This window comes from Lissotriton helveticus, chromosome 3_1 (genome assembly GCF_964261635.1).
Source record: "Lissotriton helveticus chromosome 3_1, aLisHel1.1, whole genome shotgun sequence".
Lineage (NCBI taxonomy): Eukaryota > Metazoa > Chordata > Amphibia > Caudata > Salamandridae > Lissotriton > Lissotriton helveticus.
The window spans coordinates 610,669,484-610,813,662 of record NC_136061.1 but is presented as its reverse complement, the minus strand read 5'-3'; positions in this window follow the sequence as shown (position 1 = coordinate 610,813,662).

Here is a 144,179-nt window from a genome sequence, read left to right as displayed (position 1 = left end):
CAGCTATCTCCTGAAGGTCCCTCACTCTTGGGGGACAAAGGGAATCACGCAATCTCCTGACATAATACAACCCCCTCTCATAGTGGGCACACGACCATTCCTAGAACCAGAAAAAGTGGCCCCAAGCAGTGGTAAAAAAAGAACAAGAACAAGAGCAAGGTAGAATTTGGAAGACTAAAACAGGAAGTAAGTGGGGAGCAGTAGCTACGTCTCAAAAAGAAATTATGGCGGAGAGGGTTGTAGAGGATACCACTGTTGAAATAAGGGGTGAGACTACAGAAAATGAAGAGGGAGCGCAGGGACTACAAAGGGGACCCCCTAAAAATCACACAGACAAATTCCTGGAGAGAATATGGACAGAAATGAGAGAAAAGTTCACTATATCAGAGGCTAAGCAGGATAAGATCCAGGAAGTGTGTGAGAAGTTGGATAGCAAATTAAATGCTCTGGGGGAAAGAGTGACAGCCGTGGAAAGTGAAGTTGGCGCTTTGAACAAAAGGGTGGAAAAGAATCAGTAGGAGATAAACTACCTGAGGCAAGAGACCAAAATAATGAATGAAAAGAGGGAGTCGCTTGAAAATCAAGCAAGAAAGAACAATATAAGGATATTAAACGTTCCAGAAAATCAAGAAGGGTTAGACATTAAGAAATATGTGGTAGCACTGCTGGCAGAGTATTTTCCTTGGGCCGATGAGGTATTGCTAGAGGAAGACATACAGAGAGCACATAGAGACCCATTTGGAAAAAATAAAGAAAGGAAAACACCGAGGAAAATACTTGTTAATTTCAAAACTTATGTGCTAAAGGATAAAATCCTGGGAGAGGCATTGAAAAAGGGTAATTTTAACAAAGATAACTGGACCTTCAGAATAAGATCTGATATGTCAAAGGCCTCCCAAACCAGGCAATGGGAACTAGGAAATTTAATGTCAGAACTACAACAACTTGGCGCCACTGTACAGATGAAGTTCCCTCCATCACTTAGGATAATGTGGCGGAACAAAATGAGGAACATAAAGGACCCAGAGGAAGTTAAATCCCTCATTGAGCTAATTCGAGATCAAGTGCAGTCGGAAGAACCATCAAGTTAAAATAGAAATCTTTTTAAAATCGCAGGAGAGGCCAAATAACGGCAGTATAACGGTGCAAGGCTTTGCAATAATTGTTATACGCACAAAGGTCAAGAGTCACGAGTCAAGGAGCTACTAAGGGTTACGAAGATAACCAAAAGAAAAGAAGAAGGAGGCTTCCCCGGGGTGGGTAACAGTTATGCACAAAAAAGAAAACACAAAATTTACACGGAACAGAAAAAGGGTGGGGAGCAAAATAGGGAAAAAAACGAAAAAAAAATCCTCATAAGTCGGAGAGGATGGAAAAATGAAAAGGAGTTTCATATCACGAACAATAACATAAACTATACGCAGGAGTGGTATGCGTTAAAAAGAAACAGGGCGGATGGGGAGTACAAGTAAAAACTTCAAAATACTCTCCTGGAATGTTAACGGATGGAGAACAAAAAGCAGAAGGAACAAAATTCTAGAGTATCTTAGAACATCAGAAAGTGAAATAATAATTTTACAAGAAACACACTTACTGAAAGAAGAATGGGCACAAATAATAAAGACCCTAGGTTGGGTAGACACATATGCATGTACCACACAAGAATGCAATATTAAAGGAATAGCGATAATTATTAAGAAATCACTTAAAGCTGTCATGGAATCAGTAGAACTAGATAATAAGGGAAGATGGGTGATAGCCAGAGTAAAGATTGGAAACAATCCTTTCACGATTGCAGGATATTATGGTCCTAATTTAGATGATCCAGATCCTCTACGGAAACTCTACTCTCAACTACTACTAGCTACCTCCCCAATAATACTGGGAGGTGATTTCAACCTAGTAATGGACCCCAGCTTAGATAGGTCCCCACCAGGGAGACAGGCAAATTTGCCAAAAATGAGAGAGTGGATTAGCTTCTACAAAAGAGATCTAGAGCTGATCGATATATGGAGAGATAAAGGAGAAAAAAATCAACCCTTCACGCTACATAATAAAAAATTGGGACACAGGTCGAGAATTGACTATTTCCTCATTGATCCAGATCTCTCAGGAAGCGTAAAAAACCTAGCTCTTCTCCCAGCTCACCTGTCAGACCACTCGGCCGTCCAACTTACTCTTCAGGTAAAATCAACAGAGACACAAAGAAGATTTACGGTAGAGAGGGCTATATTACTAGATCAGCATATCGTGATGGAATTAGAAGCTGAAACAAAAAACTTCTTTGAATACAATAGAATAGGTACAACAAAACAGGTTACTTGGGACACATATAAAGCCGTGCTAAGAGGGAAGATGTTAAGCCTGGGAGCATATAAAAACAAAAAAATAAAACAAGCGATTACAGACTTGGAGAGAAGCATTAATTCTTTAGATGCCCAAATATTAATGGAACAAGACATGACCAGGAAAGAAGAGCTAGGACAAGAAAGACAACGCCAGAGAGAAGAACCTGAAGGCATCCTAGAAGAAAGAGTGCGGACAAAGTGGGAATCAAGCAAGCTAGCAAAACATGAATATGGGGAAGGGTGTGGAAAGTGGCTTGCATGGAAACTAAAAACAGATATAGCCAGAAACAAAGTAAAGAGCATACATCAGGAAGGTCAGGTAAACCAAAGTACTGACGAAAATACAATCAGGCAAGAATTCAGGAGATTTTTTGCTGAGTTATACACAGAAGATACAAACCCGCAAGAAACCCAGATCAATGCATACCTAGAAGGTATCCCATCTTTAGCTCTAACGGAGGAAGAAAAGGAAGAACTAAACAAAGAGATCTTAACAAGTGAAGTAGAGGAGATAATTAGAAGCTTAAAAAAAGGAAAGGCAGCAGGCCTCCCAAACGAGATATACATGGCACTAAGAGACACCCTGCTTCCACACATCACGGAGCTGGCAAACTTGATCCTTAAGCAACAAAACAATATACCTGATTCTTGGAATGACGCAATAATCACCATTATTTTAAAACCTGGTAAGGACCCTACTAGATGCGAGTCATACCGTCCTATATCGCTGCTCAACTCAGATTATAAAATCTTTACAAAAATCATGGCAGCTCGACTAGGAAAAGTATTGGCTCAACTCATAAACTTGGACCAAAAAGGATTTGTTAAGGGGAGACAATTGCATGAAGTCACACATGAGCTTCTTAGCTCAATAGATAGAGCCACGCAAAAGAAAGTCCCCCTTACCATACTCACTGTCGATGCCGCTAAGGCATTCGACAGAGTTAACTGGGCCTTTCTAGAAAAAGTCATGATTAAAAACAACATCGGCCAACCCTTCATGCACGTCGTGAAACAAATATATAAGACTCCAAGATCCAAAATCTTAGTTAACGGCAGTCTCACAGAAGATGTGAATATAGAAAGAGGAACGAGGCAGGGATGTCCCCTCTCGCCCCTCCTCTTCAACTTATACATTGAGCCATTGGCAAACAAATTAGGAAGTGCTAAAGAGGTTACCTCGTTCAAGTTCCAAGCGTGGGAGAAAAAGATTGCATTATATGCAGATGACCTAATGATTTTTACGGACAATTATGTCAAAGCTAAGGAAGCTATTGAAGAAACCATAAGTGTGTTTGGGAAGGTCTCCGGTTATCTGGTAAATCACACTAAAACCGAGATTATGACCTGGAATACTCAGTTTAAAAGTTCAAATATCAAGAAAGAAATAAAATACTTAGGAATTTTAGTGAATCACGACATAGAGAAGATTCCTCAACGTAATCTTAACAAGGTGGCAGGAGAGGTGAGAAAGCTGCTTAAAGTATGGTCCACCCTACCTTTAAGTCTTATAGGAAGATCAAATATCGTCAAAATGTCAATCCTGCCAAAGTATACATACCTTTTTAATACAATCCCTCTGGAATTTGGAAAGTTCCTTTAAAAAAAAACACAGGGGGAAATTACCAGTTTTATATGGGCCTCGAAGGGAACAAGGATTTCGTGGAAGAAACTCAGGAGAGGAAAACAAGACGGAGGACTAGCTAGTCCAGATCTGGGGGAGTACCACTTTTATTCAAATTTGGACACCCCAAATACTTAAAAAAAATAGAACTGAAGATCTTAAGGGAGGCAGCAAAGATGTGGGTACAAATCGGAGTAATTTTAAACATCCCGTATTACAGCGGAATGGCCCCTATATGGGAATCACCAGGAACCCCAGAATGCCTAAAAGACTCAATGGCAACTCCTTTGAAACTAGCAAATATCAATTACTGGGGTCAACTGTTAAATGGTTCAACTCTGATCACATGGGAAGAACTTAAAATAATGACCAATAATTCAGTCTCCAAATTTAAATATTACCAAATTTTAAGTTGGTCTAAAACGCTACCCACATACACCAAGAGAATGAGAAATTGGAAAAAGAAATGACAAAGAACTCAACCATAACCAAAGAAGTGGCAAAGTAGTACTGGGCTTTCATAGCTGCAGGAGATAGAAACACAAATACCGAGGATCAAATCTGGGGGAGAGACTTACCTACAACTGATTTGGATAGAATCTGGGAAAAATCAGTGGGAAAATGCTGGATGACCCTAAAATCTGCGGCACTGAAAAGAAATCATTTATATACTATACACCGAGCTTACTGGACTCCGAAAAAGCTGTCCAAATTTAAAAACGCAGGAGTAAAGAAATGCCCGAAATGTGGGGAAGAAAAGGCAGACGACATCCACATGTTCAGAAACTGCCCCCTATTGGAAGAATATTGGAACGAAGTTGGTAAGACCTTGAGCATGATCATGAACAAAACAGCTAACTGTAAGTACAACCCTTACTCTTTTTGGGATTGAAGATACAATAGATGGAGGGGGACTAACCAGATGTCAGGAAAATCTACTCTTCGTGTTAATTGTACTTGCAAGAAGGGAGATTTGTATCAAGTGGGTTGGGCCCTCCCCTCCAACACATGGAGAATGGATGAACTCTGTTTTAAGGATTAACAAACTAGATAGGAAGGGGAACACCTGTAAGAGATTTAAATATTGGGAAATTTTGGAAAACCATCTGAATCCCAATACAGGGTGGGCATAACGGTCCTATGATTAACGCGAAACAACTTCTGGCGGACAAGTATGGTACTTGTCGAGTAGCCAAAGCGGCTAGCTCCCCCCCCTTTTCCAGACCAGATTTGATACTATGTAATGGCTTAAGGGTACTCCTCTAGAAATCATCGGGAAGATGATAAACTCCCCAGACAAGAGAGACCAAGGGGCAGTTTCAGAAAGGAAAGCATAAAACCAGAGGCAGATACCTGAAACTCCAAATACATAGAGCTTCGCAATATGAGGACTAAAGAAAAAAAAAGAAAAAAAAGCACCCTAGCTCACTCTTCTGCAAAATTCAGGGCCTGCTCCTTCGGCACTGTGTGCATGAAAGCAGGGAGGATTACCTCCTCCCCTTGCGGAACGGACAGAATGAAGGCCAATCAGCCTCCACTAACAAAATGTCATAGGTAGTAATCAGATTTTTCCAAAATACCCCTTTTATAGTACCTTGTATGTCACCTTCAATTAAAAGGACTATTTCATAAAGTCTTTCAGGGGGAGCCACTCTAGTGTCAGCTGTATCAACAGTAACAAATGTGTCAGTTGCTGTCACCTTCAGAAACGGACGCAATGCTTCCCGCACTACTGCAATTTCCGCCCGCTGTTTAACAGCATCAGTGTCCATGTCAGGTTCCGAAGCTGTGTGCTCACTATCAGTGGCATATCTCACTGTTAAAGTGGCAACTTTCTTCTTCTGAAACTGGGGTCTTTGACGAGGTGATTGTTCTCTCTTGCCTTTGCCGTCGGTCTTGCGGGGCTGCTCTCTGCTTTGCTGGGCACCCCGACCTTTCCCGCGGTCTCCTCCACTGGTGGGTGAGACCAATGTATCCTGCAAAGAGTGAGGAGAACGTTGATCCGGAACCTGAAAATGGTCAGGTGACTTAATACTAGCGCAGTTGCACAAATCATATGTGCGCTCAGTAGACTCAGGTATTGGCGAAGCAGGACGTGACCCCTGTTTCTGTTGCTTTTTTCTCTGTTTTTTATTCTTATTCCAATTCTGCTTTAGAAAAGAGAGGAGCTCATCTTCATCAGAAGACGCCACCTTAGTTTGCTTCTGCAAAAGGCAAAAGGCTTAACACCCAAACTATTGCAGCCAATTGTTATATAAGCATCAGCAATGATTTTCGGTAACTTCCGGGGCTTATCGGCATCAGGGACTGCGCGTAAAGCATTAGACAATTGGAAGCTCACAGCATCCCCCTTAACATTAGCAGGGACGAGATCGGAAACCACCTCAAATGCTCCAACAAGTCTCATTCCCAATTCAACAGCCGCCTCCGCCCCTTGTTCATCCTGGACACGCTTAATGACGGAGGGTAGGACAGCCATAGATGGAGCGCCGAAGCACTTAGTATAGACTGCCACAAATATCTTACCCCAGGTCTCACAATCAGCAACCTCTGGTATTAAGTCTTTCTGCAAACTAATTGTTAGAATCCTGTATTTCTCAACAGGAGACGTATTAGGAAATGCTGCTTCCAGCTCGTCAAATTTCTGAGCAAGCCAAAAAGGTAAATCATCCTTTCCTTGGGGCCACTTGCCCATAACTGAATTAACCATGACGGGATTAATTTTCATCCCGGTGGTCCACCTGGTTGCCCCGCAGCGCCAGATGGCCCAGCCTGGACATGGCGGGAAACATATTGCACTAGAGCCCGGTGCACTGTGAACAAAGAGGCATAGAGCACACGCAACTCATCTATAGTGACCTGATTGTGACACGGATGCTGCGTGTAACAGGCCAAGACCGGTCACGTGGCCCCTGGAATGGACAAAGGGCCTAACTGAACCACCATCACCAATTGGGGAAGGGCGCCATTTAACCAAACGTGATGCTGCCATGCAGAAATAGGAATCTCCAGTGTCCTATATGGGACGTAGTCCCAAGGCACTGCCATGGGAGTATAAGTGTGAAACAGACCAGATTCCGCATTTACTGCAGAAAAGGTAACCCATGAATAGAATAGCTCAAACGAGTATGCCGCTTCAGCACTCACCGCGAAAACTATCGCCATGCCATCCACAGTGATGCCGTACGTCTGCAAATGATTGCGGACGGCCATTCTACTATGTTGGGGAATCTCGACGTTAGCCATAGCAACACAGGAGATGAAAAGAACAATGAATAAATAAATGTAGCACTAAGGGTAGTAACTCAAGAAGAACCTTTTTAAATTATTAAGCTTGAAAGAACTTATGTAACTATAGGTAGGTTAAACCGTCACCACTGTCAACCGGAAACAATAGTGAGGGTGTCATGGACTGTTATAAGCTCTACTCCAGTGTCTCAAAAATAAGACAACTACGTTAGGTGCACCATGTTGCAGGAATTCTGCTCACACAGAACTGTGCACAGAGACCCTGGACATCAGTGAATTGTGGTGGACCAAAAAACTTACCTCTGTACCTAGAACTCCTAACCGACTAGCATCAGTGTCACATTAGCTCTTCGTCCTATAGCAAAGGTACCAATGATTAGACAACCCAGAACATGTGACTTCGGTTACTTTCAGGAATGGTGGGAATCAAGAACACTCTTTCGTTATATTCTCATACCAGTCCACAACATTGGTAAAGAGACACGATAAAGTTTAAAAGATTTATTTTAACGCCGTGCTCTAAGAGGCAGTATTTTTGCGAACATACGCAGCCACATGATTAAAAATAATATGATCAGCATTGTTACAGTTCCATAAAACACAAAAGGAGAAATCATATTATAATGAGGGTGGGAATAGGTTATATAGCACCTAGTATGCCACCCTCCCTAGCTAGGATCTATGTTTTTTAAAATATTGATGGTCTTTTAGGCTTGAATAGGGGACCCCATACCTCCAAGATCAGCAGAAGTGAATCACATCAGGACCTGCAATAGCTCTCTGTCTCTCCGAAAACGGGCTTCCTTCAGAGTGTCTAAATCATGCATGCAGTGTGATATTAAAGATGCCAGGATTTCAGTTAGCTGCAGCTGCGTGCATGTTATGTCTAGTGCATGAGTCGATCAGCCCGAACAACACCGAACACTGTTTTGATAACCTTGGAGGCTTCAGCACTCACTGTGTAGACTAAGGTCGAGCTGTAAGTCTAAGGACGTTGAAAACAAGCCATTCTCATGTGAAGCAATTCACGCAGCCTAACTTACAACAGCAGTCACATATAGTGTTGTGTGTAAAAGCAGCAAAAAGGTAAAATGGTGTTTAAACTTGTAATAAGTCTATGCTAACATACCAATGTGCGCAAGTAAGGCCCATCCCTCACTACAGTGCTTGTAGTACTTCTGTGTATGTTGTTAGTGAGTTTTGTGTTTGGCTGTTGTTTTTGTGCTAGCATTGGTTCAGGCATCCGTGTGTGATGTTTGTGGTTCCCCCACAGGCAGTGTGATTGTTGGTCAGTGTGTTGACTGGACATTATTAGCACCATTCTGTTTTTGACACTGGTGTTGAGTGCTGCAGGTGTGAGGTTGGGGGGGTATGTGTGAAGGATCCAACTTTTGTTTGACAGTCATGGTGTGTGACAATAGGCCCTGTGTGTTGTGCTGCTGACATACACTTGTCCAGTAGTTGGAAACAGATGTGTGGCTGATCACTGTTTGACTTCAGAGACTACCTTTCATCCCTGTGCCTTTGCATGGGTTGTCTTGCTGTCCTCCTGACTTGTTGCACAGAGGTGAGTGTGGTTTCATTTCACTCACTGTGTCAGCCATGTGTGATTTGATGGGCTAAGGGTGTTGTTATATGTTCCTTCTCTTGCATGTGATATATACATGCTTAGTGGCTAGCTCCTTGGCCTTCCATTTGTGTCCACCTCACTTTAGCTTTCCCTGCTGTGACTGTCTCCCTGGTTGTTTGGTGTGTGGGGCTGGGTGAAGTTCACCTGGCTGGTGGTTGTGCACGGGGGTGCACAGGAGGGGCACATAGCATGCCCCATAAGTGGGGGCTGGTGGGTAGAGGGGTGTCCCTATGATCTTTGTGGACTGCTCATGCCTGGCACTGGTTTTGCCTTCTACATTGTGTGCATGTTTTCCTATGTCTTCACCACTGCAGTGACGTGACCGGGACATTACATTGATATCGCAGTTGATGGGTGACCTGGATGCGGAAGGGTGATTTAGTGAAAGGTAGGTCATGTGTGAGTACACTTGTGGATGTGTTTCTGTCCCCACCAGGGTGTCTGGTGTGGACAGGAGCCGTATATCAGCCCTGGAGTTGTGTGTTGTGGATGTGTGTGTAGTTGTGTGATTGCGTACCTGTGGCGGCATCCCCGATGGTACATGACATGCTCGTAGTGGATCAGGTGCAGCACCGGGAAGAACTGTAGACCTGGATCCATTGCGTTCTGGACCGGGTGGTGTGGAATGGGGGTCTGGTTTTGCGCCCTGCTGTCGTGCCTTCCCCATCTCTGGTTGGGCGGTTTCTCCTCAGCAGTGTGACTGGCTGTTTGGGGCATCCTGATTTATACAGTGGTTGGGACATCATTCCACACAGTGGTAGGTCTCCATTATCTCCCACCTTCGCGGTGCCGGTGCATTTTGGTAACGGTTCACGACGCACCGCGGCAGATGGGAAATGGGCTATACTTGTCCATTGTAATATGTTGGCATGACGACAGCTGCTCGACTGCGGAAAAAGGCATTTTCTGCCACCGCCAGCACCACAGTGGTGCCTCCGCCCACCATCATAATGGGCCCCTAAGTATTCGAGTCATTTAGTGTTTGGGTAGAGCCTTGCTCTAACCATACAATGCAAATGTTGATTGTTTTAGTTTGTTTAATTAGTTTAGGACCTAGTTGTGTTACAGATTGCTTTCTTCTTCGTTATTGGTAGCTTTGATCTTTTTGGATCAATTCCAGTAATTTATGAAAGATAGGTTGGGTTCTTCCCATTGTTTCTCAGAAGGCATTATGCCATCCTTCCACTGCATTATTGTTTTTGCTTCCTTGTTTAGGGTACTGTTGTACACATTCCAAAATGGAATGTGGAATTTTGGTTGTCTTCTATGTCAGGGCCTTCTCACTCAGGAATCCGCGAAATAGTATAGTAGTGGACTTAGGGGCTCATTATGATGGCGGAGGGACTTCAGACTGTCCGCCATCGTTTCATATTTGGGATGGGCCGCTTATTAGGTGGCCTCCCCACAATTCGAATTACTATGCGACCGCCACCACAGCGGTTGAATCATCAATACTGTGCATTGTGGCTGGGGTGCAGTCAGCAGCTCCCGCTGCAATGCAAAAAAAGGCACTTGCATATCCCTGCACTCCATGTGGTGCCTGCCAAATGGTGCAGGGATATGTAGTGCCCTTGCCCCAGGTCCCGGGATGAATGGGGGCCCGCTACGGGCCTCAAAATCCATTACCACCTGCCTTTTTGTGGCACGTTGACCACCGCGAAACAACTGGTGGAAAGGAATATCATAATCCCAACGGCGGTGCCTGGCACACACCGCTGTAAAGCTGGGCAATGTGAGTGCTACGACAGGCGGTCGTAAAAGGACTAGTATTTTTTAATTTATACTTACTTTGTTTGAATTACTTTTTTGTATGTTGTTTGCAGTTAGTTGGGTATATTTTGGATATTCTGTAGAGTAGAAAAAATTTATGATTACATAGGTTATTTTTTGAGTTTCGGTTTAGTTTGGTTTACTTTACCTATATTATTAAATAATGTTTAATTACTTTGCAAAGTAGAATTAGAAGTGTTGGATGTGGCAGTGTGATGTCATAGAAGGAATTCAGCAGAGGCTTTGCATTTTCTCGTATTTTGCTGGTGTAATACAGATTTGTATTGATTTTTCATTGGTTTATATATCGTTTCTTAATTGTACTTTGATTGTTATTGGTTTTTTTTGTTTTTGATTGGTTTTGGAAGGATGGCTTTACATTGTTTTGGCAGTTATTTCCTATTGTGTTAAATGCTAATTAATTTATTTTAATGTTATGTGTATAATCAATTCTAGGTTAGTATTTATTTTGTTAATTTATAATGTAGGAAATATATGAAATTTCGGGGCATATCAGCAAGAACCTGTGCTAATTATCGCAAATCGCGCTGAGCGTGATTTGTTTTATCGCTGCCTATCACTGGAGTCCATCGCCGTTCCACCGGCGTATTATAAACGCTTTGCACAATGGCGATATACATTCCAGCGATAGACAGCGATATCCGGCATCTGCGCAGGAAAAGCTGCAATAATGGCAGTGTGCTACGGAAATCCTAGCTGATAGGGGAGAGTGGATTTAACATGTCAATCCACCTCCTATTGTTAGCATAGCTAAGTCAGGTCTGGAGCAGGTGTTAATTTGCGGCGATAATCGTGGGCAGCGCAGCTTTTGTTGTCGCTTGACCCTCGTTGGTAATAGGGCGATGTTGTGGTGGCGAGGGATTTCATTCAGGATTAGGTGAGGTACGCCCACTTTTCATGCCATTAGCGATGATTATCGCTGGCATGCAAAGCGGGAAGGACACAGGCGCTATTGCCAGTAAACTGTCGCTAACTTCTGTTAGCGACAGCTTAATAATTGGGTGATAATAAGGGAAGTGCCTCTATAGCGGCGATATTGCCCTTGCTAATATGCCCCTTCGTTTTTTAGTCGATTTGTTAGTAAAAATTATTATTTGATGATGTCAGTTTTGTGAAGTATTTAGTAGTGGTGTTTTTTTAATTGTGATATTTCTAGTTATTTACTTATATTGTGTGTCTTTGTACTGTTGTTTTGTGTTCATTTTATCATTTTTGAGGTGTTGATATTTGTGTGTTTACAATAAATATGTGGTAAAATGGTCACAGCCTACGTTTGAGGACACTGGCGGATAAGCTAATCACAGCTTCATCTAAGCCTAGCAGCACACCTCAATAGGCTAAGGACATGTAACAAGGAGTTGGTGATAAGCATTTGCAAACAAATAAAAGCTGGTCTGACCTGTCTAATTCTGCACTTATTTAAAATGGGGATAAGATCAGATTTTCTAGGAAACTCATAAAAAACTGCAAAACATAAAAAAATGTGTCATGTCCTGTGGAGACATCCTATCACAACCACAGGGGGAAAGGCTCTGGACCCCTTTGTGCCCCACCTGGATGGGTCGGGAGATAAAGGAAAAGGTCCAAATGGAACCTAGTCAATATAAATCTGTCATGAGAGCTTTTCAGATAAAGGAGAAAGGGCTCAGTGGATGGGCATTTTTCACTAGGCTTCTTCAGCTCCTCTTCTTCCCTGTCCATCTGCCGTTTTTTAAAAAAGTTCTCCTTCACCAAACTCTGATCTCTTTTACACAAATGGAGCCACTCTCGTAGTGCTGTGTGGCGTGATATTATAACTCCACAATTTGGAGTCTATTAGGATGGCGGTCGAAAAACCATTCTGACTGCCATGGTAGCGGAAATTAACCGTCCGCAGGTACCGTGGCAAAATTGGCGGTCAGATTAGGATCAACTGCCAGAAAAATCCGACCGAGGCGGAACAATGCCACAAAAGACTGCCGGTAGGGAGAGGAGCAGGTGAAAATCCATCCGCGGCGGTCGGATTTGTGGGAGAAAAACCCAAACCCGCTGCAAGGCCAGCGGAGTGACCGCACACCCAATGAGGATACCATTGAGGTGACAGCTGAACGATCCGCTGTTTCCAACCACCAAAATCGCCAACAGTGATGAATGGGAGAGCAGGCGGAAGGGCCGTTGCATATCCACCACCACAACCGCTCCGCAACTATTATGGCGGTCAGAAAAAAAACACACAACAAGGCCACCAAATGTACATATCAAACTAGCTCAGCCCCCAAAAAATACCTAACACACCCCAAGGACATACCCCCATGGCAACTAAAAAATACAAATCCCAGGACAACCCACACAACACACCTAACAGCAATACTCCATTTTGACACGCCCACATAGCTGAGTATAACACCAGCCTCCTCCCTAACTAGAATCCCTTGCAATGCTCCAGCCCTGAAGGAACTAAACCCTGCAGCACAAAGGAGAGGCAAACCACCACGCATCTCACAAGCACAACAACGCACCACTTACATCACCTCCACCACCCTCACACCTGCACCTCAAACCATCTGTACATCACACACCATGATACGAAAGAAAATGCCCAAATTCACTGACAATGAGTTGTCAGTCATAACAGATGAGATAATCAGAGTAGAGCCACAATTGTTTGGTAACCTGGTCCAACAGATACCATTAGCCCCCAGAGCAAAAATATGGGGAAGAATATTCAACAAGGTCAATGCAGTAACAAGGAAATCATGAAGCGGTGGCATGGTCTCAAGAGGCAGGTGAAACAGAAGAACTACAAGAACCGTCAGCTGACTCAGAGGACTGGCGTGGGCCCTCCCATTCCATCAAGAACATTCACTGCATGGGAGGAGAAGGTGCTTGCCATACTGCGTCCAGAGAGTCTCACAGGAATAGCCGGGTGAGTGGAGGCTGGTAAGTACAAACAAATGTCTACCACCACACTGCTATGTACTGTCTTGCTCAACTACAAAGCTACACCTCCTAGGCCCAAATACATTTATGTGCACCACACACTCCCCAACATATGTCTCACAGATCCAACATTCACTCTCTTTGATTCACGACAAAGGTAGCTAACAACATTCCTGGGGTTGCATGTGTACAGGCAGTCAGCACTACAACTACCACCAGGCCCACTGTCCCACAGCTCAGCAGGATGGAACACTCCCCGCATCCAAGAGCCATGTGTAACCATTCCCTTCCTCTGCTCCACAGGGGGTCAGCCATCTCAAGAGGAAGGGGTGTCTCTGGATAGCCAGCCAGCACTACAACTCCCACCAGGCCCCCTTGTCCCAAAGCTGAGCTAGATGGAGGACTCCCCCACCCAAAACCATGTGGCAGACATTGAATCTTACTCATCAAAGTAACAAGTAGGTAGCAATCCTAACAGGGATGGGTTTGTGGGGGTGGAAGGCCAACACTACAACTCCCACCAGCCCCCCTTGTCCAAAGTTGAGCAAGATGGAACACTCCCCGCACCCAAGAGCCATGTGTAACCATTTCCTCCCTCTGCTCCACAGGGAAGAAGCCATCTTAACAGGGAGGGGTGTCTTTGGATAGGCAGCCAGTACTACAACTCCCACCAGGCCCCTTGCCCCACAGCGCAGCAAGATGGAGCTGTCCACCCAAATGTGCCAAAGAACAGGTAAGTAGACAGTGCATGCATCCTGCCATTTCTCTCACCAAGTATGCAGCCGTATGACCACACCCGCGCTCACATCCCACCAACCTTGGCATAGATCCAATAGCTACTTCCAGTGTGCAGACAGCTAAGCGTATGTAACTGTCACAGAAACCAAAGAGTGACTCACCAAATCACATGTTTAAGAAATTCAGGGCACAATAATGCACAGTACGGAATGCTATCTGTAAGTGCCATGGGGCAGAGCATCAAGGCCATATGAAAACAAAACAAGCATGGTCTGTAGTAAAAAGAAAGGAAAGCACATGACATGACAAAGGTATGCATGAGATCACAATGTCTAGTTCATGCTCAGATGTAAAGTCTTCCATGCAGAGTAATCAACAAAGATGCTTCACATAAAGTCCTTGTGCTGCTAGTCGTTAGATGACAACATGTCCTTGTAATCACAAAATCTGCACGTGGTGCATGGTATTTATTGACATGTCTAGAAAGAGAAGTAGGTGGTGCACTGCGAAAGGTATATAAAAGTTCGTAGAAAGTTAGTCGGTTTAGGGTGCTCTCGTGGGTGGTGTTTCCGTCAAAACACCAATAAACATAGGAAATAGTGGTGTACGCATGGAATTGCTAATACATCCCCAGATGAGGCACACCTTTAATGGTCATGAAATGATTCCAAAGGTAGTAGTTCAAATGTTGTTTATTCTTCTGTGGTTTTCATATAAGTTTTTTCAATGATATTAACAGCATATCAATCCATGGTATAATAATCCTTTTAGGGTAGAAAATGAGCGTGAACTCCTCCAATGCATTTCGGGCGGGAGCCCTTTGTCACGGAGTGCTGAAAGGAAGATGGATCGGGGTCAGGAAGGGAAACTGTATAAAATACGGAGATAATACTCATTAACGTGCTGATCAATGGGAGAGTGTCCTGTCCGTGTGCTAGGTATGGGTAAAACTGGAACTGTGCCGAAAGGTGAACTAAGGGGTTGGTGAAGGATACGGTAATCCACATAAATGGATAAAGCGTGTGGGGAAATTAAATTGCGTGCAAACAAATGGACCGAACCCTGGCGGTTAGGGTGGTTACGCTAAAGTTACAAAAAAGGTTACAAAAAAGGTTAGCCGAAGCTTAAGGGAAACTTACTTCATTTCAATTGTAGCGGGGTCCGCTACTCCTAAGGTGCTGGGACAAATCATTGCGCTGCGGTGATGTCTGCGCGGGTAAAAATAAAACAGAAAAGGTGTCCGTGGAAATGAAAAGCGGAAGCTGAAAAAACTGAGGGAGGACTAAGGAACTAAGGAACTAAAGTGGAGCCATGTTGGAGTGGGGCTATAGGGAGTGGGGTGAGGCGTAAGATGGGAAAAACATTAAAGAAACACATAAATAAATTCATAAATGAGCAGTAAAGCATTCATAAATGAGCAGTAAAGAGCAAAGCAGGTTGACTGTTTACAAATAACAGCTGTATTCAGTCCGATCATTGAGACCATGTGGTTTGAGAGTCTGTAAGCGATACATCCATTCAAGTTCTCTCTTAAGCAGTAACTTGCGGTTGTCAGTTCCTTCAGTTTTGGTGATGGTTTCCAGCACATGAACTGAAGTTGTGCGATGGTATGGCGCGATTCCACGAAATGCATGGCAATGTTGGATTTCTCGAGCTTCAGGCGTATGTTAGATTTGTGTTCGTTCAGCCGTGTCTTTATTTTTCGCTCTGTCTTACCGACATACAGTTTGCCGCAAGGGCATTTCAACGCGTATATCAAGTTCATGGAGTCGCATGTGGCATCTACATGAAGTTTGATGGCGTTACCTCTCATTGGGTGTCTGATGATATTGCCCTTAATGATACAATTACAATGATTGCAGTTTAGACATGGTAGAGTTCCTTTATGATGTTTCAATATGGGTGTGGGTTTGGAAAGGATTTCTTTCATATTCTTACTTCTAGTGTAAGCAAATAAGGGGGGGCTCTGAAGAATGTCCTGGAAATCGGGTTCCTATTGTAAAATCGGCCAATGTTTCATTATGATTCTTTTGTAGATGGTACTTGCCGATGAAAATTTAGAAACTAAAACCATGCGTTTTTCCACGTTTTTGGTAGTTTTAGATAGGCTCTCCTGTCTGGTGATCTTGGCCACTCGGGTTTGCGCCTCCTTAAGAACGTGTTCAGGGTAACCTCTGTGGAGGAAGCGATCATGCATTTCATTGATGCGGGTTTCGTAAATTTGTTCATCTGAAACTATGCGTTTGACACGCAGCATTTGTGAGAACGGCAGGTGTTTCTTCAGTGAGCCTTAGTGGAAACTGGTGAAGTGTAAGGTGTTGTTCCTGTCGGTGCTTTTTCTGTGTATGTCAGTTGTAAATCCATTTTGGGTGTTTCTGATTTTGACGTCTAGAAATGTGATTTCTGTATCACTGATTTGCCAAGTCAGTTTGATGCGTTCGTCCTTGGAATTTAACTCGTTTAGTGCGTGACTGAGAGACTCTTTGGTGTCCTTCCAAATTAGAAACAAATCGTCTATATATCTGACGTACATTTTGATTTTATCACGAAAGGTGGGATTCTGGTATATATGGAGATTTTCAAAATTCTCCATGTAGATGTTCGCATACGTGGGAGCAGCGCAGTTTCCCATAGCCATTCCAGATAGCTGAAGGTACCATTGGTTGTCTTGTTGAAAGTAGCTATGGTACAGCGTATATACCATCAGTTCCATAAGAAAAGATTGCATTTGCTCATCGATGTCACTGTTGAGCAGGGCTTGTTCAATGGCATCGATGCCCCCTTGGTGGGGTATCGAGGTGTATAAGGAGCTGACATCAGCTGTACACAGTATAAATGAGTCGTTGGCGTTGATTGGAATTTTGGAAAGTTTGAGTAAAAAGTCTGTGGTGTCTTTAATATAACTGGTAGTTTGAGTGACCAATGGTTGGAGATATTTGTCAATGAACTAGCCAGTAGGTTCATGTATAGATCCCTTTGTTGAAACAATGGGCCTGAAGGGAGGATTATGGAGATTTTTGTGTATTTTCAGGCTCATGTGTATTGTAGGGCTCCTGGGGTGTTCTTGTAGTAGGTAATTCTTGGTGCGATCTTCAATGATTCCAGCTCGATGTGCTGTTGTCACTATGTTAAGCAAGATGTTTTGAAACTCTCTGGTCGGGTTGTTGTCGAGTAACATATAGATGCTGGTATCCTGTATGTGTTCAAGTAGACGTTGGGTATACATAGTAATATTGAGGATTACAAGAGCACCTCCCTTGTCGGCTTTAATACACCGGATTCTTGGATTGTTAGCCAAAGATTTAAGAGTGTCTCGATCCTTGGTAGTGAGGTTCTGATGTTTCTGTGTGCTCATGAAGTTGATTTTCGCCAAATCATTACGTACTAAATTTTCAAATAGATCGATGCACTTGTGGCTGCTGGGGGCTTGGTATGTGCTAGGAGGTCGTAGGCCTCGAAGTTCATCATGTTTGTCTTTGGTGGTAGAAGGTAAGATGTTGTCGAAAAAGTGTTGTAATTTAAGTTTTCTGGTGAACTTAAAAGTGCTTACTTCGAGTTCGAGTAAATTGGTGTGTGTCTAAACTGCAATCATTGAAATTGTATCATTAAGGGCAATATCATCAGACACCCAATGAGAGGTAACGCCATCAAACTTCATGTAGATGCCACATGCGACTCCATGAACTTGATATACGCGTTGAAATGCCCTTGCGGCAAACTGTATGTCGGTAAGACAGAGCGAAAAATAAAGACACGGCTGAACGAACACAAATCTAACATACGCCTGAAGCTCGAGAAATCCAACATTGCCATGCATTTCGTGGAATCTCGCCATACCATCGCACAACTTCAGTTCATTGTGCTGGAAACCATCACCAAAACTGAAGGAACTGACAACCGCAAGTTACTGCTTAAGAGAGAACTTGAATGGATGTATCGCTTACAGACTCTCAAACCACATGGTCTCAATGATCGGACTGAATACAGCTGTTATTTGTAAACAGTCAACCTGCTTTGCTCTTTACTGCTCATTTATGAATGCTTTACTGCTCATTTATGAATTTATTTATGTGTTTCTTTAATGTTTTTCCCATCTTACGCCTTACCCCACTCCCTATAGCCCCACTCCAACATGGCTCCACTTTAGTTCCTTAGTTCCTTAGTCCTCCCTCAGTTTTTTCAGCTTCCGCTTTTCATTTCCACGGACACCTTTTCTGTTTTATTTTTACCCGCGCAGACATCACTGCAGCGCAATGATTTGTCCCAGCACCTTAGGAGTAGCGGACCCTGCTACTATTGAAATGAAGTAAGTTTCCCTTAAGCTTCGGCTAACCTTTTTTGTAACCTTTTTTGTAACTTTAGCGTAACCACCCTAACCGCCAGGGTTCGTTCCATTTGTTTGCACGCGATTTAATTTCCCCACACGCTTTATCCATGTATGTGGATTACCGTATCTTTCACCAACCCCTTAGTTCACCTTTCGGCACAGTTCCAGTTTTACCCATACCTAGCACACGGACAGGCCAGTCTCCCATTGATCGGCACGTTAATGAGTATTATCTCCGTATTTTATACAGTTTCCCTTCCTGACCCCGATCCATCTTCCTTTCAGCACTCCGTGACAAAGGGCTCCCGCCCGAAATGCATTGGAGGAGTTCACGCTCATTTTCTACCCTAAAAGGATTATTATACCATGGATTGATATGCTGTTAATATCATTGAAAAAACTTATATGAAAACCACAGAAGAATAAACAACATTTGAACTACTACCTTTGGAATCATTTCATGACCATTAAAGGTGTGCCTCATCTGGGGATGTATTAGCAATTTATTGACATTTCACACCATGGACAAGTATTGTATGTACTTCCACAGCATGTCATGGTGCACGGTACGGTGCAGACATACAATGTGATATCAATGTAAACTGTGTGGTGTATAACTTGTAAATAAAAAACATCTAACACCAAGCTTGAGGGGTGCACTTGAGTGAACATTCCCTCTCTGTTCCACAGGTGACCAAGAACTGACAGTAGAAGATGATCACACCAACCTGCAGAGCCAATCTCCAGCCCTGAACATGGACTCTCTGACTCCATAGATTTCTTGGATACGGAGTCAGAAGCCAGCCCATCAGGCATGCCAGGATGCAACAGGTCCCAGGACCCCACTGTCCCCCGCCACCACCTCAGTAACAATAACTATGCTGACCCTGCTGTAACGACCTGTGCAGCCTCCACCACCACCACCACTACCGGTGCGGCCTGCAACACTCTCCCTGCCTCAGAGGTACATAGAGTGGTGACGCCACACCGCCGGGACAGCAAGACAGGTGGGAGGGCAACTGGGCATCAAACTCAACTGGACACTGGGACCGAAGCCCTGGACAACATTGCCAGAGTCCTTGGGGCCTATGAACGAGCCCATGGACACACTGGCCAGGCTCTTGAAGATTCCTGTGTACTCCACCTGCTGCTGAGGTCCATAGGCACCCGCATGGGCCAAGTTGTGGACCTCTTAAGCCAGGGTACGGGGGTTCTGCGAGACAGGCCTGCGGCCCAAATAAGAGCTCCATCTCCCTCCAGTGGCCTGCAAGATGACAGTTCCCCCACCTTCCCTGCGGCCACAGAGAGGGGTGAGTCCTCAGACCCTGCAAAGCCAGCAGCAGAGGCCCCCCCAGCCAAACACTCAAGGGCCATCCAGAGAAATTCCTGGGAGGATCCTGTGGCAAAGCACCAGCCAAACGCCAGTCAAGGAGCCAGCCATGATGGCACCCCTGTTCACCTTGCCATTGACTTTGTTGACTGTTCTTACCCACACTGCCAGGCTAATGGCATGCGTCTGTCGGACTGGATCATCACATCAATGTGGTGACTACTCGATTGTCTCAACTACCATCACTGACAACTCATTGATTCCCTTTGCACCATTTTGTAAATATTCACTTCCCTGTCACATATACCCAATATAAATAAACACTCCTTACACACCTATGTTTTCCTGCCAGCTCCATGTTTATTACATGATGTACAATGTTGACTCTGTTTACAATGTACCAGGAGCACTGATTGTATGGACTCATTGAGAGGCTGAAGGGACATAGGAAAACACAAGGGAAAACAATTATCTTGTCAGGTGATGGCATCACAGCCATTTACACAACACTTATTATCAAGGTACTCAAATCTGCACACATTACAATGAACAACAGTACCAACAAAGACATCCTATAGATGTGCATGACTACCCTGTCCCAGAAACATTAGCAGCTAGCACAGAGCAAACAACAGGCAGCAGTCACGAAGCTCACCTAGGCCTTTTCACCAACAACAAAATCAGCAGACAAAGGAACCGTTGTACATTTTCACTCACCTTCAAGGGAAGTAGCGGTTGATGAGCTGTGGACGCAGGTCGACACCTTCCTCCTCTCCACTATCCTCGTCACTGGACACGTGTGGGTTTACAGGTGGTGGCCTTGGCTGCTCATCATCGTCGAGGAGCTGGGGGATCTCCTTGCGCAAGCACAGGTTGTGGAGCATGCAGCATGCAACTACGATCTGACACACCTTTTGGGGAGAGTACATCAGTGCACCTCCGGTCTTGTCCAGGTAGCGAAATCGTGTCATAAGTACACCAAAAGTATGCGCCACCACACGATGGGTCATTCCATGGGCATCATTGTAGCGGACATCATCCGGGGTCCTGGCATTCCTCAGTGGGTTAAGCAACCAAGGCCAGTTGGGATATGCAGAGTCACCTCTGTGTGAGATACACAGACCAATTTTGTAGGATAAACAGTAGCTGAAAACAGCATATCACACATACAGCACACTACTTGACTCTGTGTACTCACCCACAATCCAAACATGCTCTCGATGCAGATTTGCCATCAGCTATGGTACGATGCTGTTACGCAGGATGTAGGAGTCATGGGCTGATCCTAGAAATTTGGCACAGACATGGGAGATTATCATATCGGCAGACCTTGAGTGGAGGAGTGTGGCTCAATGGTTAGAGCAGGCAGACCTTGATGCAGAGCTCTGGCCAGGGACCAGGGTTCGATTCCCGCCTCGGCGGGTCTCCAGCTCATTAATTCCCCTGACTGGATATTCTCGCCTCAGTGCCTGTTCTGATCATGGGTCCCACGCTGCAACTCTGGGCAATAGCTTGCTTAGCCTCCACAACGGCCCCTAAAGCGCTGGGATGCCTGGCTGCACCTGGGGGGTGCCCAGGAGTGGACATTTCCCAGGAAAGCCAGGAGGGGTTCCTAAGCGGTATACAGACAGCGCCGGGACACCTCCGGTGGAGGTAGCTGTGCGCTTTACAAATTCCTACATTTTATATCCGCATGGCATACCACTTTCACATTAATGGAATGGAAATGCTTCCTGTTCCTGTAGATGTGCTCACGTGCCTGTGGTGGAACCAGGCAAATATGTGTGCAGTCAATGGCACCAACAACTTTAGAGATGTGGCCAAGGACATAAAAATAATTTACAACAAGGGGTGGTGAGGGACAGAGTCTCTGAATTAAGCAGAATACTCTCACCCAGTCAAGAGATCAGGGCTAGATCCAACACCGTTTTTTAGCTCATTGCACCATCCCAGTTTCAGAACCTGGCTGTATGCAAATTAGTCTGTTCCTGTCCCAGTGCATGATGGGAACAGGGCAAACCAAACTACAAAAGCCAATTCTTACACTGGGAAGGAAACAAGCTTCCGGGGACCGGTTTCTGGCATTACAGCCGTCTTCGGCCCGGCTTGCTTGAATCCTGATGGTGCAATGAGCAAGGGACTCATGTCTGAGTATACCCTTCCACGCTTAGGGTGGACAAAATAATTTACAACAAGGGGTGGTGAGGGACAGAGTCTCTGAATTAAGCAGAATACTCTCACCCAGTCAAGAGATCAGGGCTAGATCCAACACCGTTTTTTAGCTCATTGCACCATCCCAGTTTCAGAACCTGGCTGTATGCAAATTAGTCTGTTCCTGTCCCAGTGCATGATGGGAACAGGGCAAACCAAACTACAAAAGCCAATTCTTACACTGGGAAGGAAACAAGCTTCCGGGGACCGGTTTCTGGCATTACAGCCGTCTTCGGCCCGGCTTGCTTGAATCCTGATGGTGCAATGAGCAAGGGACTCATGTCTGAGTATACCCTTCCACGCTTAGGGTGGACAAAATAATTTACAACAAGGGGTGGTGAGGGACAGAGTCTCTGAATTAAGCAGAATACTCTCACCCAGTCAAGAGATCAGGGCTAGATCCAACACCGTTTTTTAGCTCATTGCACCATCCCAGTTTCAGAACCTGGCTGTATGCAAATTAGTCTGTTCCTGTCCCAGTGCATGATGGGAACAGGGCAAACCAAACTACAAAAGCCAATTCTTACACTGGGAAGGAAACAAGCTTCCGGGGACCGGTTTCTGGCATTACAGCCGTCTTCGGCCCGGCTTGCTTGAATCCTGATGGTGCAATGAGCAAGGGACTCATGTCTGAGTATACCCTTCCACGCTTAGGGTGGACAAAATAATTTACAACAAGGGGTGGTGAGGGACAGAGTCTCTGAATTAAGCAGAATACTCTCACCCAGTCAAGAGATCAGGGCTAGATCCAACACCGTTTTTTAGCTCATTGCACCATCCCAGTTTCAGAACCTGGCTGTATGCAAATTAGTCTGTTCCTGTCCCAGTGCATGATGGGAACAGGGCAAACCAAACTACAAAAGCCAATTCTTACACTGGGAAGGAAACAAGCTTCCGGGGACCGGTTTCTGGCATTACAGCCGTCTTCGGCCCGGCTTGCTTGAATCCTGATGGTGCAATGAGCAAGGGACTCATGTCTGAGTATACCCTTCCACGCTTAGGGTGGACAAAATAATTTACAACAAGGGGTGGTGAGGGACAGAGTCTCTGAATTAAGCAGAATACTCTCACCCAGTCAAGAGATCAGGGCTAGATCCAACACCGTTTTTTAGCTCATTGCACCATCCCAGTTTCAGAACCTGGCTGTATGCAAATTAGTCTGTTCCTGTCCCAGTGCATGATGGGAACAGGGCAAACCAAACTACAAAAGCCAATTCTTACACTGGGAAGGAAACAAGCTTCCGGGGACCGGTTTCTGGCATTACAGCCGTCTTCGGCCCGGCTTGCTTGAATCCTGATGGTGCAATGAGCAAGGGACTCATGTCTGAGTATACCCTTCCACGCTTAGGGTGGACAAAATAATTTACAACAAGGGGTGGTGAGGGACAGAGTCTCTGAATTAAGCAGAATACTCTCACCCAGTCAAGAGATCAGGGCTAGATCCAACACCGTTTTTTAGCTCATTGCACCATCCCAGTTTCAGAACCTGGCTGTATGCAAATTAGTCTGTTCCTGTCCCAGTGCATGATGGGAACAGGGCAAACCAAACTACAAAAGCCAATTCTTACACTGGGAAGGAAACAAGCTTCCGGGGACCGGTTTCTGGCATTACAGCCGTCTTCGGCCCGGCTTGCTTCAATCCTGATGGTGCAATGAGCAAGGGACTCATGTCTGAGTATACCCTTCCACGCTTAGGGTGGACAAAATAATTTACAACAAGGGGTGGTGAGGGACAGAGTCTCTGAATTAAGCAGAATACTCTCACCCAGTCAAGAGATCAGGGCTAGATCCAACACCGTTTTTTAGCTCATTGCACCATCCCAGTTTCAGAACCTGGCTGTATGCAAATTAGTCTGTTCCTGTCCCAGTGCATGATGGGAACAGGGCAAACCAAACTACAAAAGCCAATTCTTACACTGGGAAGGAAACAAGCTTCCGGGGACCGGTTTCTGGCATTACAGCCGTCTTCGGCCCCTTTATGAATCGTTTTGGCCACCACAAGTGTGGAAGGGTATGCTCAGATGTGAGTCCCTTGCTCACTGCACCATCAGGATTCAAGCAAGCCGGGCCGAAGACGGCTGTAATGCCAGAAACCGGTCCCCGGAAGCTTGTTTCCTTTCCAGTAAAGAATTGGCTTGGTAGTTTGGTCTGCCCTGTTCCCATGATGCACTGGGCCAGGGTCAGACTAATTTGCATGTAGCCAGGTTCTGAGCTGGGATGGTGCAGTGAGCTAAAAAACGGTGATTGATCAAGCCCTGATCTTTTGACTGGGTAGGAGTGTTCTGCTTAATTCAGATACTCTGTCCATCACCACCCCCTTTATGAATCGTTTTGGCCACCACAAGTGTGGAAGGGTATGCTCAGATGTGAGTCCCTTGCTCACTGCACCATCAGGATTCAAGCAAGCCGGGCCGAAGACGGCTGTAATGCCAGAAACCGGTCCCCGGAAGCTTGTTTCCTTTCCAGTAAAGAATTGGCTTGGTAGTTTGGTCTGCCCTGTTCCCATGATGCACTGGGCCAGGGTCAGACTAATTTGCATGTAGCCAGGTTCTGAGCTGGGATGGTGCAGTGAGCTAAAAAACGGTGATGGATCAAGCCCTGATCTTTTGACTGGGTAGGAGTGTTCTGCTTAATTCAGATACTCTGTCCATCACCACCCCCTTTATGAATCAAGGACATAAAAATCACCCTTCACACCCGCTAATTCTTGCTTCCTGGGGAAATGGGTGTATCTGTCCTTGTAGGTCATCATAGCGGACAGGACATCACTTAGCACCATGCTGAACATAGGTTGTGACATCCCACCTGTGGTGGACACCGTGTACTGGAATGAACCAGTAGCAAAGAAATTCAGGGGCACCATCACCTTACAAGTTGGTGTCAAAGCAGTCCGATAGGTTCAGCGAGGGCTCAGATGGGGCTCCAACAGAGCACATAGGTCTTGAAGGGTAGGTAGATCCGGATGGAATTTACGTATTGGTGTCCTCATCCTCCTTGCCTGCCAGCACTGCGAATGGACGATGCACATTTGGTCACCTCCTAGGTGAGATGAAAGGGCACACATGTCAACTAAATCCCCCTATGTGATATGTCCAACATCTTGACTGAGACAGTACCAACAATGTTTGGCAAAAAACACTTCAGCTTAAAGCACAACTCACATGAAGGGACACCTTGACCTAAACTTGTCACACACTTGTCCAGTATACCCACAGAGATTTCCTTCAAAACAGATTCAAACTATGTGTATTCTAAAAGGTACATCCCAACATCTTGTGCCACCAAACCTGGGAGTAGTTGACAGCACATGTGTGAGACAGCAACACTGCTAGCTTCAATGTAGCTGCTGTACCTGCCACATCTTCTTGCGTAATTTGGACAGGACACACATTAACAACACAATGTTCACAGTGTGTGCACAAAGATCAAGTATTGACATTAGTTCAGCAATCTACACAGTGAAATAGGCACAATATGTGGTCAGACCCTCATTACTGTGTGTCGCTGAAACATCTCACACATTGAAATATGTACACATGTGAGAGTCCATCACACCACAGATCTGTGTACATGCACAACAATTTCATAAGTGACATGTGAGTGAGTACATGCCTGTGCATGTAATCCTGTGCACTGACATGGCAAATGTAGTCATTAGTGGTCTAAATGTCACACTCGGACTGGTCTGCACTATCTGGTGGATTGATTTATGTGTCTACTGTACACTGTTGAGAACCTGCTATTGACAGGCACAGCATGATGTGTCCATAGGTGGCATAAGCGTGCACTGCCACCACAATCAGGGCCATGGGCACCAATAACAGGCTGTGAAATCACGGTAGCGACCGCCTGGCCCCTGCGGTGTGCCACAGCCAATTCCCACCACAATCGTGGTGGTGTTATATACATTGTAAAAGGGCGGTTGGTGTGCTCCGCCCCACAGTCACGGCCATGGGCACCAATATCAGGCGGCCAAATCATAGTAGCGACCCCCTAGCCCCTGCAGTGTGTCACGGCCAAAATCCATGCCCTTACAGCCAATGGCAACCGCAATCGCAGTAGCCAAATGCAATTTTGAAAATCACTGTCGGCATGCTCCCGCTACCGTGCAGCCGGTCATTGGATGCAATTGTAAGATGCACGATTGCTGTAGCAAAGGCCTGGCTCCTGCAGTGTGTCACGGCCAATGCCCATGCCCTTACAGCCAATGGGAACCACAATCGGAGTAGCCAAATACAATTTTAAAAATCGCAGTAAGCATGCTCCGCTACCTCAGGGCCGGTCATTGAATGCAATTGTAAGATGCAAGATCGTGGTAGCAACGGCCTGGCCCCTGCGGTGTGCCACTGCCAATGCCCATCGCAATCACGGTAGTAATACACACATTGTAAAATGGCAATTGGTGTGCTCCAACACCACAATCACAGCCATGGGCACCAATATCAGTCGGCCAAATCACAGTAGCGACTACCTGACCCCTGCGGTGTGCCACCACCAATGCCCACCGCAATCACGGTAGTGATATACACATTGTAAAATGGCGGTCAGTGTGCCCTGCCACCACAATCATGGCCATGGGCACCAATATGAGACAGCCAAATCATAGTAGCAACCACCTGACCACTGCAGTGTGCCACCGCCAATGCCCACCACAATCGCGGTAGTGATACACATTGTAAAATGACGGTGGGTGTGCTCCGCCACCACAGTCATGGCCATGGGCACCAATATCAGGCAGCAAAATCACATTAGTGACCCCCTGGCCCCTGCGGTGTGTCACCGCCAATGCCCATCCCCTTACAGCCAATGGGAACCGCAATCACAGTAGCCAAATGCAAATTTGAAAATCATGGTAGACCTGCTCCTCTACCGTGCAGCCGGTCAGTGGATGCAATTGTAAGATGCGCGATCGCAGTAGAAACCGCCTGGCCCCTGCAGTGTGCCACCGCCAATGACCATGCCCTTACAGCCAATAGGAATTGCCATTGCGGTAGCCAAATACAATTTTGAAAATCGCAGTAGGCGGGGCCGGTCATTGGATGCATTTGAAAAAAAGCTTACTTGGAAGACCAATTTGAGCGGCTTCGTACCACTGAAACAACCGCTCGGGGTTCTATATGTCTGAGAGAGAGCCACACATTTCCACAGCTTCCAGACACTGCTGACTGACACCCTTCACCACCAACTGCTGCTGTTCCTGACTCATGGACCCATTGATGGCGAGGACTGAGAACATCTGGGCCCGTCCCTTCACCACAGGCAGTATGTGCCTGAGAGTGAGTGTTTGTGTGATACACTGCCTAGCATGCTTACTTCAGGGGAAAGGGGTATGTACCCTATTTTACACATTTCCCTGGCTGCATATCAGGATGGGAGGGACATGCAGTATGTTTGCAGCCATACAGAGACACTGCAAGTTTGGTAGTGGGAGTCAGGACAGAAATTACCTGTGCTAATGGATGTTTGGGTCCATGAGGTTCTTCACAGGCTCATCTGTGACCTTACAAAGAGTTTCCGTCCAGAGGGTACTGATGGAAGTGCGTTTGACTTTATATTGCCACCATGGATATGTCAGCTTTATGCACAAGAGTTAAATGCCTGAGGGTTACACTTGTTGGAAAATCACTTATGATACAGCAGATTCTTGTACTTTTGAAACATACCCTTTCCATTTTCTTCATAATGTGTACTGACTCGCATGTGTAGGCATATTTTTCCCTCACATATTGTGTAAGAATGTGACAGTTCTGATGGCCCACGTTAGACCGCAGTGTGAGCCCAACTGGCCTGCACAGTTAATGCCCAATTTGTCAGGGACGCATCACTGAATGGACGGAGTGAGACATATGGGTTGTCTACTACCCTATTCCTCAATGAGCTATCTTACACATGTGTATTGCACAAGACAGATCTTGTGATGAGGGTGTGACATTGTAAGTTCATGTCCCTATGTGTGAACTCCATGACACAGGTAGCCAATCACAGACCAAAGGACATTGAGGGGTATGCAGTGTTGGACACAGTTAGTCTACCCCAAAATATAATTTCCAATGTAATGTATGTCTTGCTCCCACACATACTGCATTGCAGATGTGGGCCATATTCACCTTGCTTTCTGTGCTGGTGTTCTGCATGTGTATGAAATGGCCAGGTACTGTGTCCATACTCATACCTGCATGCATCTAGGTATTGATTATCTCATGCTGATGTACTACGTGTCATTCTGTATTGTCTCTTCTAAACATATCTGAATAGATGTGCTGAGTGTGTGCATGCTCCTGTACTGAGACACAGTGGCATATAACCCTGTGTCACTGAAATTTGCTCTCCTTGTCTCCCATGCCTGCAGCTCAAAGTCCACCACAGTAAGGCCATATGGAGAGCCATTGCACACAAGGTGCGGGCTCTGAGTGTCTCCAACCGACAGCACACACACTGTCACAAGAGGTGGGATGACATCTGCCGGCTGAGCAAAAACGTGGTAGAGATGACGCTGCTTCCTCGGACTGGCAGGTTGGCGTGCAGGAGCATAACACCACTAATGGCCCGCATCTTGGCTGTGACGCAGCCAGAGCTGGATGAATGTTTGAGGGCTCTTCAGCAGCAAGCTGGGGGTGAGTATTCTGGGAAGGGGGATTTTGGTTGTGAGTGACTGCATGTATTCCAACCCTGAGCCAGTGCTGAGATCTGTGATGTTGCTAGTGTGATGCAATGGCATGTACGTGGCCTCTCTGTTGGGTGCAGTTGTCATGCATTTTCGCTACATTTACTTTCTCAGGTCATTAATGTAATGGCCCTTGAGTGTTCTATCGTCAATGTGTGCAGTACCTGAGCTCGAAATTGTAAGAACTACACATCTGACACCAATGTGCAACTGTAGTTGTGCACCAAAGCATGACATGGTGGATGGCAGGAGCTCAAGGCCATTGCTAAATTACATTTTGGTGTCTGTATCTGTGTTGTCCCATTATGTTGACTCCATATGTGGCTGTGATAATATGTTGGGATGTTCATCTTTTTCACCCACAGGGACCTAGGTATGCTCACAGAGATCTGCATGTCAGGTTACACTGAGGCACGGGCAAGCTATTTGGCTGTGTGGACATCACATGGGTCAATCATGCCAAGGGGTGCATGTTACCATGCATCCTTTGAGTTTTGAATTAAGGTTACACAATGTGACTGCACAAGGTGGTGTGCAACTTGGGGGTATTATCATCTTGTTTTGTGCTTTGCTTGCATATGATATTTGTTTGTATGGCACTAAACTGAACCTACGTCTCTGTCCCCTGCAGCATCTGCCGAGGGCACAGAGGGACAGGGGACGGACACCAATGGTGAGGCATCTTGCACAACTGCTACACACAAGCTCACTGCCACTTATGTGACCAGCGCCTCGGAGGGGGACCGGAGTGTCCTTGACGAATCACACCCAGAAACACCAACCTCAACGTCATCTGACTTCATCTGTGACTTTTCGATGTTGGAGGGCACAGGGAGTGGGAAATCTGCCTCTTCTTCCACCACACATCGTTCAGTGCCCGACGTCCCAGCTACTTCCACTAGTCCTGCACGTGCTCGCACCAGTAAGAAGGGATGAGTGTCCTTCCCCAGGCAATGCTGCCCCAGCCCCTGTCTCCCCTGCTGCCCTCTGTGTTAAGGCTGTGGACCTGTTGCGACAGCTGTGTGTGGGTCAGACAATGCCTTCCAAGACCATGACAAGAAGTTGGCACAGGTAGTTGCCTTCATGGAGGCCATTCATTCAGACGTGAGTGGGCTACACAGGACTGTCCAGTCTTTGTCCTCAACAGTGACGGTAGCCATTCAGCTGTCTCAGGCTCAGAGTCCAGCTCCAGTCCCTTTGGCAAACCCCCTGTCAGTGTCTACATCTGATGAGAGTGATCACAGACCACCGCCCACAGGCTCCAGGTACACCACACGCAGCACACAACAGCAGCACCCCAAGCAGGCCAGAGCTCAGACACCATCCCCCAAACAAACTAATGTGACACAGGATCGCAAAGGCAAAAGGCCTTCAGGTGACACTCAGGGCCATCAAGCCAAGAAGCAGGCCTCAGGCTCACATGACTCAAAATCAGCCCCATCTAAGGACACTCCCATCCCAAAATCGTCTCCCAAAGACAGGCAGACAGTTGCTGTGCCTGCTGTGAAGCTGGTGCCTGCTAAGAGTCCACAGAAAAAGCCCTCAAAGGCAGATTCACCCACATCAACTCCCACACACATCCCTGTGAAGCTGGGAAAGGAGGGCACTGTAGGGGGTTAACCTGGTCAACAGGGAAGGGAGGGAAAAAAGGCAAGGCCAGGCCAAGCGTGATAGAGTCGAGAGTGAGTATGTTGTGCCCGCCCCACTTCCCACTCTGCCCAGGACAATTATTCCCTATTGGATCCCCAAGAAGTGGAAAGGCAACCCTCCACATTCACCCTCCCACACTCTGTCTCAGGGCAGCATGTCTCCGCCTCCACGTGCTACCACACCACCAAATTCAAGCAGCCCTCCAGCTCCCAAAGCCACAGATGCCACTACCTCAGCTGGTCCTCTCTCTCCCAGGTCCAGTCCTCTAACTGGCCTGACAATCAGCCACCTCCCAGGCTAAGGCCCCCTCCTACACCTATATCTCCCACAGCGGTGCCTGAACTGCCCAATGTTATCCCGCTGGCTGTGTTGCATCCCATGGCAGTGTACGGTGTCACCCATTCACTTTGCTGGTTCTCAGACACACATGTGCCTACTTTGCACTTTATACTGGCTTGCTGTTTCTCACTTAGAATGCCCATTCCCTCTGCAGGTTCTCATGCACACATGTGCCTACTTTGAACTTTGGACTGGCCACTGGCCTTGCGGTTTATCACTTAGGATGCCCATTCCCTGTGCAGGTTCTCATGCACACATGTGCCTACTTTGAACTTTGGAATGGCCACTGGCCTTGCGGTTTATCACTTAGGATGCCCATTCCCTGTACAGGTTCTCATGCACACATGTGCCTACTTTGAACTATGGACTGGCCACTGGCCTTGCTGTTTGTTACTACGGATGTCCATTCCCTGTGCAGTTTCTCAAGCACATATGTCCTCAGTCTACTTTATACTGGCCAATGGCCTTGCTGTTTAACACTTTGTATGCCCATTCCCTGTGCAGTTTCTTAAGCACACATGCACTTTATTCTACTTTGTACTGGCCAATGGCCTTGCTCTTTATCACTTAGGATGCCCATTCCCTGTGCAGGTTTTCATGCACACATGTGCCTACTTTGAACTATGTACTGGCGACTGGCCATGCAGTTGTCTACTTTTGATGCCTATCTGAGTAATTTGTAATAAAGACAGTTATTCCTGTGGTATGCTTTGTCAGTATCCTTGCTTAATAAAAGCTTTTCTGTATGGGTATGGTTTCATGTGACACATGCTCTGTATGCCACTTTGGCATTGCCAGTTGCTTGTTTCACTTTTTCAGAGTTTGTCAAAGTTGACAAGCTCTTCAGTTTTTCTTGACTCTGGGGTTTTTTGGTGCAAAGATGGTTGTTTGTGATGATCTACTGTTATCATAATCAGTCTATGGTCAGGGTTGCTATATTGTACACATGGCATGTTAGGATGCTCTACCAACACAGAGGGGAATTCTATACACTGGATTACAGGCAGGCTGGCAAACAGTCCATCATGTCTGTGTGATCTTTCTTGATGAGTGAAAAGCAGTGTTGATGTATGGTCATCTTGTGATAGCCTGTCTTCCTAGTCACATGGTTACATTTGAATGTGTGCACTTGAGTGGTCATGAAGTGTGATGGTGTGACTTTGTCAGTAGTGTTGATTTGAGTGTGCCCCTGCAATGCCAACTGCACACATGTATGACCCAGGAGCTGGGTGCCCTTTTGTTTCAATTGTCTACCATGTGCTTGTGATTGTGTGCACATGTAGGAGTTGTGGGTTGTGCAATGTGCATTGTGTTGGTGTTTCCTTGCAATCCTGGAAGACACCTACTTGTTGTTGCTGCCAGTTGTGAGTATGCAGAGTGTGTAACTGCCTAGTCTGTGTTGTGTTTTGTTGATCAGCCATGTGTCTTGCTCCTGTTTGTGCTCAATGTGCAGACCTGCTCAGCCACACTGACAAGTTTTCTCAGACATTGCTGTAACTTGAGCCATTTTTGGCTCCAGAATGGTATGTGTGATGTGGAGTCATATCCTCCCCAAGTTGTGCTTCTGATGCCTACCCATTGTGAGTGACTCCTCCATGTATTTGTGTACAGTACGCTTCTGACCGGTCCACTACTGATGTAAAAATCACTTCAATCTCATGTCACCTACCACTTGGGTTGCTAGTGTGTGAGCGTTCCCACCACTTCATTTGTTGCACTATGCTTTGTGGTACGGATCTGTGCACATGACTCAATTAGTTATGTGTGATTTTCTTGTACTGGTTTGCAGTAATGGTTGCTCATTTGCAGTGCAACTGTTTGGGCAGCACAGTCCTCTGGTCATGTTATTTGCACCTGGGTGTCCCTGAGTTGTGCATCTGTGGGTGTTGGGTTAGCTATATGTGTGTTTGCTGAGGTACTGCTACCCTTCCTGAGTGTGATGTTGTCTTTGTGCTGTGCTGATTCGTGTTGTTGAGGTACATGTTGTGGCACTGAGATGTGTGTGCTACTGGTTTGGTTGGTGTGCACACACAGCTTGGCCTGCATTCAGTGTTGTGAGTGTATGTTCCCTTGTACATGCCTGGTGTGTATCCCCCTGATGTCCAGCTGAGTTTGCAATGTTTCTGGATTGGCATGTGCATCTGTTGTGTTTTTGTTGTGGATGTATGCAGATTTTGGCCTGTGTTGACTCTTTCTGTTGACAGATGCTCTGTGTGTGATTTTCTATTTGCATGAAATTGTGTGTGAGTAGTTTGTGCATTGGATACATTCTGATGTGTGTTGCAAGTGTAGTGTGCATTACTTGTCTGTTTGTCACATGCAGCAAGGTGTATTCTTATTACTGGGCTTGTTTGGAGTGCACACTAGTCCTATATCCTCCTATCTTTGACCTGTCACTTGTCAGGATTGTGCATGTGTATGCTTGTGGTACTCTATGGCACCATGCTGACTTGATGTGTGGTGCGGTGTCCCTGTCTGTGTTAGCTTATTGTCACATTGATCCCAGTTTGTGTTCATGATTGTTTTGAGATGATGCAATTCTTGTTTGTGTTCCGGTATGGTGTCTGTGTATTGGTCCCGAGTGACAATATTGCGTACTCCTGTTCTGTCTGGGGTCCCATTGCCTTTCCACAATTTGGCTGGCCATATGTTGGCTTGTTCTGTGTATGTTGTTTGTGTTTGGCTATTGTTTTTGTGTCAGCGTTGGTTCAGGTCTCCCTGAGTGTGTGTGTGATGTTTGTGGATGCACCCCAGGGAGTGTGATTGGTTGTGAGTGTGAGGACATCATTTGCACCATTCTGTGTGTTTATTGCTGGTGTTGAGTGCTGCAGGTGTTAGTTGGGTAGAAGCAGGGTATGTGTGAAAGATCCAACTTGTGTTTGACAGTCAGGGAGATGCGGAGGGGTGATTTTTGTAATAGGTAGGACATGTGTGGGTATACCTGGGGATGTGTTCCTGTCCCCACCTGAGTGTCTGATGTGGACAGGAACTGTATATCAGCCCAGGAGCTGTGTGTTGTGTTTGTGTGTGGAGTTGTGTGATTGCGTACCTGCGGCATTGTCCGGGACGGTCCATTATTTGCTGGTAGTGGATCAGGTACAGCACCGGAAAGGCTTGTAGAGCTGGATCCATTGCTGTCCGGAATGGGTGGAGGGGACCGGGAGTCTGGTTTAGCACTCCGCTGTCATGCTTCTGCCATCTATGGGTGGTTTCTCCGCTGCGGTGTGATGGGCTGTTTGGGGCATTCTGATTTGTATGGCAGATGGGACGTCATTCCCCAGGGGGTGTGCCTCTATTGGCTCCTACAGCTGTGGTGGCGGGTGCATTTTTATGGTGGTTCACGTCGCACCACGGTGGACAGGAAATGGGCTATGTTTGCCCAGTGTAATATGGCGGCAGCGAAGTCCGCTGTTAGAGGGTGAAAAAATAAATTTTCCGCTACTGCCAGCACCGCACAGGTGCCTACGCCCGCCATCCTAATGAGCCCCTTTCTGGTTTAGAATTTATTTTACATTGAGTTTGCTGACAACAGCTGTTTGCACCCCCCTCTTTCAACATACGATTTGCTCTCCCAAAAAGTCCATTGGAAGATTGACTATATACAGGGTCTCTAACATTCTTCACATCTTATTTCTTGAAAAATGCCGACATCTCTTCAGACAAAAAAAGTGCATCCCGTTATCCGTGACGAGCTCCTACGGAACTCTATATGAAACAACAGTTTCAAAAACTCAACGGCAGTCACAGAATCATTAGTCCTAACAAACGCAAAATATAAACACCTAGGGGGTGATTAGGATGGCTGGCGGACTTGATTCCGCCCCCCACCCTAGCGGTAACGGGACTGTCCACCTGCCATGCGGCGGTCCCGCCACTCCAATTATGATCATCAGGCATTTTAACATTGCGAAGGGTGATGCTGGCTGCAGCACCCGCGCAATGGTGAAATGCCATGTTGTGCATTACCATGCACAACGTGGCAGGCACCACGGGGGGCCTGCTACCTTGAGCAAGGCAATGCCAAGTGCAGCCTCCAACCCCGGGGACTGCAACGGGCCACCAAAGCAAATTCCCGCCAGCCTTTCCATGGCAGGAAAGGCATGAAATGGCACACATCATAATGTGGATGCGGTGCCTGCTAGGCACCGCCACCATATATATGCCCCAGCGCCGCCTACCCAGCAATCGTAACGATTGCCGACCAGCGGAAAAGCGGCGGACGGACTTTCAATCCACCGTGGTACCCACTGCCATTGTAATCTGGCGGTGAGTAAATCAGGTTACAATGGTGGGCGGATAGCCACCGCCGGGCGGGTGGTGGCGATCCACCCACCATCATAATCAGCCCCTTAGAGAAGTAGTCCCCTGCCACAATCAAATATGTATTCTAATTTTTTTTAATGTTGAAAGGTCCTGCAAAATCTATGCATACCTTTTCCCAAGAACAATTAGGCACTCCACAAGACACAAAGGAGTGGTATGAACCCCCCAAAGTGTATCAGAGCGCAAACATTCTGCACACTTATCAATGTAAGATCTGACTTGCTCATCAATTCCAGGCCACCAGTAGCGTTGCTTGACTTGCTTGACAGTGGCTATAATACCTAAATGACCCTTATGAGCCAAACTAATTATTTTATTCTGTAAACCAATGGGTGGCAAAAAACAAATCCTGTCTTACAACAAAACCATTCCCTACAGAGAATTCAGCAGCCACTTGTTCAAAAGATTTAAATTCCATACCTAGACTCCTATCCCATAGCCATCCCGATACAAGACACTCCTTAACCTTTCTTAAACATTCATCATTAGAAACTCAAAACTCCCACTCTTCAGGTGTAATACCAAAATAGTTTGTGGCGTCCACAAAAGCATGATACATTCATACTCCTCTAAAAACTCTGATTCTCCGTTGTAAATGTAAAAGGCAATCCACCCTGATGTTCTTAACTCCAGGTACCTATTTGATATCAAAATTAAACTCCTGCAATCTCGATAAAAGTCTAATCAACCTGGAAGAAGACTTTTTAGAGCAACTATCCCCCAACATGCAAATTAAGGGCCTATGGTCCATGACTAAATCAAACAGCGTTCGCCAAACATACATTTTGAACTTTTCTGAAGCTCGTGAACATGTCAGTCCTTCACGTTTAAGAGTGCCATAGTTCTTCTTAGCCGAATTTAGTTCTCTAGATGCGTAGGCGATGATAAATTCTCTTCAGTCCAAAAATTGACTCAGAACAGCACCCAGCGCCATAGAGCAAGCATCAACTGTAATTATACTTTTCTCTCCATGAACAAAAGGTTTAATGGTGGGGGCATTCAAAATTACATCTTTGACTCACGCTAGGGTGTCCAGAAAAATGTACAAATGTTTTAAGGAATGCTCTCAGTGGTTTAACAACAAGGGCATAGCCTTGTATGAACATGGCATAGTACTCACTCAACCCCAGAAATGCCCTTAAATATTCCTTATCTCTCTGTACATGGGCATCAGTAATGGCTTTCACAAGAGATGTTTAGGGTTGGATCCCTAAAGAAGAAATACTATCCCCCTGGTAATCTACCTAAGTGGCAAAAAAACTACACTTTTCTCTATTCACAGTTACACCATGTTTCTCCAATTTGCTTAAAACAAGACTCAAATGATCAAGATGTTCTTTGAAACTTTCAGTATGGACAAGAATATCATCTTGAAAATCCTGTACACTACTCTCACCACCAAATAACTCATCCATAAAACATTGAAACACACTGGTGGTGGATGCCAAATACATAAGCGCACCAAAGGGTGTTATAAACGTTGTTAGAGTCTATAACTCTTTACACAAAGATATCTGGTGATAGGCAGAATGTAGGTCAACAGTGGAAAAATAGCTATCATTATCCAAATTTGCCAACAAATCGTGTATCCTCGGGGATGGCAATCAATGAGGATATTACAATTCAAAACTCTGAGGTCGGCACATAAACGTATATCACCAGATTTGTTTCCGGCTATAATGGAAACATAACCCATTCAGAAGAATCCACAGGTCAAATAAAATGAAAATATACTTTATTCGGCTTTGCATTTAAAACCATAAAAGTTACACAATTCCATGTGGCAGTTAGAACATACAATAAATAACAATAAAAATGGAGGGAAATAATCCAGTATAAAAAAAAACCAACAAGTTATACATCTAGTGCAAAAGACTAATCAGACGGATAAAACACATGCTAAGGAGTTCCTACAAGCAATAGGGGATTGCTAGCTCTCCATACAGATCCTGGATCTCAGTGAGGATTTCAGAAAGCCTACTATAAAAGATACACATTCTGGTTTCAGCAGTTGTAAATAAAAAAGAGCTGGACGGACCTGAATAAAATTCAACTTCTTTAAAAGAGTATCTGCGAGATACTTCATAAAATTTATAAATGCACACCGGTTGTATTCTCATGTAATCACTAATTGTAAAAGGGGTGCTGCAACATGTAAGAGCTGTCAACTCTTGTGACTAATTGAACCAGGTTATAACAAGCAACAAGGTATGACACAAATAAATATTGAGATATACTGAAAAGTATTGGTTTACACATTGGTGTTAGTACACCAGGTGAAGTGTGCGCAACTGAGTCAGGCCTTGTTGCTTGTTATAATCTGGTTCCATTAGTCACAAGAGTTAACAGCTCTTGCAGCACCCCTTTTTCAATAAGTGATTACATGAGAATACAACAGGTGTGCATCCCTATACATAAATACATTATACTAAGCTCTGTCAAACCCGGAAGGTAGCACCCGACGAAGAAGATGTCCTTTGAATCAATAACAAGCCTAACGGACAATAGAGCTAACACACTGGTTTATACTTCTGAAATGAAGTATATAATTTGATTCAGGAAGTACGATCTATGGATGCTCATGGAGGCTCAATACCACAGCACTTAAAACAACTGGAATATTTAACCCGCTGACAATTGAATCAAAAACTGCATGCCTCCTCGCTAGTTCAAAACCATAAAGCCAAGAGGATACCTAGAGGACTGCGTCTTTCGATAAAACCCATGTTATTCCGGTTTCACCTGAATCCAGCCTTCATGGACAAATGGTATTGCATTTTAAACAAATGTTCCTTAGATCTTATACTATTAATAATTGAGGAACTTTCAAAAACCATACGGGAATTGGAGGAGGAGATTCATACAATCAAAGGAGAACTAGAGGTAAGGATGGAACAAAACACCTGGCAGATCAACTTGGAGGGACTAAATCAAAAACTGGAAAATTCAACAAGGAGTTACAGGAAGGAAAACTGAGAAAATACAAACGAGATACAATAGACTACAATTTAAATGAAGTTTACACTTGGGCGGATATTTATGCCCGGAGAAGGTTTGACCAAAGGAAAACCACCACCCATTCTTCTGAGGAGAGTCTGGTAACCAAAAAGCATACATCCACAACCAGGACACCAATACAACCGGGGACATCAGGAGTAAACACAGTAGGACCTACAGCTGAATCAATTGACCAAGTGCGAGCATCAACCACAGTGGCTTTTTTGTCCCAGGCCCTGGACCAAGGGTTACCACCAGCCACAAAAGGGGCAACAGGAGGCCCCGTCCAACAAGGCGAGGAAAGAACAGGCAGATCTCTACGAAGCGGGAAGAATGTAGTCTAATAATTAACATTTCATCTAAACAACTTACTACACAACAAACAAAAGTACTAAACAAAGGATTATCATTTGTACAGACTAATATTCCCAATAGTATGGAATTGGAAACATCAGTATACAGATTCATGAGATCACTATGCCTATGCCATTTTTTCAACAATGTGATTAACATTGAAGAGAGGGATCAGTCATTAGAACAAGTAAAGTTTAAACCCAAAAGCACCATTCAGGCACCGATTTCCCATAAGATGCTGGATACTTTCGAGATCATGATCAAAAAAGTTATCAAGGTTTGGACTTGAAAAAAGTCAAACGACACAATCTAACTAAACATGACGGAGTGACGCTACAGTCAATAGCCAACAATCCTGAAGTGACGATTCAGCGAGCAGACAAGGGGGGAGACATCATCCTTATGGACACCTCCTTTTATCACCAGAAGGTTCATTCACATGTTATGGATACGTACACGTACTTACCATTAGAAACTGATCCTACTACAGAACTCCAAGGAATATTAGGGCAACTTTTTCAAAATGCAGTGGACCTCGGGTGGATCGATGATCCTACAAGAATGGATCTCACCACATCCAATCCTCGTAGACCACGGCTGTATATGTTCCCAAGATTCACAAGAGTCTCACTGACCCCCTTTCAGACCTATAGTATCGGGTGTGGGTCAATTTTTTATCCCCTCGGAAGAAACCTTGATCATTTCTTACAGAGGTTCGTACAACATTGGACATCGTACATAAAAGACACCACAGACTTTTTATCTAAATTGGAGAGTACACAACAGGATATGCAAGAAACTTGGTTACTTTGACCATAGATGTAGTAGCACTCTACACTTCAATACCACACGCAGCAGGACTGGAAGCCGCCGAATGGGCATTACTACAGTTGAAAGATCTCAATACATATAAAGTACTATTGCTCCAGCTACTGAAATTTTGTCTGCAAAATAGTTATTTTAATTGGAATGAGAAGTACTATGCTCAGCTCACCGGAACCTCAATGGGTTTTTCGGGAGCACCGGCGTATGCAAACATCTTTATGGCTCCATTCGAACACCAGTATTTGATGAGCAACACGACATGGTGGTCTACGATTTGGCTATACTGTCGCTTCATAGACAACATTTTTTTGATTTGGATGGTCAACCTTGACACACTTGAAGCAATGCTACATCAACTGAACACATTTGACCCAAGGATTCAGTTCACTCATTAAATTAACAGTAAGGCAATAGAATACTTGGATGTCACATTCACAAAAACACCAGACGGTAAAGGACTACCCACTCAGATATACACCAAAATAACGGATCGAAACTACTCATTAGAATTTTCCATATTTCTCCCGAGGAGTCTAATAAAAATCTTCCATATTACCAATTTTTAAGAGTAAAAAGGATATGCTCAGACCCTCAAATTTGTCAAACCAAGACTGAAGAATATCAACAAAGATACAAACAAAGAGGTTATCCCAACGAGATAATACAGGAAGGTGTCAACAGAGCAGCAAGGAAAGAATGTAAAGAATTATTTGCACAAAAGACAGTAAAAACATCTAATGAGATAGTCTTTGTCTCCAGATATACCACAGTGTCACCTGCAATCAAAAGAATAATTAACACAAGAAGGGAACTTCTGGCCAATGAACCAGATTTCAATAATATTTACAAAGAACTACCGATTCATGCATACACCAGAGGTAGAAACCTCAGTGAGATTCTGTCTAAACCCACAATACCAGATTGGAATAAAGAATGGAAAGGCACCTTAAAATGTTACAACTGCACCCATTGTAACAATTTTATTCTTGGCAATGTATTGAGGCACCCTACAACAGGAACACAAATACCACTGAGGCACAAAACGGACTGTAATTCGCAAAATGTAATCCATTGCATCAAGTGCCCTTGTGGCAAGACATATGTCGGAAAGACTAAACGAAAAATCATAACGAGATTAACCGAATATAAAAGTCGCATTCACACTAAAAACATCACCTCAGCACTAGCAGCCCACTGGACAGAAGAGAACCATTCATTCTCACAGATATGGTTCCAGGTTATTGAGCAAGTACAACCAAGGGTAGGAGTAGACAACCACAAGAAATTACCCCAACGTGAGGTATACTGGATAAAATTATTGGACACTATGATCCTCAAAGGATTAAACGACAGAATGGATATGTCCTGCTTCATTTAAAACAATGTCACTCATCCTCTGATCATTGATTAGCATGGACAGTAAGCCTCAACACACATTGACGTCAATTTTTTCCAATACACAGTTTGTTGTTTATAGTTTATCTTTTACCTGTTTTCTGGCAGCTTATTATCATGCAATGAGACACAGTATGGGTTGTAATATGGTTAGTTTCGTATGATACTTTTTCAATTATCATCTCTTATAACTCACAAGTAGGAAACGTGATCCATGTGATCTACAGGAGTTCTGTAGAAATTTTCTGATGTGTCATTGGTAATAACCCTATAAGCAACATGCAGCATCCATTCACACACTGTTTAGATTGCTTACGGGTCGAGTAGACTAGGGTGTTTATTTTGTACGTCTTACACATGGCAACAGAGAATTGTTAACTCTTCTACACGAGACATTAGCCTATGCACCAACATTACGGCACTATGGGCATCCTCAGTATTAGAATACAAAGATTTAGGAGTCAAGTTTAGTTTTTGTTTAATGGTTTAGTTTTGACATATTAGGTTGGGCAAGATGTGCTCACCTTTCCATCTGCAGTAACAGTGGAGCATTCTATTCATTTTTATCAGGAGCATTGGTACAAACTTTGTATATGTGGTTCGCGCAACAACAAACACACTGTTTACATATCGCGGCCACCGTCAGTGAGGCGAACATTTGTTCTCTCTCTGCAGTCCGTTTTTGATGTCCATAGTTTTATATCAGTCCCGCGATACCATCCCGGTACTTACGGGACAAACGCGGAAGTCAGGTTGATGCGCTATTCGTAACCGGCAATACAGGTTGGTTCACGGAGCATTATAAGATATGAGGTTTTGCGTTCAATACAGCTAGAAAGTATCATATTGCCGAGCGGATCTGCTCACGATCTTTTTTTCGATCTTTTCTCGACTTGTTTTCCAGATACTGACAAGGGGTTGAAGCAGAAGGTAAGCGGGAGCGTTACAGCGTGATTCTGAGTACATTTTATTTGAAGTATTCTGATAAGGCAATACGTAGTTGGTATTAAAGCTGGCCCTTGATATTCATTTCAGCTTATGGTGTTATGTAACAAGAGGCTGAGGTAAGAGGTATTTGAATTCTAAGCAAAACCAAAGGAAATGATGGACGGAGCGTTGACAATACAAGCACTCACCCCCAGTCAACTGATCTGGGTTTAATCCATCACCATTCTTTAGCCCACTCTGCCACCCCAGTTCAAACATGGCCATATGCAAATCAGTCTGACCCTGTGCCTCATAGGAACAGTCCAGCCCGAACTGCCAAGCCATGCCTTCCCTGGACCGGAAACAAGCTTCCCAATACCGGTTTCTGGCATTGCTGCCGTCTTCAGCCGGGCTTGCTTGAATCCAGTGGCAAAGTGAGCAAGGGACTCACGTCTGAGCATTCCCTGCCAACTTATGGCAAACAAAGCAAAACCAAAGGAAATGTTGGACGGAGCGTTGACCATACAAGCACACCCCCCCAGTCAACTGATGTGGGTTTAATCCATCACCATTCTTTAGCCCATTCTGCCACCCCAGTTCAGACATGGCCATATGCAAATCAGTCTGACCCTGTGCGTCATGGGAACAGTCCAGCCCGAACTGCCAAGCCATGCCTTCCCTGGACCGGAAACAAGCTTCCCAGGACCAGTTTCTGGCATTGCAGCCGTCTTCAGCTGGGCTTGCTTGAATCCAGTGGCAAAGTGAGCAAGGGACTCACGTCTGAGCATACCCTGCCAACTTATGGCAAACAAAGCAAAACCAAAGGAAATGATGGACGGAGCGTTGACAATACAAACACTCACCCCCAGTCAACTGATCTGGGTTTAATCCATCACCATTATTTAGCCCACTCTGCCACCCCAGTTCAGACATGGCTATATGCAAATCAGTCTGACCCTGTGCCTCATGGGAACAGTCCAGCCCGAACTGCCAAGCCATGCCTTCCCTGGACCGGAAACAAGCTTCCCTGGACCGGTTTCTGGCATTGCAGCTGTCTTCAGCCGGGCTTGCTTGAATCCAGTGGCAAAGTGAGCAAGGGACTCACGTCTGAGCCTACCCTACCAACTTATGGCAAACAAAGCAAAACCAAAAGAAATGATTGACGGAGCATTGACAATACAAGCACTCACCCCCAGTCAACAGATCTGGGTTTAATCCATCACCATTCTTTAGCCCCCTCTGCCACCCCAGTTCAGACATGGCCATATGCAAATCAATATGACCCTGTGCCTCATGGGAATAGTCCAGCCGGAACTGCCAAGCCATGCCTTCCCTGGACCGGAAACAAGCTTCCCAGGACCGGTTTCTGGCATTGCAGCCGTCTTCAGCCGGGCTTGCTTGAATCCAGTGGCAAAGTGAGCAAGGGACTCACGTCTGAGCCTACCCTACCAACTTATGGCAAACAAAGCAAAACCAAAGGAAATGATGGACGGGGCGTTGACAATACAAGCACTCACCCCCAGTCAACTGATCTGGGTTTAATCCATCACCATTCTTAAGCCCACTCTGCCACCCCAGTTGAGACATGGCCATATGCAAATCAGTCTGACCCTGTGCCCATGGCAGTTCGGGCTGGACTGTTCCCATGAGGTACAGTGTCAAGACTGATTTGCATATGGCCATGTCTGAACTGGGGTGGTCTTGTGAGCAAAATAACGATGGCTTAAACCCAGATCTGTGACTTGGGGTGAATGTTCTGCCATTGTCCATCAATTGTTGTTTTTGTATTTGAATTCTAGACATTGTAGTCCAGGTCATTGATATTCCGAACAGTTGTGGAGTAGTATTTAAATTCTTGGTGTCTTTGGTTGGTTACAGTTTGTTGTACAGGCACACTGGATGTTGAAGTCTGCTTTATTCAGAGGAAGGTAGGAGTCTCTGCATGGTAATGAACTCACATGGTAACACACTCACAATATGGTAAACATTGTCATTAATATATGGATATGTGAAGTGTCTACTAAGCCCACCATGGTCGTTGACAGCATTTATGATATGTTTCATTTACAGACTATCCCCTGAAGAAGGAACTACATTTAGTTCCGAAATGCATAGGGCACCAACATTGAACAAGAAATGAGATTGTGAAAATGCATATTCATTTAGTTTTTTGTATATAGAATTGTGAATTAACAATGTTTATATGAACAATTCTGTTACGCATTGAGAATGCAAAAACATAACATTGTATAATTGTTTTTGAGTTGGATACAAAGTTTAAAAAAAGAGTACATTTTGTGAAATGACACAAATAAATATTGAGATATACTGAAAAGTATTGGTTTACACATTGGTGTTAGTTCACCGGGTGAAGACAGCCCAGCTCAGCCATGCTTCTAATTGTAGGATCTCCACTGGGATGGATGTTAAAATCCCCTGCCACCATGAGCTTATGTGCAACAGAGCCACAGGACTGTCTTATAAGACAACCCAATTGGGCAATCTTACACTCCCCCTGCGCACTAATTGCATTATAAAATGCCTATACTGTTGGTTCCTCTCCTTCGGACAATTGCTTGAAAATCCTTATTATCAGTTGGAAGTTTCTGTATCCTACAGGGCACAGCCAACGAAATATAGATCACCAACCCACCCCTAGCTCTACCACAAAGGGACGGGGATGCAGGTACAAAAAAGGCTTTATAACCCTCCAAGAACAGGTTACAGGTCACAAGCCAGGTCTCCTGGAGACAGATCACAGGGTATTGTCTAATGAACTGCATCCATATAACGTCCTGAAATTTTCCCATCAAGCCTGCAATGCTCCATGACAGAACATTGTACCGGTCTGCGCTTGCAGTCATCCCTTGGTGTATAGCCTGTGAAAGCACCAGCTGCTGGTAGCTAGACTTCCCAGCTGCCTCCATAGCACTGCTCACAGCATCTCCAATAGAGACGCGTGGGGACCCCTGTTGATATAATAACTCCCCAACGGGCTTGGTCAGTCGCACTCATCCAACCTTGATAGAACTGAAAATTTGTTAGATAGCTCTAACTGGTGCCCATTTGACCGGGGATGGTCACCCTGGGCTAATAAATGACTGCCACCCGTAACCTCACGAAGTCTATGAGGCCACTGGTAAACAGCCTTATAGAAATAACCCAATGGGAGAATCTGGATAACAGAAGCACGATGTGAATAATCATAATATGCTTCCTGAAGAATTCTATCTACAAGGGAAGGGCTGTTAAATTTCACAACGATACAATTGCCCCCTTCAGGTTTCCTCAAGCTCCCTAGCCAACCTACTTGACGCACCATGATAATATTACATTCCACCATTGGGGCCCAAAAAAGTGTTATTTGACAACCAGTGAGTAACCTGGTTTGGACCCTGATAGAAGAGGAGGAACATTACACAAAATTATTACAAGGGATGTTGATTGGGGTGGAAGATTAATAACCACTAGATTCTGGGCGACATTTATTAAATGACCCTGCACCTCTTCTGAGGTTAATCCTGAGCTTCGGGAAACCGGATCCTGGGGATAAATAGAGGAGGACACATTAGGAACCTGTCTTTCACTTGGGGCATCAGCCAACTCCCCTAGGTCTTTGGGGGCCACATTTTTGCCACAAGCTGGGCTCCACTAGCCAGCTGAGGGGCTAGAACTGGGCCGGGCATAGACCTAGTACCAGAGGCCATATTATTATCCCCGAGCGGGTATGCTGCCGTAGATTGAGTAAATTGGGTGGATGGTGCAGACCTTTTAAGTTCTGCTAGAGCTATCTCTATTGAGTTTAACCTGTCCAAGATGGGACTCAATTTAGCGTCCAGCATACTACTCATGGATGCCATGAAGGCTTCCATCCTGACCGGTTGAACTGTATTTACTGCTGGTGCTAGAGACCAAGGTTTTAGAGCCTGACTTAGTGTATATATTTGGTTTATTTTGTTTTGCTTGGCTTCCCAAGGGCTTCGATTTTCTTTTTATACTCCCGGATGACCTAAGGACCACCCTTGAATGTTGTGGGGAGCCAGCATGTGTAGAAACACCGTTCTCCTTATCAACAATAATAACAGTGAGGGAAAGTCACCTATGTGGGCTCATACCAGAAGTTCTTTGCAAGGAAGGTGAGGCTTCATTGGGCTGTGAGTCAATACCCAGCACAGAAGACAGGGGTAAACTTGGGGTTTCAATTACAGCTTCCCTAATGGGGCTGATAGGACCAGCCACAAAAGAGAATAGGCCATTTAAGGGAGATCTAGAGAGACGCCTGTTCACTAATTCGATCTCCTTGTCTATGACTGAAGCAGTTCTCTTTAGAAAAGCATCCATAGTTTTGGCATTGGACGTAGTTACAGTTTTTAAGCCTTCTTGGCTCACTTGTGTCTTCCGCCTCCCCATCATGTGGTAACAAAATAAACCCCCCGAAGCTGGGGCAGGAATATCAACACAGCACCTAATACACTGAGTAAAATAAGAAAAACAGTATTAGTCTGGAAAACAATTACAAGGCCCTACCCTACACTGGTGAAAACAGAAAGGGGAGTCCAATTAAATAATATTGCCTCCACGATGTGATACTTTGCCTGTACACTTCTCCTAGCAACTCTCCACAGGGAGGACAAAGTCCCGGTCCAAAGTTTTCCAGTTAAGTCCCAGAGCTGCGAATAGAATTTAAAAACCGTGGGGTGGGGGGCACCATCCCAGCCTCCTCCAGCCCCTGACCGGCACAGGCGGGCCCGCCCTTTGCCAGGGCACGTCCCACGAGTGACGTTATGTGCCTCCCGGCGGGAAAATTGCAGCAGCAGCACTGGGAGCAGTCTGGGGGGTGTAGTCTTCTCCCACAGGCAGGTAGGTAGCAGGCAGGCTGTGTAGCGCGGGTCCCGCAGAGCTGGTGCCGTGAGTGAAGTTATGCGCCTCCTGGCACAAAAATTGAAGCGGCAGCACCGGGAGCAGTCTGGGGGCTGTAGTCCTCCCCTGCATGCAGATAGGTAGCAGGCAGGCTGTGTAGCGTGGGTCCCGCGGAGTGGGTGCCGTGAGTGAAGGTATGCGCCTCCTGGCCCAAAAATTGCAGCGGCAGCACCGGGAGCAGTCTGGGGGCTGTAGTCCTCCATGCAGGCAGGTAGGTAGCAGGCAGGCTGTGTAGCGCAGGTCCCCACAGGTGTTCTATTAACTTGTTCACACATTTTACTCAATAAAACCCTAACATCTTCTTTGACAGATAATGGCCCAGGTCTCACTTTTTGTATGACAGGCATGGCATTGTTTTATTATATGCTCAAATCCCTTAAGAAATCCAACCTTTTTCCTGAAAACTGTCTCAAATTTACACACTAATTGTTTTACAGTTTGTAGGGAATCAACATCCTTAACAGATTGAGTACGTTCAACTGCAAAAACAGGAAAATCACCCAAAACCACAGGTTCTTCATGCCCAGCTCTCAAAATAATGCCCAACTTAGCCTGGTTTTGCCAGCCAAAAAGACATCCCCGCCTTTGAATTTAAGAATGCCGGAAAAGTAACCCTTCATAATGGTATCATATTCACCAAAGGTTTTCGGGTTGACATTAGTTTGCATCAATAATTTTTTAGACCACACATTTTTACAGGCAACATCAGAGACTATTGTGATGGGAGAGCCTGAATCAACCATAGTTCCCAGGTTTACATTGCCAATCATTACTTTGCAGAGTGGACCTTTACATTTCCTCTGAGCAGACTTCAGTATATTAACATCAACTGTCAATAAAAGATTGTTAATATCCTCACACAATTGATCCTCTTCCACACATACCTGGTTAACACATCTGTAGCACTTTCTTTCGGATCCTCTATCAGCAATCCTCTTTACTATAATCTTATTCATAATAACAGATACATTCACTGCGCCGGGACACTCTGTTTGAGTAGCTGAGCGCTCTACAAAACACCGGGTAACATAACATAACATAACATAACATAACATAACATCCTCATTCTCAGTTTCAACCGGTACTTGTGCCTGTGCTTTGCCCTTAAGATTATGTCCAAAATCTTTGGAGAAATAAGTGATCACTCAACACTTCTAGCAAAATCCATAATTTCAGGAAGACTTGGACTTTTGCAAGTTTAAATAGTTCCTGAATCTTTTTTGTTGAAACAATAAAATACTAGTTGATCACGTAATAAAATATCCAAATTAGCACCAAACTCGCACTTGGCTGCTAGCTCTCTCAACACTGCTAAATAACCCTCTACGGATTCTTCCAACATCTGTTTCCTTTTTAAAAGAATGATGCCGTTCCAGCATAACAGATGGTTCATCGGTATATGGCTTGCTCATCCGAGCCAGTGCCTCTGTATAAACATTCCAGAAAGCATCACCAGGAGGTGGTATAGCAGGTGGTAAATTATCAAACACTTGTTGGCCAGTATCACCTAAATGATTGAAAATTAAACCTGCATGATGAATCTGACTATATTTGAAGCGTCAATAGTAACCATGTTGTTTTCAAACACTCTCAACCATTTCCTCCATGCCATGGATGGTTTGCCTGGATTTTTCATGAATCGTGGGGGCTGCACCACATTGTTGTAAAACGCCATAATAAATATAAAGATAAAACTAAAATAGCGCAATGAATAAATACACCCTGAAAAATAAATACCAATCCATGGAACAGGAAAGGTGCAGTATGAACTGGAAATACTCAGGAAGCAAAATAGCAGGTGTCCCTATCACTGTGATGATAACCACAACAGGTAAGCAGAGGAAGGCAAAAAGGTGTGCCTCCCACATTGGAAATTTGAAATATCGGATCCTTGAAATCAATTTCTCTGCACAACGAGTAACTTTGGTGTGCCTGTCGGCATGGAAACAGCCAATGAGGAAACAAGCACAGAAAATTGGCCAACAATGTACAGGACACCTGGGTTGCCAATGTGTGTTTCTAAAGGAACTGGAGCGTGAATATTCAATGTTGAGGATGTAGAGCGTAATCTCCTTAAAGCTCACTGACACACAACAATGAGGGCAGCGTTAAGTAACGCAGGAGCACGCATGAGCTGAAAATGCCAGTAAGAACATTTTTTAAAGCTGGCAATTGCTGCACCTCCAAAACCACACCCAGAGCACATAGACAGACATCCACAGGGGCAATAAAAAGTACAGTGAGAGGCTTCATATGAAGTGAAGATTGTGCCGCAAAATGACACAAACCACTAAGTTGAAATCCAGAGTGCCCGAGTATGTGCTTTCAAGGTGTTAGCTCTGGCCCTTTGAAACTCCCTGCCACTGTCCATCAGAAGCATCTGCAACCACCTGACCTTCAGAAGAGCAGCTAAGACCTGGCTCTTTCGCTGACCTTGTTTATTCTCTGTTCCTCTTCTCACGGGTGCCAGCACTGGGACATCCCTTTGCCGGGACAGCCATGCACTTTGCACATTGTACTAACATAACATAAATCCAAGAAAAGTTTGTCAGTCGGTGGGTCCAAAAGTCCTTCTCTAGCACATTTCACCAAATTATGTTGCATGCATAGGTAAATAATCACCAGGCACCAAGTGTTGTGGACGTTAACTCAAGGTTTATTCATCAGAAGGACTCATGACCTGTCTCCAATGGGTAGTCTAACAGAATGACCAGCACCAGGTGAATACATTTCATAGACCCTGCAGTCATCCATGACAACTTCACATTTGACTAATACATGCTATTGCAGATATAACAAGTTACAGTGAACTCCTAACACACACATCAGTATATATATATATATATAGAACAGTGTCTTGGTGCTTCTGCTCTATTGGCTTCAAAACACTTAATGGCATGCATTATTGGGAACTTTAACAAAAATAACTTATTTAGGGCCCAATTCTGATGCGGTTTGGAAAGCTACCCAACCGAATGGGTTTGGGAATGGTTTCTGACCTAATCGGATCGGGAGAGTCCAACCGATCAAGTACGATGCATCAGATGCTTCCAGATACGATTTGGTTGGACTCCCATTCACTTCAATGGGAGCCTCTGTTCCGATCGAATGCATAGGCTCCAATTGAAGAAAGGGGTGGCTGGAGAAAATCAGGCAACCTGTGGCGGGCACCCCTGGTGCCTGCCACACTGCATGGCTGGTAAGGGGGGACCCATGGGTACCCCCACAGGCCCGATTTGGAAGGCTCTTGTTGCAGGGGGGGCCACTATGGGCCCCCAAAGTCTGATTCCGACTGGCAATTTGAGTCGGATGGTGCGATTCAGAAAGGCTATCCAAATCTAGCATCGTACTAAGGTCATTCGGAAACATGGCCCATAGAGATGTACAAATCTGCTCCGTGCGGCTCGGTCATTCCAAATGCCAATCGGATTGGGACTGGGATATTCCTAACGCCTAACTCGCATCATACTCATTCGGTTGGAAACCTTTCTAAGCTGGTCGGAAAGACACGTTCCTGATTTGGGGCCTGAATCCGATCTCACTCAGAAAGCCTTCCCAACGACTTGAACGCGCACAGTCTGAACGACGTAGTATGATGCAATGCATGTCAAATACAAATGACTTGCATGGAACATAATACGGACGGCCGACTTGCTAGAAAAACAAGACATGAGAGAGGATTGTCAACAAGGTGAAAGTTCAAACACCTTGCCTGGGCACAATGGAAGATATCAGGAACAGTTACTATGATGTGTGAAGGAGGGTCAAGAAGCTGATTGACAAAGACCATGTCCTGAGCCAGCGAACTGGCGGTGGCCCTCCTGCAACACTCGTGAACTTCACTTCCTGGGTAAAGAAGGTGTGGGCCATCCTTCCACCGGACGGTGTCTATGGAATATCAGGATACCAGAGGCAGGTGAGTACATACTCGAATAGCCAATATTGTCAGCAAATACACAGCCACAGATATCACTGTCAAGGAGAAAGTGATACAAATCACTGTTAGCAAAATCATAACAATATGAAGCAAATGATCATGTAATGTGTATGCCAGTTTAACAAACAAAATACATGCAATCTCAGAGTCATATGTAACTATTTCATGACATGTACCAACTTACCAAAAAACACAGCAAGGCTTGGTACTCAAAACAGCAGCTACCACTGTCAGCTATCTTGCCAGCACTGTTTCACTCACTCACAGGGAAGCTAAGTCACAGGAAGGAAGGTTGGGATTGCTGGGAAGGTGGGTGTGGCTAAAAGCATGATGGGAGTCGTAGTCACAGCTAACACTTCTCCTCTCACATAGCCCAACAAGACCATCAGGAACTGTGCTTACCTCATAGTCAATGGAAAAGTACTGACAAGATGGCTGGCACACGGCCCCGATTGAGTTGTGTGCTAAACACACCAGGCACCACCGTCAGACATCTTGAATGTAAAGTTTTATTCACTGTCATGGAAGCATGGTTCATGGTGGCCCATTTGATCCGGATGGGAGTAGTAGTGTTAGCCCTGACTATATCTACCAGCAGGCCCTGTCCCACATACCCCTCCCACCAACACCAAACAGCACACCTGTGACTATACGGTCCCAGAGAGTGAATGAAAATGTACTGGCAAGATGTCTGACAATGTAGTCTGGTGTTGGGAGCACAAGTCCATGATGGAAGTTGTGGTTAAAAAATATATTTTTACTAACAACATACCTGCAATGTAACAGGAAATTTCAGAAATACAAAGATGTGCAAACTTAGCACTAACTCACAGCAAGGCAATGGGATCCAAACACCAGTCACATGCATCAGCCATCTTGTTTACACACATTCACTATGATCAACAACAAAAAAACGGGGTCTAAAGGCCAATACTATGGCGGGCTAACCTTAACTCCTCATAAGTAAGTTGGTATCCAGGTCACAGAAAAGCCCAAGAAACAGAACTCACAAAGGAGGAGAACGAAAAAGTGATAAGTGGTAAGATCCAAGCCCGTATGACTGGATTGCCATCAACGTATCATCGTGATCAGTCTTATCATTTGGTCATCCAACTGGCGGAATGGTGTGTCTCTTGATCATAGAGACGTTTTACCATTCTAACGAAAATGTGCTGGATCACACCCACAGTCACTTTAGACAAACAAATGAGCAACTGAATAGTTGATCACAAGAAAATAAAGTGCGTGCAAAACACAAAAATATGTGGTGGATTAAAATAGGATGATGAGTTCGAAAATAGAAAACATTTTAATAAAGTACAGACTCATCCCCTAATTAAAAACGGAACAGTGCAAGGGGGAGTTTAAACAAATAACTGCATAAAATGGGCCAACATGTTTCTGCCAATCGGGCAATTAATTCCTAGGCTTTCTTCAGGGCCTGTGCTCTCAAACTTTGCTACTGCATAAACATAGTGTTACTCATACCCAGTGAAATTATAAAGTGCAAACAAAAATGTTAATGATAATTCATGCACCAAGTCATGAAATAAAGCAATAAAGGTTGGAATAAATAGGAGCAAATACCAAATATCTTAACCATGCAATGCACTCATTTGAGTGCTCCCTACATTTCAGATTCGGTAATTTATCGATTCGGTATTTTAAGGAATCGTTAATTTACCGATTCCTTAAATTACCGATTCGGTAAATTACCGAGTCTGAAATGTAGCCACCTACATCTCAATAGCCTAATACTGGTCGGTAACGGCATTAACGACCGGTATTTGGCTACCTACATCTGGCCCCAAAATCTAGAATCAGCTCTCTGTCCCAATCCGATTTACTAACTGTGAAACAGAATTTAGGAAACTTCTCAAAACCTTCTCTCTATTTGATGATTTCTGCTGGCTTCTGACCAACTGATTTCAAGGTTTCACTTTACTTGTAATACTATCGTCTTCTGTGATAGGAGATGGTTTATTATGTCTGTTGCTGAGCTGGCACCAGGATGCTCAGTCTTGAGTGATAGTGTGCTTTATAAATACCTCCTATCATATCATAGGCCAAAGAAGGCCTCAACTCCATTTTGTATTTTATGGCTGCTTCAGAATATTCATTGTGTGTTTATATTTCTCATTGATACCACTTGCAGTAAAATGTGCAGTGTTTGTTATGTGATGACATGTAGTTCTAAAAGAACTCCGGAGAAAACGTTTAGTTACTTTTCAAGGCTCTTCCTGATCGATCACTGTAGACAATTCATTTATGAGTTTTCTTAATGTTTATGTAACCAGATTTGTTATGATACTCCCCCATGACATTAGTTCAAAAGCGGTATATTAATTTTCACTTAGGGTATATTGCTAGGATTGTGGTATTGTATGACGTTTTATGATGCGGAACTGTGGGGCCGATTATGATGGCGGGTGATCCGCCACCGCCGGGCCAGTGTGGCCTTCCGCTGGCATGGCGGGTGTTGTTTTGCCTACCACGGCAGCGAATCGCCGACCGCCATATTACGATGGGCGGACATAGCCCAATTTCCGTTCGTCGTTGTATTTCCAGTTCCGCCAGTAGTTTGGTTCCGTGACGCGGTCGGACGTAGCCAATAGCGAGAGACCGCCAGGCGGAATGACGTGAGACCGCTGTACCAATTTCAATGCCTCAAATAGGTCACCAGACCGCAACAGAGAAACCACCCATCGAAACACGGCGGAAGCAACACAGCGGAGCAAAACGGGAATCCCAGAGTGCTCCACACGGTCGCTACCGCAATGGATCCTGCCCTGCAGGCCCTACCACTGCTGTTCATGATCCGCCATCAACAAAGACGCCGCCGCCGTGCACAACGCCGCAGGTACGTCAATGACACACATCCGCACACAACATGAACACACAACACCTGACCTGCAAATGTCTTCCTGTCCACTCCAGACATCCTGGTGGGCACAGGACCATATCCACCAGTGTCATTGCAAGGCGCCGCAAGTTGTGAACACACTGCTATGCACCGGTATCATCCATCAGCAAAGTAAGCACTGCCATCTCCCCATCACATCACCGCAGCGGTAAGGAAGCGAGAAAACATCCGCACAACGCAGTAGGCATGGTCAGCACCACGCATGTGCAGTGTCAGTGAGGGGGTAAGGATTGAGTGGGACCTGGGCCCAAAGTAAATAGCGTGCCTCCATTGGTAGCAGCTGTCATTACCTACAGCTACTACCATCACAACCTGTACCACATACAAATGTGTGCCCATCTGACAATCAGTGATCTGACATTTCCCTGCTAGTGGAAAAGTGAGTGTCAGGGACCAAAGTCCACCAGCATACAGGTACCCCTGCTGTCAGCCCCCCTCCCTGCTAGTGGAAAAGTGAGTCAACATCGTCAAAGAGCTCTCCAACCCCAACGCCGGAAACAACGACATCACCCCTTCGCAAGACCTCTGCAACTCCCTCGCCTCCTACTTCCACAACAAGATCACGGACATACACAACAGCTTCAGCTCCCAACCGACGCACGCCATGACCGAACCACCGCCCCCACCACCACCCTCCGCGCCTGAACCCCGATCAGCACCGAAGACACCATCCGCACGATGAACTCCATCCACTCCGGATCTCCGACCGACCCCTGCCCTCACCACGTCTTCAACAAGGCCGACGCCGTCATCGCACCCCACCTGCGGGACATCATCAACACCTCCTTCGACACCGCTACCTTCCCGGAGAGCTGGAAGCACGCCGAACTCAGCGCTCTACTCAAGAAGCCATCAGCCGACCCCTCCGACCTCAAGAACTACCGCCCCATTTCGCTGCTCCCGTTTCCTGCAAAAGTCATCGAGAAGACCGTCAACAAGCAGCTGGCCGCCTTCCTTGAGACAAACGGATCCCTCGACATCTCGCAGTCTGGCTTCCGGGCCAACCACAGCACCGAGACCGCCCTGATCGCAGCTACCGATGACATCCGAGCCCTGCTCGACAACGGAGAAACAGCTGCCCTCATCCTCCTAGACCTCTCCGCGGCCTTCGACACTGTCTGCCACCGTACCCTAGCGCAGCGCCTCAGCAACGTCGGAATCCAGGAGAAGGCACTGGAATGGATCATCTCGTTCCTCGCCGGAAGGACACAGAGAGTCCGCCTCCCCCCGTTCACATCAGAAGCCACCGAAGTCATCTGCGGCGTTCCTCAAGGCTCCTCGCTCAGCCCAACCCTCTTCAACGTCTACATGAGCCCCCTCGCAGCCATCGCACGCCAACACAACCTCAACATCATCTCCTACGCCGACGACACCCAGCTGATCCTCTCCCTCACCAACGACCCCGCCACCGCCAGAGCCAACCTACACGAAGGGATGAAAGACGTAGCCGAGTGGATGATGACCAGCCGCCTGAAACTGAACTCAGACAAGACGGAAGTTCTCATCCTGGGATCCTCACCCTCCGCCTGGGACGACTCCTGGTGGCCCCCCGCCCTAGGCAGCGCACCCAAACCAACAGACCACGCACGCAACCTGGGCTTCATCCTGGACTCCTCCCTCTCCATGACCAGACAAGTCAACGCAGTCTCCTCGTCATGCTTCAACATCCTGCGCATGCTACGTAAGATCTTCCGATGGATCCCCACCGAGACCAGGAAGACGGTCACCCAGGCCCTCGTCACCAGCCGGCTGGACTACGGCAACTCCCTCTACGCCGGAACCACCGCCAAACTCCAGAAGAGACTCCAGCGGATCCAGAACGCCTCAGCACGACTCATCCTGGACATCCCCCGTCGCAGTCACATCTCCGGACACCTGAAAGATCTGCACTGGCTACTGATCAACAAGAGAATCACCTTCCGTCTCCTCACCCACGCACACAAGGCCCTACACAACCAAGGCCCAGGATACCTCAACAGCCGTCTCAACTTCTACGCTCCCACATGCCAACTTCGCTCGACCGGCCACGCCTTCGCCGCCATCCCCCGCATCCGAAGAGCCACCACAGGAGGAAGGTCCTTCTCCTACCTGGCCGCCAAGACCTGGAACTCCCTCCCGAACCACCTCCGACTGACCCAGGACCACCGCGCCTTCAGGAAACAGCTCAAGACCTGGCTGTTCGAACAGTAGCGGACCTCCCCTCCCCCAGCGCCTTGAGACCCACCAGGTGAGTAGTGCGCTTTATAAATGCTGTGATTGATTGATTGATTGATTGAGTGTCAGGGACCAAAGCCCACCAGCATACTGATGCCACGCAGGTGCCCCTGGTGTCAGCCCCCTCCCTGCTAGTGGCAAGGTGAGTGTCAGGGACCAAAGCCCACCAGCATACCGGTGCTACATAGGTAAACGTGGTTGAACCACATGATAGGCAGAGTCAACAGTAGTTGGCAAAACACCACCCAATCCATGTGCTAATTAAGTTGACATTATGAGGATCACACACACAGCAATGTGCAAAAGCACATATTGACATGTGACCTTCACAAATACATGAATAACAATAGATGTGCCTGATGTAGCAGCAAACATAGTGGATAGAATACACTGACAGCACTGCATGCCCAGTAAGCAGTCTGCCAACAAAAAACAAAACACAATCACACATATCTGATTGCCCCAGCATGTGAATACACAACACAAGTCATCACACTGCATACATCACAACACACACAGCCAGTGTAACTGTAGCTCTTCAAACACACATACAGCACTGACCACAACCACAGCGGAACAACAAAGCAAAACACAGATGCAAACAACTTGACTAGAGGAATGTGTTGTTTAAACACATTCACTGCACATGTGCAACCATGCCTGCAAGCAGGTACCTTAAAATGACTCCCATATGCATGTTAAAGTGTCCTCAGTGGCACATAGGACCAATACACCGATCAGCCACTCACAGCACCACTTAACACCGTGAAGTGCTGGTAAGGGTCACACATTGTTGAAGACATGGGGTGGAACACATGTACACATGTGACTGAAGTGCTGTATACATCAGGATTGCCCAGGTGACGATTGTACATCCAAAAACACATCAACCAGTCATTCACAATGTGCACACATCATAACCACACATAGGGGATGCCATGAATACCAACAACAAACAATGCATCAGCAAAGAAAACCAGACAAGTGACCGCAAGGCAGGTGAAAAATCCACCAACATGTCAGTCTGGCTGATTAGGACAGCACAAGTAGCTCCCAATTACATGACACACGTGCCTCAACAACAATACACAACTCAGACTTTGCAGTCCCACACTGCACACTCTCAACTGACAGCAAAAACAGGAATGTGTCCATAAGGAGTGCAAGGACACACTGCCCAACATCAAACTCATCCATGTGCAAACAATTAGAGGCACGTGTCAGACCAAATAAACAAACAGGCAATGTGCCACACAGTGCACTGACATGTGAATCCAAATGCTACGGTGATACCAGAGCTCCGTCCAGGCAAAGCTGTGGGAGAGAAGGGAATTTGGGAAGCATTTGGCATCAGACCTGCCTGTCTTCTGGACTTTGAGGTGGCAGAATGTCCAGCCCAGTGGTAGGAACTTACCTAGGAGACGGAGGACTAGCAGAGGCAGAGGCAGTAGTGGCTGTGCCATGCGGAGGGCTGAATGGCCCGGGTGGCATGGTGGCACGTGGAGGCGTGCATAAGCTGCCGTGAGACAGGGTGGGTGAGGGAGAATGTGGAGGGCTGACTGTACACTTCTTAGGGATATAATATTTCAGAAGTGTCTTGGGCTGACTGGGAAGTAGTGCGGGCACAACAGATACACCCTCCAACAAAGGTGTCACAGGTGCAGGCGTTTGTCCCTGTGGGGATTAGATGGATTTGTACTTTACCTTGGTGTTGGCCTGACTTTTGTTCCCCATCCCCTGTAGTCCTATTGCCCCCCGCACATTGCTCTCCTGACTACGCTTCACAGGGGTGTTGGTGGGAGTGGAGGTTTGTGGTGAGGGTGTCTTAGGGAGCTGTTGTTGCTTCGCCTTCACAGGCACCTGCACCACAGCAGGCATGGCAACTGTCTTTGTGTCTTTAGCAGCAGTTTTCTGGATGGGAGGGTCTTGTGCTGGGTGTGATGTCTTGGAACGTGACCTAGAGACCTGCTTCTTTGCCTGATGCCCCAGAGACTCATCTGAAGGGCTTGTTTCTTTGTCTCCCTGTCTGCCTGTGTCCAGTTTAGGGGCTGGTGTTTGTGGCCTGCCATGCTTGGGGTGGTGCTATCATGGACTGCGTCACACCAACTTGGGGCCTGCGGGCTCTGTTGTGTGTTCACTCTCCACAGGTGTTTCCACTGGCAGTGTGCTTGTTGAAGGGACAGGAACCAGACTTTGAGGCTGTGACAGCAGAATGGCAGCAGTCATGGTCGAGGACAAACCCTGGAGAGTCCTCTGTAGCCCACCCACGTCTGAATGAATGCCCTCCATGAATGCCAGAACTTGTCCCAACTTCTTGTCCTGATCCTGGTATGCATTTAGTAGAGCTGTCTTCCCCACACACAACTGCCACAAGAGGTCTACCACCTCAAAACTGAGGGCAGCAGGGGACACTGGGGCAGGGGCAGCAGTGCCTGGGGTGAATGTGACTCTACCCTTGACAGACCTGCATGCACGGAATGCACTAGTGGTAGTAGGCAGGATGGTGGGCACTGGCCGATGTGTTGTGGATGTAGGTTCTGTATTGTCACTCCCTGTGGCCACCATTGCTGTGGACTCCCCACTGGAGTCATCGGATGTAGATGTTGGGCTTTCTGGGCGTGATTCTTCATGGACACTCCTGTCCCCCTCCGAGGTGCTGGACACCTCTGTGTCAGTGACCTCATGTGACTCATCCGTGCCAGATGCTTCAGCACTGGTGTCCGTCTCATTGCCTCCTGCGCACTCAGTAGATTCTGCAATGGACAGAGTCATAGGTTTAGTACAGTGCAAGAGACACAAAGAACGTATGCATGCACAACACCAAAGTGCATAATGACAACACCATGTTGCACAACACCCTGTGCAGTGTGCGTTTGTAACAAGAATGCTAGGTACAGGGGCTGATGCAAACATGCATTGTTGACTGCAAGGTCCCATGTGACGTACACACAGCAAACATTCTGGCTGTGCTCCCTATGAACGCAACATGGACATCCCAGTAGGCAAACCCACGTGCCTATATGTGATACAGGCATACAACACAGCCTGTTGCCCCTGTCACATATGCAGTCACTGTAAGGAGACAACACAGAAACTAGTAATTGCATCTTACATTGTACCAGAGCTAATGATGCATATCAAATCGTGCAAGTAATCACAAAAACATTTGCACGTTGTTGTCAGAAGTGTAGGTCACACCATTTCAAAGTCCTGCAAGGGACAGATCTTCAAATGCACACTTACATGTTGCACACTGCTGTAGACTGCCTGCTGATGTCGTTAACACCCACAATGCACAACATGTCATAATGCCACATGTCATGATGCAACATCAAGTGCCATCGTACCTTAAACATGTGGATTCACTTCCATGTAAGTAACATGACACCTGTACTCCACACATAGGCCACTGAGTAGTGACCTCATCGGAATTGACACTTCAACAGAAGTGGCTCACAGACGCCATTCATGCAGTCAGTCAGTCACACACGAAGTCAGCCTTCTCAGAATACTCACCAGAAATATCCTGTTGATGTGCCCTCAAACGTCCATACAGTTCTGGCTGTGTCACAGACAAGATGCGGGACATAATTGGAGTCAGGGTCCGTCGAACAAGCCTGCCTGTCTGAGGTGCCAGCCCCGTCATGTCTCCCACAGTCTTGCTGAGACAGGAGATGTCGTCTCACCTCTTATGGCAGTGTGTGTGCCATCTGTTGGATACACCGAGGGCCCGCACCTTCCGTGCAATGTCCTTCCATGCGGCCTTATGTTGGTTGACCTTCAACTGCAGGCATGGGAGCCAAGAAAAGGAAGTATCAGTCACCTTGTGTAAATTCACACCGTGTGTCAGTACAGGAGAACGGAAATGCATGCCACACGAAGAGCCACATCCTCATCACTGGCCATAGAGCATTACACATTGTACATTTGCATGACATCACTACATACATATGTAAGTGTGATACAGGACACAGGACATGGCCATTACCTACACAGGCACAATAGCAGCACTGAAAGCTATGTGCAGTAGGCACCAATCTGTGACGCAGTCTGTGAGTGAGCAACACATGTAACACAGTGCAAAAGATGTGTTGTACCTGAATGACTGTATCAACCACTCCCCCCACACCCAAATGCCCTTGGCATGGTGATGACTCACTGCCTCGTGCATGACGCATTTCTTGACATTTTCAGTCATCGTGCCCTTATCACAATGTCAATACCTGTATTGTGCAATACTCAGCCCTATGATGGCTCTATGGGTAATAGGTATGTGGAGTTGCAACTTACAGAACTGGGTTACAGTCATGCATAGGACTGTTGAACATGCTTCACACCTAAACATCATGCACTATAGCATTTCACAACACACATCATCCATTGGCCTATTACAGTATACATATGAACATCCACTTGTGAGTTTGTCACGTGTGAGTGGGCAATAACATCACATGGTACAGTCAGAGTAAGTCCTGACTTGGACTGTATCATAACAACATTTGTCTGTGTGCCAGCTTTGAAAAATGCAAGTTACTCCCTACCCTCTGCCCAGTCAGCTATGTTGCGTAATGAGGCTACAAACATCATTTACATTATATTGCATTGTATGGCAGTGTGACCCAGATTTACAATAGCTAATCTCACAACACCATGTTCATTGCTGTAGTGCAGGAATGTCTAGAGAGGTGTACAAATTACCTCCTCAGCACATGTGTCCCAATGCAATTCACACGGCCCATGTATGGAGCAGGCAATGATAACTATATGGATGCCTGCACATGAACTTGCACTCACAGGCATATACTAGTGCACCTGACCATCAAGGTGACATTCTGAGCAGTATCACACTTGTATTCAGTCACACTTACCAGTACACCAAAAAAAAAAACATACTGTCCAAGGACCTTGTCCACCAGAACCGCAAGCTCCTCCGTGGTGAACGGACTGGCCCTGGCTTTCTCCGTCCTCGACATCACGGTATTCAGGAATCTGGGAAACAAGCAGTTGCTGTGGAGTAATGGCAGTCAGCAGTCTGAAGGCATGTGAGATCTGTTGGGCTCTCACAGACATTTATAGGTCCCTGGGGTTGTTACAGTGATAGTCAGCTACTGTAATTAGGCTGGCTGGCATCTTTCAAGTATGTCCAATGAGCAGACCCGCGGATGCGGAACACGCCTACCATGGGTTTCAAATGTTGCATCACACCACCGCGATCGCGGGTCCCATTGGCTGCAATGGCATTGGTGGTGTTAAACCGCGGAGGCCAGGCGGTCACTACCGCTATGTTGCGTCTTACCAGTATATCCAATGAGCTGACCCACGGATGCGGAGCACACCCACCGCGGTTTTCAAATCTTGCATCAAACTACTGTGATCGCCAGACCCATTAGCTGCAATGGCATTGGCGGTGTCACACCACGGAGGCCAGGCGGTTGCTACCGCTATGTTGCATCTTACAAGTATATCCAATGAGCTGACCTGCAGATGCGGAGCACGCCTATCGCATATATGGACACTGTATGCACTAGTAATGTGACTCAGCGACTTTTCTTCCTAGACAAGATGGCACCACAGTGTCTTCTTGGAGTTGTTTCTCAATATGAATGCTACTGTGACATACAACTCACTGATGCCGACACATGCCATGTGTGTGGGCAGAGTAAAATGCCTGGACATGCACTTACTCCTGTCAGCTATATGTGTGTGCATGTACATCTCTTGCTTCTGTCATATGATACAATGTTTACCATGTAATCACTGTGTGAGAGGGACAATCAGTCCCCACACATCATTGCATGGACATATACTGCGGTCATTTTTATGTGCACATATCTGAATGATCTAGTACATGTGATCTGCTTACGCACTCTGTGTGCATTGTGGCTGTATCATACATCTGCTGTGTCACCTACTCCTAGGGCATGGTAAACAAGATGCATTGGTGTGCCATTCACAACGTCCAAATCTGTTTTTGAGTTAGTCAGTATGTGTAACATGACCGTCTGTAACCCAGCAAATGTTCAATGTGTACCTGCATCTGAGTTGTGGATTCATGAATGGTTGAAGTCCCTTAATTGTTTGTGCTGCGTAAGTCAATATGTGATATGTTTGACACATGTCATAGCGTTATCTGAATTACATTATTTCTCTACCTTTTCATGTAGGTGACGACCAAATGTGCACCGTCCTTTCACAGTGCTGGCAGACATGGAGAATGTGGATGTCATCAGGAAGTTCTGTCTTGATCGCGCAACACTGCAAGAGCTGTGTGCTCAGTTGGAGTTGGAGCCCCATCTGACACCTCAATGGACATATCCAACTGCCCTGTCCCCAAAAGTGAAGCTCATGGCAGGCTGGCATTTTTTTGCTACGGACTCTTTCCAATACATAATTGCCATGGTGGTATGTCGCAAGGCACGTTCAGCATGGTGCTGTGGGAAGTTGTGATGGCAATGATGTTGTACAAGGACCAATGAATTAAATTCCCAAGTAGACATGATTTGCCTGCTGTGAAGGCTGGTTTGTATGCCTTGGCCGCATTCCCCAGGTAGTGGGGTCTATTGACTGCACAAACAGATTGGCCTTGTACCACCACAAGCATGTGAACAGGTGTATAGGAACAGGAAGCACTACCATTCCATTAATGTGCAGGTGGTTTGCCAAGCTGATTTCATCATCAGCCATGTGTGTGCGAGATGACTCTCGAGATGCTCTGCCCATGACTCCTACATTCTAAGGCGCAGCGTGGTACCACGGTTGATGGCAGATCTACATCCAAAGCATGCATGGCTTGCAGGTGAGTAGACTGAGTCAAGTAGTGCGCTGTGTGTGACAAATTGTTCTCTTCCACTTTTTGTATCACTAACTTTCTCTGTGTGTGGCACAACTAGGTGACTCAGCATATCCCAACTGGCCTTGGCTGCTGAGCCCAATAAGGAATCCAGGTACCCCGGTGAAGTCAACTACAATGAGGTACATGGTAGGACATGCCGTGTGATTGAGCTCACCTTCGGCCTGCTGAAGTCCCGATTCCGGTGCTTGGACAAGAGTGGAGGTGCACTGTTGTATTACCCACGGAAGGTGTGCCGGATAGTAGTTGCATGCTGCATGCTCCACAACCTTGCCGTGCCCAAAGCCGTTCCACTTATCCTGGATGAGGATGAGCAGCAGATACCCCCTCCTGCAAACCCACACACTTCCAGTGATGACGATAGTGGTGAAGTAGAAGGTGGTGACCTGCGGCAACAGCTAATTGCCAACTACTTTCCTTGAATGTAAGTGATTTCGTAGGACATGGAGATCATGCGTTGGCTTGGATATCAGTGTGAAGGCATTGATGTTCTTGACTGCTGGCTGTTGTTGCGTGTGAGATGATGGCTGATGTGTGTTGCACAGGGTATTTATCTCCAGGTACTTCATGTGTATGTTGAGGTAATTGTGAATTGCTATGTGTGCTTGTCTAAGTACCATTGATGACTATTGATGTGTTTCAGCTGCAATAGCATAACATGAGGAGTGAATGTCATTCTCTTGTGTCTTTCCAGGTTCATTCACACTGTCAAGGCCTCTGTACATTCACTGCTGGTGTTACGGTGGACACTGAATTGTCATTGTATCTACATAAATAAACATGGCGCTGACACAGACATAGGTATGTGATGGGTGTTTATTGAAACAGAGGATTTGTGCAAGTGAAGTGAATATGTAGACAATTGTGAGGAGTGTATACATTGTTTGTCTTTCATGGTAGATGAGATAAATGTAGTAGTCTGCACAAAGCAGGAGTCACACAGTCCAACAGACTCAGGCCATCTACTTGGCAACGTGGGCTAACTGAGTCTACAAAGTCCATGCAAGGGGGAAGAACAAGGAACCATCATGGCTGGCTCCGTGTGTGCTATTGGTATGGTGGCCTGCCACCAGATCCTCCCCTGAGGATTCTCGGACGGCCCCTGGTATGTTTGGCAGGGGCTGCACTTGCTCCAGGGTCAGTGGAGTCTGAGGACTCCCTCTCTTCCAGCACAGTCCTCTCTGTGGCTATAAGGCTATAACTGATTTGTTGTTCTGCCTGGCAGGCATGCCACTAGAGGGGGGTTGATCTGCACTTGTGCCTGGGAGCCTGTCCCTCAGCACACCCACTAGCTGGCCAACAATGTTGACCAGTTGGCCCATTCGTGTGTCCATAAACTGCTGCAGCATGTGGCTCTCATGCATGTCCTCGGCAAGCTGGCACATTACTCCATGATTCTCCTGGTAGGAACCGAGGACTCTTGCAATGGTGACCAAAGTTTCGGGGTCATTGTCCTCCTGTGTCTCTGCCCCATTTCTCCTCCCACCTGCCCTCCTGCCATTTCCCTTTGGCATTGTCCCACGATGCACTGGAACACTCTCCCTGCCATGATGTGAATGTGCGGTGGTGATGGTAACCACCGTGGCAGGACAATTGTTACAGGCAGCAGTGGTGATGGGGTTGTTGGAGGCCACACAGGTCATGGTTGCAGGCGTCAGCACAGTTTTTGCTGTGGTGGAGAAGATGGTGGCGGATGGCACACAGGTCGTAGTGGCAGGGGCAAGCCCATTTGGTGTTGCCGTGGTGGAGAGGATGTTGGTGGATGCCACACAGGTTATGGTGGCAGGGACCAGGCCAGTTGTTGTTGCTGTGGTGGTGGTGGTGGTGACGGTGATGGCGCGAGCCATGTTATTCCATGGCACACGAGAGGGGCCAGCTTCAGAATCCAGGTCGGAGAACGTGAGTGAATCTGCATCAGAGTGCTCACGTTCTGGTGGTGGGGACTGGCTCTGCATGTTGTTGTCATCCTGTGGAGTTCGTTGTCATTCTCCTGTTGGACAGAGGCCATATGGTAATTGAGTTGCTCGCAACAAGCTTGATGTTACACTGATATTTGTGACATTTGATGCAACAGATGATTGACAATGAAATGGCTTTGCATGTCTGCAAGAAGACAGTGCACCATGACATGATGTTGAGGTACATACCTCACTCGTCCATGGTGTCTGTTGTGAATTGAAACTTGGTGCAGTGTACACACGGTGTGATAACACAAACATGTCGTCATCTACATGATTTGTATTGCTGTTGTGGGCATGTGGCAATATGCATTTGGGAAAGCTGAGCAAGCTGCACATGGTTACTACCTACCTGTAAGTTGTAGGATAGCAATGAGAGAGATTCCCCATGCTTGGTGGTGTGGGGAGTGCTACATACTGCTCAGCTGTGGGATAAGGAGGCCTGGTGGGATTTGTAGTGCAGACCTCCCACCACAAGACAGCCCTCCCAGGCAAGATGGCTACCTACCTGTTAGTTCGTTTGGTGTGCTGCAATGGCTTCCAGGTGCTCCTGGGAGGGGTGGGAGTGAGTGCTCCATCTTGGTAGGCTGTGGGACAGGGGCATGGTGGGAGTAGTGGTACAAGCCTCCCTCCCCCAAACAGCCCTCCCTGTGAAGATGGCTACCTATCTGTTTGGTGAAGGTGAACAATGCAATGGCTTCCAAGTGCTTCTGGGTGGAGTGGTGGAAGGATCCATCTTGATGATGCTGGGGGACAGGGGGCATAGTGGGAGCAGTTGGACAGGCCTCCCTCCCCCAAAGAGCCCTCCCTGTGAAGATGGCTACCTACCTATTTGGTGAAGGTGAACAATGCAATGGCTTCCAGGTGCTCCTGGGTGCGGTGGGAGGGAGTGCTCCATCTTGGTAGGCTGTGGGACAGGGGGCATGGTGGGAGTAATGGTACAGGCCTCCCTCCCTCAAACAGCCCACCCTGTGAAGATGACTACCTACCTGTTTGGTGAAGGTGAACAATGCAATGGCTTCCAAGTGCTTCTGGGTGGGGTGGGGGAGGGATCCATCTCGATGATGCTGTGGGCAGGGGGCATGGTGGGAGTAGTGGTACAGGCCTCCCTCTCTCCAAACAGGCCTCCCAGTCAAGATGGCTACCTGCCTATTAGGTGAAGGTGAACAATGCAATGGCTTCCAAGTGTTTCTGGGTGGGATAGGGGAGGGATCCATCTTGATGATGCTGTGGGACAGGGGGCATGGTGGGAGTAGTGGTACAGGCCTCCCTCGCCCAAACAGCCCACCCTGTGAAGATGGCTACCTACCTTTTTGGTGAAGGTGAACAATGCAACGGCTTCCAGGTGCTCTTGGGTGGGGTGGGAGAGAGTGCTCCATCCTGGTAGGCTGCGGGACAGGTGGCATGGTGGGAGTAGTGGTACAGGCCTCCCTCCCCCAAACAGCCCTCCCTGTGAAGATGGCACCTACCTGTTTGGTGAAGGTGAACAATGTAATGGCTTCTAAGTGCTTCTGGGTGGGGTGGGGAGGGATCCATCTTGATGATGCTGTGGGACAGACAGAGGGCATGGTGGGAGTAGTGGTACAGGCCTCCCTCCCCCAAACAGCCCTCCCTGTGAAGATGGCCGCCTACCTGTTTGGTGAAGGTGAACAATGCAATGGCTTCCAAGTGCTTCTGGGTGGGGTGGGGAAGGGATTCATCTTGATGATGCTGTGGGACTGGGGGCATGGTGGGAGTGGTGGTACATGCCTCCCTTCCCCCAAACAGGCCTCCCAGGCAAGATGGATACCTACCTGTTAGGTGAAGGTGAATAATGCAATGGTTACCAAGTGCTTCTGGGTGGGGTGGGGGAGGGATCCATCTTGATGATGCTGTGGGACAGGGGGCATGGTGGGAGCAGTGGTACATTCCTCCCTATCCTAAACAGCCCTCCCTGTGAATATGGCTACCTACCTGTTTGGTGAAGGTGAACAATGCAATGGCTTTCAAGTGCTTTTGGGTGGGGTGGGGGAAGGATCCATCTTGATGATCCTGTGGGACAAGGGGCATGGTGGGAGTTGTGGTACAGGCCTCTCTCCCCCAAACAGCCCTCCCTGTGAAGATGGCTACCTGCTTGTTTGGTGAAGGTGAACAATGCAATGGCTTCCAGGTGCTCCTGGAACACTCAATTGTTTCAGATGTTTGAAGACATGTCATTTACTTAACCTAGAAGGTTTAGTACTAATAGAAAATATCCTGCCATACTATAAAGTTGTAAGAGTGCAAATAGCAATTTCTAGTGCAATGTAACCTTCAGATTTTAAAAACTCATGTCATGTACTCATCCTAAAATGAATGCAAAAGTGATATACAGACACAATTAGAAGCCTAGGTCTATTGCTAACGCTTTAATATCTTTCATAGACCATGCTATCAAGCGTTGTAAGTGATGTCCTTTTGATAATATCACATGTACTAAAACCTGAGATGGCATAACAAATAATATCTGCCTCAAGATTAAATAAAAAGTTAAAAGCTTCCAGATGTAATAAAAACACTATCTGATATCACTATAAAACTTACAGAACAAAATAAAGTGCATTGTGAACTGTATAGCTTTCCCATCACATGGGCATTTTGGTAATGTTTTGGACCATGCATCTGTTTTCAGGATTGTAGCAAGGTGGTGTAGGATGCCCAGTTGCAATCTTGTGAGACAAAATCTCTTTCATACATCTGTAACCATTACCAGGTAACCTGAAAGACCGTGGTGTATAGGCCCTTCCAGATTCGTGAGCACAGTTATTTTTTTCCTTTCTTAGTTTTCTCTCTCTATGACACGTTTTTTTAACACAGATCATTTTTAGTTCTTTCTTGCTGTGCTGCAGAATGCTTGCAAGGCTTTCGATGTAGACACTTTCATCAATCTCCTTGAGTCCCACATGTGCCAGCCTGGAAATCTTTTCATAGCATATAAGAGCAAGACAGTCATTAATTAATTCCCTAGTGAATTTAGGTCTGTTTTGCTCCAGATATTATATCCGCCAATTATAGCACTCTGAGGAATTGTATCTTCAAGGTAAGGTGTATCCAATTCTCTATGTGTGATATAAGTTGGTACTGTAAGAGGATAAGTCAAAAGTCTGCACAAACAAATAATTTTCCTGTTATTTGAGGATTGTGTGCCCTGCCATACCCCAAAGGGTTGCCCCATAAGTAGCTATGGGAATACATTTACTCCTATACAGCTGCAGTATCTCACATACTGTTTATTTCCAATTTTATTGGCAAATCTAAACAGAGTCTCAATTTTCCGTTTAAAATTAAGGTTTGTTAGCCCTATTTTCGACCCCCAAGATCTGGATTTTGAGAAAAGTATGCCCAAGTGAGAGACAATTTGAACTTCTTCCAATTTGTGGCTCCTCACAAAATATGCTTTTTACTTCACTTCCCCCTTCCACACTCCCTGGTGAAGGTTTTTGCCAGATTTAATTTTAGATATTTGTCCATATATGTGACAATCCGTTGATCAGCTGTTGTAGACCATTTGCGGATCTGGAGATTCGAACTGCATCGTCAGCATAGAGGAGCACAGGAGCGGGACGCAAACCTACTCTGGGCGCATGAGCGTCAATTTCTTGCAACTTTCTATCAAACCAAATTACATAGAGAGAAAATAGGAGGGGGGCTACGACACAAACTTGCCTCATGCCTCTGGTAACCCTAAAGCTTGGGGTACATTCTTCTTTTAGACCACGTCTCACATGTATCGTCAATTAGGTTTATATCTGAGACAGGAATGATACAATGTCTTTCGGGGCACCAATTTCAATTATGGTCTTCCAAAATTTAGAGTGGTTGACCAAATCAAAGGCGCTACTTAGGTCAGCAAAGCAGAGATAGATATGTCCCTGCTTTGCTGCCATGTATTTGCCAATTAAAAGATGGAGATTGATACATTGCTCCACTGTGCCAATATCCTTGCTAAAACCATATTGGTTTGTGCAACAGGCTTTTGAATTTCTTTGAGAAGAAAATCGCTCAGATATAGGGTTCATTCTCGGCAGTCCACCACCCTGTTAAGGCGGACACATTTGGTAGTCCCTTTTATAACCAGACGGTGTTCTCAGAATTTGCAATGATCCCTATGGAGGTATAACTGGTGGAACTTCAGAAATGTAAATCGGGACCACCTGGTGATCCCTGGCCAGCAAAACAATACAGTTTACTCGCTGAGTGGCTTAATCCATCCATGAATGCCATCTGGAATTCCTCATTCAGACTGTTTTTTTTCCATTGGCCTGGAAACACGCTTTCCTTCTCCCGATATTGAAAAAACCTAACGCTGACCCTGAAGTCTCCAGTAACTTCGGGGCCATCCTGTTGCTCCTGGCCTCTGCTAAAGTCTTAGAGAAATTAGCCCAGCAGCAGCTCGCAGCTATTATTGAGTACAATGGGCTACTGTCTGATTCTCAGTCCGGCTTCCGCCCTGGCTTTAGCACCGAATCCGCACTGATTGAGAGGGCGGACTCCATTCGATGGGCTGTGGATGGAGGTTCCGTGGCCATGCTCGTGCATTGGCCTGGAAACACGCTTTCCTTCTCCCGATATTGAAAAAACCTAACGCTGACCCTGAAGTCTCCAGTAACTTCGGGGCCATCCTGTTGCTCCTGGCCTCTGCTAAAGTCTTAGAGAAATTAGCCCAGCAGCAGCTCGCAGCTATTATTGAGTACAATGGGCTACTGTCTGATTCTCAGTCCGGCTTCCGCCCTGGCTTTAGCACTGAATCCGCACTGATTGAGAGGGCGGACTCCATTCGATGGGCTGTGGATGGAGGTTCCGTGGCCATGCTCGTGCTCCTTGACCTGTCAGTGGTGTTTGACACAGTGTCACATTCCATTTTACTAGATCGCCTCAAACATGTGGGCACCCGGGGGACGGCGCTGGACTGGATCGCGACCTACCTGCATGGTAGAGAACAACAGATCTCCCTCCACCCCTTTACCTCCTCTGCTAAACTATTAAGATGAGGGGTGCTGCAGGGCTCCGCCCTGAGCCCACTACTCTTTAATATCTATTTGACACCACTGGCAGAGCCCATTGCTTAGACTGGGATTAAGGTGACATCCTCTGCGGCTGATACCCAGCTGCTGTTTACCTTCAGTGGGGTATCAGCAGTTATCTTTGATTCTTTCAAAGACTGCCTTAAAAATATTTCTGCCTGGATGAGCAGCAATTTTTTAAAGCTCAACGCCAATAAGACAGAGGTCTTGTTTTTTAATCAAGCTGTTCCACCCCCGGCTGCCCTGTGGGGGCCTGCACAACTAGGATCTGCTCCCACGCCTAAGGAATCGGTGAAGAATTTGGGAGTCAGGTGGGATAAGGATTTATCCCTCGCTACCCATGTTGAAATGGTATCTGCGGCCTGCTTCGGCAAGATGAAAACCATCAGAAAATGTATTGATTTCTTGCACGAGACAGCCAGTAAAACCGTAGTACATGCGTTAATCACCTCTCACCTTGATTACGCTAATGGACTCTACATGGGTTTGCCGATTGGCTTGATTTGTAGACTCCAGATAATACAAAATGCGGCCGCTAGACTGGTCTGCAAGGTTCCTCTCCGTTAACATATTTCTCCTCATCTTAGACAACTCCACTGGCTCCTGGTGGCCAAGCATATTGAATTCAAGGCTATTATGTTTGTCTTTCGGGCTTATCAGGGCAGTGGGCCAAATTACCTGAGGAAGAGTCTTCACACCTACCAGCAGGTCAGATCACTAAGGTCCAACCATAAGCGCTACCTCGCCATCGCCTGTTTTGCGAAGGCAAGAATGGGGGTAGGACGTTTAAGGTGGGTACCACTAAATGCTGTAAAAGCCTGCCTGTTCAATTACTTTTGGTGCATTCTGAACAGGAATTTAGATGGCCCTTGAAGACCTGGCTATTCAGTTGTAAGGACTAGATCTGAACCTCCACTGCTATGATGTTGTCGTACTAGCGCCAGGACACCCCATTCGGAGTAGATGTGTGCTTTACAAGTGTCTTTTATTATTATTATTATTATTATTATTGGGAGTCGTATAGCACATGTTTTTCTGGTATCCAGGTATCTAATCTATCTAGAATCATTCACCCCATTACTTTTGCAGATGAATCCAAGAGTGATATCGGACGGTAGCACTTGGAGTCACTCCTGCCCCCTTTTCTGAAGATAGGAACTATTATAAAATCTAACAAAGTAGACAGGATAGGCTCTTATTCAACAGCATTAAATACTTGCATAAAATTGGCTCCCACATAGATTTAAATGCGCCCACTGGGACCCCATCGGGCCAGGAGCTTTCTTAGTGAAATACTTTTGGATGGCTTTCACTAACTCTCCTAAACTGACTGCTTGAATGGGGATAACATCAGAGTAATATATTCATTTTCAAAGATAGCTGGTTGTTGTCTGCGGATTACATATACTTTCAAAATGATTTATCCAATCCGAGGAGAGACTACTGCCTCTTCTCCCGAGTTCAAAACTATCTTTGAGGAAAAGCAAATTTATTATTTTCCAAAAAAAGAAAACTGTCTTTGGTTCCTGCAGCCTATTCTAGACTGGCCCATGCCTGTTCTTGCAAGTCTTTCCTCCACTGGCATATTGCCTGTTTAAAGTTAAGACTAAGGGGCATATTACCAAGCCCTCGATAAATGCGTTAGCGACTTTTTAAAGTCGCTAACGCATTTATTTTCATTTCGCACTATTCCCAATACGTCTCTAACCTGAGTTAGAGACGTATTCTTGACGTTATCTATCGCCCTGCGCTGGGGGCGATAGATAACGCTAATGGGATGCAGGGTGGGCGTTCCCACGTCCAACCACATGTAAAATGTGGTTGGAGGTGTTAACACCCTATCATCAAGGCAGGCGTTGGGAGAAGGAGACCTGCGATAAACTCGTTTATCGCAGGTCTCCCAACGCCTGCTTTGATCAGGTGTTAGGGCATAGATAACATGGGGGTGTGTTTCATAAAGCTGAATCCACCCCCCAATATTATCAAGGCACACATTAGCGCGTGAAAACAACGTTTGTTTTCATGCGCTAATGTTCCATATCGCCGACTATCGCCGGATTTGATTTCGCCTACGTGATGCACGTTGATAATTACACGCTATCACAGCGAAAAAATCCGGCGATATGAAAATGTGCGATGTGCGTAAATGACTTGACTTCCTCTTTATCCTTCGGGATTTGCTATGGAGCCTTTTTTAATATCCTGTTTGCTTGCCCGTAGTGGTGATCAAACCAGCCCATGTTCCCTCTCTTTGTCCCCTTGTTACTCTTTTTTTAAATTATCCGCAATAGCAGAAGTAATCTTGCTAAAGGCTAGCACGATATGATAAAGTGCTCCTTATTGCTTTTCACCAACTTTTGAAGAAGAGCGGTTCCTTTAATCCCGGAACACTTCAGGCAAATACCATTTTCCTTGCAATATCAATATGGTCAGCCATCTGGGGAGCTTCACGGGACTTGATTTGTAAAATTAGGGTTAGTGCAAGTGGAAGATGATCACTAAATCTAGTAGTTTCTACAAAGAGTGAGCCAAAAAGATTTACACCATTCATTGAAAGCATTACATGATCAATATATTAGTCACTCATGTTCCCTTGAACGGTTGGCAAAGGAGCATTTCCTCTAATATGGCTTTGTGCCAACAAATCCAAATTATACTTATAGTAATTCATTTATACAATCACCATAGCTGTTGTGAGGAAATTGTGCCTGGTTATTTCCTGTGGCATCAGTGTAACTGCAAATTCATGTTGATGAATACAAACAGGGGCTAATAACAAAATCTCGCGCCCAAATGTAAACACACTACGCCTCAAAACCCTTTGTACATGTTTCCAATAGTTTATCAAGTTCCTTCACAACCTTGCATTGTTTGCCTGTAGAAATTTTGTTAAAAAAGGTAATCAGTACAAAGGATAATCTCATATTAGACTTTAGAAGAGCCAGTTGAAGGAAGGGAGATTTAGTTTCGGTCTTTTTAAGGGTCACCTGTGCTGGAGCTGAAACCAAAATGGCCACGTCTCCTTTTGTCCACCCATGTGCTGATGGGGCAGCAGGGGTTACAATTGCAACACAACCATCAACTGTAAAGAGTTCTGGATGCTATGTCTCCTTTAAGCATAACAAGTCCGCAACATAAATGTGGGATTGCCAGTCTCTGTTATCTAGCTTTTTTTCCACACGCACAGTGTTCCAAGAGCTAAGAATTATTGTGCAGGTCAGGTATGGCAACTTTATTATATGCTCTTGGTCCACGTTCGCAATTCTTACATTTCCCCCTCCAACCATATTCACCCATTTCTTCATCACTCTCCTGATGTCAATCTTGTTCCTCAAGGCTTGAGATGGGGGCAAATATGTTTGCAGTAGTCACAGTGTTACATATTCTGAGTTTGCTCTGGTCAAATGGTGTCATGGGGGCCTGGGATCTGAGAATACATTTTGGAGGTCGATAACGCTAACCCAAGGGTACGGCAACAATGTTGCCCTCTGAATGGTATTCATTTTGAAGTCTAGAATGAAAATTGGAAAGATGAGACCTTACCACTGGAGGGTTTCATAAATTAACTAATGCAATAATCATTCCCAATTTTGCGGCAGTGTTTGATCCAGCATATTGACCATAATTCGTCTTACCATAATTATTTCTTGATGCAACAAATTTGCATCACATCTTTGGCCAGACATCCAGTGGAGCACCTTGTTCTTAATTTCAGACCAACTTTCTTTGACGACTGATCCAAGTTTTGGTAATACCCTTGAGGACAATAACATAGGGGACATCCTCAGGGGACAATTACAAGGTGGCTGGATCAGATGCACAAGGTTCAGCCCGATCGTTGGTTCTTTGAAGTGTCTTATCCCACGCCTGTCCTGGAGCTGTAGCTTTAGTAATGTTCACCCTGTCCTCTCTATTGCCTACAGCCCTACACTGTTTTAGAGTTATAGGCACACCAGCAAAGATTGGTAGCATGGATTGAGCCAACATTCTTGTCATATACGATGTCATGGTTGGTGTTTCTGTGTGTATAGTAGCTCCTGCCCTGGATATGTTTTGGGGAGGTGTTTTTGGTATTCTCCAGTACAATGACCCTCTTTTGGAATTTCACTGAGTGGTGTGAGGACCTTGCATTCAAAGGACTCCAGCTTTATTTGTAATGTATTCAGTAGTGCTTCCATGCTCTTGTGGGCAGATGTATCTTGTTCCTTCTTAGGCCCCTTGGTGCTTTTGCCATTTTTAACCATGCTTTCTCTGGATGTCCGAAACTTATTTTTAGAATTAGTACTCAAATTGAGTTCCTTCTCAGGTTTCTAACTCCTTTTCGACAGTGGTGAGGTCAAGTCTGGGGCTGCTAATAGCTCAAATATTTCAAGTTGCTGTTTGAGACACAGGAGGCATGATTTACCTTTGCTGAATTTAAAGTCTCCAATGGGACTGTAAGGTGTTCAGTTATTAGGTTTATGCTGCTTGGGTTTTCTGCAATCACACTACTAAGGACTTCACTTGCAGCATGTTTGGTCACAGCTAGCTTTTCTTCTGCGTTAATTATTTCATTCTATATCATACCCACAGCATCCGTTAGGTAATTTGTGATAGCATTCACAGACTTCATGCCCCTTGATCTTATCCCCTCTTGGGTGAGTTTCCTTTTATTTGTAATATAATGGGATAAAGGGGCCTCGCGTTGATAGTACAAACAAAAAAAATACTTCCTATGTTAAGGGTTACTCGGGATCCAGAAACTCGTGCTAAGAGGGGGCCTGGCCTTGAACAAACATGGACGGGCGCAGAAGGGCCTGCCTTTGGGCCTGTGCCACTGGAAGTGGATGGGTGCGTTCAAGTGCACAGCGCGTGGGAAACTTGGCCAGGCAATCCTCCTTGGCCTCACTTAGGATGAAGGGACACAGAGCCCCAGAACGGCAAAATATTCCACTACAACCCTCTCTGTATGTCCTTGCTGCCGGAGGTGGACGGGCGCTTTTAAGCGTGCAGTGCAGGGGAAACAGGGTCAGCCCCTCCTCCAGGGGCGTAGCTAGAGCTTGTGGCGCCCGGGGCTATCCCTCAGATTGCCGCCCATGGCATCCGCAGCCCTGTAATTGTGTGAGCTTAAGTCTCGGACTCGAATTTAAATCTCACCTCACTGTCAAATTTTGGGTACAAATATTTCTCACATTTGCCGCCTGGGTCCGGCCCGCCTACAGTGATCGTCGTGCTGCAGTGGCGGCTGCTCACGAGAGGCAAGCGTGCTGCGTGGTGATGGAGCGCGTGACTCATCACTGCTGCACTTCTTTTCAGCGAGGGCTGGCCAAACAAGTTATGCCCAGGGCCATCATTGGTAGCGCTTTCGCGAGCTACAAGATTGACGGCCCTGGTACGGGACCCACAAGCAACCACAAACGGGGTACATAGCGCATGCTGCACGGCAGGCAGCTTTTACAAGCAGGTGCGCTTGCCTTGCTCTTAACACAGGGGTCGCGCTGCACTGGGGGCGGCCTTTATAATTTATTTGAGGACACTGACTGCAGCCACTGACAGTGAGTGTCCCCAAATAAATTATAAAGGCCCATAGCTGCCAAGGTTTCAGATTGCTTATGTGTGACATTTTCGTAATTTGAGTGTAACTATGAGTGACATTCAACAACTACGAGTGACACTTTCTGGCGAGCAAAAATCAAACAATTAAGATGAGGGAAACATATATATCAGAAATTACAGCCATTTCAGCAATGAGAAACACTACGAAGATCTTAAAACTAATACAAACCACCAGAAATGGAAGGGCACTATCTGACAAGAAACACAGACTGCGTAGCTGCCACGTTTTAAGAGTGCTTATGTGTGACATTTTTAAGGTTTTAGGGTACCTATGAATGCCATTCAGCTACTAAATGGATGATACTAAGAGTGACACTTTTTTGCAAGCAAAATCAACAAATTAAGTACATGGAAACAGATAAACATAACAAATTACATTAATTTGACCATGGACAAGAAAGAACTTGAAACTGCTGCAAAACACCTGATCCCACCGTAAAACGATTGTATACCCACAATCTACTCTAGTGATTTCACACTTGTGATCATTATTGATTCTTGCAGAGCCACAGAAATTGCATTTGCCAGTGTAAAATTGCTAGATCATGTTTGGCAACGGAGCACCTTATCGCACTTTGTTCAGCAATCCAACTCCTTTTCTTTTTGTAATCTGAACCTTATTGCATACTCTGTCCCTAAACACAAACATCACTGATTCTAGCGCTTGCCCCTTAGTGTAACAGGCCATTTACCAACGGGAAAATCCTGCCTAGGGCTGTAGTGTCTAAGCTGCAATGTGAAACTCACTGCTGACAGCTGCTCTGCTCAGAGCTGCTCACAGACAGTGCTATGCTCGAGTCCGTAGGCAGTCGATACACCACAGTGCTCTGACGTGGGCAGAAAAGGGCAAATGCTCTCAGCAGCAGAAATAACTTACATTGCAGTGCGCGGTGGGTGTCTTTTAAAAAGCAGCGCTCACCATAATGAAACCAGTGCAGTCGAGTACTTCATTTTGTCTATGAAAAAAACACACCTGATCCATCCAGTCAGGAGTTAGTTATGTGCCATCCCTTGAAAGAGCCAGCCACGTTGTGGAGGCATGATTACATTGAAAGGAGCCTGCCCCGACAATGAACGATTATTTAAGATATTAACATTTACCGGCTGTGATTTCGAAAATAAAAGCGGAGAATTAAAACACATTGCTCTGCTGAATGCCATCCCGCCCAGCGTTTTGCGGCCTGTGTTATACTTGTGATTGCGTCCACAAGAGGCCTTTACTTAATTGCCTCACTCACCAGCATTAAATTACAGATAAAAGTAGGCAGAGCAATGTATTCTAATTCTCCGCTTTTATTTTCTAAATCACAGCCGGTAAATGTTAAATTCCTCTGTGTTGACATTTAGCAAAAAAAAACGCCTAACACGTGGTGCAGTCTACTCATTCCATGTTCAGTTATCGCAAATGAAAGTAAATGCAAAAGTATATTTTTTTGTCACTCACGTTCCCTAATTGAGATTGGAGTCGTCCAAGCTTTTGAGTGAGTCCCGAGCGCGGGGCTGTTTCCTGACGGACTAGTGTCCTGGCTGCCGGCGGGTGCCCCGCAGGTCACTTTCTCCTTCCTGTGTGCCTCGGCTGTGGCAAGACTTTAATTTGCCAGGGTGCAGCAGCTGACAGCACACTTCGCCCAGGCCAGGCTTGCTAGGAGCCGGTGCGAGCTGCAGATGGAAGCTACGAGACCCAAAAATGCTTTGCAGGCGGCGCGGCAAACTCACCAACCAGCCGTCTGCAACAAACTGAACTACCCGCTCAAATAACAGACAGGATGTGACGACGGTCCACGTGGTGCTGGCACGTACTTAATAGCACACAACCTGACGGGGCCCGTTAGGCTGCCGCCTCCAAAATAGTGCCGCCTGGGGCGGACCGCCCCCCTCGCCCCCCCCTAGCTACGCCAGTGCCCTCCTCTCTGGCCTCACTGAGGATGATGGGACACCGAGTCCCAGAATGGTGAACCAGTCCACCTCAGAATTCCCTGTACGGATATTTTAATAAACCTTTGTGGTCCCTTTTTGAGTCAGTCATAATTTATTGAGTGTACTTTAAAATGCTGTATTGAATCTTATGAGAAACACATTGCCTCATCTATTTTTTTTATACACAATTCTTTATTGGTTTGTGAAGTCAAAACATACAAGGCCATTGTAAAGGCTACAGGCATAGCTCACACAAAAAGGAGCAGTAAGATGCAACAGGCACAGGACTCCTACCTGTGGCCTACCAGGTGCCGAAATTAAAAAGTAGAGAGAAAATAAAAGGTTCTGTGGGTATAACAACTGTGTGTCAATTGTCCCAATTGCAAGGAACAGCCCTCAAGGACAATAGCATAGTGAGACATATCCCACCCTTCAAACAATTGCATTACAAGTAATAATCTCAAAACTGAATGGGTCAAAATGGCAGGAATTACGAACTAGCTTCCTCACCCTCTCTCCAAATACAACATGGAGTTGGGCCTCGATCTTATAAATATGTTGCTCATAAGTAGCCAACTGGTATAGGTCCGTTGTCCACTCACTAAGCCTGAGTCTCTGAGGGGAACATCAGTGTCTCAACATGCTGACCTTTGAGTCCATAAGAGGCACCAACAACCATCTCCCTCAAAGGGATGTCATGTCATTTATGACCGTAAAGTCATGTAAAAGTGCAAGTTAGGTGGAGTCCACAAAATGGATTAGACCAGTGGCATGAAGCTTCCTCCAGATATTACTCCAGTATTGAGAGATATGGGCATAGGCCCAAAGTATACACTGCATATAACAACTTCTAGCAGCACACTCCCAGCTGGCATCACTGAGTACCACTTTAGCCCTGCACAATTTATATGGGGACCAATTCCAGTTATTAAGAATTTTAAGGTAGGAGAATGTCATCCAGGCTCTTCTCTCTATCTCTGTAGAGCAGGGAGTGGTTGTGGTAAGACATAAGCTCAGTCTAGGTCTCATCTGAGAAAACAACATCATGTCGCTCTTCCCAGTAAGTTTTGTTTTGTCATCTGTGTATCATGGGAGTATAGATTGTCTAGGAGAATCTGGTAGAGGTTTGAGATAGCAACCCTGTGGAGTGTCCTTGTCCGTCTATATCTTAGAAGCGTGGAGTCAGAGAGAACAATGGGGTCTTATTTATTATTTATTTTAATTATTTTGGAGTTTTATATAGCTCTAGCCAGACCCGAAGGTATCAGAGCGCTTTACAACATTTGTCAATGACGGTCAAGTATACAAAGAGTGGCAAAGTAAACACAGTGTTCAAAGGCGGGTCATTGATCGGTATAAGCCATGTAGCTTTCAGATGTAGAGTAGTAATGTTCGTGGTAAAAGTAGGGGGGAGTACTGTGCAGGTCAAGAGTAAGAGGCTGTAAGGAGTTGTTCTTTTCGTAGTGACTGGATCCTCTGATTGGTGGCGGAATAATATTGTAGGTCCGTTGTCACTTCGTGAGGGCTTGATTGAGGAAGAGACTTTGAGCTGGCTTTTTAATTCTTTGAAGGAAGGGTTAGTCCTGATATGTATAGGGATGGCATTCCAAATTCTGGGTGCATTTCCGGAGAAAGACCGAGACAAGGTCTTTTGTTTGCGGGTTTTTGGGGGGATGAGTAGCAGAGAGTTGGTGCTTCTGAGATTTCTTGACTGTCCCTCTTTGTTGAGTTTGGGGGCTAGATAGGTGGGTTTACCAGTATACAGAGCTTTGTGGGTGAGACATGCAGTTCTGAAGTTAGCCCGCATTTCTATTGGGAACCACTTAAGCTCTTTTAGAGTGGGGGATATGTGTTTGTATTTCTTTACTCCTGATAAGCGTGGCTCAAATCCACCGAGTGACTTACCGCACTCACCTATAATTACCAAATAATAAGTCAGCCGGACAGTGGAGAAGAATAAACAAAGTATTTTATTAGGCCACAAACTCCCATATGAGAGGGCCCTGTCCGACCTCACCCCTAAGAGTGCGCCGAGAGGACTGCCTCATCTCATCACAGCAATACATTATAACATGGTACAGTGGAGTAAAACACGCCCATACTGGAAAAGTACTGGACCCCAGAGAGGGTGAACAATGGCCTCACACAAGAGGCATCTGCACCTGCAATAGCAACATTTGGTTATCTTGGTCCAAGGCCGTGGAGCCGGGCCTCAGCATCTCCAGCGCATGGGAACAGTACTGATTAGAAGTTTTGCTATTAGTTTCGATCACAGTTAGCCAAGAAACGAAAACTGCTGCGTTCAGGGTTTTTCCTATTCCTACGGGAGGGGTTGAGCAAGTGCGACTCGCACGCAGAGAGAAGCACTCCAAAATAGTGGCACACAAGCTAAGCTAAGGGAACTGAATAATATCACACGCATAAATGAATAACGTAGTGGGGAATATAAACGTAAATGCATAAATGAATATATCATTAGTTAGACACATTATGCTAACTCATAAGCGTAAGTGTAAGTGGGCGGGGCATCGGAAAATGAAACCTATCACTCCCATCACCATTCTGGCTGCTGCATTTTGCGTTGATCTAAGAGGAGCAATGTTTGTTTAGCCGTACCTGTGAGGGTGGCGATCCCGTAGTCTAATATGGATAGCACGAGGGTTTGCGTGACTTGCTTAAGACCGTTTGGTGGGATGAAGGGTTTGATTTTATTTAGTAGTTTTAAGTTGAAGAAGGCATATCTTGCGGTGTTCTTGATGTGTTTGAACATGTCAAGGTTGGGGTCTAGAGTGATACCCAATGACTTTACAGAGTCTGCCAAGATGAGAGTACAGTCAAGAGCATCAACAGACCATATTCACCGTGTGATTCGGGGGGTCTGTTCTTTGTTGGCTATGAGGAGGATTTCCGTTTAAAAAAAAATATCAAATAAGACAGTTATAGGTGATCCAGAATCTGCCATAACATCTAGGCTTACTCTCCCAATTTGAGCAAATCCCTAAGGTGCTTTAAAAGGTACATTTACATTATTAATAGATCATTCAGAAATAGGGTAATACAATGTTAAAAGTAAATTGTCCAAATCCTTTTGAACACTTGTACTGAATTTACAGAAACATTAGAAAAAATTCTCATGGGTTTGCACAAACTTTGAAAATGTCCAAACTTAGTACATTTAAAAAAAAATATTTTAAAGGCGGACAATCAGGAAAATTAGCAAGATGTGTCTTCGATCCACATCTAAAACAACTTAGGGGTATATCATCAAGGTGCCGCAATGTAATTATCGCTGCTTTAGCGTCTGTTTTCGAGCAAAAAGCGGCAATAATTTTATCACATTTTCAGCAAGGACACGCTATCGCGTGAATCCTTGCCTTAGAGCCTTGCCCTCAAGGCCCAGTTTTGCATCTCTAATGAGATGCAAAGTGGGCGTTCCGCCCAAAAATAACGTGAGAAATGTCGCTAACCAACATTTTTCCCATCAACAAACCTCCCGCTAACTTGCATGGCGATAGGAAAAATTGCGCTAACCGCGCTTATCGCTACTTTTCTTACGCCTGCTTTCAATCTGACTTAGCCATTATATCCAATGGAAGGTGGATATAATGGCTAAGTCTGCCCGGCCCTATCAACAATGTATCGGCAATCGTTGTGCGATTATCGCTGGATTTCCAGCGATAATCACACATTTGGCAGCTAACTCTGGACTTTTTATTGCTTTGGAGATAAGCATCGCTGATAGCGCCCTATCTCTGCGATAAAATCCAGCAATAGCCGGCGATAATTATCCTAGCACTAAGCGCGCTTAGCGATAATTATCGCTGGCTGTTGTTATGTTATGTTATGTTAGGGCTATTTGTATTGCGCACGGCTGCTCCAGCGAAGGAGCGTCCCGGCGCACCGACAAGGTGGCGAACACAACACAACAGAAAACAGAAAATATTATTTAAAAATGGGGGTATGGATTTTAACATAACTCAGAGAACAGAAGGGTTTTAGCGGCCTTGCGGAAGGAAAGCAAGTCGCCAAGGGTCCGGAGTTTCAAGGGGAGAGCGTTCCAGAGCGCGGCTGCCCGCACCCTAAAAGAGCGACCCCCCGCCCGACTGAGTTTGAACCGAGGGGCTGCCGCTAGTTCTTGGTCCAACGAACGCAAAGTGCGGCCCGGGATGTAAGAGCACAAAAGTTGGCACAGTAAGGGAGGCGGTAGGCCCTTCAGAATCTTGAAAGATATGCACAGTACTTTAAAATGGATCCGCTGCCTAACGGGTAACCAATGCAAGGCTCGCAAGGTTGGACCGGCCGAGCAAAACCTAGGAAGACCTACGATTGCTCTGGCCGCTGCGTTCTGCACTCTTTGAAGTCGGGTTAGCTCGGCCTGGTTTAACCCTATGAAAAGGGAGCTGGCATAGTCCAGCCGAGCCAAAACCGTTGCTTGTACCACAAGTTGACGGGTTGCGGCATCAAAATATTTAAGGGCAGGTCGCAGATTGCGCAAGATGCCAAAGCAGCACGCCGCCGTCCTTTTAGTGTGACCAACAAAGTTGAGGGAAGGGTCCAGCCAGACACCAAGATTTTTGATCCCCGCAACCGGAGTGGGGGTGGGACCCAACTCAGGGGGCCACCAGGTATCTCCCCAAAGGTCCGTCCGCTTCCCAAAGACCATCACCTCCGTTTTTTTGGCGTTAAGTTGGAGACAGTTGGACGTCATCCAACCAGCCACCGCCCTAAGTCCTTCTCTGAATCTTGGGGCATCCACCCCAGAGTCCCCGCTGATCGTGACCGCTAGCTGGGTATCATCTGCGTATGACACCATGGTCATACCACAGAGCTTCACCACCTCAGCCAGCGGCCTCACGTAGATGTTAAACAACGTGGGACTCAGCGAGGAACCCTGCGGAACCCCAAGAGACAGAGGATGACATTTGGACTGATAGGGCGGGGACGCCACACAGAAGGAACGATCCCTGAGAAACGAACGAAACCACTGGTGTGCAGTGCCAGTCACCCCTATCTCCTCCAGCCGCTGCAGGAGAATTTCATGGGAGACCGTGTCAAAGGCGGCGCTTAGGTCTAACAAAACAAGCGCCGCCGTTTGACCTGCATCCAGAACTGCCCGCAGGTGCTCGACCATAAATAACAATGCTGTCTCCGTACTGTGGCCGGCCCGAAAACCATTCTGGGTGTCGTCCAGAATGTTGGCACGCGACAGATGATCAGTGAGGGCGGTGTTAACATGCACCTCCGCGAGTTTGGCTGGCCACGGGAGAAGCGAAATCGGGCGGTAGTTCTCCGATTTTAAGGGGTCGAGAGATGGTTTTTTCAAAATGGGCATAACTACCGCATGCTTCCATTTCAAAGGCACCTGGCCAGATGATAGCGACATGTTGATTAAGTCGCAGACCGGGCGAGCAAAAGTCTGGTCTCTGAACATTGGTGGCTTGAGCGGGTCAACCGGCGACCCAGACTTGACTCGAAGGGCCAATGCCGTGTAAGACTCCAAAGAGAGACAGGGGAGAGAATCTAGCACCACCTGATCCTGCTGGATGGGTGGCCCCGTACTGGTTTGTGCAGTGGTGGGGAAAGCCCTATAGATGGTCTGGACCTTCTCCAGGAAGAAAGCCGCCAGCGCTTCACAGTGGGTATTGGAGCTGATGGAATTGCCGGCAGGCTTCCTAGCCACAAGGTCTTTAAGGGCCTTAAAGATGGTTTTAACAGGATTCCCACTGCTGCGAAACTCCAGAGCGTAATATCCAGCCCGGGTTCTACAGACCGCGCGGTGATAGGACTTAACCGCAGCCATATACAGGTTTTTTTTGCTGCTGTCATACCTCTTCCTCCAGTCTCTCTCTGCACGTCTACAGACACTTTTTAGAGCCCTCAGATTGCCATCATACCAGGGGCTGGGGGCGCGGAGGCCACACTTACTGGAAACCATCGGGATAAGGGAGTCGAGGGCTCTGGTTACCCATCCGCAGAAATGGTCATAACCAGATTCCACGTTCTCCACTGCACCCAGAGGATCATCAGTGAGAAGGCGATGGAGATCTTCCGCCTTAAGTTTGCTCCAGCGCCGTCTGGGCATAGCTCGCAGTGGCGCCTTAAGTGGGGCTTCTATAAGAGGACAGTAGATAGTCACGAGCGAGTGGTCTGACCAGGTCAGGGGGAGAGGGGGGGCCACTGTAGCCCCCTCTAAGTTGGAGAAAAAGGGGTCCAGAATGTGGCCACCCTTATGAGTGGGGTCCGAGACCAGCTGGAACAGTTGAAGGGCCTCGAGATCCGCCACCATCCCTCCCACTGAAGAAAGACACAGAGTGTCAAAATGGAGATTCAAGTCTCCAATGATAGAAAAATTGGCAGACCCTACTGCTAGTGAACTAACTGCCTCGGGAAGAGCCTCCCTAAATGCCACGGAACTACCAGGTGGGCGATAAATAAGCAATCCTGACATGGTAAAATGCGATGTAACTGCAACCTTGAACAGGGCGCTCTCGCATCCCGTGATGTTCTGCACTCTCCAGGCGCAAGGATAACAAGATTTAACTGCAAGAGCGACTCCACCCCCTCTCGAAGAGCGGTTGAGCGTGTAGATGGAATACTCCGCGGGGAGCGCCAAATTCAATACAGTAGAATCGGTATCCTGCAGCCATGTCTCTGTCAGACAGAAGATGTCAGGGGGGTCATTGTCCATAAGATCAGCAATATCCTGATAATGCTTGACCGCCGATCTTACGTTCAAATTCCAGATGGTGAGATGTCGCGGAGAGACGTTGCTGCTTATGGCAGGCTGCACTATACTGGACCCCAAGCAAGATGGTGCTTCGAGTAGCCAACCACCACAAGCACAATGGTGGGGGCCACACAAAGGGTCAACACGGGCTCCAGCGCAAGGAGGCAGGCAATTGTTAATCGCCAGGAGAGTTTCCCTGGTGTACGTAAGCATAATTAATGATGTACCTGATGTTAAGGCCACCGCGAAACCAGCGCAACCGAGCGCGGACGGGCGCAGACGGGCAGGACTCTGGCACGACTCCGGCCACGCGAGGACACGCCCGCTGCGCGATCCCGCTGCGCGATCCCGCTGCGCTAGGGGAGGAGCATTAAGTAGGTGTTCCCAGGCGTCACATGCGCAAACAAGCGCTAGCAGATGGAAATGCCTCACTCCACTCACCCCACTCCAAGATGGCCACCAAAAACGAGCAGGGCACCCACCCCAGGACCAGACCCGCCCAAACGGCGGTGAGGGGCACAAAATTATGGTGCAGGTAAGGGGGGATTTAAAAAAGGGTCAAAATGACCAAAGCCAGCAGAAATTATAAATCAGCGTTTTTAAAACAGCAGTTTTACTGCAAAAACGCGCGAAGCGCTCTCGCAGCAGCAGCTACCTTGTCAGGGGCTGAGAACAGGAGGGACTCGCCTTAAGTAGGTGTTCCCAGGCGTCACATGCGCAAACAAGCGCTAGCAGATGGAAATGCCTCACTCCACTCACCCCACTCCAAGATGGCCACCAAAAACGAGCAGGGCACCCACCCCAGGACCAGACCCGCCCAAACGGCGGTGAGGGGCACAAAATTATGGTGCAGGTAAGGGGGGATTTAAAAAAGGGTCAAAATGACCAAAGCCAGCAGAAATTATAAATCAGCGTTTTTAAAATAGCAGTTTTACTGCAAAAACGCCCGAAGAGCTCTCGCAGCAGCAGCTACCTTGTCAGGGGCTGAGAACAGGAGGGACTCGCCTTAAGTAGGTGTTCCCAGGCGTCACATGCGCAAACAAGCGCTAGCAGATGGAAATGCCTCACTCCACTCACCCCACTCCAAGATGGCCACCAAAAACGAGCAGGGCACCCACCCCAGGACCAGACCCGCCCAAACGGCGGTGAGGGGCACAAAATTATGGTGCAGGTAAGGGGGGATTTAAAAAAGGGTCAAAATGACCAAAGCCAGCAGAAATTATAAATCAGCGTTTTTAAAACAGCAGTTTTACTGCAAAAACGCGTGAAGCGCTCTCGCAGCAGCAGCTACCTTGTCAGGGGCTGAGAACAGGAGGGACTCGCCTTAAGTAGGTGTTCCCAGGCGTCACATGCGCAAACAAGCGCTAGCAGATGGAAATGCCTCACTCCACTCACCCCACTCCAAGATGGCCACCAAAAACGAGCAGGGCACCCACCCCAGGACCAGACCCGCCCAAACGGCGGTGAGGGGCACAAAATGATGGTGCAGGTAAGGGGGGATTTAAAAAAGGGTCAAAATGACCAAAGCCAGCAGAAATTATAAATCAGCGTTTTTAAAACAGCAGTTTTACTGCAAAAACGCGCGAAGCGCTCTCGCAGCAGCAGCTACCTTGTCAGGGCCTTGCTGATATGCTCCTTTGTTTACTACCTTTAACAGTTCCAGATTTAATTGGTCTTTGAACAGGTTGAATGGCACAGACATGAGAAGAGGTTTTAAGTTCCTCAGTAGAAATAGCTCTAGCATCGAGGCTGAAGACGGCTGAAATGCCAGAAACCGGTCCACGGAAGCTTGTTTCGGGTCCAGGGAAGGCATGGCTTGGCAGTTCGGGCTGGACTGTTCCCATGAGGGACAGGGTCAGACTGATTTGCATATGGCCATGTCTGAACTGGGGTGGCAGAGTGGGCTAAAGAACGATGATGGATTAAACTCAGATATGTTGACTGGGTGTGAGTGTTCAGATGCTCCGTCCACCCCCTTTTGTACCACTTTGATAGTGTATCCGGCATGCTGCAGTGCCCTCAGAACTTACCAGAGGTGGTGCAGATGATCCTCCCAACTGTAGCTGAAAACCGCAAAGGAAGGCAGCACTGAAGCTCTCCTGCCCCGCTAGGCCCTGGTTGACCAACCTCTGGAAGGTGGAAAGGGCATTCTTCAACCCAAAGTGCATGACTCAGAACTGGAAGTGCTCTTACGGCATTGAGAAGGCTGACCTTTCTCACACCTTGTAGGTCAAGGCAATTTGCCAGTACCCAGACATAAGATCAAACATACTGAGGCACTTGGCGGCCTCTAGCCGATCAATAAGTTCATCCGCTTGGGAGTGGGGTGCGCATCAGTCTGGGTGAAGGCATTGAGCCCACGGTAGTCCACACAGAACCGAAGTTCAGGTGCCACACCAGGGGCAGCAGCCTTGGGCACCATTACCACAGGTCCAGACCAAAGGCTGTTTGAAGGCTCAATCACCCCAAGGGCTAGCATCTTGAAAACCACTTCCCGGGTGGTAATTCTTACCTGGTCCAAAAACCTGTACAATTTATGCTTTATCTCCCGTATCAAAATCATGAGTCCACCAATGAGTGACCCTAGGGGTGAACAAGAACAGGAGAGCAAACTGCATCCAGCAACTGGCAGCAGTCTCCCTGTTGCTCCTGGGTCAAAGTAGGGGAGAGACTCACCCCCTCTACCTACCCATCCTGCTCCATGGAACACAAGAGGTCATGAGAGTTTCAGTCTCCACTTCCACCCCATCATCCTTGACCAAGAGCATGGTCAACTCAGTCCTCTTAAATGTGGCTTGGGGTGGTTCACATGCAGGACACTTACAGGGTTCCGAGAAGTTTGCAAGTTCACCAGATAGGTGATGTCACTCTTGTGCTCCTTCACCTCAAATGGGCCGACCACTTGTCCTGTAGAACTGGGGCTCTATTGGGGCCATGACTCACACTTTCTAGACAAGCTAAAACTCAACCACAGTGGCGTTCTGGTCCTACCACCGTTTCATATCCTCCTGACTAGCTTCCAGGTTCGCCTATGCAAGCTTCCTGAAGCAGGCTGTTGGTTATCGAAGGCCAGGATATAACTGAATACATCCTAAAGTAGCTTCCTGGGAGCTTGCTCCCAGCACTTCCTCACTAAACTGATATGACCCCTCACAGGGTACCCATACAGAAGCTCAAATAGGCTCAAGCCAACCCCCTTCTGTGGCACCTCCCTGTGGGCACACAAAAGACATGGCAATAGGAAAAGAGTTGGCCTAACGGCTAGGGCGGTCAACCTCGAATCTGGGGAACCGTGTTCGAGTGTCGGCAATAACGCTGAACATCCTGTGATTCTCAGCAAATCACTTAATCTCCACTTCCCTAACACAAATGAATGTGTCCTCATGTAATGCAACTGGTGCTATGTAGAGCACTCTGATATCCGATACCGAGTCGAGTTCACTCTATATAAAACTCTGTGAAAAGAAAAGAAGACATCCCACTTACACCTCATGGGGTTTGAAAAACCCATAATAATGCCCTTAAGGGTTTGATTGAATCTCTCAACCAAGCCATTAGCTTGTGGGTGGTAGGGGGCAGAGAACTTGTAGGTTACCCCACACTTCTTCCACATGGCCTTCATGTACGAGGACATGAAGTTGGTCCCCTAGTCCGACATAACCTCCTTGGGGAAAACCACATGGGTGAAGATCACCAACAGTGCCTGGGCCACAGCAGGCACTGTCCTAAGGGGGATTGCTTCTGGGTACTGGATAGCATTGTCTACCATGAACACGACAAACCTGTTGCCTATGGTAGTCTTGGGATCCAGAGGCCACACAATGTCAGGGAGCGCACGTTAAGAAGGATGCATGTAAGGGTTTCGGTCGTGCATGCATCAGGTGGGCCTTCGGTGGTCGTGGGAGCTTTGTCGATGGTGAAGGATCTGCGGAAGGGTCTGCATGAGAACTGCCCATGGGTGGAGTTTGGCGAGGATCTTGTGCAGTCGGCGTGTCTTCCAGGATTGAGTGCGTGGAGGGTGGGATTTAGGAGGGCCAGGTTTTCTGGCGCTGGTCATGGTCGGGTCAAGGATGGGCACAGAAGAGCTTGCCTTAGGCGCACCTTCGGCACGCCCACTGCGTGCAGTCGCTATATGTAGGGGAAGGGGGCAGGAGCAGAGGTAGGGAGGCGGGAGCGGGGATGGATCAGGGGGCGGGCTGCAGGGGCAGCATCGGCGGGAAGAATCAGACCAAGTAACGCGGGGAAAACCACACAGTAATACAGAGGCAAAACAATTAGGAAGCAACAATGAGGAACAAGGGGAAAAATACCAGTAAGAAAATGAACAAACTGCAGACAAGGTGAAACCTGTGGCGCAGTGACAGGCTGCCGGCTAAAACCCTGCTCGGAGAAGGGCTCTGTGCTGGAGCAGTCCAGCTGGAAGGCAGAGTTGCTGCGGAGAGTGCTGGCCTTCAACGAGAGGTCAAGGTATGTTCCAGGGCTTTGCCAAGCAATAGTCCACAGACATAGATGGACTCACAGCTACCATCAAGTAACCAGAGACCCCCCATTCACAGGGAACCTGTGGCACTATAGACAGTGCCTCTCACTGTCAACAGCGGCAACTACTTGGTGAACCACACTAGGAAGGACCAGCTCAGCAGGCTACAGATGACACCTGACAGTTGTCATACTAGCCCCTGTGTCTCGCAGAACCTGCACCGTATGCCCATTAATAGTAACCCACTGCCTGTATTTTCAGGCATTAGGGTCCTCTTGGCAACTTCATTGTCACACATAGACACTAGGGTTATCCCAGATTGCTCTCCATGATCAACTGGGATCCTCCCCAAAAGCCACCCCCTGTGTCTGCCCACCAGTGGGGTACGGTACCAGCTTAGTCCAATAGTGCCCTTCTTGCTGACAAGCATAGCACCTAAGGGGGCCCTTCACTGCAGGCTTACCTGTAGGGATCCATTATTTCTTTCCACCAGCAGGTTGGTCCTTGAGACACCTCCTTACTTTTATTTCTGTCCCCCCTCCTTCTTCTGCAGGGGACCCGGCCCATCTTTGGCATCCCCCCTAGACCCAGGTGTTAACCTAGTGTTCCACCTCCTCAATAAGAGAGCTTCTTATCAATCAAGTGCTGGCACAGCTCAGTAGAAAAAACCTAAGCATATGCTGGTCTACCACATTACTCCTCTTCACCCAACCATCCAATGCCTTGTAAAATGAATCCACGCAATCTACCCAGGCATAAGGGTTTAGTTTCACACTGTCCCTAACCTTCTGCCTGTACCTCTCAACCCAAATTTCTTGACCAGGGCTTCCTTAAGGGTAAAATACTTCTCTTGTCACCCTCCTCAAGGGCCAGCTAGGTATCCCCCCTCGGGTGGAGCATGCTTGCACAAACTCAACCCTCTTCAAGTATCCTGTGGATCTGTAAAGCTATTTTATAGTCCACAAACCACTGGTCTCTGTCACCACTCACTCCATAATCAGGCACCAGCCCCTTAGGTATGTGCACTCGTTTGTCCGAAGACATCGGTGAAATGCTGCATCATCTGTGCTGTCTCAGGCCTCTTGGCTCCTCAGTCCATTTCTCTCATCCTCAACTCTTGAACCATCATTTTCTCTTCTTCCATTGCCACAGTGGCATTCTCACTTTAGTTTGGCCAGCTCCCACTTGAGCTTCCTTTCCTGCCACCTTTCTTCCAGCTCTTCTGGGGACAGACTTCTCAAGGAACCACTACTGCCTGACCTGGAAGGTACTATGCTCCCCTCCTGCAGCTCCTGATCCTCAGCATCCCTACATCCCAATACAATTCTCAGCTGTACCTCTGGCCACCAGCCATGCCCTCTTTTCTACTGAAGCCTTTAAATGAACATCTCAGATCTTTGCAGAAACCTTTGAGCTGGGCTACCGTATAAGTTTTCAACTTATCCTGATCAAACTCCACTACTGCAGATACCTTTGCTGGCTCTCGCCAGACACGACTATTGTGAACACAGAAAGGTTTCCAAACTAGAAAGACAAACCACAGAAAAAACAAATCAAGAAAACAATATTGAACACCGGAGTTGTAGCAAAACATATATGTTGCAAGGGTTTGTGCCAAGACACGCCCTATCCCACCGCTGCCACAAAATGTTAGACCCAACGGTTTCTGACTGGCTGCCATTAATCAAAGCCAGACAGAATCCACCATCCTAGATAGGATGAGTACAATACACTTGTCTGATAATATGTGTTCACCCATGGGTAGCTTGGCACACAGCAGTCAGGCTAATCCTCAGGGTCAACATGTAAAGTCTTGGCACAACAGCACCCTTGCAACACACTTTGTATGCTAGAAAAAGAGACTCCACACCATCTTTTTATTACATACACATTGAAATCAACACAACATACACATTGGATATATACTTAGAATCCAGGATTTGTAGTGCATGGCAAATCACTCATGAGGGTTTCAAGGTGCTGAATTGTAGGCATGGGGAGATTTAGTGACCTGCCAAAAATCACAGGATGTTAATGACGACACCAAGACTCGAACTTGATTCCCACGGCTCCTACGTCAGCAGCTCAGGCCATTATGCCACGTCCTTCCCTCATACTTTACAGTTATATGCAATTGTAGAACTCTCCCATTAGCAGCAGAAAGGCATGAACATATATATACACTATACAGAGGTATTCATAAAACCCAACGTTCCCAATATCGCATATACCATACAGTTATATGGTCAAGAAATCATGACCCAGCCCCTAAGTCACTCAAACGGCACCAAACAAAAAATACACATTGTCCCTGCAGGCAACACTTTAATTAGATCCGATTATCAGGACCACCTAGAGCAAAAGGAAACAGTTAATGGGTTTTGTCCCTTCAGAATAGGCCTTCAGACACCCAGCGGCACCTTCATGAGTGCAGGATCACTATCTCCCTCCCCCCATAGGAAAAAGGCTGTGACACCGGAAGCTGGCGCACTTCCCAATTAGAGAAATATTTCCCCTCCGGTGGAGGTGCAAGCTGCAGTTGCACCATGCAGCCAGCCATGGGTGCAAAACAAGGCAGAACAAGACACCCTGGGTCCAGTCACGATAGTCTCCAAAACAGAATACCTTGTGGCGTGGGTCCAGGGAGAGGGAGCCAGTGACATCATGCTGTGGCTGTGAGGTCAGGTACTGTTGTCCTCTTGATCTGGAGGTCAGAGACAGTCTAGGCTGCCAGCTCGGGTCCCGAGAACTCAACCAACTTCCCCCAAGAACCCTCGGACACCACATGCTATGGAGTGCAAGCTAGCACAGGTTTCTGGTTGCAAGCACAAGTTCTTTGGACTTGGCAAACTTCCCCCACACTCCTTGAACTCCTCATGTTCTGACACCCCAGGTGGGCCACTGATCTTTGTGAGCACACTCCTCTGCACAGTGTGATTACGGCATATGTCAAGACATTCCTTATCCCAACCGATGATCACTTCCATCCTGCACCGTCCTCACAATCTTGTGGAAATGGGGAGATCCTTACTGCCCCAGGGATCTCGTGGACAGCCTACTGGCCTTTGAAGAGTGCTTAGGGACCCGGGCTACGCTGGTTCGCAATTAGCTACAGGCCACCAAAACCCAGGCAAAATCCACTAAGATAGTCCACTTCTTAGAGCATGACAAGCCCCAGGCCACCACAAGTCTGCAGATAATCCAGTTCCAGTACCTCCTGCCCCAATAGTTCCTTTTGTTGATGTCCCAGCATTGAACCAGCTAAGTATAGTTCCAATCCCAAAGGAGTCTCTAATTCCTGAGGGGAGTGCCCCAGTAGTTATACCCACAATGGCCTTTGAAAGGGAGATTATTTAAAAGGCCCACCTTTGAAATGTACCGGCCCTCTCTAACTTCTGCCCTGTCTGCCATCTACCCCGGGAGGCTTGACCAATATCTTTAGTGATGCCAAGACCCTGCCCTTGGAATGAAGGGTTCAATTCCACCCCCACCTATTGGAATACAGGTATCAATTCCACCCCTACCTATCCATCACAGGAAGACCCCTCAGAGTCAGAGGTCTGCAGATTCCTTTGAGCCCCTAGTTTTTGGCTGTCGCATCAGGAATTCACAGATGTAGCTGTGTCCCCAGCATCCAGAAGTGGATTGGAGATAGGCTCACAGGCACATAGAGCTACGAGTACAGAAATTACCACTTTCCTAGAGTGGTATTTCCATGTTAGTTATGTCGAATCTACTTGCCACAGGAGAGGATTTGCAATTATCAACTCATAGATATCAAACATAATACTGCCACTCTTCTGCAAGTAGGAAATACAGCTAAATAGCCTTTCCACAAATCCCTCATGTCAATCCAGTGCGAGAAGCAGGCCCTACTGTACCAAACCCACCATCGGATGCCACTCACTACTAGAGCATGTAGCGCATACGCCTGCATGCTCTACCTCTACTTGACACCGTGCCCTGTCCCCAGAGAGTACTCCGATAGAGCAAAAGACATGCAGGACCTTGGCAAGTAGCTTTTAAATGCCAAGCAAGAGTAACATGCACACACAGGCCCGTTGTGGCAACTCTGTGACATGCCCTAGGTATATGTCTTACCCTTAGACAAGGGACTTACAGCTAACTAAAATCAGCCAATCATGTATACACCAATCATCAGTATGTATATGACTAGCACAGTGCTTCAGCACTAAATGGCAGTGTGAAAAGCGCTCAAAGTGCTACATGAGCAAAACAAGGTCCAAACAGGAGGTCTGAAGACAAAAAGGTCAGGGGAGACCACACCAAAAGATGCCAGGTATAACCCATCGGTTGACTAGAATACTATTGCTAACAGATGTGAGGTTCATCATTGAGTGATTGGGTGGAAGTGGCGTGGTAGTAAGGGGGCTTAAGAGGAATATCATAAAAGAGGTCACCCACCGTAAACTGGTGGGTGTCTTGACCCTCCAGACCTGCAGTTCCCCAGCTCAATTTAAAGATGAGAGATTGCTGATTATTAGGCAGTGATGCCTTCACTGACTATTGCATGATCACTGGCAGTGGTAAATCTGCCATAAGGCCACCACCTTCGGTGCATTAGTTCCTGCTGGTTGGGCTGGTCCTTACAATGCAGGTTTTGTTTGCCTGTGTGCATGCAAAAAGGCATGGCATGGAAAATAAACGAAGGCCCCCACGTTGATGGAGAAAATTCCATACACGCCACGGTAATTCACTTTTTTTGTTTCAGAAACAAACACCAGCTTGCAGTATTGTTTCTGAAACAGAAATTTAGGGGTCCATTAGGATGGCGGGCGGGCTTTGCCGGCTTGCCACCCTAGCGGCAAACGGGACCGCCCGCCATAAGGGCGGGGGTCCTGTGAGGGGTATTAGGATGTTCCCGCCACAGTGGCGGGCACATCCTGTATTTTTAGTATTGTGGCGGGCGGTGCACTCTGCACCGCCCGCCACAATACTAAAAATGATTTGCAGCATTTACATTAAAACAGCGGCAGGCACCGCGCGGTGCCTGCCGCTTTGTTAATGCAAATGTGGGGGGGTACCACAGGTACCCCCGTGTGCATACCCCTACTATGCTTCACTCTGGGGGCCCACAGGGGCCCCCAGAGTGAACACCGCCTGCCTTTCCGGGGCGGCATTGCCGCCGCGGAAAGGCATGACACACAGCCCATCGTAATATGGCTGGCGGTGTCTATTAGACACCGCCACCATATTAAACTTTTTCCGCCCCGGCCGCAAGGCGACCGGGGCGGGAAACAGGCGGGCGGTGTTTACTGCCGCTGCGGTCCCCTCCGCCATTGTAATGTGGCGGGGGGAATGCAGGAATGGATGTCGGGCGGATTGCGTCCGCCAGGCTGGCGGAGGCAATCCGCCTGACATCCTAATGATTCCCACAGTATTTAGCAGGGGCGAAAAACAATGGGGAGGCCTTCAGTTTTGATAAAATTGTTTCCGTCAAACCACTGAAAAAATATTTCGGCCAAAAAATCAGCACCAAGTCAATGGGGATTCCTCAATTAAGGAGGTACTACTTGGGCGGAATGGCATACACGACGGCCTCTGCCGAACTAGTGGCAGCAGACAATCGGTCGGGTATAAATAACTATCTTGTTCTCATGGGCGTCCGCAGACATTTTTCCAGGGAGGGGGCAAAATGTTAACGTCATCACCATCCTCCGACATGATGTGTGCCAGGTGGAGCACAAGAAACACTGGGACGCAGAACTGGGATAGACTCAATTAAATGCCAGGAATCCAGGACATGTGACTGACCCTGCCACAGGCCAACAAACACCACCTGTAGGGAAAACGCTAAACTTTCTGACAAGGTGCTTTATCTCTGTCTGCTAGGTGTGCTGACTTCCGGGTCCTCGATCCAACACCAATCAAGGCTGTCTTCAGCACGATTCGATTTTTATCAGAATACTTTAAAACAGCCTATGATTAAAGCACCAGATTAAATATACTGTATGCACAGTGTATGTTAGGGATTATTTGTAGCACACATATTTACCAATATTGGCTTCTTGGTGCTAGAATTTAGGATAACTTTTATCCAAAGTTAAAGCACAACGTCAAAGTTAGTATTAAATAATGCATCAATCACACATGCTAGTGATTCGCCACTGGGTCCTCCCTTTACTAGAATTCCCCAGGCATTGCTAAATTTTACACACATTCAATTAATTTATACAAAATAAAATGTATAGGTCCAAATGTTAGCTATATTTTTTAAAAGAAACTTAGAGTCCCTCTACGTGTAGTCAATGTCAAACTGACAAAGTGCCTACATTTAGGGATACAATAATGGCCAGCACCCTTATGCGGAAGCCCGGCACCGTAAATGTGTGGCACATGCGGCGCCCGCAGCGGCAGCACATCACAGGTCCAGGGATGCTGAGTCTTACACAGTGGTCGAAGTGGGAGGAAGAAAGTAGGGGAACAGTGGGCGGAGAATCAAAGGGCGGGAATAACCCAAGGATTGGATCTGTGGGTGGAGCCAGAGGTGTGACTAGAACTAGGAACAACCTCTTGTCAAACCCAATAAATTGAAATCAGGCAATTGCTCTGTTATTATCCATTATGTGTACAACACTAATAAAATAGCGCCATTAAATATGGTTTTCAAGTAGTTTTGATTTATTTTGTACAAAAAAAAGTTCATCTTTTTTTGTATATAAAAGTATTTTTATCTCTTTTTTTGGGCATAGAAGAAAACAGATCATTTTTCATTATCCATTATACATGATTATTTCTTTTTATAAGCCAAAGGTGTGGCCAGAATGCGCAGACATCCCAATTTTTAGTATTTGTTTGGCATTTCACTGGCCAGTTTAATCAACCAATGGAAACACATGATTATTTAAGGTTATAATGAGTTATTGACATTAAAATATATTCACCAAGTGGGATATGCTTCTAATCACAGAATGTACCAAATACGATAAAATGTGGAAACACAAGCCATTTGTCTCCGAGCCATTGAGTTTCTGTCCTCAGCACTACTCCCTTTTTCCACAACAGCAGTTCAAACATGAATGGCAAAATATCCTAGTTTGCAAATGTTTTCTCTAAAATTATGGCTCTGCCATATTTGCCTCATAATGCAAGATCTGCTGCATGATCTGACCATTTAAACTAATAAATTGTTTGTAGCTCAAACATAACAAAAGTTAATATAAAATGTGACTTGTGTTGCTGCGGAGTGGATGGCCTATTGTAAAGGTTGACTGATCACCTTTCTCACTGCTACGTTTGTATGTTATACTGGTACAAATAAGGCAAAAACTTTCCAGAGACTGTTAGCTTGTGTACACAGGTCAAAATTATATCTGAAAATATACTGCATTACGCTGAAGCCTTTTTTTAAATGCATAATTTAGTCAACACTACGGCATAATGTTGTCATCCTTTGCTGCATAATTAATTCCAGTGGCCCCACAGCAGGCAGCACATGTTAAAAGTGCTTGTGAATGAAGCCGGGTGACTGTAAGTTTGCGAACTTAGTTTGGTGTGCGTGCAAATCCTGCATTGCCAATCCCTGGTGAGTTGCAGCTACTACTGCTGAAACAAGGCCAATGGAGGTACCTATGGGTGAGGCAGACTGGCCTCAAGGGTAGGGCCAGCCATAGCACTGGTGGTGTCCTGTGCATTAATGTTTGTTAGTTCCCCCCAATGACCACCTCTGCCATGGATTCCCTCACTACCACCCTTTAACTGTGCCCCCCAAGTTTCCATGACCACTCTCTCTCAGATGCACTTAATTTGATTTACTGCGCCACTCATACCACTGTAGGGTGTCAGAGTACTTTACATCACACACATTACACACAGACAATCAATATGTGTGTAAATCACTGTATAGAAAATGTTACATAAGACTAAGGACTACAAGGTGTAGGAGTCACATGGCAACCATACTAGTAGCCTGTATAGTTTTATAGTGATTGGTCTGGGGAAACACAATACCCGGAATTTAAAACGTAATACCATGGTTGGGGGTTCTCCTTAATAATCAGAATTGATTTCTGTCCAAAAGAACACTTTTTGGGACATTAGGATAAATCAAAGACTGGGGGGGGGCATGATGCTCTAATTTATACCTTGCAGTTTGTATGCAGCTCTTAGATGACACTTAATAGCTCACTGTTCTAAGTTAGGATTTTAACTTATAATCTGCAAGTAACAGAAGGATCTCTCTGACAAAAGCAGTAGGCCACTGATCTATTTACATTATGTGCATATTGTGATCTGCATGGCGCATGTTCTTTGCAGCCGGTACATTAACCGTCTGAGCTACCTTTCCATGAGTCAAAACTTCCACTAGACAATATTCTGATCTCTCTCTAGGAAGAACATTAATCACCAGAGTCATCATGACATTTGTATTGTTGCCGAAAATTGCTGGAGGCCAGGAAGGAGGCAGCAAGCGTTTTTAAAACCATAATATACTTGCAAACATGATGCCTCGACCTAAAGTCAGCACCCGGTGCGGTTACACTGGTTGCACCACCCTAGAGCTGGCCCTTCTCCAGGGTCCTGTGACCTCAGTGACAGTGTCACTGTGGCTCTAGGGTGTGTTGCTTCATAGGCCTGCCCGCAAGATTGGAGGTGAACTTCAGTATGGATAGTGGTGGACAAGCCTTGAAGGTTAACCTACACTTGTCATGCTAGGGTCCACCTACTGGTGCGAAGACACCAGGACTTCTAAGGTGTTGCGAAGCCTTCTAAGGTCTAGCATGTGATTGTGCTCTCACAGGAGAGTGGTCTGGTGGGCTGGTTATTAAGGCTAAACCTGGTTCCCAGTTCCAAATTCAGCAACTCTGACCATAGTGCCACATCCTCTCCCCCACTGAACACCGTACTGCCCCACTGAGAAAAACTCCCACTGTCTTCAACTACAACCCAATTGTTGCCCGCTATAAACACCTAGATGTGATCACATGATACATCCTGGAAAAAGCAAACACTTATAGGGAATGCAAAATTTAGCAAACCATGGGAAATGTAAGCAGGAACAACATGGTTACCTTAATGCTTTTGCACTCACTATTCAGAAATCAGTGAGTGCTTTTTCCTGAAAAGTTAAGGACACGACTACAGGGCCCTGAATGGACCCATTTCAATAGGCATTGCTTACATCCTTACTAAACGTAAGCAGTCTGGTAAAAAGACCACATCTCTGGACGCAGAGCTGTGGCACACATTTTGTTTTCCAATCCACACATTGTAGTACCTCCAGGATTGGTGCACTAGTTCCAAGTCCAGGGAAAACAAAGAGAAGAAAACAAAAATAGCGCTTCACTGGCAAACTCTGTAAAAGTGGCGCTAATGTGTTTCAGTGTGAAAAAAATCAGTTTGGCCAGTTTGCTACCACTCTGTCTTACTTTATTTAGGTATTTATATATTTTTAGCCTTTTATTCCTAATGCTGCACTTTGGAATTAAAATGTAAAAAATATGACATTTCCAGCAAAAGCGTCTTTCTTTTTTGGATCCATTTCACAGGGTAGCAAATAAAAGAAAGGAGAAGTAAGAGAGTGAGAACCCCGTCTTGAAGTCACGGTTTTTCATGGGCGTCCGCAGGGGGGCAAGGAGGGTCGCTCCAGGGGGGGGGCAAGCGCCCCTCCTTGTCCCCCCCTGCGGACGCCCATGCAAGTTGTTCTGCTCAGGTATTTCTGCTCAGTTGTGTCATGTTTCATTGATGCCTCCACTTGCAGTGTGCTGCAGTGTTCTTTACATAGGTTAAACTACCCTATTGATGTGCCAGTGGAACAGTGCAGTTCATTCCTGATGTGCCAAGAGTAGACATGCTGTCACGTCTACAGTTTGGAGAGGATGTGTAGCAGGTGTCAGAGGTCAGTGATGAAATGCGGTCATGAAGTATATGGGGCAGTTCCAAAATAGGGCATGTGAGTAGATTATTAGTTGGACTTTTAAAATGGCCACAATGGTGAGTGGTCCCTATCGGATTCCTCCGCCCCATTTTAAACGGCTGCCACGTGTGAGAAAATCGTGTAATATGTGAACTCAGTGACTTGCCATCTCAATCTATGTATTTTGGATAATTTCATGTTCATGCCACACCCCCATGCGTCCTGGGTTTAGTAGCCGTCATTGTGTGACAGTGCTTCTATTGAAAGTAAAAGTCCAGAACTGGTAACAGTGTCTGCGATAACTTGGATTGGTGCTCACCCTGCCTGAGTCTTGGTTACCCTTCCTGTCCACATTCTGAAAGCGTCCTGCCCATCTCTCAGAAATGCTCTAAAAACCACGTCCCAAATCTTCCTACTAGACGCACCGTATTCCATTTCAGCTGCATGTGATTGAGCATCGATATTTAGGCATGTGCGTGAAAAATGGCGCAAGTAAATGAAATGCATAATTGCATGGCTGAGGAGGAGGTCAATAATAAAATCAACTCAGGGCTGTGGCGGGCATAATGCACAGGCTCCAAAGTTCTGCCAGCAGTAGCCGAACCTTACTCCCAGACTGCCTCAGTCTCCATGCAGTGCTAATAACATGGAAATAAAATACACAATATGCCCACGGCGATGTCTTCTGCGCCAGCAAGTATTCAGCAGCGAAAGCCGTATGTTTTATTAATGATGTAGAGGTGAGCATAAACATATTTTTCCCTCGCATCAGCAACATTGCAGGTCAGCAGTGAAATTGTTTTATGATTAAAGTCTCCTAATGTGGTGCACATTCCACTGCTACATGAGTGACGCATGGCAGAATCGAGATTTAATTGCAGTATCAGAATTCTATCAGGTAATGAAGCCCTGAAATGTTTTAAATGCACACCAGTAATTGCAAGCTGAAATGTGTTGGATAAACCAGGCCATGGAAAACCCTGAATCCTGCTAATTACATGACCCAGGGAACAAAGGGGCTCTAGGAAGGATCTCTTGAATACTAAGAGAAGAGCTCTAGACGATATTGTCAGAGTGAGAGGTCGAATTCAGGCTTCCTTTGTAGAAATGTACAAGGCCCAAACATTTTCCCAAGGAGACTCCCTTTGGCACTGCCGAATGCCGGGGTTTCTGAGTACCATGCCTGTTAATCTTGATTCCAGCTCTTGCCCTATTCTTGCCACTTTATATACACGTTTTGTCTTAATCTTGCGGGTTCTCCATTTCTCTCTGTTTTCCTATCATTCGTTTTCTCCTTCTTTCTCCCTTCTCTACTGTTTTCTCTCTCTCTGTTGCTCTGCGTCAAAGTCTTATCATTCAAAGTAAGTTGCGGGTCTCAAAAACGAGTGCTGGTGCCCACCATAGACACAAATAAGCACCGATACATTTATGTGAAACGTCCTGGAACTTATTGGTGAGTGAGTTGTTTGTGTGCCTGCAGTGACTTTGACTGCATCAACGACAAGGTGATGAATGGAATGCTTGACTTAAGTGCAAATTATGGGCTTTATTATGACTACGGTGGTCCATCGGACCACCGTAGCCATGATGGCGGTGTGGGCACCACCACACCAGCGGTCTGACAGCCCTGTTACGACTTGGGTAGTCGGACCGCATTGGCAGCACCGCAACTGCCAGGGATCAGAGATCTGTGGTTGTGTTGCGGTGATCTTGAGGATGCAATATGCTTGGCAGGTCCACTGTGGCCCCGTCAAGCATATTACGAGTTTCCTCTCTGCCACGGTTTTCAAGGCAGTGAGCCTGCAATTAAAAGTGTGGTAGAGAGGAAACAAAGGGGGCCCTACAGGGTCCCCTGTTGCCTCTGCGGCAGGAGATGCATGCAGGGGGGCACATGATTTGCTCCACTGTCTGCTTGCACCCCAGTCCATACCCTGTAGGAACTTGCAATGGGGTTCCCATTGCGATGCCTGTAGCAGCTCTCCTATGAACCTATAAACTGGCAATGCCATGAGCCAGCTGCCATAAGAATGTCCAACCTAGATTCCAGTCGGAATCCAGCTGGAGGTCTGATTATGGCTTTGGTGGTGCGAGAGCAGCACGCTGGTGTGGTTGCCCGCACCACCAAAGTCATAATGAGGCCCTTAATCCGGCAATTGCTTGGGTCGCATTACCATCCACCAGTTTTTTCCCACCATGCCACACAATATGTATATCAGCATTCATTGGAACAGCTAATTCTAAACTGCCAACGGTGTGTACCTTTTATACAAGGGGTGCATATAAGTCTGTTTTGAGGCCATTCTTCAAAAGTATGCACTTAAAGTTTTTTCCAATAGAGAATGCAGTTTTCCAAGAGGAATGTCAGCTATTCACAAAAAGCAGTACCATAAGTTGGATTATAACTGCATGGGTTCAATGTGTAAATCTGACTTGCCAATAATTTGCAGGACCCTATCCAGTTCAATCAGAATCACAAGAAGGATGGTTTACAGTGGAAAGCATCCAATTGGTGAAGCAGGAGATTCATCATTATTTGTCTCCTGGCATTTTTAGAGAAGTGCAGGGTAGGAGCAATCTTACTGACCTTGTCAGTAAATTGCTTCACTCGCCACATAGCTCCACCTGGTAGCTGTTGCCCCTGACCCTTGCAGGTCATTCGTTCAAGGCCCTCCTCCAGCCGCAGACACCCGCCTGTGCCTCATCCCTGGAGGTCCACTGAAGGGCATCTCTGCTCTGTTGCTGCTCTCTGCCCTCTGTTTTGCTGCTTTCTGCCTTTTTGCTCCTCTGCTCTTTTTTCACCTTCCTTTTTATCTATGTATTGCTTTTTACCCATTATTGCTTTTTTCACTCTCAGTTTAATTTCTCCTCTTTTTGTGCCTATTTCCTCTTATGTGACCTTGCCGCTGTTCACCCCCTGTGGACCTGCCCCCTCCAGTACCGTGTTTTTTGCTTCCCATGCACCCCTCCAATGCCATTTTACCATTTCCCGCCTCTCAGCTGTCCAGCCCCCCTCAAACACTACCTAATGGTGGCCGTTGGAGTGCCAAAGGCAAGGCCGTCTGTGACAATCCATGCCTGGACTGTGCCCAGCGCTACTGACTGTGGTCCTCAGAACATCCTATGGCTCCAGCACCTTCTACACACTCAACTCTGGTCCACCTCCTGCCACCTCTCCTCACTGAAGATCTCCCAAGGCCCGTTCGCCTTGGGCAACCTCTCCTTCGCCTCCCTCCGCACACCAGACCTACCAACCACATGACCCTCAAGAACCGGAGCCAACCACTTCGGATGCATCCTCCTCAACACCCGCTCCCTCAAAAGACACGCTGTGGAGATCTGGGACCTGCTCGAATCCATCTCTCTCCATGTTGCCTTTCCTACGAAAACCTGGATGAACCCCACCTCAGACCCAGACATTGCAACCGCCACCCTCAACGGCTACAAAATCATCCAGAAGGACCGTGGCAACCGAACTGGAGGAGGCATCCCCTCGGAACACAAAGATACCATTTGCCTTACAACTAAGACTGGGCGGAGTTCGCGGATTTCATGGAGTTCGCCTCAAAGTGCAAAAAAAATCTCTAACGTGATACGTAGAGTTACGCAAGAAGTGGAGTGCATTGGACAAATGCTGTTCGTAGTGATTTACAGTGCCAGGTGCTTGTCTGCAGTGTGCAATCATCGCGAACGGCACCATGCATAGTGCAAGCGGGCTCTGCTTCCTTTCTGCTGCTCAAGTAGATTTTTATTTGAGAGCCAGCTTTCTCAACGTGAACAGACAGCTTCTCAATGCGAGCGGTCGCGAGCATACACGACCACTCGCAATGAGCAAGCTGACCGCCTGCGTTGAGAAATCTCGCCGGGAGGTTGAATTTCCATGTTCACACTCACCAATTTGATTTTAATGATTGCGAATGAAGGAAAATCTAGCCGGGAGGTGGATTTTCTTCCGTAGCTCTCGCCAACTTGATGTTGACGAATGCGAGTGAGGGAAAAAACTCAGATGAGCTAAGCGGAGTTTTTCAGAACTCACAAGCTCCGCATAAGGCGGAGTGCGGACATCTCTGCAAACTCTGCTAGCGGAGCGGAGTTCACTGGCCAGACTTACTTACAACCAACTCCGAAGACCACTTAGCCGACAGGTAGCACCTCCACTTTCAGATCCAGAGCAACCCGAACGCCACCTTCCGTGGCACCCTCATATACAGACCTCCAAGACCCTACCCCCCTTCAGTGAGGCCATAGCTGACTTCATTGCTCACCACCTTCTCACCTCAATGGACTACATCCTCCTATGCAACTTCGATTTCCACCTGGACAACCTCGACGACCATAACACCTCATCGCTACCAGAGGACCTCACCACCTCTGGACTCAAACAACTGGTCACAACTCCAACCCACTCAGCAGGACACACGCTCAACCCACATTCTCCGCAAGCAACAACATCTCTGTCAGCCACACCCCTGAGCCACACTGGACCAACAACTGCAACTGCATCCACTTCTCCTTCATCAAACCCATCATACACCACCATGCCCACAGCACTCCTTATAGAAGCTGGAACAAGGTCACTGAAGACCATTTAACCATGTCCCTCAGCCACCCCCCACCACCTCCATGGATGCCAACATCTCAGCACGCAACCTCCACCGCTAGATCTTCAACTGCGCCATCACACTGGCTCCCCTTAGGAAACCCTGGGGCAAGCAGCTCTCCAAGAAAGCAAGCTGGTTCTCCCCTGCCCAGGCACACCTGCAGACGGCTCGAGAAAAGATGGAGGAGCAGCAAGAACATGGTAGACCAAGCAGCCTTCAAAACCGCCATCACCATATACCACCCCCGCATCAGAAGAACAAAGAAAGCACCCATACAGGAACACATCAACGCCAACATTCACAAAAGCAAAGAACGCTTCGCTGTGATTAAAGAGTTTACCAAATCCAGCACCGAGACAGCAGACACTCCCCCGTCTCAAGACCTCTGTGACAAAATTGGGACCGTTTTCCACTGCAAGATCAACAAGGTCTACCACAGCCAGTATCAGTCGGTAGTGGGAGTGCTGCCGGGCGGTGATGTTGGTTGGGGGAGGGTCAGGGTGGGCGGTAGTAAACTGCGGAATACAGCCAAATACAGGTAAGTAAACATATAAATAAACACATTTCTTTGCGGGCACTGCATCGCCAAAATCGATGAAGAGCGTGCAATGAAATTTGTTTTATTTATTTATATGTTTACTTACCTGTATTTGGCCATATTCCTTAGTTTACTACCCCCACCAACCCTGCCCCTCCCCTGCACCACAACACCGCCCGGCAGCACTCCCACCTCCGTCCGCTACTGACCACAGCTTTTCATCACAAGACCCACCCACCCACAACCACTGCACTCAATGGCTCCAGACCCCAGCAGACCTTGCCCAACTGGACCACCCTCACCTCTGATGACACCCTCAGGATCATGAAGAGCATCCACTCCAGAGCCCCTTCGGATCCCTGCCGTCACTCCCCACACCTTGAGCAGGCACCCCCATCGCACCCGAATACTGCCGCACCATCAACTGCTCTATTGAGCCCGCCACCTTACCAGAAGACTGGAATCACACAGAGATTAGCCCACTGCTAAAGAAATCCCCTGCCGACTTGACAGACCTCAAGAACTACATACCCATCTCTCTGCTCCCTTTCCTAGGTAAAGTCATCAAGAAAGCCATCAACGCCAAACTCTCCAAGTTCATCGAAACAATCCACATCCTGGACCTCTCCCAATAGGGCTTCATAAGCAACCACAGCATCGATACTGCTCTCCTCACCACTACAGACAGCATCCGCACCCTTTTGACTGATGCAAAACTGCTGCCCTCATCCTCCTGAACCTCTTAGCCACCTTGGACACCATCTCCCACTACTCCCTCTGAGCAAGACTCCACAATGCGGGTATTCATGACAAAGCCCAAGGATGAAACCGATCCTTCCTCACTCGCCGAGAGTCAGACTTCCACCGTTCAACCCAGAGCCAACAGAGATCATCTGTTGAGTGTATCAGGGATCCTCCCTGAGCCCACCCTCTTCAACATCTACATGGCCCCACTTGCAGCCACCATGAGAGCCACAGACTCAACATTGTCTCTTACAGGAATGACACCCAGCTGATTCTTTCCCTCACAGACGAACCCACAGACGCCAAGAGCAACTTTCACAATGGGATGAAGGCAGTTGCCACCTGGATGAAGGACAGCTGCCTCAAGCTTAACTCAGACAAGACCGAAGCCCTCATACTTGGCTCCACCCCCTCTGCCTGGGATCACTCCTGGGGGCCCACAGCGCTCTGAACCCCCACCACACCCACTGATCACGCATGAATCCTCAGCATCATCCTAGACTCCTCGCTCTCAATGAACCACCAAATCAATTCCGTTTCATCCTCCTGCTGCCACATGCTCTTCCTCCTTTGTAAGATATTCAAGTGGATCCCCATTGAGTCCAGGAAAAAGGTCACCCATGAGCTTGTCAGCAACAAACTCGACTACAGCAATGCACTCTACACCGGCATCACACAGAAACACCTAAAGGAACTGCAGAACACCCACAACACCTCTGCCAGACTCATCGTGAACATTTAACACAGCAGCCACATCACCGGCCACCTCAGAAACCTTCACTGGCTAAATATCAACAAAAAAATTCCTTCAAGCACCTCAGGCACGCTTACAAAGCCTTCCACACTGCTGGACCTACATACCTCAACCACCGCTTCCCCTTCTATACACCCACCAGACTGCTCTGCTCCAACCAACTGGCCCTGGCCACAATCCCACGGATCTGCAAGATCACGGATGGAGGAAGATCCTTCTCCTACCTTGCTGTGAAGACCTTTTAGATTGAACCACAGATAGCCCCCCACTTAGCACCTTGAGACTTTTACAGGTGAGTAGTCACGCTTTATAAGAAACCTAATTGGTTGATTGAGGTAGTCAATTTGTTTTTTGCTAAAACATATTTCTAATGGCTCACATTGTTCTGTTCATGATTTTGGGGACACGAAGGAGTGTTTCTCTCTTTTTCTTTTCTTCCTCCAAGTCACTACTGCACAACTGCCTGGTTTCTGGCAATTAGGTATAAGTTAAACATTTTGACTTCTTCTACTTGTTGTACTTTACGTCATCATTCCTCTTAACTCTTTTAGTACATCATTTGAGCACCATAGCAGGCTGTTGTATCTACTTAGATTACATATTCAGCCGTGCTATAAGATTTCCCTTCCGCAAACAGATGTATTAATTCTATATCCTATTCGCTCAGAAGCTACACCACTAATGTTTAATGACTGAGCAGGCTGATAGGTGGATCCAGTAACTTTTAATGTTCATAGGCATTTGCCAGATGAGTATGTAATCATTAGCTGTTGATAGTACATTCTTCTGCAGTAACCGTTCACAAATATTGATTAAATGCCATGGATTGTACAAATATAATTGCAAGCACTTAAAGAGTGAGATTTCATATAGACATCTTTGATGTTAGACCTAAACTATGATGACAGATAATACATAAAGTGAATACAATATGTCTTGCATACATATGACTATTCTAAAAAGCATTACAAATCTGTCTCACTGATAGGGATTGTAGGACATCTGATAGCTTTAATTTCTATGCACTGAGATTCTAACATTCACATCCTCTGAGTGATCATAAAAAGGTCGACATGTTTTAGCCTATATGCACCCAAACGACTTTAAAATTTCTTGCATGTAGTGTGCACCATTTTGGATATAAACACCTCTGTAGAGCAAAAGGAATCTGTCCTTTAAAAAAAGGCAACATTTTTAATTTTGGGTAGTCCAATCAAGTGGGTAGCAATGCTTTTTACCTTGAGCCTATGACCCAGTTCAGCCAGATGGTAATAGCCACCTACTCTTGGATCTACAGTTTACAATTCCACTCAGTAGTGTATATATGCTTTTTGATTACTCTATAGCCAATTTACAGCTGGGAGTGGATAGACATTCTTGTCCAGAGGCCGCAATCAGCTCCACTTGGGTAGATTCACCATTTCATGATGAAATTCTTCAAACCAGTGTAACACATGAGAACCCTAAAAATAGCTATCTTTGTAAATGACACTGGCAAAAAGACGAATACTGGCCATATAAATTGGAAGATGTGCAGCCACCACACCAGGCAAGTTAGCTAATTTAAAAACTGACAATCTAAACAGAGACAGCAACTACATTAAAGCCCCTCAAATACAAACCCAAAACATGCCACAAAATACCAGCCAATAAAGTCTCTTCCCAGATAGAAATTCTGAATCAGAGCACATTAGCCATGCATATCTATAGCATATGAACCACATACTTCCACATCCATAATCCACCCCTTTGCTCTTCAAATGTACCCCACTGCCCGTAATTCCCCTCTCCGTCCATTGTCATCCTTGGAAAAACTTTATCCCATGCTTGCTGAATCTAAAATACTTCCTCATTAATTCCTGGCCATCAAAGCGGACCACATAAATATCTTTCAACCTGTTCTCGGATTTATGAGCAGACATCCTTTTCCTAAAGAAAGAAATAGCATAGTGATCCTGCACCAATCTGCCATCATGAGACCTTCCTTTGTCCCTTAATATGATATCATAATCTGCAAGCAGACTGGAGGTGGGCTTGCAATAATTTAATAAAAATAAATTTAAGATCACAATTATTAATGACTTTAGCATGGCTGAATGCATATTTATGCAGGTAAAATGCTCCTCTCCCCCGCCCCACAAATATTTCTATTCATTCCTACTTAATGCAGACCACCAACAATCAATGAAAAGATCAAGGATTACATAACTGATACTAAACCACCCAAACCTATGACTACGAGCAGGGTCGCTAGGGAGATGCGCCTGGTGCAGCTTTACCTGGCTCTGACCTCCGGGGTGTGGGGGGAGGTACTACTGGAGGGTATGAAGGGTGGTGTGAGGGAATCTGTGGAGAAAGAAGTAATTGTGGGGCACCAGAATAGACTCTCTCACGAGCGCCCCCAGCACTAAAGCTGGCTCTGTGTACGAGGGAACAAAACTTTTGGGGGCTTATTCACAAGCCTCTTGCATCACTTTTGCGTCATTTTTCCCATGTTAAAAATGACGCACATGTAGCGCAAGGGGCTTGTAAATCTGCCGCTTGGACTGTACGCCTAACGTACAACAAACCAAATCCATCATATCAAACATTGAGACAATATGAAGTTCATCAGTTTGTTAGGGGCGTAATGCATGGTACTGGGCATACCCTCAAACTAATCCTGACCTTTTAATTGGTAACAGGAAGCCACCTCATATTTTGGAGCAATCCCCATGTCATCTGTTTCAAGATCAATTTCTCAGTGAAAAGTAAAAGGAAAAGGGGTGCTTTGTTTGGTGCGGTGAGGGTGTGTTGCTGCTTTGTCGGACACCTACCGGCGGACTTTCTTCCTTCCTGATTACAATCCCACTTCTCGCGCCTCCCGCTCCGCGGGCACCGCTCGTGGAGTCATCTGTGTGGGAGTGCTGTTTCGGACTATCAGAGGCAGTGTGGAACTTAGCCCAGAGACTACCCTACAGACGCCCAGCGGGACTGCGAGGACCAGCATGCTGTGCGGCTGGGATCTGCCGCAGCTGGTCCTCTTCCCGCCCTTCCCTGCAGGCTAAAATTTTTTGGCAGGACTTATGTCTTTGGGTGCTTTGCTTGGTGCGGCGAGGGTGTGTTGCTGCTTTGTCGGACACCTACCGGCGGACTTTCTTCCTTCCTGATTACAATCCCACTTCTCGCGGCCCCCGCTCCGCGGGCGCCGCTCGTGGAGTCATCTGTGTGGGAGTGCTGATTCGGACTATCAGAGGCAGTGTGGAACTTAGCCCAGGGACTACCCTACAGACGCCCACTGGGACTGCGCGAACCAGCATGCTGTGCGGATGGGGTCTGCCGCAGCTGGTCCTCTTCCCGACCCTCCCCTCATCTACTATTTAGTCCCACGTTCAACTGCGCACACGGGACGCGTGCGGGCGTGCGCCTGGGCTAAGCCCGGGCAAAGGGCGGGCCGTCTAAGGCCGTCTGAGGCCGAGAGAGTTTGGGTTGGGATCCCCCCTCTTTCATGTGAGTTGTGGATTATATTGTATTTATTTATTGTTGTCTTATTGGGGTGGGGATCGTTGTGATTCCTTTTCTTAATTATTACACTTGGGTTTGGTGCAATCCCTCGTTCTATTGGTCGCATTATTGCTATTTCTTGAAATTATGCCTCTACGATCTGGGAAAGAAAGACTTGTACAAGTAACCACTTTGAATGGGGTGTTTACTGGCACTATTGACCATTTTTTTAAACGAACAACATGTAGTTTAGAAAAGGAAATTGCTCTTGCCGAAAAACGTCTATCCATTGATCTTGTAACAGGGAAGCGGTCATCGATGGGCAGGTAGTATCTCCCTTTCAAATATGTCAACTTGATCCTAGTGTCAACTTATGCCCAAGCCCCGAAATGGCGCCAGTGGACCCGGAGCCCGATGTTGACAGCCATGTTCTAGATATATCAAGGAATAGCTCTCTTACTAACAGCCTATTGAATATTGCTGCTGATCGTTCTATATTATCTAGTTCATCACTTAGTATTGAGCATATAACCCCAACCACGGGAGAACCTCTTAGACTCAAATCTAGCAAGAGGAAAAGAGCAGAGAAATTCCAGAAGGGGGGAATTGCAAAGATATCTAAAAACAAGTGTACAACACAATCCACACTAGTTCTAATTACACCCCCCACCAATACTCCTGCCCCTATAAATCCTACTGAACATCTTCCAAATAATAGAATTGACGACGTCCTCTTGGGCAAGATAGAATTCTTGGTAAAATCTTTAATGTTGCCGTTATTAGAACGGACGAGGATGTTAAATGCCAAAATGGACCGGTTGGGTGTGCTAGTAAGAGAAAACATGGTCACGCTAAAAAACCTAGCAAAAGGTCCTGTAAAAATAGCAGATGTCCAATCTGGACTCTGAAACCATCTAAAAATGAGATCTCAGGGTTAGTGTCAACAGCCAAACCAGCACCCTTGCTTCCCCAGCAAGAACAGCAAAGGCTGGGGAAAAGCAGGAACGATAATAAACCTATCAGGGGTAAACCTCCAAAGGAAGGTGCGGCAGCTAAACCTCAGCCTGCTCCCAGTATGTCAGCTGAAGCCATCCGGCCATCGGGACAAGGAAATCCGGTTACTAAGCATGCTCATCCAAAACCGCCACGTGTTAACTTACCTCCTGAATCAGCCCCTTACACTATTATTTTGACGGGAGTTGTTCCATTAGAGGAGGGGAAACCGGAATCATATAGGGAATTAAACAATAAAGTCACTTTCTGGCTAAATAAGAATAGAACTCTTCCACCTATGTCCACAACAGAGATTCTTAACGTTAGAAGAGTAAACTGGGTAGGCCAATGCCCAAAAGATCTGGAGGGGGACTGTGTTATAGTCAGTTTCAGGGATCCTTGGGTGGTGGACTTTATTTGTAGACAATCAAGATTCGGCAAAGAGGGTGAAGTCCAATCGCTAACCCTGCATTATTTCTATCTCCAAAGAGGCAGATTTTGTGGTCCATCCCACCAAATACCACCGTATCAAAATAGTAGACCTAGAGGAAGGCACCCTTTTGATTTGGTAACACATTCTCCGTTTTTTCCCCAACTTTCAAACTGGCATGAACCGCTCTGTGGTCTGGAGGGGGTTGATTGACTCCAGCGCAAGTCAGTTGATAACATCAGTCCAGCGAACATAGTTAGCTGTCCAGAGGGCTTTGATTTATCTCAAGTCGGGGTGGAGGAAAGTAGTTCCCCAGGACAGTGTAGTCAAAGTGAGGTGGTAGTGAAGTCCCTGGCGGGGGGTCACAGTGGGGGTGATTTCAATGGAAGTACTGTGGAAGCTGGTTCTGCAGCCGGAAAGCTGTTGGGTGGGGGTGGGAGGCCAGGAGGAATCCCAACGGAGGCCATGGACCCAAGTCAACCTAGTGTACTGATAAATCAGGATCCAACTATTAAAATAGTTTCATGGAATATCGCAGGTCTGAAGGGGAAACTAGATGGGGTAGAATGGGGAGAGTTTATAGACCTGCATGATATTTTAATTTTTCAAGAAAGTTTGGGACTTGACCCAATCTTTCATGCGGGCTATATTAACTTTTACAAAGATGTTCCACATCTTGCCCTAAACCCTATTAAAAAGGTTACCGATGCAGCTCTGCACTGGCTAGGCTTATGCCTAGAGTGGGGTCTAAGAGCAGCCGATGGACGAGCAAACTCTGACAAAATTGGGCAGGTGACCTTTGATAATGGAGCCAGTACAAGCAGAATTGATTACTTCTTAATCAAACTAGAATTTTGGTCATTATTAGATGACATGGTAATCCCTGCGCATCCAGAGAGTGACCATAACCCTTTGATATTAAGTCTGAAAATTGATGGCGGGCATGGTAGAACTAACGCCACTAATTGCATTACAGCCGAGGCCATCTTAACCAACGATAGACGTAGGGTTTGTTGGTGCAGGGTTTTGGACGACCCAGTCACCCTCAACAAAATATCCCACGAAGTTTCTTCTTCTGTGAATGTAGTTAAAACAGTGATTGCAAATTCAGGCCCACCTGAGCAGATATGCATTCAACATGAGCAACTGTTTGATAAGTTGAAAACTCTCTTTACGAAGCCAGTGACATCTGGGAAAGCTGTGGGATGCTCTCCTAGTACTAAATGGTATGACAAAACATGTCGTCAGGCCCATAGCTCCCTGATCAATGCTATTAAATCCAGGGTTACATTAGATATTAAAATGGCAAGGTTGAATTATAAGAAGGTCCAAAGGGAGGCGAAGAGAACGTGGGATGACCGCCGCTGACAGGATCTGTATGAAGCCTGCTTGTCTTCGAACCAGATTAAATTTTGGCAGGTTGTGAAATGGGGAGGGACTCAGGACTCGCAAACACCAGTTAATTATGTTCCTGCCGAGGATTGGGTAGTGCACTACTCAACCCAGTTTAGTGGTTTGGAGGTGGTTCCACCGAAAGCCCCGGTATACACGATGGCCTCGCCCTTAACTCCACGCTCTCCCCTAGTGTTTGAAAATAAAGAGGCTGAGAAGGCGTTAGGATTGGTCCAAGCGGGCAAAGCTCCCGGTATGGACTGCATCCCGGCTGACCTTTTTAAGTATGATCAGCATAATTGGGTGCCCTATATTACGATACTAGCTAATGCCATAGCTAACGGGGCTAGGATTCCAGATTCATGGAGAGGGGGGGAAATTCTACCTATTTACAAAAAAGGAGATCGATCGTCTCCAGGGAATTACCGCCCAATAAGTCTTATAGACGCCCTGTAGAAAGTCATAGCAAGAATGGTCTTGGCTAAAATCCAGGTATGGATGTGTAAGGAAAACATTCTATCCCCGATGCAAGCGGGTTTCAGGTCATGCACTAGCACAATCGACCAAGTGTTCAGATTTATTCTGATATACTGGAAGGTCGTGTTTTTTAGGTGGAGGTACTATATATGCAGCGTTTGTGGACCTTAAATCCGCATTTGATCTTGTCCCGCGGGATAAGTTGTGGGTAGCCTTGGGTAAAATGGGAATGCCACCAGAACTCTTGGAGCTAAATTTTGCTAGAGTTAGATGGGGCAGGCAGGGGTAGGTGACCGAGCCCTTTTCTGTTACTCGTGGCGTAAGACAGGGGTGCGTTCTCGCACCAACCCTGTTTTTATTATTCATTAATCAAGTAGTGCAGTTCCTAGCAGACACGCCTACTGACGCACCTGTCTTGGGCGGTACCAAGTTTCCTCTACTCATCTTTGCAGATGACACGTTGATTCTGGCAAAACCCCAAAAGGGTCTACAGACCGCGATAAACAAGTTTGTGGACTTTTGTAAAAATAATGATCCAGAGATCAATGTGTCCAAAACTAAATTCATGGTCTTAGCCAAAAACAGACCACAACGGAGCAATGTTAGTATGAATGGTATTGACTTAGGTGGATGTCATGACCTATCTAGGGGTGGTTTTAGATCACAGGCTGCGATGGAAACCACAGATCGATGCCCTTTGTCTAAAATTTGCCCGTTTAACGGGGTGTCTACTAAAGGAGCAACGATGTTCACAAACTAAAAGGATATTGCCAGCATTAAAAATCTATAATGCAAAGATAAGTTCTGCAATCCTTTATGGTGCGGACCTATGGGGCTTTGTGGATCTTCCTCCTTTGGTAAAAATTCAAAATAAGTTTCTGCGCAGCCTGGTAAGTCTCCCACAATCAACCCTCATTCAACCTTTATTATTAGACATGGGCTGTCATTCTATTAAAGACTTAGCACAGTATAGGATGGTAGCTCTGTGGAGACGTATATGGTCTACACCGGAACTGGCTTTATTTGCTAAAGAAATTTTAGATTTGAGATCAATCATAGGGTCAGGAAACCTTCCGTGGTTTCGCGAAGTGAAGTCCATATTGCAAAACATGGGTCTAAGTCTACAGTGGTCAGATCTGGGAAACAATGTTTTTCCGTCCAAAAAAGAATTTAAATTATTATATTGGGCGACTGTAAAAGAACAATATGTCACGTTATCACAGTCTGCAAATTTGACAAATTTGTTTCTGAGTCACAAGGTAGACACTAGATTAGAGTCTTACTGGGACATCATCATTAGAAGTTTGGACAGAAAACTCTACCACCAGTTTAGAGTTGGCTCGCTACCTGTAAGGATGTTTACACACAAATGGCGCGGCCAGCAAACAGAGTTCTGTCCTTGGTGCAGTGGCCACAGGGAGTCCATCGGTCACATCTTCTTTGCCTGCCCTGCATATTCCGCTCCTCGGTGCAAATGGCTAAAACCCATTTGTAGGAGGATTAAGACACGGGTGTGTACGGAAGCTCTCTGGGTCTTAAGAACAAACACCTCAGAGTGTGTGACTATAGGTGTGGCAACTTTTTTAGGGTGGGCATGGATTATCAGAGCTAGGTTCCTATCTGTCTTTTGATTAGGTGCTAGTTTTTTATTATGAACGAATTTCTGTACGTCTTTTGAGTCAATTTAATTAAGTTTTAACGATTAATGATGTATAGAGGATAATGTGAATATTTTAAATTGATAAACTGATTATGTACTGAGTTTTGTGAATTGTGTATGTATTTTTATATGATGTCTTTTATGGTGTAAAAATCGAAATAAAGACGTATGAAACTGAAACTGTAAAAGGAAATGACATGAAACAAGTGTAGTTTCACACAGGAGAAGAAACAAGAATTCAAAACACTGCATTTATACATGAAAAAGACCCCACTCAACCAACAACTATTTGAAGAAGCATATTCTATAACTGGACAGACATACTACTGAAGACATTCACAGGGAGGAATCACAAAAATGTGCCACCTGGGTTAATGGAATAATAAAGAAACTAAAAACAGAATTTTACGTTTTACAATGCAATGTCAAGGACATGATACTGTGTAGCTCTCGCTTGTTTTCTTCTTGATAGCCTGCCAGCCTCCCAGTGACCACTGCGCCGCCAAGCATTTATTATTAATGTGACAAGTGTCTCTGTATGAGGCTGACAGTTAGGACTAAAAAGCTTTCACGGGTATAAATATCTCCTTGACAATGGTGGTTGTTCTTGGTTGAAGATGATGAATAGTATAAGTATTTTTAAGCAAACCCGCAACACCTCCCTCGGACAGTTAAGAAACAGCCCAGAAGAGATATTCAACATGGAACCCTGCTGCACAAAAAAGATGCAAAAATCAAGGTAAAAAAAATATTCATATGGGCAATGAATTCAAAGGAAAATATGGGTACTGGAGCATTGCACTGCATCCATCTCTGATGCAAGCCTCCTTATGTATGGTCTAAGAAAGGCAGGACCTCGCAGGAAAGAGGTTTACATCTTTCCTTAATTGAGAAACAACAAGCACCTGGAAATTGACAATCTTGGTTAAGAATAGATTTAAAGCTAGTCATGCCTTCTCCTTTGGAATATTAGCAATTAAAGGATCGGAGTCTCTTCCCAAAATAGTAGTGAGACCCTTAATGAATACTTTCATTCAGTAGAAGGTATTCTCCACCAAATGCTAGTAGTCAGTTGCATCCTCATAATGTCTGGCCTGCAGCAGAAGATAGTCTCTCTCTCATAAGAGACATGGGGGGATCTGTGCACAAAGTGAATTAAAATTGCCTTCGACCCCTGGAAGTACTGTTTTAATTATAAATAGGGATCGGGCAAGTTAAAAAGTGTGAGATGAGTTGAAGATGTTTTGTTTATCCTCCACATCCTCTGAGTGATCATAAAAAGGTCGACATGTTTTAGCCTATATGCACCCAAACGACTTTAAAATTTCTTGCATATAGTGTGCACCATTTTGGATAATAACACTTCACTTTTCCTTTATAGTTTACGGCACTACAAAGCCACAGACACCTTCGCTCGCTCGGTAAGTTAATTCCTTCTTGGGACACACAACTAGGTTGGCATATGAATTATATATTTTATTGACACAACTTTCCAATTGTTGACTATTCTTTTAGCTCTAATGGCAATCCCCATCTCCTTCCCGTGATTCCTATTGGGTCCCAGCTTTCCTTCTGAAAGGTATGTCTACAACCATGAGTGATACATGTCTCCAAACGATGAGTGTGCCCTTTGAAATTGTGTGTAACTTAATGCAATGCAACCAAGGCTTGCACAAAACTACCTAAAAATCACCGCCCAGGGGTTTCAAGAAAAGCCTTTTCACCGAGGAAGAAACTACACCTTTCCACTCGGATATCACATTAGACGGATAGACACATAACTTTCTTTACCTAGTTATTTCTCCCCCAGCAAGGAACAATTTACAGGTTCCTTTCATTAACTTCTTTGTGCATTATGCCCACATTTTTTGTAACAGGTGGATTAAGGATCTACATTATTTTTGCACATTCAGGACACCTAAAGTCTCCTCTAAGCGTCCCATGTGTGGGTGTCATGTAGCTATAAGCAGGGCCCTTATAAAAGATGTTTAAGGGCCTTGGTGTTGGAGAATTTTTTTATTTAATTTTTTCCATTGTGGATCCCTAGCCGCATAGGTTAACATTGCATTAGTTTATGAACTCATACATATCACTAGGGATTACCAAAATATAATTCAAGGGTTTAGGAGAATGGTGTTGATCAATCCAACAATTTTCTATTGTTGAATTTATCCTACAACATGCAGGTAAGAGGTTCTAAGACGTTCTTGCCTCTAAGCTAACATTTAGCCTTCCTGTGGTCTCCCCTGATTGGTCAAAGTTAACAGGATTAGCCAGGCTGCTTTGATGAAGCGATAAGTGCCACCCGGGGAGAGAGGCTATCTGGTAATAGAGGGTTCTGCTACACAGGAATGCCTGAAGAGGGAGGAGGGGTCGTAAAGCATCAGCTTCAAAGTAAGAGTGGTACAGGCATCCCCTCTGAAACCAGCCAGATGGCAGATATAAGAAAGGAATTATCAGATGTCAGAGGGAGTAGAGCTATGGAAATGAGCCATACTGGAGGTTGGTTTAACAAGTTCTTGCCCCTTTGCTGAGAATTTAGCTATATTGAATTTTGGAAAAACAGTGCTTTTTAGGAGACCATTGTGCCACACTTCGGAGGAAGTGGTCATGCTCTGGGGTGTTGCCCTACACCTCATTGGACAGGGGTGCACTCCTGCTTGACCCCAGAGAACACTAAATAAGTATTTGAGAAGGGCAGAGCCTCTCAGACCTGCTGCTTAAAACTAAGAGAAAAGGAAATGTCCATGCTGGAAGCTTGATTTGCCCCAACCAGACCCTGCACTCGGACAGAGTGTATCTGCTCCACAATCTGGAACTACAGTCCTATGCACCTCACATGCTTCATTAGGAATAAATAGTGTACTCCCTGCAAGCTACAGGTTAACAGAACTCACCTGAACCATAACCACTACGAATCCCCAGTCTGGAGTGCATTGTGTTTTTGAAACTTTGCACCAATCTGTCCCCAAAAGAACAGTGAAGGCTGCGTGGAAGCGAGCACTAAACACCCCGAGGGAAACTCTACTTGGCAGAGTCCCTAAGAACACAGGAGAATGCTTACCGGTGGTAACCTCCTTTGACCCTTTATCCACAGAGATCCGCCTGATTTTGAGAAAACACTGGCACCTTCTGAGCACTAGCAGCTTTAGAATACCTCCCCCGTGGTTTGCCTTTAAACGTTCACAAAACTTAAAGGACAGATTGGTGCATTCACGCCCCAGACAGGAGGGCCTGACACCGGAGACACTTGCAGGGCACTACCCATGTGGGTGTTGTTCAGTGTGTGGCCTAACTGACAAAACCAAGAGCGTCCAACTGATGAATGGTAGAACATGGATTTTGAATAACTTGACAAACTGTAACACATCCAATGTGATATACCGATTGACATGTCCTTGCGGACTACACTACATTGGCCTAACAACTAGAAAGGCCAAGGTCCACATACAGGAACACCTCAACACTCTCAGAGCGGGACGACTGACGACCAAACTGGTACAACACTATAAGCTGGCACAACACCAACCGAAAGAGTTGCGATGGGTGATCCTGGAAAAAATTAAGGGGGACCCAAGAACTATGGAAACCAGGTTGATGACCAAGGAGGCACGCTGGATCTACCAAGAGGAAGCGGATAAAAATGGCCTTAACGACCTTATTGAATGGAATAAAATATCGGCAAGATGAGTGAACACTGACAGGAGGGTTCGCTTGGTAATACCGAGACCTCGAGGTGGTGATGCAATACAAACAGAATTAATTCCTGCAAATACAAAATCCATGCGGCTTTTATAATATTTTATTTTAAAAAAAGAGCAGGCCATATGCACCAACCGGATCAGCAGATGTAAGAAATTACAATAAGATAGTGCCTAGATTTATTTATCACAAGACGTGGGCTTCTTATAGGATAGATATAATCGCATACTTTACTTTGCTACAGGCATATAAACATATACTTCATTATACTGCAGGCATAGTAAGGTGCAGAACCCAGTATTCGGTGTTGTAATACACATGATAAGGCTCCAGCATAGTATTTACAGGAGCGATACACCACTCTAAGATGGCCGCTGCGCCCAACGGGGCCACGTGATGCGCCATGACTCACACGCTACGTCACACGCCGGTCTTTAACAAGCCGACGAGTTTGTTGACAGCGGGAGCGGGAACGGGAGCCCAAGGTGGAACAACGGCCACAGAAGCGGTGTGGTAAGGAGTGGGGACGGGATAGCTATGCTCTAGCAGTACTGGTTAAAATGTCCGCTGCTGTGTAGAGTAAACCATAGAGCAGATGCGATTTAAATCGGCGTCCTACCTCGCATAACCCCTTTGGTGGCGCATGATTAGAGTAACGAACAGGGTGAAGAAGGGATTAGCGAACCCCCCAGTGATCCGGAATTACCTAAATGACAATCATGCAAATCCCAAAATAGGCACAGCAAAATAGAGTAATGGGTACAAGAAGATATTTAAAGATATTAATCCAGCATGTAATTGCAGGTCGACGAGAAGCGACCATTACACGCAAATAGAAAGTGGATACGAAGAGTGTGAGAGGGGACAACGAACCCTAGGTATGCCGGCAGGCACTGTTGTGAAGGTAACACTTTTGAATATGTCCAGGAAACAGTTGGTTGTGAAAACATTTTGAGAAATTTTGGGCACTACACTAATGTGTGTCATTCTATTTTTTTTGTATTTTGTCTGTGTGGTTATACCCGTGTGTCTACAGATTTGACTGCTGGCAGCGTCCAGTTCTGTGTGGTTAAGCACTTACCCCCAGCCCTGAAGAAGTTGCCGACCAGCCCTTGATAGGCAACGAAACATGTTGGCTTCATAGAATACCAAACGAAGTACAACGACAGATTGTTGGTTTTAAGAGGAGTAGGTACCCGGCAAGGAATAAAGTAGCGTAAGGAGCCAGGGTCATCTAACTCCATTTTTAAATAGGGGAACACAGTGAGTAGCGGTGGTAGTACCTCGGGGGTAGATGCACAAGAGTGCGATAGGGATACACACTTTTGAGTTTATTAGGATTTATTTGTGTAATTTTCCTACTTTGTAATTTTGTTTCTTTCTGGTGAGAAGGAGCCAATGATGAGAAGTGGAACACACTGACGAGAACCTGTCAGTAGTTCCCTGGTGGTTGCTCCCGTGAGGTTCCTACTTGCCACCCACACATTTTTCCTTATGTTTTTTTTCTCTTTCTACCTGCATGGACTGGTTTGATTGTGCACTGAGAGATAGGAAATGAGAGACACAGATGAGGTGTGACTCACACTGATTGCACGAGGAAGTTTTTAAAGGTAGGCACACCTGGTTGTAACTGTGAAAGTGGGTGGGAGGTTAAGAATAGCCACACTTACTAGTCAAGCCAAGGATGCTAAGGAATAGTTAGCCTACACAGATCAGAACCAGGTTAGTGTGAATAAGTTAGTCTGAATTTAAGCATGCCTGCTCGCAGCCAAGCTACCAAGGATTGAGCATGGAAATACTTTTCTCAGACCATATCTGATCCCTAGACCGTGTTACTGGCCTCATTGCCAGTGGTAGATATATATTTACCACTACTAATAATCAACTTTCCAACAGGAGGATACTGAGACAAAGGTGGAGGTGAAGGGGGAGGAGCTATACAAATGGAGGGGATTATATTGGCAGAGAGGGAGGGAGAGGAAAGAAAACAGTCTTTACACCCAACTTGTGAATTAGGACAGTGAGCTGCATTGAAGGGATGTGTGCTCTGTCTCATCCTTGCCTATTCTGTACTCTGTTTCAGCACTTCAGAAAGTGGCAGTGAAATCTAAGTCTCTTTCTACACGTATTTCAGGAGCGATTCATTTCTGACCAACGTAACTGCCTTGTTCAGCTCACGAAAAAGTTGTACTCAAAGTGTCACACAATGAGAACGTGGAAATGTTACACACTGGCAAAGTGAAACATGGCATCTCTGAATTTGTGATATTTATATTTTACATAGACTTCATAGATGGGTTTATTCATGCTGATGTGTCACTCTAAGTGTCACACAATTAGCAATGGAATGTCACTCATGCACACTGAATTCCTGGAATGTCACACATAAGGAATCTAAAAACTTGGCAGCTATGGATTCCCCTGATTTTTTTTTTTATCTCCCACTTTCCTTTTCTGAAATGTTGGCATGTATGATAATGATGCGTTATACAGAAGGTAAAATTGAGAGCAAAAATGTTGTTGCACCTTTATTTTACTTTAATCAAATCTTTTTGGATTTCGTGGTATATACAAAGTAATTTAAGCACAAATATGCAGTCATAGTAATGCAGTAAATAAAGCAGTGCAAACACTGATCAATCTCTATGGAAGCAACAAGATTATATGGCTTTTTATGGTCCTGGGGTGATGCAGGGACAGAAAATGAGCTGGTGAATTGCCTCAGTGGAGGACATTCTTAGGCAGAATTCACTCTAGGCAGGCTCTAGTGAGTCCACAATGCCTGTACGGAATCTAAAAGGGTGGAGGGGGTGGTGCAAATGGTGGGGGAGTGGGTGGGTAGGAAGGAGTGGTGCAGTCAGTTTTTTTCTTTGGAGCCCTCGTTCAGAAAGGAATTGTGTGAGGGAGTCCCTTCCTGCACATAAACAATCATTAAAAGAAAATTAGTTTTGCAACTTCAATGATTGCTGCTTTAAGCAGCACACATAGAAGTTTCAAAACACCATTTCAGATTGTTTATGTGCAGGAAGGGACGCCTTCCTGCACATAAAAAAATCATTCCCCTCTAAGCAGACACCCCAGCACTGTGGTGCTAGGGTGCCTGTGCTGGGGCTTGGCAGCTAAATTAGCACCAGCGCAGGTGGAAATGCAAGGCTGCACTGTATTCATGTAAATACAGTGCAGCCCTGCATTTCTGAAGTGGCTGAGCCAAGGAGGCTAATCCTGCGGTCCACCACTTCCTTGCAAATATGCCCCAGAGTGTTTACATGCACCTCATATTGGACAATCCAAACTCCATGGTCTTGTCAGTGCTTAATTTGTAAAAAAAAAAAAAAGCTCAGAAGCCTGCAGCCAGTGCATTTTAATATGGGTGCACCCAATACCAAGGTTGCATAGTATTGAATCCAACTTCTGCCTCTTTAATACACCACTATCCACTTCCTGCCCCTTTACCTCTCTCTTGTAAGTTATCTGCTTTCTCCCTTTATAACAGTTTATCCATATTTTTCTTCTTCCGTCATTCCGCTTTATTTCTTTTTTCCTGTTCTTATTCTTTGTAAATGTCTAATAATGAAAAATGTGAGCTGGTCCCCAAATTGAGTGCTGGTGGCCCAACAGCAACCATTGGCTCAAATTAGCACCAAGGCCCACATGATTGTAGTTATTTTACGGTAGTTAAGACTCCGATTTGTAAACATCTAAGCCTTTCAGACCGCAAATATTTGTATTTCTCTAAACCGAAACAACGATTCGGTAACAGATATGCATCAAGTTATGTTTTACGAGTCCTTAATAGCGAATTTTAAGGAATCGTTATTAAAGACTCGCAAAACGGAATGCATGTAGGAATCGCAATGTTATTAGCGATACCTACAGATTCCTTATTAGCGATTCGTTAATGTTCCGCTATTTCAAGGGTGCCAGGGTGTCCAAAGGACACCCTGTTGCACCCCTGAAATGGACCTGTGCACAAATGTTACACACACACGTGCCCTAAGGGCATGTGTGTGCGCAACATGTAACTTTGAAAAATGCACAAAAGTGCATTTTTCAAAGTTTTAGCAAATTACTACGAAGTTCAACTTCATGGTAATTTGCTCTCCCTATCAGCGAATTCTCTATTTTTTTGGGTTTCATGCATTGCATTTAAGGAATCTCATTTTGGGATTCCTTAAATGCAAGAGCAATTTAAGGAATCGCTATTTAGAGATTCCTTAAATTGCGATTTCTGCATTTGGGATGATGCATCCCAAATGCAAAAATACCGGGAGCAAACGGCCAGATTCTGAGAATCTGCTCGTTTGCTCCCGGTATTTTCTTTGATGCATCTGCCTGTACGAATCTTACAGAGTCGCTAATTAGGTTTGGGAATAAAGAAAGATTTGGTATTTGGAAGGGCATGTTAAGGGCATCTCTTCCAAATACTGACTCTTTAAGTTATAAACTAATGTTTTGCAACTGAAATCCAGCCTAAAAAACATTAACATTTTACCACTTCTTTAAATGAGGTTGTAAACCATTTTCAAATGGGAAGGAGTCCCCAGGGAACCTCTTTTCCTTTTGAATGTTCACAAAAACATTTTGTATGAGCAGGTAGTGTTCCATGAGACCTTCTGCTTATAAAAAAGGTTTGTGTTATGTAATTTTTTTTTTTATGCATTCCATTTTCCTTTAAGGAAAACGGGCTGCATTTAAAAAAAAATAAGATTGCTTTATTTAAAAGCAATCACAGACATGGTGATCTGCTGACCCCAGCAGGCCACCATGCAAGAAAAACATGTGCTTTTGATAGTAGTTATACAATAAGGCAGTAATTCGGAATCATAGGATAAACTATCTAAATAGCCCAAAAAGAGAAAGAAAGTGTGAGGCTCTTTGCCCACGATTCACAAAAAGCCCACAGGTCCTACTGCAAAAGCAGCAATAGAAACAGGCGCGCTCAGCCGAGGAACAGAAAAAAACCCTAATTTCCTCAAAAGGAGTAACTACACACTTGTGAGAACTTTCGAAGCTCGAAAAGAATTACCAAGGGAAGAACTGCTGCACTACCTCTGTTAAGTAATATAGCGCCTCTCAATCCAAGATGCCAAACTATCTTTTTGCAAAAACTGCCCAAACAGCCACCATTCCATCCACGACACAGGCAGTGACAGCAGAAGGCAACAGCAACCAGCAAAATATTACTTCCCATATGCCCATTCAATCACCCAGAGAGAAGCCTTATAAGTAAACACAAGCTATGACGAAGAAACGGACTATATAGAGAACTGCACGACAGAGAAAAAGCAAGTGTGAAGGGAGAGGCCCACATGTGGAATGAGAAGCAAGATCTCTCTTATAAACCACAGATCCGGAGATTACTGCAACTTGTTTTGGGGTACTCAAGTCTTTACAAAATGCTCTACATGTTTTATCTGCTCACACAAGGAAGTCTATTGTTCAAGTGTTGGTGACTTCCAGGTTGGACTTTTCCCATTCTCTTTACTTAGGAGTTCACAAGGCTGTTAAACAAACTATGGTTGGTGCAAAACACATGATTTTAACATTCCAAAGAAGACAGTATATTTGGCCCACCTAAAGTAGCCTTCATGTACCCATGAACAATAGTGATTTGTTAAGACCCTGTTGACCACCTTCAGAGGAGGAAAAGGACCTCTCTACCTTTACAGGAGATTTAGCTAATATATTTCCAGGAGAGATCTGTGGTCCACTAATACAGTACCTTTTCTCATCCCCAGAGTACGGCTGGCCATCAGAGGTGTCCATTATTTACCATTCTAATGTCAACACTATGGAATGGTCAGTTTAAAAAGCTAAGAAACTAAAACACAGAAGTTGAATTTAAAAAAGGCTCAGGAGAGTATTTTTCCTTCCGGAAGCGCCGGTGTGTTTCCTTGGAAGTATCTGTTCACACTTTGTAAGTCGCATTTTGTTCATTCATTCACCTGAGTGAAAGATGAGCTGAAGGGAGTAATGAGAGAGAGGGGAAGAGAGAGGAATGAGGATTCAACATATATCCTCTACCTCTGCTCTCCCATTCATCCCAAACCCCATACCACTAAAATGATCCACAAAATAATCCTTTCTAGACTCTTCCCTCCTCTACTGCTCCTTACATCATCTCATACCTCTTTTACTATTCAGATCTCCAAAACAAGCCTTTCTAAACCTTTCACTCTAGCTCTTCTTCCATAACCTCGCCTTACTAATCCGAAATCTTTTCCTAGTGCTATGAGCTCCAAAAAAATAATTAAAATAAAAAAACCTTTTTACCCCTTCCCTTTTCTATCCCTCCACTATCCTTGAGAGAGCACAAGTTTGAAAAAAATGTATAAGTACGCCATATTTACAAGCACGTAGTTAGTTAACATGTACTTTGCACCAGAGTGTTTATATTTAGAAGTGAAATACACCGAGTGTCTTATATTCAGTGGTGAAATGCATAGAATGTTTAAGTAGAGTAACAATAATCATAACTGTGTGAGACTAATGTAGAAATGTTTGGGATGAAAATGAAAACCTCACGTTCTCATGTTAAAGGAATAATGTAAGAGTTGAATGTAACTCTAAAACCCAGTATTTTGTGTAGGCCTCATGGCAATTCACAAGCAAATCTAAACGTGCTGCTAAAATAATGTGAGACAAGGTTGACATGGTTCTTTCAAAATGTACTATTGAACTTAGGGTTAAAAGTATATGCTTTATAGATGTGTTATTTTAGAAACGTATGCTAGTTAAGAATGTTTGCTGTTTAAATCAAGTTAACGTTTTAGAGTGCAGGAACCTGCTGCATGTAAATCAAGTAGGCCAGAACAGATAATGTCATGTAGTTTAAATCGTCATGTGCTCGTTAGAGGAGAGGTCGTGAGGTGTCCAGTATGGAGCTCTGAGAGTGTTTTATGGCCTAAGATATGGTGAAGTCTGGAATTTGAGGCCCACTGCAGGACGAGCTGTATGCAGGTGCGAGGGTCCTAATCAGCTCGAATGAAAGGGACTTTGTTCAGTGGCGCCTTGCGCAGGCCTGTAGGAGTTTCCAGGAATTTCAGGGGGTATCAGCGCACGGAAGAAGCCGCCTGGGAACCAAGGCCAACTTTAACGAGGGTCTTCAAGAGTACCATCATGGAGTTTGCCGCGGAAAGATGTACCACGTGAGGGGCGTCCCAAGGGGCGTTTCTATTGGAAATGTGATTTGGTATTAGGGAAAGTGACCCGGGAGGAGAGCAGAGCAGATGATTTTGGGAGCCTAAGGAAGCGGATGGGTAGGCAGATAGGCTGATCAGGAGAGACCCATTATCTGAGAAGAGACAAAGAGAAGTGCGTGATCTTCTTAGGAAATCACCACGGCTGACACCTAGAGGGTTAAGATCTTGCTAAGTAGGGATGTCATTTAGTGTAGTGTAGGGACAGACTAACCTTAATTTTCTTTTCTGTAATGACTTTGAGGTTGCAACTTGTATCCATTTTAGCAACCCTGATGGTATTCGAACTTGTACTTATTATTTTGTTCTTCAGACTCAGACTATTCAAGAAGTTCATGTTCATAGTGATACCGATATACCTTTTGAATCTCATTTTGAGAAGTTTGTATCTTCAGTTATCTTTGACTTTATATTAAATCTTTAAAACTTAATTTTGGTCAGTGGTCATTTAGAGTGGTGTAAGTTCTTAAATTGATTCTTTATTGTGAGATTACCTTTTACTCAAGACAGGTACCAACGATTCAGTCGACAGGAAATGGGATTTGGTAAGATAATTAGTAACCAGTAATCCCGCGTTAGCAGTTGGTAGCAGAGTGAGGATGGTTATCTTCTTGAGGAAGGTAATCTAGAGAGGTTAGTTTACCCCAAGGCCCGAGACGTCGAGAGACGAGCAGCGGAAGAATCGTGTGCCGAAAGGTGCAGACGGTGCGAGAAAAGCAGCAGTATCGGAGAGTGAGTATAAAAAGGGTCATGCGTGAACAGATTGCGGTGTTTTGTGTTGTATTTGTATTGTAATGTCTTGCGGAGTTGAATGCCTGTAGTGTGAAAGAGAGAAGGTTGTGAGCGCGCGCAACCTGGTAAACTGGTAACCTGGTAAACGGGTGAACTGGTGAAATCTTAAGTTCAGGCCAGAGCTTAAGTGGTTTTGGGTGTATCGAACATCCAGGGTAGTTGTCGACCATAGTACGGAGGTCACGAGGTACCATTGACCGCCGTGGATCCAAGATAGGGGGAGTGTAAGAGTGAGTGTATGAGTAACGGACGCTGGTCGAAAGTTACTGCGTGTGAGTAACCTATCGGAGAAGGCGATTGTCTGGAAGTAATCGGAAAGACATTTCGCCAAGTTAAGGTGACAACTACAGAAAGACTGTGGGCGTACAGTCAAAGAAAGGTGATCGCTTGGACGGAAGTAATCATTTTTCAGAGTATGAATGGGATGCGTGCATGACCGAGGAGACGAGCTGAGAAAGGAGGGGAACTGCTGCGAAGGGGGACGGGTGACGTCGGCTAGAGCCGCGCTCTGATTGAGCGGTTGGTGTGACGTTAGCTAGAGCCGCGCTCTGGTTGGGCGGCTAGAGTGACGTCGGAGGAAAGCCGCGTACGGATAGGCCAGTTAGTGAGAACGGCGCTGAGATTGGTGGAATATCATCAGGAAGTAAACAAACGCGGAGAAAAGAGAAATCATGAAGTGTTTTAAGTGTTTGAAAGGGATTTTTAAACGTAAACGAAGTGAACATTATTACGGGGAAGAGGCTCCCCCAGAGGGTACGCCAGCTCATTATATGGCAACGAATGTTGGGCTGCATACGATATTGTGGATTGGGGCTTGGAATAAGCTTACGGAAGGAAATGAGGAAATGCAGTTCCCGAAGTATGGAACGTTTAAGTTAGAGGTGTTACATCGGCTAAAAGCAACCATGTCCTCATTGAAACCTTCACCTAGACCAACACAGTTTGAGGCTCTTAATGCATGGATTAAGGCTGCACACGACCGAAATTTGAACAGGCGTCAACAAAGGCTGACGCGATCGGTAAGGGCAGTGCGAGATTCCAAATGGGATGAGGAGGAAAAGCGTTGGAGGGTACAGACTATTGAGGTGGAGAAAATGTATCCGATGAGGGAGGTGTCAGGAGGAGGAAACCTCATGGAAGAAGACGAGGAAAGCGAGTCGGAGGACAATCTGATAAACAGATTGTTAATGGATAGACCACCTCCGAGAGTGGGATTGATAGAAGATAGAGGGCTCGCAAGGGAAGATGGGAATGAGATAGAGGGATATACACCACTCCCTATATCGGAATGGACACCTAGCAAAGGCGGAGAAACACCTCTAAACAACACTGTACAGAGTGTAGTGGGAAGGTTTGTGGTGCAGAAAACGCCAACCACAGAAAGGGTTGAGTCTGTGGGATTGCCAGACGCTCTTCAAGTGCCTGTTACCATAGGACCCATAGTTTCGATCTATAATTCTGAGAGAGATAGAGGGGAACAACAAAGGCAATTGGATAGGGAAAGGATTGAGATGGAAAGGAGGAATAATGTGACGAATGCATGGAAACAATTACCAGGTTCGGTAACGTGGAACACCCCATTAGACACAACTGTCGGTCCCAATTCAGAACAGGGAGGTCCGAGAGGACCAATGGATCTAAGGGGACCGCGGCCAAGATCTTTTTCAGAGTTAAGAGCTGATTTGAGGGAATGGGACGGGTCCATAGTATCTCCGAGTAACAGGACAAGAACGGAACCAGAGTGGGAAAGCAGGGGTAACGGAACTGTATCTCATTGTGGGGCCAGCGAGAGTAGTCAGAGCCGGGAAGGCCAAAGTCAAGAGAATAGAGGGGATGCATGTCCTACAAATCAGAGAGAACAGCCGGAACAAAATACTAGGATTGTAGAATGTGAGGAAATGTCCCGTCTCTGGGGGAACGGAGGAGATGAGGCGGTACGGGCTTTCCAGAATAGGTTTAGGTGCCTTCATCATACCCTTGGGGAAGACGTTCAACATTGGAGAAAGGAGAACAGCGATAGGTCCCGCCACGCCTCGAATACTCAGGAAGCACAGGGAAGTAGGGAAGAAAGAGGGAGTAATAGAACCTCTTATCCTCAATCCCGTGAAACTAGCCAGGATGGAGAGAGAGAGGCTGGGAGGCATGAAGGAGTGTTTCACCACCCACCCCAAGAAGACGGAAAGGCATGGGACTTAGAGAGATGGGAACAGGGGAGGACTCCCTATAATTCACCAATGCCTAAACGTAGATCTCGGAGCTGGGATGGGAGAGATGCGGATGGAGGAGCTAAATTGAGTGTCTTGAAAGCTGAAATAAAGGCAAAAAGACTTGATGTTACCAGTTTAAAATCAGATGTTGATGAGATAATAGATGGAACATTGCCTTTGGAAAGGATAGAATTGTATGAACAGGATGAGTTATTGTTCATGGCAAAGGATATTACTAGGAAAGCTAGAACGGTTCATGAAAAACTGACCGATTTGGCAGACAAGTATGCCGTGGATTTGTCTAGGACAAGGGCATTGCAGAGCAACCACAGATTACAGTACGCAGACCAAGATCTAGATGAGAAGAGAACTGCTGGATTAAAAACACACATAAGAGAGCTGGTAACAGGGATAAGAGTGTGGAGAGAACTGGATAAATGGGAAGAAAGGTGGTCGAAAAAGGGTACAGTTAGGCGAAGTACAAATGTGATGACCCCGGAGGGAAGGGTAATGCAGATGGAGGCATTCCCTTTGCGAGAAATATCAAATGGAAATTATGTACATGTGCCCTGGAGTAGAGGAGACTTAGCCGCATTTACCAACTCATTTCCGAAGTTGCGGGACAACCCAGTCGAGTGGTATAAGCAGGTAGAGAGGTTTGTTAAAATTTCGAAAGTACTGTGGATAGATTTGAACACGTTGTTTGACATCGTGGTCCCATCTGATCTGTGGACCCCTTGTAAGACTAGTGTCGAATGGCCAAATGCTGAACCATTGAGAGATGTTCGAACAAATGGACCATCTGAGATTGTCATGCGAAAGTATGAAAGGGTAATAGCATGGCTGAAAGATAAGGTACCACCACAGGATATAGATTGGGTAAAAATAGACCGAACAAGGCAGGAACCCAAGGAGACAGTTCACGAGTTTTATGAAAGATTGTTGAAAACATTCAAGCAATACAGTGGACTAGATGTAATGGATCCCAAAGACATAGGGCAGTTCGTGTCAAAGTTTGTATTGGGGTTGAGACCTGATATTTGTTTGATGATACAGCAACATTTAATCTGTTGGCAGAACAAACCACTAGATGAGATTTTAAGATATGCGAGGTACTGCAGTGACGAGATAGATTCTAAAGCCAAGAATCTAAAGGAGAAATTGATGGTGGTGCAAATGCAGTCCGCTGGGAAGGGTGGCCAGCAGAAGCAGGGGATGGGACGAAAACCAAATGGTCAGAACAAAGATAATGAAGAAGGGCAGAGACCTAGGATAGACTTTGCCACTTTAAAGAAAACAACAAAGTGTCATCTGTGTCACCAGGTGGGGCATTGGCGACGCGAGTGTCCCTTTAACCCTGAAAACGGTGAGCAAGAAGTAGAAGAGCAGGTCCAAGAAGACCCAGTGCAAAAAGTGACAGTCCCAAGCAGTAAGGTGGCCAAAGGGGGGACTTCGGCTCCACGGGCCCAATTCCCACAGCCACCGAAGATAGCAGCTGGAGGAAAGGTCTTTAAACAAATGCCTCTGTTTATCGAGGAAGAAAAATGTTATTACATTGATCCATTGACAGGACAACGGGTGAGCAGTGAAGAAGACTGTACCCTCGGGGCAGTTCTAGAAGTGGATCAGAGAGGGCCATTTGTTGAGGCAGAAGTGGCAGGGTGTCCCACTACGTTCTTAGTGGACACTGGAGCTACTCGTTCGACTCTGAGATCAGCGGTGGTTCCAGACTTGCCGATGTCAGGGGAAACAATTCAGGTGGTAGGAGTCGCAAATAAGAGAATGACTAGCCCGTTGACAGAACCAGTATCTGTGAAAATAGGCAATCATATGAACGAACATCAGTTTGTGGTTTGTGACTCGAGTCCGGTATGTCTGTTAGGTAGGGATTTGTTATGCAAATTGAATTGCACCATATACTGCACCCCACAAGGAGTGGAGGTACAGACTACCGACGATGATGCTACCTTTAAGGTGGCCAATTCAAAATTCTGTGTAGAACTATATCCTACTCTGACTGTAGAAGATCTTCCACAAGACTTAAGAGATGCAGTGGCGTCAGAGGTGTGGGATTTCACAGGAGAAGATATAGGATTGATTAAAGGGGTAGAACCGGTAAAAATTCTGGTAAAACCAAATGTTGAGTTTCCAAGAACGCCTCAATACAAATTGTCCCAGGAAACGATTGCAGGAATAAAGCCTGTGATCGAGTCAATGATACAGCAGGGAATACTGAAAGAAATCGTGGGCAGTCCTTGTAACTCCCCGATTATGGGTTTGCAGAAACCTAGTGGGAAGTTTAGGATAGTTCAGGATTTACGAAAAATTAACAACATAGTCGTTTCATGTTGTCCCGTGGTACCGAATCCATCAGTAATATTGTTTCAAATACCATGTCAAGCAGAATGGTTCACAGTGATAGATCTTTGTCAGGCTTTCTTTTCAATCCCATTGGATGAAGAGAGCAGGTACCTTTTTGCGTTTAAAATGGAAGATCGCGTTTTAACATGGTGTCGAATTCCACAAGGATTCACAGACAGTCCATCCATCTTTAATCAGTTGTTGAAGAAGAATCTTGAGAATCTAGTACTGCCACAGAACTCGGTTCTGGTACAGTACATAGATGACCTACTTGTTGCGTCAGAAACAGAGGAAGCTTGTAAAGCAGATTCAATTGCCTTACTGAATCATTTAGCTGAAAATGGACATAAGGTATCTCCGAGCAAGTTACAGTATTGTCTGACAGAAGTACAGTATCTAGGGCACAGGTTAGAAAAAGGGAAACGTAAGGTGTCCCCAGAGAGGATTGAGGCGATAATGAAAATGAATGCGCCTACAACTCAGAGAGAGGTTAGAATGTTCCTAGGAATGGTGGGTTACTGCCGACAGTGGATAGTTAACTTTTCACTGAAAGCAAAGCCCTTACAGAAACTGACGCACAAGGAGGTGAGTGATCCGGTACCATGGGATGAAGAATGTCTGGTGGCGTTTTTACAGCTGAGAGACGATTTATGTCGTGCTCCGGCTCTGGGAATGCCAGATTATGAAAAGTCGTTTTCACTCTATTGCTGTGAGAGAGAGGGATGTGCTTTGTCAGTCTTGGCACAGACCCACGGTAATGCCCGTAGACCAGTTGCATATTTTTCGGCTACATTAGATCCAGTAGCCGCAGCGTTGCCCGGATGTCTCAAATCCGTTGCTGCAACGGGTGTCAGCATTGAAAGGAGCGAGAGTATTGTGATGGGACATCCAGTAGTGGTGTATGTACCGCATTCAGTTGAATTGTTAATGACCAGGACGAAGACGCAGCATCTGACCAATAGTAGGCTCACGCGTTATGAGCAAGTTATACTTGCCGCAGAAAACGTGACTCTCAGGAGATGCTCTGTCTTGAATCCTGCTACTCTGATGCCATTACCTACTGTAATAGAAGGCGAAGGATGTGAAGACCACGATTGCCTTGATGTGACTGAACTATGCACGAAACCCAGACCAGATATAGTGGATGAGCCATTGTCTGACCCCGATGAAATTTACTTTGTTGATGGCTCATGTTTAAGAGACGATACTGGTCGGTTAAGAGCAGCTTATGCTGTTTGTACCATTACTGGAGTTGTGGAAGCCGCTTGCCTGGAAGGAGTACATTCCGCACAGGTAGCAGAGATTATTGCCCTAACTCGTGCCTGCATAGCAGGAAATGGAAAGAGAGTCACCATCTACACGGACAGCCAATATGGTTTCGGTGTGGTTCATGATTTCGGGCAGTTGTGGTCTCAGAGGGGTTACATGACCTCCTCTGGTTCGCCCATTCGAAATGGAGAATTTGTGCGATTGCTGATAGAAGCATTACAAGGTCCTGTTGATATTGCAGTGGTGAAGTGTGTAGCTCATACTAAGAATACAGATTTTGTGTCACAAGGTAATAGATATGCTGATGAAGTCGCACGCTATTGTGCGGAACAAAGTTATTCTTTCTCAAAGGTGGAAATAGAAGGTGCAGAAGAAAAGACTGAATTAAGTATGATGTTAGAAACTGTAGACACTTGGGAGGATTTAAGGATAATGCAGGAGAACGCACCTGAAACAGAGAAAAAGGCATGGGAAATAGCAGGCTGTGTGCGAAGTGAAATGGATTTTTGGGTTTCAGCAGATGGGAGAGCTGTGTTACCTGAAGAATTAGCTAATCCCATGGCGAGAGAAATACATGGTCCAGTACATCTAGGAAGGGATGCTATGATGAGAGTTTTTAGGCAAACTTGGTATTGCCCGAAATTCAGAATAGCAGCAGAATCAGTATGTAAGCGATGTGTTACCTGCCAACAACTGAACGTAGGCAAACGAACACCAGTCACACTGAGTCACATTGGGAGGTCAGGGGGGCCTTTCAATAGAATGCAACTAGACTTCATCGAAATGCCAAGAGTCAATCGCCTTCGGTATGTGTTGGTGATTGTATGCGTATTTTCCAGATGGGTTGAAGCGTACCCTACACGTAGGTGCGATACTCTCACAGTGGCTAAATTGTTGCTCAGGGAGTTGATACCGCGCTTCGGGGTGCCTGCCTCTTTGGAATCGGACAGAGGAAAACATTTTAACAGCGAAATAGTGAAGATGTTGTGCTCCACGCTGAATATCGATCAAAAGCTGCATTGTAGTTATCGACCAGAAGCTTCAGGAATTGTGGAACAAGTGAATGGCACTTTGAAGAATAGATTGGCTAAAGTAGTGGCATCCACATCCTTGAGTTGGCCAGATGCTCTTCCATTGGTGCTCATGAGCATGCGCAGCACACCTGATAGGAGGACAGGTCTCTCTCCTCACGAGATCCTGATGGGGAGGGCCATGAGACTTCCTACAGTTCCAACTACTGCTCTATTGAATATTACAGATGATCTGATCTTGGATTATTGTAAAGGACTGTCTGACGCCATCCATTCTGTGTCCCTTCAGGTGCATGCGGCTGAAGTTCCAGCAGCGAGGAACCTGTGTCATGACCTGAACCCAGGGGACTGGGTCCTGGTTAAAAAACACGTCCGGAAGAACTGCCTAGATGTTCGCTGGCGTGGGCCCTTTCAGGTAATCCTGATAACGAACACCGCGGTGAAGTGCGGGGGGCTGCCAAATTGGATCCATGCATCCCATACTAGAAGAGTTCCAGCACCTCTAGAAGGAACAGCTCCCATCCCAGACGAAAGCCCGGAAGTGGAAGAAGAGTCGCAAGAAGGGATTGAGGCGGCTGAGGAGGTGTCGGAAGAAGTTGGGAACGCATCGGATTCAGAAGAAGAGCGAAGGCAGGACGGCAGTGAGACAGAAGACGCAACTGAAGGAGAGAGCAGAAGTGAATACGACTCAGACTCAGATCCGTATCGGAGCGACCAAGAACCAAGTGAGAGGACAAGGAATAGGAGAATAAGGCTTGGAGCTGCCACTTGGCCAGCAAGAAGAAGAAGGCTAAGTTTGAGGTCGGCCCAAGAAGAAACGCTTACTCCTATATCCGAAGACTCAGATCCAGAAGAAGATATCCAGGATCAAGCCGAGGAGGGTCTTAGAAGATCAAGTAGGGTGCGAGTGCCTAGCAGAAGATACTCTACTCCCGATTGGACCTACCTCGTTGCAGATGTCTGGGAGACACAGAACAGGGAGGATCAGGGAAGTGGAACTGATCAGAACTGACCCGATCATCACAGTGCAAATAAAATTTCTACTGCCAGGAGCGGAGACCGAAAGGTTGCTGACACTCAACATCGTTCATCCTGCTCTCCTGAGTGGAATAAGAAAATTGCTTTTAGAGACAGTTGAGTTTCCAGTTTGCTGTTCACGATATCCAATATTGGAGGGAACTCTTCTTCGTTTGGAAATGCTTGAACCAGTAGTAGAATTGCTAGGAGTGCTTATTGTTGTGGACTAATATCATACTACGAATGTCTTCAAAGGGGTGCAGATCTGGAAAAGTGAAGAAAGTGATCTTGATTAGAACGGACCCCTTTGTAATTGTGGATATAGAACTGATAGTACCAGGATTGGAAATTGAAAAAACGCTAACTCTCAATTTCGTCCGTCCACTTGTCTTGAGCGAAATAAGGAGAATAATCCTAGAAAAGGTTGACTTTCCATGGTGTGGTACGAACTGTCCAGAACCTGAGGGAATGATACTTCGGATGGACGTTTATGAAGAAGTAGTGTCACTCCTTGAGTCATACATAACTTCAGACGAAAATAAGACTTTTGAAAAGAAATTGTAAATTTGTTGCAGGATAACCTAGCGCCGAGTGGAAGAAGAAAAGTGATAGGGGTTTCATTTTAGTGGATGGAGAAGGGCTAGGGTTGTCTATTTTCTACTGGACTTTGAACTGTTTTGCGGAAACAAATTGTCAAGCTTCCAAGTGTTTCAAGAAAGACATTGCAAGAGAGAAAGACTTTGTTTGAAAAGAAGAGGAAGTGAATGCTGGAAGATAGTCGAAAACTACACTGTTTGAGAACATGGAGGCTGGCAACCCGAACCGCAGGGCAAAATGTATAGCTGTTACATTTTTAGGAGTAGTGGTTTCTCTTATAATTTTAGTGGTAACTGTTTCATTCCTAGCGGGACACGAAGGGGATGGAACCACAGTTAAGGAGGATAAGGGAGTGTCAACACCGAGAACTACCACAGTTAAGGAAAAGGGAAACATCAATGAGAAAGACAAAGCGTTGTTAGATGCAGAAGTAAAAAGGTTACACATGGATGAGTCACAGGGGAATTACAAGTCAAATGCTTATGCTAAATTGCTTTATGAATATGTTGATGCCATGGAGGTAAAGGACTGTTATGTCTGTATGCAATTACCAATTTCGGTGGAGGAGGGTATCAAATACCATCATCTCCCGTTGACATATGGAATAACGTGCAGTTTATTGTTAAGTATGTTTTATGGACGAGACGGATTTGAGTATTACTTCTCGAATTTCGACTCGACATTGCCAGAGGTTCCGAATTTCAAGCATTTGAACAAATGGGACTACTACAAAAGCGAAGACAGGTTACACAAATGGTTTATTCCATGGAGAACGTTAGATACTTCACATGCTCGAATAAACAATCTGACTTGTCAAATATCAGAAGTTGAGAAAAAGTTTATAGCACAGGTAGATACTAGATACAGGAAGCAGAAGGTATTGAAGGCATCAGGACAAGGAGAAACAGATTGGACCAAGGAGGAAAGGGCACAACAACAAAAAGGTAGTATTGGTCCAATTGCTTTGGATAAGGAGAAACGGGGGAAACTGTGCATTCACAGGAGTTACTCCTACTATGAAAACGTTTATGTAGGACAAGTCAATTGCGAACATGCTTTTCAATTGGAGTACTACTCTAAGAACTTCATGAAAGGGATGCAAGCAATACCAAATGTATATTTTGTATGTGGAAGATATGCCTATGTGAAGTTACCAGATAATTGGTACGGATCATGCTATCTGGCTGTTGTCTTCCCTAAAATATATCATGTTGAGAATTTAGACACGCCTAAGAAAGAAATATCAACTAGATGGAAGCGAGGGCTGGGTGCAGCAGAAGTAGTTGGAGATGTAATAGGTGCTGCATTCCCTTTCTTAGGATTGATAATGAATGACATTAAGATCAGGAGGTTAGCTACAGTCGTAGATAGACTGTCTGCCAGTACTGCAAGGTCCTTGATGCTGATAGAAGGGGAGATGCAATCGATTAGGGCAATGGTTCTTCAGAACCGACTTGCTTTAGATGTTCTGTTAGCAAAAGAGGGAGGAGTCTGTAGGGCCTTGAAGGTCCAGGAATGTTGTACTTACATTCCAGACAATTCAAAGCCTCTAGAGAAGTATATACAAAACATCACTGCCATACACTACGAAATTGAGGACCTGGCAAAGGTAAATGTGTGGGAAAAAGTAGGCCATGGAATGGGTAAAGTTGGAAGTTGGTTTGCCAACTTAGGAAAGGGTATCGTTTGGTACATATTGAAACCCATCATCATAGTAGTGATTTGTGTAATCACTTTGTGGGGATTGGTGCGTTTGTATCAATGGTATAGAGCAAATAGGTTACAGAGAGCTATGAAGAAACAGGAAGAAGAGTTGACGGCGATGCAGGACACCCAATACAAAAGTCTGAAAGCATTAGAGAGTATGAAAAGAAGTGGTACTGTCCTGACTTCACTTTAAAAGGTTCTACATTTTTGGTGTCATGGTGATGATGACCCCTGAAGGTCATCAAAGGGGGGACTGAGAGAGCACAAGTTTGAAAAAAATGTATAAGTACGCCATATTTACAAGCACGTAGTTAGTTAACATGTACTTTGCACCAGAGTGTTTATATTTAGAAGTGAAATACACCGAGTGTCTTATATTCAGTGGTGAAATGCATAGAATGTTTAAGTAGAGTAACAATAATCATAACTGTGTGAGACTAATGTAGAAATGTTTGGGATGAAAATGAAAACCTCACGTTCTCATGTTAAAGGAATAATGTAAGAGTTGAATGTAACTCTAAAACCCAGTATTTTGTGTAGGCCTCATGGCAATTCACAAGCAAATCTAAACGTGCTGCTAAAATAATGTGAGACAAGGTTGACATGGTTCTTTCAAAATGTACTATTGAACTTAGGGTTAAAAGTATATGCTTTATAGATGTGTTATTTTAGAAACGTATGCTAGTTAAGAATGTTTGCTGTTTAAATCAAGTTAACGTTTTAGAGTGCAGGAACCTGCTGCATGTAAATCAAGTAGGCCAGAACAGATAATGTCATGTAGTTTAAATCGTCATGTGCTCGTTAGAGGAGAGGTCGTGAGGTGTCCAGTATGGAGCTCTGAGAGTGTTTTATGGCCTAAGATATGGTGAAGTCTGGAATTTGAGGCCCACTGCAGGACGAGCTGTATGCAGGTGCGAGGGTCCTAATCAGCTCGAATGAAAGGGACTTTGTTCAGTGGCGCCTTGCGCAGGCCTGTAGGAGTTTCCAGGAATTTCAGGGGGTATCAGCGCACGGAAGAAGCCGCCTGGGAACCAAGGCCAACTTTAACGAGGGTCTTCAAGAGTACCATCATGGAGTTTGCCGCGGAAAGATGTACCACGTGAGGGGCGTCCCAAGGGGCGTTTCTATTGGAAATGTGATTTGGTATTAGGGAAAGTGACCCGGGAGGAGAGCAGAGCAGATGATTTTGGGAGCCTAAGGAAGCGGATGGGTAGGCAGATAGGCTGATCAGGAGAGACCCATTATCTGAGAAGAGACAAAGAGAAGTGCGTGATCTTCTTAGGAAATCACCACGGCTGACACCTAGAGGGTTAAGATCTTGCTAAGTAGGGATGTCATTTAGTGTAGTGTAGGGACAGACTAACCTTAATTTTCTTTTCTGTAATGACTTTGAGGTTGCAACTTGTATCCATTTTAGCAACCCTGATGGTATTCGAACTTGTACTTATTATTTTGTTCTTCAGACTCAGACTATTCAAGAAGTTCATGTTCATAGTGATACCGATATACCTTTTGAATCTCATTTTGAGAAGTTTGTATCTTCAGTTATCTTTGACTTTATATTAAATCTTTAAAACTTAATTTTGGTCAGTGGTCATTTAGAGTGGTGTAAGTTCTTAAATTGATTCTTTATTGTGAGATTACCTTTTACTCAAGACAGGTACCAACGATTCAGTCGACAGGAAATGGGATTTGGTAAGATAATTAGTAACCAGTAATCCCGCGTTAGCATCCTTTTCAGTCCAACTAACAGACTAACATGTCCGCTGCTCAAATTAATTTCATATTTCCCTATACTAATTCCCCACTAATCCTATTTGGGTTCTGGAGTAGCGTGATACACGCCAAAAAGCACTTTGACAATTCATCAAGGGTATCAAGCGCTATACAAATGCAAACCCTCCCCTCTTCAATCCCTCCACTATCCATTTTTAATCCAAATAACAAACGTACATGTCCACCACTCAAATGAATGTAATACCTCCCTGTACTAATTCACCACCAATCCTTTTTGGATTCCGAAGTAGCAGGCTACTCACCGAAAAAGCACTTTGATGCCTCGTCAGGGATTGTAAGCGCTATATAAATGCAATTGCTACAATTGGTCTCCTGGTCTTCTGTGGAAAAGGAGTCCATCAGTGGTGATTGGGAAATCAAGCTTATTTTGCAAGACCCTCATCCTAAGAGAAGGGAAGTCGCATTAGGGTACAAGAAGCTTTTGGAGGCTTATGATGTGGATTACCCCCACAGCATGTAGCTTGGAATCAGTCTCCCATAGACTTCAATTTTGAAGACCTATTTGACCTATCATTAAAATCATTATATAAGTTTGTCAAGCCGGCTTGCCTAAAAAAGAACATTTTTATGTTATCAACAGGTTGTATTATACCCCAGCGAAGATAGCTAAATTTGCCCCCCAATCTTCCCCTAAATGTCTAAGATGCGACCCCCTTAAAGCTGACGATATCCATATATTTTTTGAGTGTCCCCAACTAAGTGATTTTTGGAAGAATGTATAGCACATTTTATGTGGCATTTTTAAAGTTGAGCTATGAATGAATTGCACCTTAGTAATCTTTGGCGTGGAAAGTGACTCTACCAATCTTTTAGAGCCATTACAAAGAGGGTTACTGTTACATGTAATCCTTGTTGCCAGAAGGGAAATTTGTAAGCTTTGGAAGGATTCACAGCCCCCACTGTGTGAGGAGTGGTTGAAAGCCGCTTTTGTAATGGCACGCTTTGATCAGGGCGTTTTAAATGAGAATAGCACGCATATCTGGCTGGACTTTTTCTCTTGGGGAAGAGAGATGAGACTGGCTGAGTGCACCCGGGTCCTATGATTACACCAAGCTTCGAACAAAGGAGCTGGCCTGGTTAGGCCTAAAGCGAATGCAGTAGCCTTGGGGTGCATAGTTTGGACGGTCAGCTTCTTGTCAAATTGCAGACTCTAAATGGTGAGATGATGACAAAAAACAAAAAAAATGCAATTACAATTACAATACAGAGGAAGGATGGAGTTATGACAGGTATCAAAGAGAAGAAGACACACTGGGGTAGAGTATTGCTTTCTTTGAACAAGCAAGGTACATTGGATCTGATATACTAGTATTCGGTTCACAAAACATGGTCGCAAATTGCACACCATACTAATATGTCAGTTCACAAAATGCGGATTAACAGGGAATTACAGTGACCAGCTTAATTAATATTCATTAAACAGGCCACAGTTTTCAAACTGGTGAGATTGGCTGCAACCACAGGGATGCTGGCCTGCAACGGCCAGCAAACTGCCATCCCTATGATTGTGTACCAAAATGGAAAACTATTATTTTTAAAGCAGCTTGTTGTCCTTAAAGAAACCAGTGCTGCTTTGAAAAACTGCATAGACAGCTGGCATTCTCGTGAACCACTGCCCCCCCACCCCCTGAGCTGCTAACACAATTTCCACAGTTCAAGGGGTCCTAGGGAAAACCTTCCCCTTTGCCATTCCGTTTCCACCCCACCTCAGGGGTCAGTTACTCATAAATGATTTGCAACCACATTGTGGTCATAAACCATTGATACATTCCATTCAAATTGCAAATAGGAGGGGGAACGCCCCTCTAATGCCCCCTCCTATTTGTGTTTTGGAAAGGATTGTAAAAGTCTATTCATGAGTCAGAAGGCAATTTCCTGCTCATAAAATGACTTTTGTACATAAACAAAAAAAAATTTCCAGCTGCTAACAGAGCGATTTTGGAATGCAAAAGGATTTTGTACGATTCATAAACCATTTAAAAATGTATAATGCACAATTCCATTAGTTCTCAACTCTGACATGATCAAATAATGATTTTGGTGATAATTGTCTTGGCCTTGCTTCCCTAATACTCTGATTTCACCTCCATAAGCAGTGGTGTTCCATTTGCTATACAACGGCTACACGTCTTGAAAGGAGTAGGAGAGGGGTATCCTAGCTCTCTTTCTCTGTATTGCACTGTGACATATTTGGCAGTGCAGGAGTGCGCCTAATCCATTATAGAGGCCCGTGAATAAGGAAGGTTCTGATTTGTTGTTTGTATCACATTTCTCAAAGCAATGGTGACCATGCTAGCACCAGCCACACTTAATTACTTGTGTCTGCTGTTGTGAAGTCTTCAATGTTTCAATGGCATTTTGCCTGTACATCTTGTATGCTCAGTGATTGTTTTTGTTTATCACGATAGGCGGACTCAAACCAGAAATGCCACCCCATGTGATAAACAAAAAGTAATTAGGAGACTGTAACAAGGTTAGGCTCGCACTGGAGCCATGACAAAAGCTTTGTAAAAATAAGTACGGCAGTAAAAAACACAATCAATATATACGGTAAAGATTCGAATGAGACAAAGAGAGTATTAGTTCTGTGTACTTTTTAGATGTAAACTAGTATCTCATGCATTGCTATGCAAACGTTCAGTTGGAGACAGAAGCACGCACTCAATAAGCCAATAACATTATGGGAGAGAAATACTCCTCAGCACTAGTTCAAACGTGATGAACAAAGTCTCAAGGCAATATTTGGCAGAAACTGATTTAAAAAAGCCAGTGGTTGATGGGGGCCGGCCAAGTTCCTACCCTAAATATATTGTAAGCAGTATATATCTAAAAAAGCTGCACTGTGAAACCCAGACCTAAAAAGTAGAGCCATTAGGTGGGGGAGGTGCCAGGTGAAATTATTTTAGTTTATATCTTTCAATTAAGTAAGCCTAGTGGAGGATGAAAAAGCCACATGGATATGATGAAAGAAAGTGAGAGGACTAGGTAAGACAATGAAGTAAAGAAGAAGCAGTTTTACGCTTTATTTGATTTCCGATTCTTTATATCTAGAAGTCACAATTTAGCTGCAATGTGATTACTGATGATTTTTCCAGACATAACATAGTTGAAAAAGAGTTTATCATCCTGCCTCTCACAACAGATATTCTACAGAATATTAGTTCCTCTCTGTAGGCATTCTTCTCAAAGAGGTCAAAAAAGAGAAACACCAGCCAAAGAACATTACGATAACAAGAAATGGAGGGAGCAGAATCCTTCATAGATAGATGGCTGGCTAGCCAAACCCCAACATTTTTGTCACCACTACTGGTGCAGGCAACACATTTTATGGACAGTATTTTCTAAATCGTCAAAAACATGATTTGTTTTTTGCCATATAGGTTTAGCCAGTTATCATGCATCAAATAGCAAGGCATCCTGTGGCAATAGATCACATTTAAGTGAGTGAATGATTGTATTATTATCAGCATGGGTTATGTAAGGTGTGGTTGTAGACCATAAGATACATGCATGAATTACATTTTTCAAGCACAAAGAATAACCCCTAGTCTCCTAACATGATATAGCCGATGGCTTGAGTCAAAAGTGATGGGCCAGTGGTTAATTTGACCTGGAGGTTGCTGGTGGGGACCAGTAGCACTCATATATGGGAACCAGCACTTATTTTTCTGCATCAGGCATTTACCGAGCGCAAGAGGGGAAAACAAACAAAGCGGAAAGACACAAGAAGAGATAGATGCAAAAACTGTCAAAAACTGTCATGAAGGGAGCAATCAGGAGGAATATGCATGAGTGGGATAAAGGGGTTGGGAGTTTCTGGTAGTAGATTTGAGAGGCATGAGATAGATTCAAGAATAAGCGCAGCCTTGGTGTTGGGCTTACCAACATCTACTTTAACCAACAGTAGGCTTCTGAACAGGAATCAATCACCTAGCTAGACTCAGGTGATAATGGAGCACATCCAGTTAAGTACTAGGTACCATGATCAGCAGAATTGAATCAAGCTATCATCAGCATGTCAACCACCGAAAGACGCAAGATCTGAGTATAGTATAATGCTTTATGCACGTACGCGTACTTATGAAGCGAGAAGATAGCTACAAAGCAATGGAGTGTTGAATGCTTTACTATATATAGCAGGTTCATCCGGACATGTCAGGGGAGGTTCATTTAGGCAGGGAAGAGGTATGGCGAATTGCAGGATATTGAGGGTCAAGTTGCCACAAGTGGGGATGTCGGTGGGCCCATGCTGTTTGGAGAGCTACCTGGGTTGGGGGAATGTCAAAGTATTGGGTTCATGGAGAGTTTCAAATGTGTCCTGTGAAAGGCATTTCCGTGAGCACTTCTGGGGTCGGGTACTTTTCCAAAACTAACCAGAAATTAGTGTAAAAATATCTAAAACCTAACTACTTACATCCCTTGAATCCGAGCCCGTCTTAACAACAGTTTTGTGCTGTTGGGTTATTACTACACTTCAAACCAGTCCCTTGTGCGATATACACAATCAATCATGGAACAAAGATGCAAAGGTTCTTCGTGGAGCCGAAATTTCCATAAAACCGTCCGTCGGGAGACTCTACCTGGAGAGCAGGGGGTTGGACGCCTCAGTGTTGATATTACAAATGAGGCTAATCAAAGACAAGACCGCCTCGTGTCGATGGGAAGGCACGTGTGGTAACGAACAAAGCCTTCCCCTTGTGGGAAAGCGCAACATCGTTCAGCAACACGAGCTCCGTTTCCGCATGGCCGACGCTGCGCAGCTCTCTGAAGGAAAGCGCGCGCTTCAAAGAGAACCCGGGGTCGCTGCAAGTACAAACTAGAAGAGGGGGATTGATATGGAGAGAAGCAGCCCCTGTTGTTCTCCCCTTTGTTGGGAAATGACCTGCTCTGCTTTCAAGACAGAATATATGCGGCAGCCTTTTCATGGTTTCACAGCTTATGAATAAGGAATAGCTCTCGTCCTCTGTCATCTGACTAATGCAAAGCAACAGGGAGAGAGGCTGCGGTGATTTATGCCTAGGCATTATGAGCTTCTCTTGGGTGAGTGGGCCACATGCGCCAGTACGAGATGTACTGCATTGTTCAGCATGTAAGATCCGTAACAGCTGGTGATGGCAGGCTAGAGCTAGCATCGGCTTCATCTGCAGGGACTTTTCTTGAGGAAGTAAAAAAAAAAGCAGAGATACATGACCTGTGCTCAATTTCTCTGGATCCTGTCGAGGTGCTGCTATGTGTACCTGCAACACTATGGGGTAGATTTACCAAATTGTCAAGCAGTGCAGCGCAGCGAGTGACCTTGCTGCACTGAGCTGCGTGACAGGGAAATGGCAGGGATGCGCCATATTTAGGTCAGTACGGCGCATCCCTGCCTTTTGTCCTGCGCTGGCACCCTTTTGGCTGCCTAGCGTCAACATAGGCGTCCTTGCACCATGGTAAATGGTTGCCTGCGTTGCATGCAGGATTGTTTTTGTGCAGAAGGGGCACCTTCCTACACAAAAACATTCCTGAGAGGCATATTCCTCCTATGTGTGCTGGAGAATGTAGCACACAAAGATAGAGTAATTTATTTATTTATTGATTTCAATTAATTTCAGATTTATGACTTTATATAACACTACTTTTACCTGGATTAGGTCAACGCTCATAAATGCTTAATTGAGAGGAAGGAGGAGAGATGATTATAGGAGTAGGTGGGTGAGGAGTAAAAGAGTCGAGTTTTTTTTTAGGGGTGTGAGAAATTCACGTAATTAGCGTTTGCATAATTTCTTGGTATTTGGGGAAAATATATGTAATGATGCTAAATGCAAATCTATCATTTAGTGCTATATTTCAAATGCTTCATTGCATTGATTTTGTACACAAGAATGCATTTTGCACTAGACAAAATAGAACCGAAAACACAGGTACCGCTAACGACAAAATATAGATCTCATAGATATTATGGGATTTATATTTTGTCAGACGGGACATCTGTCACCGCTGTGATGGAGTAACTCATCCACCAAAGCTAAATCTAAAGGTAAATACTTCATCCATGAAAACTCATTTGCAGGCACATGCCTCAAGCTAAAAGGTGCTTGCGAAAATAGCGAATAGCTATTTGCGAGTGCTTTTTAGCATTTTCCAATGCATCAACCAAAAATACACAAATTGCAAAATAAAGGGCCGCTAAATAGGGAAACAAGATATTGCGATTCCTTAATAGTGATAAACCAAAAATGCAATAGCAAATAAAGAATCGCTAAAATACATTGCAATACTATGCATGAAAAATCGCAAATAGCGATTTCCTTGAAAACCGCTATTTAGCAAGTGCAGATTAAAATTGACTATGACCCACAACCCCATCACCATCTCCACAACCCAACAGGAACTGACCCAAACTAAACTCGACGTCTACCAAGTAGCACAGTTTCCACACGTGATCAGGTGCATAGATTGCAGCCACGTAGTCATATGTCCCCCAGCAGACAATGAGTATATCTTCCGGAACCGGAAATCGTATCACTCCATCAATGTTCAAGCAGTGTGCAATGTGAAAAACCTAATAACCGACATTGTAGCGCAATACCCTGGGAGCACCCATGATTCATACATCTTTCAACATAGCGGCATTCACACAAGTCTGCTCAGGGGGGAATTTGGCGAAGGACACCTGCTAGGTAAAATAAATACTTATTCACATTACTAAAGTATGAAATGGCAATGCATACCTGAGACTAACACTTTGCTTACTACCCTGTAGGTGACAGCGCATACGCCGTGAGGAACTATATCATGACTCCATACTTGAACCCAGCCACCCCACAAGAACAGAGGTACAACGCAGCACACATCAGGACACGTAATGTGATCGAACTGACATTTTGATTGCTCAAAAGTCGCTTCGGCATCCTGCATAAAACTGGAGGAGAAATGCTGTACAAGCCAGAAACTTGCTGTGGGATAGTGGCTGCATGTGCAATGTTGCACAATATAGCAACAAGGAGAGGTATCCCCATAGAGGTGTCCGACACTGAGGACAACCAGCCCCCGGCACACCCACGACGGGTGCATTTGGCTAGTTCAGCGGATGGGCAGGAAACGTGTAGACATCACCCAACATTATTTCTCAGGTATGTAATGATGAGACACAACGCTTAATTTTAGGGGACACAAAAGTTTTTACTAGCACGTGAACAGCTAGCAGTGTTTAGATGAACATAGATGGTGGCTATTAGCACAATTATTGCATGCACCAAAGGACAAATGAAATACACAATGGACTTGATACTCAGTCACTATGAATGTCTTTGACATGGTTGCGTCACCATGGAAAAATCCAGAAGTATAATTCTGTTTAGCGCTTTC